General features: G+C 46.0%; 3 protein-coding genes across 6 annotated transcripts in view; 2 read left to right on the top strand and 1 right to left on the bottom strand.

Annotated features, from left to right (window-relative positions):
- Positions 1 to 2,066, bottom strand: part of DYRK3 (dual specificity tyrosine phosphorylation regulated kinase 3) — a 38,122-nt gene extending 36,056 nt beyond the window's left edge. For all 3 annotated transcript variants that reach the window (XM_069756270.1, XM_069756271.1, XM_069756269.1), the window contains exon 1: positions 1,861 to 2,066. Coding sequence is in view for 1 of the 3 variants with exons in the window: in XM_069756269.1 (XP_069612370.1) it covers positions 1,861 to 1,903 (43 nt within the window). In the remaining 2 variants the exon portion in view is untranslated. The remainder of the gene's footprint in view (positions 1 to 1,860) is intronic.
- Positions 2,067 to 10,134: 8,068 nt separating this feature from the next.
- LOC138669625 (uncharacterized) lies at positions 10,135 to 12,089 on the top strand. Its single transcript, XM_069756267.1, has 2 exons — positions 10,135 to 11,002; positions 11,479 to 12,089. The coding sequence occupies exons 1-2, from the start codon at positions 10,583 to 10,585 to the stop codon at positions 12,004 to 12,006; spliced, it is 948 nt and encodes a 315-aa protein (XP_069612368.1). The 5' UTR covers positions 10,135 to 10,582; the 3' UTR covers positions 12,007 to 12,089.
- Positions 12,090 to 78,083: 65,994 nt separating this feature from the next.
- Positions 78,084 to 140,998, top strand: EIF2D (eukaryotic translation initiation factor 2D). 2 transcript variants are annotated; one of them, XM_069756265.1, is made up of 15 exons: positions 78,084 to 78,273; positions 81,518 to 81,708; positions 105,825 to 105,908; positions 109,875 to 109,965; positions 111,328 to 111,435; positions 111,686 to 111,900; positions 112,858 to 112,975; positions 116,746 to 116,791; positions 119,251 to 119,354; positions 120,412 to 120,564; positions 123,620 to 123,709; positions 126,405 to 126,500; positions 135,950 to 136,070; positions 138,991 to 139,165; positions 140,274 to 140,998. In XM_069756265.1, the coding sequence occupies exons 1-15, from the start codon at positions 78,218 to 78,220 to the stop codon at positions 140,342 to 140,344; spliced, it is 1,719 nt and encodes a 572-aa protein (XP_069612366.1). In that variant the 5' UTR covers positions 78,084 to 78,217; the 3' UTR covers positions 140,345 to 140,998. The 2 variants fall into 2 exon arrangements, with proteins under 2 accessions (XP_069612366.1, XP_069612367.1); XM_069756266.1 differs by having other exon boundaries at positions 78,085 to 78,238.
- Positions 140,999 to 141,570: the final 572 nt, after the last annotated feature.

Below are 141,570 nucleotides of genomic sequence, written 5' to 3'. Positions count from 1 at the left end.
ACCTCTTGGATGGGTGATTTTCAGGAAGCCAACATTGGCCTCTGTGCACCAGCTGCTCACCGGCAGACCCACGGCAAGCCATCCCGGCACTCGGCGTCCATGGGCCCTATAAATATGTTCTGCTTCCTCTTATTAATTCTCACCCGTTCTACATATCACGGACTACTAATTCCCCCCTGCCGCCATATAAGGGAATATTAGGCACATTATCATGGGTAATGCGAAGTATTGGCTGTTATGGACAGAACAGGATTATCCTAATCCTCCATAAAACAAAGGATTAGCAGCATTACAGCGTTGGAGGCATCAAGCGACTCCACTCGGCAAGCGTTATTAGGACAAGCCCATGTGCCATCACTGAGTCCAGCCAGCCGGGCTATAGGCTACGGGGCTCGTAGGAGAGGCCGTGTGTACAGCGAAGGGCCACATGTACACGCTGCGGGCACACAGTATGGCGATTATAGCCAATGGGAAGAATTCACAGTAATGATCATTACAGCTCCAACACATTCAGATACAATCAACGGAAATGTATGGTATGTTACATAGAACGACAGATGGTGAACACACAGGATGTCCATGCACATCCAGCAGGGGGCGTCATTAGGGCTCAACGTAGGGTAAACCAGGAACAATTGGGAGGAGATCTACGCGATACCCCATGGATCCGAGCAAAGCTACACAATACCCCATGGATCCAAGCAGATCTACGCGATACCCCATGGATCCGAGCAAAGCTACATAATACCCCATGGATCCAAGCAGATCTACGCGATACCCCATGGATCCGAGCAAAGCTACACAATACCCCATGGATCCAAGCAGATCTACGCGATACCCCATGGATCCGAGCAAAGCTACACAATACCCCATGGATCCAAGCAGATCTACGCGATACCCCATGGATCCAAGCAGATCTACGCGATACCCCATGGATCCGAGCAAAGCTACACAATACCCCATGGATCCAAGCAGATCTACGCGATACCCCATGGATCCGAGCAAAGCTACACAATACCCCATGGATCCAAGCAGATCTACGCGATACCCCATGGATCCAAGCAGATCTACGCGATACCCCATGGATCCGAGCAAAGCTACACAATACCCCATGGATCCAAGCAGATCTACGCGATACCCCATGGATCCGAGCAAAGCTACACAATACCCCATGGATCCAAGCAGATCTACGCGATACCCCATGGATCCGAGCAGATCTACGTGATGTCTGACAGATCTGAGCAGATCTATGCGATACCTGAGGGATCTTGAGCAGATCTATGCGATACCTGAGGGATCTTGAGCAGATCTATGCGATACCTGAGGGATCTTGAGCAGATCTATGCGATACCTGAGGGATCTTGAGCAGATCTATGCGATACCTGAGGGATCTTGAGCAGATCTATGCGATACCTGAGGGATCTTGAGCAGATCTATGCGATACCTGAGGGATCTGAGCAGATCTATGCGATATCTCAGGGATCTGAGCAGCTCTATGCGATATCTCAGGGATCTGAGCAGCTGTATGCGATATCTCAGGGATCTTGAGCAGATCTATGCGATACCTGAGGGATCTGAGCAGATCTATGCGATATCTCAGGGATCTGAGCAGCTCTATGCGATATCTCAGGGATCTGAGCAGCTGTATGCAATATCTCAGGGATCTGAGCAGATCTATGCGATATCTCAGAGATTTGAGCAGATCTATGCGATATCTCAGAGATTTGAGCAGATCTACGCGATATAGCTCAGGGATCTGGGCATTGATCAGATTCCTTTGATGGACTGATGAGAGGAAGCTTCTCCAATGCCCGAGCAGCCTCTGCAGAGCACGTACCCCACCATGAGACCCCACTGTACCTGCTGTGATGGGGCCCTCCGGCTTCCTTGTCAGGATCATCATGGCTGCCAGCTGGAGGGGAGAGCTGAGGGCTCTGTGCAATCCATCCCCGGGCGCGGCTCCGGCTCATGTGCGGACACAGGACAGCCGCTCCGCAGCTCCGGATCTGTACACAAGGAGACTGGCGATCGATTCACAGCCCTAGACTGAGGCCGGGGAGGGCGGAGTCATGGCAGTGGGCGTATCCACTAGCAAAATTGATGGGGTCTCGGATTGGAGCTTGTTGTAAAGGGGCGGGGCGAGCGGTGTACAGAGTTTCGCCTGCTGGAGTAGCGGAGGGGAAGTTGCAGGAAGCGGTGACGTCCGTGGAGGAGCGGATATGGGGCTGCAGCTCCGGGACAGAGGAAGCTGCTCTGCTGCAAAACATGTTCATGGGGGCGGCCGAAACCCCTATGGAAATGCCAGAATGAAGGGGTCGGAATAGTCACGTGCTGATCCCGCCCACTGACCGCACTGTCAATCAGCCCGGTTTGTTGCTAGGCAGACTGACGCGTCTCACAGGCAGCAGAGAGGCACGTGATGGGGAGGGAGGGAGAGAGGGTAGAGGTGGCAGGAGGGGGGCAGAGGCGATGGGGAGGGAGGGCAGAGGCGATGGGGAGGGAGGGCAGAGGCGATGGGGAGGGAGGGCAGAGGCGATGGGGAGGGAGGGCAGAGGCGATGGGGAGGGAGGGTAGAGGCGAAGGTGAGGGAGGGCAGAGGTGTTGGAGAGGGAGGGCAGAGGTGTTGGAGAGGGAGGGCAGAGGTGAAGGTGAGGGAGGGCAGAGGTGAAGGTGAGGGAGGGCAGAGGTGTTGGAGAGGGAGGGCAGAGGTGAAGGTGAGGGAGGGCAGAGGTGATGGGGAGGGAGGGCAGAGGTGATGGGGGGGGAGGGAGGGCAGAGGTGATGGGGGGGGAGGGAGGGCAGAGGTGATGGGGGGGGAGGGAGGGCAGAGGTGATGGGGGGGGAGGGAGGGCAGAGGTGATGGGGGGGGAGGGAGGGCAGAGGTGAAGGTGAGGGAGGGCAGAGGTGATGGGGAGGGAGGGCAGAGGTGATGGGGAGGGAGGGAGGGCAGAGGTGATGGGGAGGGAGGGAGGGCAGAGGTGTTGGGGAGGGAGGGCAGAGGTGATGGGGAGGGAGGGCAGAGGTGATGGGGAGGGAGGGTAGAGGTGTTGGAGAGGGAGGGCAGAGGTGAGGGATGGTAGAGGTGTTGGAGAGGGAGGGCAGAGGTGAAGGTGAGGGAGGGCAGAGGTGATGGAGAGGGAGGGCAGAGGTGAAGGTGAGGGAGGGCAGAGGTGATGGGGAGGGAGGGCAGAGGTGGTGGCAGGAGGGAGGGCAGAGGTGATGGGGAGGGAGGGCAGAGGTGATGGGGAGGGAGGGCAGAGGTGTTGGGGAGGGAGGGCAGAGGTGATGGGGAGGGAGGGCAGAGGTGATGGGGAGGGAGGGTAGAGGTGTTGGAGAGGGAGGGCAGAGGTGATGGGGAGGGAGGTGTTGGAGAGGGAGGGCAGAGGTGATGGGGAGGGAGGGCAGAGGTGATGGGGAGGGAGGGTAGAGGTGATGGGGAGGGAGGGTAGAGGTGTTGGAGAGGGAGGGCAGAGGTGATGGGGAGGGAGGGCAGAGGTGATGGGGAGGGAGGGCAGAGGTGATGGGGAGGGAGGGCAGAGGTGATGGGGAGGGAGGGCAGAGGTGTTGGGGAGGGAGGGCAGAGGTGATGGGGAGGGAGGGCAGAGGTGATGGGGAGGGAGGGTAGAGGTGTTGGAGAGGGAGGGCAGAGGTGAGGGATGGTAGAGGTGTTGGAGAGGGAGGGCAGAGGTGATGGGGAGGGAGGGTAGAGGTGTTGGAGAGGGAGGGCAGAGGTGAGGGATGGTAGAGGTGTTGGAGAGGGAGGGCAGAGGTGATGGGGAGGGAGGGTAGAGGTGTTGGAGAGGGAGGGCAGAGGTGATGGGGAGGGAGGGCAGAGGTGAGGGATGGTAGAGGTGTTGGAGAGGGAGGGCAGAGGTGAAGGTGAGGGAGGGTAGAGGTGTTGGAGAGGGAGGGCAGAGGTGATGGGGAGGGAGGGCAGAGGTGAGGGATGGTAGAGGTGTTGGAGAGGGAGGGCAGAGGTGATGGGGAGGCCCTGCCTGAGGTCTGCACTACCATCGGCGGCTCCTCGCCCGGGAACATTGTGTGACAGATGCCTGTACGGGAGTGCGGCCCCAGACCTGCGGTAATAGATCACATCCCGATACCTCATGTATAGTGTTGAGCATTCCGATACCGCAAGTATCGGGTATCGGCCGATACTTGCGGTATCGGAATTCCGATACCGAGATCCGATATTTTTGTGATATCGGGTATCGGTATCGGAAGTGTAAAATAAAGAATTAAAATAAAAAATATTGTTATATTCACCTCTCCGGCGGCCCCTGGACATCAGCGGGAGGATCCGGCGTCCGGCACGGCTTCTTTCTTCAAAATGCGCGCCTTCAGGACCTGTGGAATGACGTCCCGGCTTCTGATTGGTCGCGTGCCGCCCATGTGACCGCCACGCGACCAATCAGAAGCCGCGACGTCATTCCTCAGCTAAAGTCCTAGAATGAGCGCCTTCTAGGACCTGAGGAATGACGTCGCGGCTTCTGATTGGTCGCGTGGCGGTCACATGGGCGGCACGCGACCAATCAGAAGCCGGGACGTCATTCCACAGGTCCTGAAGGCGCGCATTTTGAAGAAAGAAGCCGTGCCGGACGCCGGATCCTCCCGCTGATGTCCAGGGGCCGCCGGAGAGGTGAATATAACAATATTTTTTATTTTAATTCTTTATTTTACACTTTAATATGGATCCCAGGGCCTGAAGGAGAGTTTCCTCTCCTTCAGACCCTGGGATCCATGAGGATACCTTCCGATACTTGATGTCCCATTGACTTGTATTGGTATCGGATATCGGTATCGGCGATATCCGATATTTTTCGGGTATCGGCCGATACTATCCGATACCGATACTTTCAAGTATCGGACGGTATCGCTCAACACTACTCATGTATCTCAGCATCAGAAAAATAAAGAAACTTTCTGTAACTTTTGTTTATTAACACTGTGCCGTTTTATGCTCTGCAGCTCATATGCTGAATGTGTCTCCATGGTTACAGACTATAACTGAAGCCCGTGTGTTCTCCTAACTGATATTTGCTAGGTTACTGTTGTTTTTATTTTTACAGGCCCTATGGAGCAGAGAGCCAGACAGGACACAGATATTCTGCTGCAAGTTCTCCTGAAATGCCAGTTACAGCTCTCCATAGAACTTTATGAGCACCAACTGCCATCTATCTCAGTAATCTATCTCTGCAGATCGATTTTACCCATGAAGTGAGACTGACTGATCGATTTTGGTGGAGAAAGAAGCAGATTTATGTGCCAAGATTTGTCCCAGTCTCTTATTTTCATAAAGATTAATGGCCGCTGGCAGCACAGCTTGCTGTTATCAGTAGTTCTACAGAGGAAGGGTAACTACAGGTGTGGAGCCCTCTGTTCAGCGCTGTGATTGATAGTTCCTCGTAGAAGACCTCCTCAGATAGAAGCTGGCAGGAGGGCACAGCTCCTCTAGGAGAGGTGATCCACAGACCTTCCAATAAGCCCATACACCACTGTGTGCATGCTGGAGCATATGCTGAGCACTCCAGCCCCTCAGTGCTGAACAGGGGCTACAGCATATAATACATTCTTAACACAATTATGAATTAAGGCAGGGGCATATCGGGGGAAGGGGGGTCAGGTGGGGCATTTAAGGGGTCAGGGCGACAGCAGCAGCGTGATCAGGTGACATGGTCATGTTGCTGACATCATTACTGCACCGCAGAGGAGGAGGATGATCGGTCGGCGATGAGGTAAGCACTCCAATGGAGCCAAAGATACATGGGAGTTTTACTGAGGGGGGGCAGTATGGTGTGAGTTTTATTGGGAGTTTGAGGGGACAGTATAGTTGCAGTTTTATTGGTGTGTATAGGGATAGTATTGTGGGAGAAAAAAGGAGGGGACAGTATGGGGAGGAAATATGTGGGGACAGTACGAAGGAGGAAATGTGAGAGTAAACGTTGGGGTGGAGTGTGAGGGGTCACCATATAGAAACTAGTGTGGGGGGGGCAGTATACATAGCATGGGAAAACTGGGGATGGTGGGTAGATCAAAGTCTGTAGAAAGGGGGAATGTGGGGAGGGGCAACATTATAGACTGGGCAGTATAGTGGGGACACAGTGAGAAGAGATAAATGAAGTCCTGCAGCATGCGAGATCCTAACAGCATGTAATACAGGTCCTTCTCAAAAAATTAGCATATAGTGTTAAATTTCATTATTTACCATAATGTAATGATTACAATTAAACTTTCATATATTATAGATTCATTATCCACCAACTGAAATTTGTCAGGTCTTTTATTGTTTTAATAATGATGATTTTGGCATACAACTCCTGATAACCCAAAAAACCTGTCTCAATAAATTAGCATATCAAGAAAAGGTTCTCTAAACGACCTATTACCCTAATCTTCTGAATCAACTAATTAACTCTAAACACATGCAAAAGATACCTGAAGGTACCGTCACACAGTGCAATTTAGATCGCTACGACGGCACGATTTGTGACGTTGCATCGTCGCTTAATTATCGTTTCAAACATCGTAGACTGCGGTCACACTACACGATGCACGACGCTGAAGCGATAAATTCATGACGTATTTGCGATGTAGAAGTCGTATGGGACAGTCGTACGGTCGTGTCACACACGACGATTCAGAGCAAATTTTGCATAATCTGTGCGTGACGTTGTTCACAAGGGGCGTGTTGTGCCACTAGTTAGTGTGGTGATAGGCCAAAGGTTCTGTGCACACAATTGGTTGGAAAATTTGTCACCTGAGCGCTATTGTTCCCAATGCCACTTCACTGCTTTCAAAATTTCCTTTCTTCACTTCGTACTTGGACACTTGGTGGACCTGGACATCGGAATTTTGTACCTCGCTGAATATACCACGCTTTGCACCGCTGCTTCGAGGTATGTAAACCGCTTGGGCATGGTGGATGGAACGCTGTATGGACGGCATGAGTGCTTCGTTCCACCACTGAAGCGAAGTGGATGGTACACTGTTGTGACTGGAGGGCTACAATGTGGCAGATGGTACGCTGTTGTGCTTGGTTGTGACTGGTGGGCTACAGCGTGGTAGATGGAACTCAGTTTGTTCGGCATGACCAGGGCCGTATTTGCCACTAGGCACTTGAGGGCACGTGCCTAGGGCGGCGGGATGCGGGGGGGCGCCCTTGAGCTAGGTTTTTTCTTCTTATTTTTTTTTTTTATAAAACTCCGGGGTCAAGTTTCCGCCCCCCCTCCATCCCTCCCTTCTTCCCGCCCCCCTCCCTCCCTTCTTCCCGCCCCCCTCCCTCCCTCCTTCCCGCCCCCCTCCCTCCCTCCCTCCCTGAAGACGTAATACTCACCTTCCTCCAGCGGTGGCTGCAACTGCGTCTCAGCGCCGTCCTGTCTTCAGCGGTCACATGGTACCGATCATTAAGGGTGATGAATATGTACATATTCATCTCACCTTAATTAGCGCTACCATGTGACCGCTGAAGACCGGAAGGAAGACGCTGCAGAGATGCCAGGAAGTTCTGTGCTGCGCGGTGAGAGGTAAGTATTACAGGGAAAAAAGGTGGGGTGCCATGCACACAGGGGAGAAGGATGGGGAGCCGTGCACACAAGGGAGAAGGATGGGGAGCCATGCACACAAGGGAGAAGGATGGGGAGCCATGCACACAAGGGAGAAGGATGGGGAGCCATGCACACAAGGGAGAAGGATGGGGAGCCATGCACACAGGGGAGAAGGATGGGGAGCCATGCACACAGGGGAGAAGGATGGGGAGCCATGCACACAAAGGAGAAGGATGGGGAGCCATGCACACAGGGGAGAAGGATGGGGAGCCATGCACACAAGGGAGAAGGATGGGGAGCCATGCACGCAGGGGAGAAGGATGGGGAGCCATGAACGCAGGGGAGAAGGATGGGGGAGCCATGAACGCAGCGGAGAAGGATGGGGGAGCCATGAACGCAGGGGAGAAGGATGGGGGAGCCATGAACGCAGGGGAGAAGGATGGGGGAGCCATGAACGCAGGGGAGAAGGATGGGGGAGCCATGAACGCAGGGGAGAAGGATGGGGGAGCCATGAACGCAGGGGAGAAGGATGGGGGAGCCATGAACGCAGGGGAGAAGGATGGGGGAGCCATGAACGCAGGGGAGAAGGATGGGGGAGCCATGAACGCAGGGGAGAAGGATGGGGGAGCCATGAACGCAGGGTGGGAGGATGGGGGAGCCATGCACGCAGGGGAGAAGGATGGGGGAGCCATGAACGCAGGGGAGAAGGATGGGGGAGCCATGAACGCAGGGTGGGAGGATGGGGGAGCCATGCACGCAGGGGAGAAGGATGGGGGAGCCATGAACGCAGGGGAGAAGGATGGGGGAGCCATGAACGCAGAGTGGGAGGATGGGGGAGCCATGCACGCAGGGGAGAAGGATGGGGGAGCCATGAACGCAGGGTGGGAGGATGGGGGAGGCATGAACGCAGTGTGGGAGGATGGAGTATAAATATGGAGTATAAATACTGGGCCCTATAAGGGGGACACAGTGTGAGAGGACAGTGTGAAGAGGGGACCGGTATAGAAAGGAGAGGTCAGTGTGAAGAGTATGTACCATAAGAGGGACAGTGTGGGGGTCATATTTTGTGCAGACAATATAGTGAGGGGCAATTTTTTATTCAGGAGCATTATAATGACACTTGTATCTTTAAGGGCGTCATGTGGAGACTTTCTGCAAAAGAGCGGCGAAGATGGAAGTCTGCAGAGACGGCTGTGGATAAGAAAAAACTCATCATGGGATCTGGACAAAAGGAGAACGGCTCCAGAGGCGACGTCATCTATCAGGTACCTGGATGTAAATGTTATTTGTGATGCTAACTCTCATGTTTTTATATATGTTAGGAGATTTAAAGGGACACTGTCACCTGAATTTGGAGGGAACAATTTTCAGCCATGGAGGCGGGGTTTTTGGGTGTTTGATTCACCCTTTCCTTACCCGCTGGCTGCAATATTGGATTGAAGCTCATTCTCTGTCCTCCGTAGTACATACCTGCACAAGGCAATCTTGCCTTGCGCAGGCGTGTACTATGGAGGACAGAGAATGAGCTTCAATCCAATATTGCAGCCAGCATGCAGCCAGCGGGTAAGGAAAGGGTGAATCAAACACCCGAAAACCCCGCCCCTATGGCTGAAAATTGTTCCCTCCAAATTCAGGTGACAGAGTCCCTTTAAAGGGGATGTCCAGGCTTGTGATGAGTCTGCAGTCATTCTTTGTGACTGCAGACTTCTGAATTCTCACAGTGCACACTGCACGCTGTCAGGATTCTCTCAGGCGACTTTCACATCAGCGATTTTTGCCAAAGTCACTGCCGATAGTGTCATACTCACCAAAGGGGGAGGCAGCACTAAAAGTGCCTAGGGCAGCAGAAACTCTAAATACGGCCCTGGGCATGACCGCTTCGTTCCACCGCTGAAGCGATGCGGATGGTACGCTGGTGTGACTGCTTATGACCGGTTGTGTGTGATGAGCTAGAGCGTGGCAGATGGCGCAATGTATGGTCACCATGAGCGCTTTGTGTGGCTGCTGTAGGGAAGCGGGCGGTACACTGTTTTGGGTTATGGTGGACTATAGGCGCGGCAGATTGAAGAAGCGATGCGGATGGTACGCTGTTGTGACTGGTCGTGACTGGTGGGCTACAGCGTGGTAGATGGAACTCAGTTTGTTCGGCATGACCGCTTCGTTCCACCGCTGAAGCGATGCGGATGGTACGCTGTTGTGACTGCTTATGACCGGTTGTGTCTGTTGCGCTACAGCGTGGCAGATGGTACAATGTATGGTCACCATGAGCGCTTTGTGTGGCTGCTGTAGGGAAGCGGGCGGTACACTGTTTTGGGTTATGGTGGACTATAGGCGCGGCAGATTGAAGAAGCGATGCGGATGGTACGCTGTTGTGACTGGTCGTGACTGGTGGGCTACAGCGTGGTAGATGGAACTCAGTTTGTTCGGCATGACCGCTTCGTTCCACCGCTGAAGCGATGCGGATGGTACGCTGTTGTGACTGCTTATGACCGGTTGTGTCTGTTGCGCTACAGCGTGGCAGATGGTACAATGTATGGTCACCATGAGCGCTTTGTGTGGCTGCTGTAGGGAAGCGGGCGGTACACTGTTTTGGGTTATGGTGGACTATAGGCGCGGCAGATTGAAGAAGCGATGCGGATGGTACGCTGTTGTGACTGGTCGTGACTGGTCGTGACTGGTGGGCTACAGCGTGGTAGATGGAACTCAGTTTGTTCGGCATGACCGCTTCGTTCCACCGCTGAAGCGATGCGGATGGTACGCTGTTGTGACTGCTTATGACCGGTTGTGTCTGTTGAGTTAGAGCGTGGCAGATGGTACAATGTATGGTCACCATGAGCGCTTTGTGTGGCTGCTGTAGGGAAGCGGGCGGTACACTGTTTTGGGTTATGGTGGACTATAGGCGCGGCAGATGGAAGAAGCGATGGTAGGCATGAGCGCTTTGTGTGGCTGCTGTTGTTAAGCGTTTGGCACACTGGCAAAAGTATTGTTAATAGGACGCTTTGTCAACCATGTAATTTTTTTTTTTAATTACTTTTTAGATGTCAAATCGTGTGGAGTTCATCCGGGATTTCATCGAGATTTATCAGTCTTTTCCCTGCCTCTGGAAAATAAAATCTCCTGAGTATTGTAACAGGGAAAAGAGGAGGGAGGGTTACTTACAGCTCATTGAGCTTTACAATCGTCAGGCACCAGATGAGGCAGCTAACGAAGCAGTTATTAAAAAGAAAATCCAGGCGCTCCGCACGGTCTGGAGGAAGGAGCTGAACAAGGTTCTTCAGACTACAAGGTCCGGAGCTTCCACTGAAGAAGTTTATGTGCCAAAACTGTGGTATTTTGAGCATCTTAATTTTCTGAGGGACCAAGAGGTGCCACGGACTTCAACGTGTCTTCGATTGTTGGCACCTGTGGAACCAATAGTTTCGGAGAACCACGCCGAGCAGGAGTCACAAGGGCAACAAGTAAGTAGCTCTTTGGACGAAAGTTCACCAATGTGTCCTATAATTACATAATTTTTCTCTGCATTTTAGGTTTTATACTTCTGATTATCACATCAGTTTAAAGTTGTTACAAAAACATGTACACATAAGTAACCCTGTTGCAGTCAAGAATTATAAGGGGAACGTAATATGTATGAAATGGAGATATATGTAAACCATACCATCGAAGCAATATAGAAAATAGTATCGCGTCAAGCTGCCGATGTACTCTTGTTGAGACTATTTAGACTATTAAATATTGGTCAGGTTCCCATAGCAGTCAGAACAGTGTAGTTCAAAGTATTCAATAAAAGGGAGGGTTAAAGAATATTACTAAGCATCAAATATATTATAATCTTTTTGTTACCTACTACGAATATATAGTTTGGATGCGGTTATGGTGGTACTACTTTTTGTTGCCGGGTTCATAACTTTTTTTTTTTTTTTCCCCCCCCCAGGATGACAGTGCGCAGGAGAGTACACTTGACTGTTCACAGGACTGCACAACAACAGATCTAGTGGAGGCGGCACCTGCCAGGACTCAATCGAGGCAAGTTCAAAGAAAACGGAAAGCCACCTCAGACGCCTCAAATGAACTATTGAGCCTGGCAAAGAAGGTGTTGACAAGAAATGTTAGCCCTGCGTTAGAGGGGTTTGGACACTATGTGGTTGACAAACTGGCAAAAATGGACGACAACCAAAGAATACTAGCAGAGCGTCTGATTCTGGAAGCAGTAAACAAGGGTACTGATGGCGATTTGGACAAGAACACTTGTTTGGTCTCTTCCCGGCCAATACAGCGGACAGAGCCATCAAATTTCAATGGTTGGTCACAGGGTCAGACATCGATGCGACACAATCCTCACGTTTCCCACTTCGGCCAGCCACCCCCTAATAACTCCTACACACCAATACCTTTACATATGGCTTCGCCCATCAGGCACCAAAATTTTCAGCCGGAACAATCGTCGTATCATAATTTGTGATTTCCTAACTACTTTTACATCCCTTTTTTTTTTTTGTCTTGTTAAAATAATGTTTGAAATAAAAGCTTTTATTATACATTCTATCACTACTTTTTGATTGGTGTGTCTCAATCACAGCACTGTATGAGGGAACAAATTAACGTAACAAATTCATGTACAGTTAACTAAAAAAAAAAAATCGAATGAAAGTTTAACTAAATCTTTTAATTGGAACAACAAAAAATGGATTATTGGCCCGCCTACAACTGCTGGCACATGTCCCGCAGCTTCTGCAGCTCCTCCATTGCCACATTGTGCTGCTCCTGAATATGTGCCATAGTGTGGAGTAACTTGTCTATGCCGGCTTCAATATCCTCTTTGTTGACAGTGACGAGAGCTGTGGGTCAAAAAACATAACATTAATAACACTGTAGTCTCCCGATGTGTCTTTGCTTCTGTGAATGAAAAAAAATAAAAAAAATAAGCAAAGGGGGGGGGGGGGGGGGGGAGGGTGGTTGTTTGGGTTGGGGGTGAAAGAGTGGGCCTGCAACAAAATCCAAATAACTTAATTGTGGGAACCTACTAGAATGTTGAGGCACGGAGGGCACTTCTGGATCTGAGTCGCTGTTGAATGCCTCGTGCTGTCGGCGGCGGCGCTGTCTCTTTGCCTCTGTGAAGGAAAAAAAAAAAACAAGGTCTGTCAGCATATATGGCAACAGTGGCTGCCGGGGGAGGGGGGGGGGTGTTAAGAGGGGACCTGCAACTTAATCCAAATCACATAATTGTGGGAACCTACTAGGATCTGGAGGAGTTGACCCGGAGGGCACAGATCCAGGAGAGGCTGGGCGGGATGCCTCGTGGCGGCGGTGGTGCTGTGTCTTTGACTCTGTGAAGAAAAAAAAAAAAAAAAAATTTTTTTAAAAGTTCTGTTAGCATATATGGCAACACTGGCTGCCGGGGGGGGGAAGGGGACCAGAAACAAAATCCAAATAACATTTTTGTGGGAACCTACTAGGATCTGGAGGAGTTGACCCGGAGGGCTCCGGGACATTGGACCCTGAGGGCACAGAGCCAGAAGAGGCTGGGCGGGATGCCTCGTGGCGGCGGCGGTGCTGTGTCTTTGCCTCTGTGAAGAAAAAAAAAAAAAAAAAAAATTTTTGAAAAAGGTCTGTTAGCATATATGGCCACACTGGCTGCCGGGGGGGGGAAGGGGACCAGAAACAAAATCCAAATAACATTTTTGTGGGAACCTACTAGGATCTGGAGGAGTTGACCCGGAGGGCTCCGGGACATTGGACCCTGAGGGCACAGAGCCAGAAGAGGCTGGGCGGGATGCCTCGTGGCGGCGGCGGTGCTGTGTCTTTGCCTCTGTGAAGAAAAAAAAAAAAAAAAAAAATTTTTGAAAAAGGTCTGTTAGCATATATGGCCACACTGGCTGCCGGGGGGGGGAAGGGGACCAGAAACAAAATCCAAATAACATTTTTGTGGGAACCTACTAGGATCTGGAGGAGTTGACCCGGAGGGCTCCGGGACATTGGACCCTGAGGGCACAGAGCCAGAAGAGGCTGGGCGGGATGCCTCGTGGCGGCGGCGGTGCTGTGTCTTTGACTCTGTGAAGAAAAAAAAAAAAAAAAAAAATTTTTGAAAAAGGTCTGTTAGCATATATGGCCACACTGGCTGCCGGGGGGGGGAAGGGGACCAGAAACAAAATCCAAATAACATTTTTGTGGGAACCTACTAGGATCTGGAGGAGTTGACCCGGAGGGCTCCGGGACATTGGACCCTGAGGGCACAGAGCCAGAAGAGGCTGGGCGGGATGCCTCGTGGCGGCGGCGGTGCTGTGTCTTTGCCTCTGTGAAGAAAAAAAAAAAAAAAAAAATTTTTGAAAAAGGTCTGTTAGCATATATGGCCACACTGGCTGCCGGGGGGGGGGAAGGGGACCAGAAACAAAATCCAAATAACATTTTTGTGGGAACCTACTAGGATCTGGAGGAGTTGACCCGGAGGGCTCCGGGACATTGGACCCTGAGGGCACAGAGCCAGAAGAGGCTGGGCGGGATGCCTCGTGGCGGCGGCGGTGCTGTGTCTTTGCCTCTGTGAAGAAAAAAAAAAAAAAAAAAAATTTTTGAAAAAGGTCTGTTAGCATATATGGCCACACTGGCTGCCGGGGGGGGGAAGGGGACCAGAAACAAAATCCAAATAACATTTTTGTGGGAACCTACTAGGATCTGGAGGAGTTGACCCGGAGGGCTCCGGGACATTGGACCCTGAGGGCACAGAGCCAGAAGAGGCTGGGCGGGATGCCTCGTGGCGGCGGCGGTGCTGTGTCTTTGCCTCTGTGAAGAAAAAAAAAAAAAAAATTTTTGAAAAAGGTCTGTTAGCATATATGGCCACACTGGCTGCCGGGGGGGGGAAGGGGACCAGAAACAAAATCCAAATAACATTTTTGTGGGAACCTACTAGGATCTGGAGGAGTTGACCCGGAGGGCTCCGGGACATTGGACCCTGAGGGCACAGAGCCAGAAGAGGCTGGGCGGGATGCCTCGTGGCGGCGGCGGTGCTGTGTCTTTGCCTCTGTGAAGAAAAAAAAAAAAAAAAAAAATTTTTGAAAAAGGTCTGTTAGCATATATGGCCACACTGGCTGCCGGGGGGGGGAAGGGGACCAGAAACAAAATCCAAATAACATTTTTGTGGGAACCTACTAGGATCTGGAGGAGTTGACCCTGAGGGCACAGAGCCAGAAGAGGCTGGGCGGGATGCCTCGTGGCGGCGGTGGTGCTGTGTCTTTGCCTCTGTGAAGGGAAAAAAAAAAAAAAAAGGTCTGTCAGCATATATGGCAACACTGGCTGCCGGGGGGGGGGGGGAGGAGGGGACCTGCAACCAAACCCAAATCACATTATTGTGGGAACCTACTAGGATCAGTTGTCTTTGACCCGGAGGGCTCTGGGACTTCAGAGGCGGTGTGTGATGCCTCGTGTCTACGGCGGCGCTGTCTCTTTGCCTCTGTGAAGGAAAAAAAAAGTTCGGTCAGCAGTTAGCTGTGCCACATAGTACTTTTCACCGTTCATACTGTCCCATAGCTGTGGCACATAGTGGCTCTGCAACGTTCAAACTGTCCCATAGCTGTGGCACATAGTGGCTCTGCAACATTCAAACTGTCCCATAGCTGTGGCACATAGTGGCTCTGCAACATTCAAACTGTCCCATAGCTGTGGCACATAGTGGCTCTGCAACATTCAAACTGTCCCATAGCAGTGGCACATAGTGGCTCTGCAACGTAGAAACTGTCCCATAGCTGTGGCACATAGTGGCTCTGCAACGTTAAAACTGTCCCATAGCAGTGGCACATAGTGGCTCTGCAACGTTCAAACTGTCCCATAGCAGTGGCACATAGTGGCTCTGCAACGTAGAAACTGTCCCATAGCTGTGGCACATAGTGGCTCTGCAACGTTCAAACTGTCCCATAGCAGTGGCACATAGTGGCTCTGCAACGTAGAAACTGTCCCATAGCTGTGGCACATAGTGGCTCTGCAACGTTCAAACTGTCCCATAGCTGTGGCACATAGTGGCTCTGCAACGTTCATACTGTCCCATAGCTGTGGCACATAGTGGCTCTGCAACATTCAAACTGTCCCATAGCTGTCCAACATACTTTTGGGTACCTGAGTACTAACCTCTGCTAATCTCCTGGCGAAGCTCCTGCAGGCGCTCTGTGCTTTTCGACTTGAGATCGCCCCATTTTTTAACAATCTGGGCCTTGGTCCGAGTTATCCCAAACCGCTTCCTGAGGCCCTCAGACACCACACGGACAACTTCCTCCTTGTGCTGGTTGCGGTGCAGCACCATCCCTGTGGTTTCATACTGCATCCTATCCATTGTTCCAATAAGGAACTTGAGCTCTGGGATGCCCATAGGTGGACCACGGCGACTGGCAGCCATTATCACGATGTCAGGGGACAAAAACAAGCTAGGGCAGGCACGCAGGAACGCTGTAACGTCATCACGCCGTCATAGACCACGAGCGTACTTAACGTGCCGCTCCGGCGTTATATAACGATACTTCGAACGGCATTTACTATGTGCGTTCCTTTCTTAACGCTCAGTCGTCACAAATGTGACGCTGTTCATAAACGGCAACGCTATTGCGATGCCAATGGCGCGGCAGGACGGCGGAGCGCAGCTCCTCCTCTGGGCGTTGCTCTTCAGGGTCATTCCATCTAAAATGGCGGCGAGAATGCGTTCTGCTCCTCTGGGGCAGCCAGAACTCCTTTTTTTTATTTCCCAGATGGATGCCATGGATTACGAGGGTCTGGAGAGCCGCCCTGCCCACCCACACATCCACAAGCGAGAAGTGCTTGGACAAATAACAAGAATGATGGAAAGGAGGTTTGGTGTCTGCCGCAGTCAGCTTCAGCTGCGTAAAAAATGGGCTGACCTCCGCTATAAAACGCCACAAATGTTTGCGGAGTTGCGTGCGGAGGCAAGGCGAGGCAAGTACTAGTACTAGCTTTGCTCTGCAGCACTCAACATTTGTGTGTAAACATTGTGATTCTTTACTTTAGGTGTAGAGAGACAGCGGCGGCAAGTCAGACACACCATTGCCACCAGTACCCCATCTTCAGGCACCAGTGGGAGCCCACAGTCCGGGACATCACGTAAGTTCACAATCATTTATTGCATTTTTTTTAACATCACACGGGACATAACAGGGTACCTGAAATATTTGAAGACATTACAGACGCAGTAATGACCCAGCGGCCTACCACGCCTCCACCATCTGTTGCGACCATGCACCCTCGCACCCCTGTGAAGTGTGATATAAATTTTATGTTTCAGTATATTGTTAGCTTTGATCTGCAGCACTCTACATGTGTTTTTAAAGATTGCGTTTGTAAACTTTCTGTGTAGAGAGACAGCGGCAGCAACAGGTACCTGCCATTGCCAGCAGCACCACAGCATCCAGCACCAGCGGGAGCCCACAGTCCGTGACGTCACGTAAGTTAACAATCATAGATTACAATTTTTCAACTGCATACGGGACATAAGAGGGTAGCGGAAATATTTGAATACATTACAGACGCAGTAATGACCCAGCGGCCTACCACGCCACCACCAGAGAGCAGACGGCCTCGCACCCCTACACCACCCTCAACACCTCCCTTTCGACACTCCTCTTCCTCCCCCGGGTCGGCGGCATTCTCCCCAGAAGCTAACATACGTAAGTGACCAAAACTGCGAGCGCTTCCCAACGGCGTGTTCCATAGTTAACCAGATCTGTTATTATTTGCTTTTAGGTGCTGCAGCAGTGGCCAGATCGCTGGGATGGGACATTAGCAGCTCTGGTTCTGGCAATGAGGAACCGGCGTCCCTTCTCCGTAAGTATCAAGATAATGCGAGTGGTTTTCTGCTGGATGTCACCATAGACAACCAAAACTGTAAAATATATTAAAATTTACATCGCCCTGTGGTGCCAGACCAAATAGAAATTTACAACACAGAAAATTCGGTCCTGCCCCAGAGGTCGAGATGTATTTTCAGAGGAATCAACGTTGGTTCTCCAACCTCTTCTATCCACAGAAACGGCCACCGTAAGAGAGCTCCTGGCGAGACAATTGCGACTGGAGCGGACAGCAGCGCTCCTGCAGCAGACAGCAGCGCTCCTCCAGAGTCAAGTGGAGCAGCAGGGCGTGACGCTGCGACACCTCTTGGGCAGGAGATAATATTTTTTTTGGTGGGGGGGTTATGTTATATTTTGTTGTAAAATAATTTAAAACCAAGAAGTGTTACAAAAAAAAACAAAAATCTTCGCATTCTTTCTTTAATGTTTACCAAGCTATAAGGGTTAACAGCAACATTGTATAGGCATCACATTTAAAGTTATTTAGCGAGGTTTATATGACAGCAAAGCAAAAAAACAAATTTTTATGTTATACGGCGCGATCCTGCCACGGTACAGCTCCAGAACCATTAAAGTACTGACAGTATTTTTCGCGACAGTCCCTTGCATCGTCTGCCTGTCTGCCAGATCCAAGAGCTTGAAGAGCTGTAAAATTTTCAGGTTGTGTACGCCATTCCCCGGGCACAATATCTCCGGTTCGTGCGTCCACTGCATCAATAAACGAAGGAGGAGAATAGGAGTTCGTATCATGACGTCTCAGGAAATTATGGAGCACACAGCATGCCAAAACCACAATGTCTATAGACGGCAGCTTCAAGTTGATAGCTGTGTGGAACACTCTAAACCGATTTGCCATTATCCCAAAGGCATTTTCAACCACACGACGGGCCCTCGACAACCGGTAATTAAAGATTCTGCGCTCCGGTGTGAGTGTTCTCTGTGCAAATGGCTTCAGCAAATGTGGATGAAGAGGGAAAGCTTCATCAGCGATGAAGACAAAATTTAGGTTTGCTTTTGTGTCTTCATTTAGTGGCAACAGCAGTTCATTGTTCCTCAAGCTTTCCCCAAATGAAGTGTGTTCAAAAACACCACCGTCGGAGACTCGACCATTCATGCCAACATCCACATCGACAAACTCATAGTTTGCATTGACAAGGGCCATGAGGATCACACTGAAATATCCTTTGTAGTTGAAAAAAAATGATCCAGAGTTGGCTGGTTGCGTGATGCGCACATGCTTTCCATCTAATGCACCACCGCAGTTTGGAAACTGCCACAGCTCATCAAAATCGGAACCAATCCTCTTCCAGTCATCCGCCGTCTTGGGAAACTGCAAGATGAGAAGGAAACATGTACAAATTTGGTCAAATATATTATGCACATACACTCTCATGTGGACATCCTACAGCGATTGAGGCGCAGTATGGATTAGTATAACAAAGTCAACAACACAGAGTATGCAGGCAGCCATTTTTTTTACAGATGGCTTCGGTCACTCAGAGGGGGTGCTAAACAATATATCTAAATAATAGAATCAATAAAATTACGTTGGGAGCAGCAAATAAAAAAGGGTGGCGCAGGGTTGGAGCAGCACATATCAGAATGGAGACGCAAAATGGTAGCAGCACATGTCAGAATGGAGGCGCAGGATCACAGCAGCACATGTCTGAATGGGGGCGCAGGATGGGAGCAGCACATGATAGGATGTAGAACATATACCTATAGAAATGCTCGCCATCAGGGCGTAGAACTGGTTCAATAGCTAGTATAATATATCGACATAACACAGCAGCCAAAAAAAAATAGTAGTACCTCCATATAATGCCTTAAGCTCTGCACAATGGCCTCGCATGTCTCCGGAATCACAACGCTCAGGAAAGGTCTGGAAACAGCTGCGGAAAACTGCAAATCCTGAAGAGACCTTCCTGTTGCCAGGAAGCGCAGTGTCACCGCCAACCTTTCCTCCACGGGCACGGCTGCACGCATCGGCGTATCACACCTTTGTATGAGTGGCGTAACAGCAGACAGTATTATTTTGAAGGATTCCTCGGACATCCGAAGGTAGTTTCGGAAATCTTGAGGGTTATTGTCACGTAACTCTCTTATGAGACCCATGTGTGACAATGTGGATCTTTTCTGCAGCCAGCTCCGGGTCCACATGCGACGTTTTCGTTTAGGACGTCTCTCCTCTTGGAGACGTGCTGCCTCAAACACCAGGGCAGCAGCAACAACAGAACTCTCATCGGAAGTGAGCATAGTTCCTAAAAAGAAAACAAACGTACAATAAATACACGTGCTTACAAAACAATGTTCTGACCATTGATCTAATAACTATATATGTTACTACTGGTATTAAATGGGGCAGTCAACCATCTCGATCTGTAAAAGGATTAATTAATTGGGCCACGCAACAGCTGTGTACCTGAGGTTCTCAGGCCTACCCTACTCAAAGGAACAATCAACCACACTCCAGCGTTTATCCCCGTTGAAGCGCAACATATGCTACGCTGTAGCGTTATACATACCTTTTGCGGTAAAAGTCTAGTAGTTAAAAGTCCAGGGAATCCAGCGAATTTAGGAGTTCTGTTCACAGCACGTGCTACAGAGAGAAATGAATAGCGCGCTCGAGAGCTCCGGTTTTATCCGCTGGGAACAATAGTCCTTTGTCGAATGAGCGCACAGTATTGTACCGCCCAATCAGCACACGGGAGGTGGAGAATTCAGCGCTCCTACGTAGCCAGCTCCTCCGCCCTTTACATCGTATACAATATCGTGCACACCTTTGTCACACCATGCGATCATGCCGCCACAGCGGGACACTAGACGACGAAAGAAAGTTTCAAACGATGTGCTACGACGTACGATTCACAGCGGGGTCCCTGATCGCAGGAGCGTGTCACACGCTGCGATATCGTACCTTTATCGCTCGAACGTCACAAATCGTGCCGTCGTAGCGATCTAAATTGCACTGTGTGACGGTACCATCAGGCTTTTATAAACTCCCTGCCTGGTTCATTACTCAAAACCCCCATCATGGGTAAGACTAGCGACCTGACAGATGTCAAGAAGGCCATCATTGACACCCTCAAGCAAGAGGGTAAGACCCAGAAAGAAATTTCTCAACAAATAGGCTGTTCCCAGAGTGCTGTATCAAGGCACCTCAATGGTAAGTCTGTTGGAAGGAAACAATGTGGCAGAAAACACATTGTACAACCAGAAGAGGAGACCGGACCCTGAGGAAGATTGTGGAGAAGGACCGATTCCAGACCTTGGGGAACCTGAGGAAGCAGTGGACTGAGTCTGGTGTGGAAACATCCAGAGCCACCGTGCACAGGCGTGTGCAGGAAATGGGCTACAGGTGCCGCATTCCCCAGGTAAAGCCACTTTTGAACCATAAACAGCGGCAGAGGCGCCTGACCTGGGCTACAGAGAAGCAGCACTGGACTGTTGCTAAGTGGTCCCAAGTACTTTTTTCTGATGAAAGCAAATTTTGCATGTCATTCGGAAATCAAGGTGCCAGAGTCTGGAGGAAGACTGGGGAGAAGGAAATGCCAAAATGCCTGAAGTCCAGTGTCAAGTACCCACAGTCAGTGATGGTGTGGGGTGCCATGTCAGCTGCTGGTGTTGGTCCACTGTGTTTCATCAAGGGCAGGGTCAATGCAGCTAGCTATCAGGAGATTTTGGAGCACTTCATGCTTCCATCGGCTGAAATGCTTTATGGAGATGAAGATTTCATTTTTCAGCACGACCTGGCACCTGCTCACAGTGCCAAAACCACTAGTAAATGGTTTACTGACCATGGTATTACTGTGCTCAATTGGCCTGCCAACTCTCCTGACCTGAACCCCATAGAGAATCTGTGGGATATTGTGAAGAGAAAGTTGAGAGACGCAAGACCCAACACTCTGGATGAGCTTAAGGCCGCTATTGAAGCATCCTGGGCCTCCATAACATCTCAGCAGTGTCACAGGCTGATTGCCTCCATGCCACGCCGCATTGAAGCAGTCATTTCTGCCAAAGGATTCCCGACCAAGTATTGAGTGCATAACTGAACATTATTATTTGTTGGTTTTTTTGTTTGTTATTAAAAAACACTTTTATTTGATTGGATGGGTGAAATATGCTAATTTATTGAGACAGGTTTTTTGGGTTATCAGGAGTTGTATGCCAAAATCATCAGTATTAAAACAATAAAAGACCTGACAAATTTCAGTTGGTGGATAATGAATCTATAATATATGAAAGTTTAATTGTAATCATTACATTATGGTAAATAATGAAATTTAACACTATATGCTAATTTTTTGAGAAGGACCTGTATACTCACCATCAGGATTGTGCTCTGCTTGCAGATTCCAGTAATCATCACATGGCAGGCATACAGGTCAGGGTTCATCTCTAGGGCGAACGTAGTGTGCACTTTATTTGGGTGGTGTTTGTATTTTTTTTGTTTGTCCCTTTTTAAAGATTAATATTAAACGTTAAATTTTATATCTTCTCAATATTGGAGTTCTTCCATACCCCCATTCCCAGAATCAGTGGTGATTCCAGCAGCCAAGGCCTCACTTATAAGAAACGTATGATATGAGCCCTAGGGACAGCACAGTTTTTTAGATACTCCATGGGGTGAAGTTTCTCCAAGCCAGTCCCAGTGCAAAATTTCAACCCGCCCCCACTGAATGTTGCTCACATGTATGGGCCCTTGTAACATTCTAAATTTTATAAGGACATACGTGTTGCCCCCCTCCTCCATTATGTAGTACTGTCCCCCACCCTGGTATATATGTCTCCCATCCTGGTATATATGTCCTCCACCCTGGTATATATGTATCTCCCATCCTGGGATATATGTCCCCCACCCTGGTATATATGTCTCCCATCCTGGTATATATGTCCCCCATCCTGGTATATATGTATCTCCCATCCTGGTATATATGTCCCTCAGCCTAGTATATATATATATATATATATATATATATATATATATATATACTGTATATATATATATATATATATATATCTCCGATCCTGGTATCTATGTCTCCTATCCTGGTATATATGTCCCCCATCTTGGTACATATGTCCTACATTCTGGTATATATGTGCCCCACCTTGGTATATACTGTATGTCTCCCATCCTGTTATATATGTCCCCCATCTTGGTATATACAGTGCCTTGCGAAAGTATTCAGCTCCCTGGAACTTTTCAACCTTTTCCCACATATCATGCTTCAAACATAAAGATAAGAAAAGTTGAACGAAATTTATTGGTTATTTTAAATTTTTGTGGAAAATCAAAAACTGAAAAGTGGAGCGTGCAATATTATTCGGCCCCTTTAACTTAATACTTTGTTGTGCCACCTTTTGCTGCGTCTACAGCTGCAAGTCTCTTGGGTTATGTCTCTATCAGTTTTGTACATCGAGAGACTGAAATTTTTGCCCATTCTTCCTTGGCAAACAGCTCGAGCTCAGTGAGGTTTGATGGACATCGTTTGTGAACAGCAGTTTTCAGCTCTTTCCACAGATTCTCGATTGGATTGAGGTCTGGACTTTGACTCGGCCATTCTAACACCTGGATACGTTTATTTGTGAACCATTCCATTGTAGATTTTGCTTTATGTTTGGGATCATTGTCGGAAGACAAATCTCTGTCCAGTCTCAGGTCTTTTGCAGACTCCAACAGGTATTCTTCAAGAATGGTCCAGTATTTGGCTCCATCCATCTTCCCATCAATTTTAACCATCTTCCCTGTCCCTGCTGAAGAATAGCAGGCCCAAACCATGATGCTGCCACCACCATGTTTGACAGTGGGGATGCTGTGTTCAGGGTGATGAGCTGTGTTGCCTTTACGCCAAACATATCTTTTATCATTGTTGCCAAAAAGTTCAATTTTAGTTTCATCTGGCCAGAGCACCTTCTTCCACATGTTTGGTGTGTCTCCCAGGTAGCTTGTTGCAAACTTTAATCAACACTTTTTATGGATATCTTTGAGAAATGGCTTTCTTCTTGCCACTCTTCCATAAAGGACAGATTTGTGCAGTGTACGACTGATTGTTGTCCTATGGACAGACTGTCCCACCTCAGCTGTAGATCTCTGCAGTTCATCCAGAGTGATCATGGGCCTTTTGGCTGCATCTCTGATCAGTCTTCTCCTTGTTTGAGATGAAAGTTTAGAGGGATGTCCGGGTCTTGGTAGATTTGCAGTGGTATGATACTCCTTCCATTTCAATATGATCACTTGCACAGTGCTCCTTGGGATGTTTAAAATTTTGGAAATTATTTTGTATCCAAATCTGGCTTTAAACTTCTCCTCCACAACAATATCACGGACCTGCCTGTTGTGTTCCTTGGTCTCCATGATGCTCTCTGTGCTTCAAACAGAACCCTGAGACTATCGCAGAGCAGGTGCATTTATACGGAGACTTGATTACACACAGGTGGATTATATTTATCATCATTAGGCATTTAGGACAACGTTGGGTCATTCAGAGATCCACAATGAATTTCTGGAATGAGTTTGCTACACTTAATGTAAAGGGGCCGAATAATATTGCACGCCCCACTTTTCAGTTTTTGATTTTCCACAAAAGTTTACAATAACCAATTAATTTCGTTCAGCTTCACAATTGTGTTCCACTTGTTGATTCTTCACCAAAAATTTACATTTGGTATCTTTATGTTTGAAGCATATGTGGGGAAAGGTTGAAAAGTTCCAGGGAGATGAATATTTTCGCAAGGCACTGTATGTCCCCCATCCTGGTATATATGTCCTCCGTTTTGCCACTGTTTGTTAACGCATAAAAAAATATATGATTCTGCTCACCTTCCTCCCTTCCCACACTGTGTGGCATCCTCTTGTGCAGCTGGCGCAGAGGCCAGCAGCTGACATCAGCTGCCGGCCTCTGATTGGCCACAGCTTGTACTGCAATGTAGGGTTCCTACCCTCCAATGCATTTCTGTGGAGTGTGTATCCTTAGATGCACATCCAGCTGAAATATGTGCTGGCCTTGGCAGGCCCCACTCCTGCACGGGCCTGGTTGTGGTCGCACCCTCTGCAACCGCAATCGTTAGGCCCCTGCTTATAGGCCATGCAATTCTTTTCTGGGAATGTACAAATATTCTCTTCAGGGGGGAAAGAGGACAAGAACTCTAGTGCCACCTATTGGAGGTAGCAATCCAAAAAGTCAATATTGACCTTTTAAAGGGTCTGAAAGACACTATACACATTAGACTAACGTCAGCCGAACCAACCAATATCAATGAGCTTAGTTGATGGTCTGATGTGTATGGGGGCACTGGATGTCTAATGGACGGGATACATGTCTATTATGCATGTCAGCTTCTGGACTTCCGATCATATTGTTCTCCCGGAGATAGGCCACAGGCCAATGTGTCAGCTGGCGGCTTTCTCATAGGGAGCATAGACCGACTGAGCACTCTTGTGTATGGTAGACCATCGTTTTGAAGGCAGCCATCTAATGTGTGTGGCCTGCTTTAGTCATGTGGTAAGGTCCTCTAAAGGGCAATCTTGACCTTCACAATGGCTTCCTCACTAGAGGTCTCGTCCTCTTTTTCTCTTAGAGGCTGTTTGCATATTTAAATACTCCATTGATCAGGGAATGTGCCTCTCTCTTCACTTTGCTTTATTTCTCTACAAGTTCTCCCCTTTTCTAACATTTTTACAGAAGGTAATTTTTGCTTTGTAGCTGGAATTTCTGTCACACACAACTGTCTTTTGGAACAGGATTCATCAGGACTGCCAAAGACGCCATGGCCAAGTTTCTTCTGTACAGATTGTTCTAGTCTGCTTTTTCTAAGACAGTATTATTGTAGCTTCTGACATATGCACTTACTTGTTTATGGCCTTCACATTCATCACTTGTCAGGCTTTACTCAATTCGGATACATTTATTCACGTCATATCTTGCAAATATACAGTTATGGAAGTTATAAGTTATATGAAGTGCCGTATATATATATACTTTTACACAGTTTTTTTGGGTTGGAGGACAGTATAAAGTCATTTATTCCATGGTTTATTGAATAAAATAGAATAATGGAGCGTATGACTACTTGGAAATTGCAAGTGACTTCAAGATTTTATAAAATTAAAGGAACACACACTCTGTTATGCCTGGTTCAAAGTCCAAGGGCAGGATAATGACATTTAAAGAACACCAAAGATAAAAGCCACTGTCTAAGTCTAAGGGCATAACACAATACATCAGTTTTTCATAAAATGTCTCAGAATAATGTTAAAAATCTCAGAGTAATTATTTAGCTCTGCATTGGTCTTCTTTCCACCAGCTACAAAATCTACAGGTGTCCTATCTACCTAGAGGGGGCTTGTATTAAAATTTAAGCTGCATGCCCTAGGGTGGTTTCTCCAGGTGTGGAGTGAAACTAGGGGTTGAGGCACCAATGTTTAGAGGATGGCATACCTTTGAAATAAATGTTTTCCATGATATTCGCCACCAGTTCTCCCCTGAGTTCAGTTGATTAATGGGCCACACCTAGACAGAAGAATAGTGTAGTTGGGAAGGCCAGTTATTTGGTAGCCCTTTGTGTGGAGTCTACCCTTGGGGCAAAAGAAAACTCAAATAGTATCCTACTGTTTCCTAACATTTGGAGGTTAGATCCACATCAGTGAAAGAGTTTAGCAATTCAGCTAATTGATGGGTGTCATCTGTAAGCTGACTCAGGATAGATGGCAACAGTTTCCTGAGCCCATAGTGAGAAATAAACTTACATCATCAAACTGATAATCTGCCATTAAACTGTCCATAAGCTGTGTGTCATTTCATGTCAAAATGGTGATCCAACTAAGAACCGACAATGTATAGGCCATGAGTCAACGGGATCTTGCGACAATCAGAAGTCTGTGATTTTTTCATTACAGGAATCATTACCTTTTCCTTGGAAAAGAAAATAGCCCCTTAGAACAATATATCAGTAGGTCTGAAAAACCGATATTCCCTTCTCTCTCTGACTTGTACACACTGTTTTTCGATGGTACTTTTTACATACAGTGCCTTGGGAAAGTATTCGGCCCCCTGGAACTTTTCAACCTTTTCCCACATATCATGCTTCAAACATAAAGATACTAAATGTAAATTTTTGGTGAAGAATCAACAACAAGTGGAACACAATTGTGAAGTTGAATGAAATTAATTGGTGATTTTAAATTTTTGTGGAAATTCAAAAACTGAAAAGTGGGGCGTGCAATATTATTTGGCCCCTTTACTTTCAGTGCAGTAAACTCACTCCAGAAGTTCATTGTGGATCTCTGAATGATCCAATGTTGTCCTGAATGCCTAATGATGATAAATATAATCCATCTGTGTGTAATCAAGTCTCTGTGTAAATGCACCTGCTCTGTGATAGTCTCAGGGTTCTGTTTGAAGCACAGAGAGCATCATGAAGACCAAGGAACACAGCAGGCAGGTCCGTGATACTGTTGTGGAGAAGTTTAAAGCCGGATTTAGATACAAAATGATTTCCAAAACTTTAAACATCCCAAGGAGCACTGTGCAAGTGATCATATTGAAATGGAAGGAGTATCATACCACTGCAAATCTACCAAGATCCGGCCGTCCCTCTAAACTTTCATCTCAAACAAGGAGAAGACTGATCAGAGATGTAGCCAAGAGGCCCGTGATCACTCTGGATGAACTGCAGAGATCTACAGCTGAGGTGGGACAGTCTGTCCATAGGACAACAATTATACACTGCACAAATCTGGTCTTTATGGAAGAGTGGCAAGAAGAAAGCCATTTCTCAAAGATATCCATAAAAAGTGTTGTTTAAAGTTTGCAACAAGCCACCTGGGAGACACACCAAACATGTGGAAGAAGGTACTCTGGTCAGATGAAACCAAAATCGAACTTTTTGACAACAATGCCAAACGATATGTTTGGCGTAAAGGCAACACAACTCATCACCCGTAACACACCATCCCCACTGTCAAACATGGTGGTGGCAGCATCATGGTTTGGGCCTGCTTTTCTTCAGCAGGGACAGGGAAGACGGTTAAAATTGATGAGAAGATGGATGGAGCCAAATACAGGACCATTCTTGAAGAAAACCTATTGGAGTCTGCAATAGACCTGAGACTGGGATGGAGATTTCTCTTCCAACAAGACAATGATCCCAAACATAAAGCAAAATCTACAATGGAATGGTTCACAAATAAAGGTATCCAGGTGTTAGAATGGCTAAGTCAAAGTCCAGACCTCAATCCAATCCAGAATCTGTGGAAAGAGCTGAAAACTGCTGTTCACAAACGATCTCCATCTAACCTCACTGAGCTCAAGCTGTTTGCCGAGGAAGAATGGGCAAGAATTTCAGTCTCTCGATGTACAAAACTGATAGAGACATAACCCAAGAGACTTGCAGCTGTAATCGCAGCAAAAGGTGGCGCAACAAAGTATTAAGTTAAAGGGGCAGAATAATATTGCACGCTCCACTTTTCAGTTTTTGAATTTCCACAAAAATTTAAAATAACCAATAGATTTCGTTCAACTTCACAATTGTGTTCCACTTGTTGATTCTTCACCAAAAATTTACATTTGGTATCGTTATGTTTGAAGCATGATATGTGGGAAAAGGTTGAAAAGTTCAATGAGCCAGATCAGTTAAATGTCCATTTTGCAAGTGTGCGAGAAAATAAAGGTATACGGATGTTGCACGGATACTTAGATGCAAGGAAATCGCTTCCTCGCATTGCAAACTGATTACATACGGATCACTGTCAGGGACCATTTGTGCGATTCTCAGCAGTCAAAATTGGACTGATTTTTTAATAATATATACGTTAAGTGTGACTCCAGCACAATAAATACTTTCAAGGTACATTTCCCACAAATGGAACTTGCATCTATTTTGAGCACAAGGCCCCGTCACACAGTGATGTAAGTGGTGAGTTAGACAGAATTCTGGCCATCTCTCCACTAACAGCAAAGCGGATGCCTGTTCCATTTGTGAGAACCACATCTACTATTGTGGCACATGCTGGAAATATTGGAGTACCCATTAAAGTACAATAACAAAAAATGAGTATTATTTACTAGATAAAAATAAATATTACATAAAACCGACTTTACTGAACAAAATGTATAATTTTCAAAGAAATAGGAATTTCACCTTTCCCAATTTTAAAAATTGGAAATCAAATTTGGCTACAAGCCATCTCAGCATATTCTTAGCATCTACTCAGTAATGCAAATACACAAAATTAGCTCAAAGTATGTTGAGAATATGCTGGGATCACCCAGCAGCGCCATTGAAGCAGCACATGAAACTTGCCCCACCAATAACACTGTTAGGCCCCTTCACATGTCCATATAAAACACGTCCGTGTTAGGCCTCTTTCACACATCCAGATAATTCCGGTACCGGAGAAATCGGTACCGGAGTTATCCGTGTCCGTGTTTTTTCACGTGGCACATCAGTGTGGCACAGGTGCGGCAGCCGTGTGCCGCCCGTTTGCCGACTGAGGACCACACGGACCGTGCAGGAGACAGCGCTACAGTTAAGCGCTGTCCCCTGCTTTTGGTGCTGAAGCCGGCATTCATTCCTTCTCCCCAGCAGCATTCGCTGGAGAGAAGGAATGAAAAATCAAGGGTTTTTTTTGTGTCAAAAATAAAGTTTGTGGGTCCCCTCCCGCCTCCCATCCCCTGTGCGCCCGCTTGCCGAGAAATACTCACCCAGCTCCTGCGATGTATGCTCTCAGCGCCGGCAGCAGGTCCTGTGTGAGCGGTCACATTGTACCGCTCATTACAGTGATGAGTATGTGCATATTCCCCCCCCCCACTCTCAACTTAACCTCCTGACACTGCAGGGAGAGAGAAAGGGGGAATGTAGAGGGGTTTGGGAAAGATGATCAAGGACTTCAGAGAATGCACAGCGTTATTCACTGTAAGGAATGCTGTACAATGTCTGTGCACTTCATAAAGGGGCTGTAGATGCTGGGGGCCCCCTTTGTGGGTGGCAGGAGCTGGGGGTGGGCCCACCGGAGGATTTTCTGGTGTCCCGGTGCCCCAGTCCGACCCTGATCGCATTTCCACTGTAGAATTTTTTTTTTGATCATCCGGCTCACTTGGCCTTCTCACCAAAACAGTTGGCTCTTTTGGACCCTAACGAATCTCTATTTAACCCCTTCCCGACCCATGACGCCACGTAGGCGTCATGAAAGTCGGTGCCAATCCGACCCATGACGCCTATGTGGCGTCATGGAAACATCGCGTCCCTGCAGATCGGGTGAAAGGGTTAACTCCCATTTCACCCGATCTGCAGGGACAGGGGGAGTGGTAGTTTAGCCCAGGGGGGGTGGCTTCACCCCCTCTTGGCTACGATCGCTCTGATTGGCTGTTGAAAGTGAAACTGCCAATCAGAGCGATTTGTAATATTTCACCTATTATAACTGGTGAAATATTACAATCCAGCCATGGCCGATGCTGCAATATCATCGGCCATGGCTGAAAATACTAATGTGCCCCCACCCCACCCCACCGATCGCCCCCCCAGCCCCGATCTGGCCGGTACACTGCTCCGGCTCCCCTCCGTCTAGTGCTCCGCTCCCCCCCGTGCTCTTGTCCGCTCCCCCCGTGCTCCAATCACCCCCCCGTGCTCCAATCACCCCCCCTGCACTCCGATCCAGCCCCCCCCCGTGCTCCGTTCCACCCCCCCGTGCTCCATTCCAGCCCCCCCGTGCTCCGTTCCACGCCCCCCGTGCTCCGTTCCACCCCTCCCGCGCTCCGATTCCCCCCCCCGTGCTCCGATCCCCCCCCGTGGTCTCCCCCCACCCCATCATACTTACCGATCCAGCCGGGGTCCCGTCCGTCTTCTCCCTGGGCGCCGCCATCTTCCAAAATGGCGGGCGCATGCGCAGTGCGCCCGCCGAATCTGCCGGCCTGCAGATTCGTTCCAAAGTGCATTTTGATCACTGAGATAGATTATATCTCAGTGATCAAAATAAAAAAAATAATAAATGACCCCCCCCCCTTTGTCACCCCCATAGGTAGGGACAATAAAAAAATAAAGACATTTTTTTTTTCCACTAATGTTAGAATAGGGTTAGGGGTAGGGTTAGGGGTAGGGTTAGGGGTAGGGTTAGGGGTAGGGGTAGGGTTAGGGTTAGGGTTAGGGCTAGGGTTAGGGCTAGGGTTAGGGCTAGGGGTAGGGTTAGGGTTAGGGCTAGGGTTAGGGTTTCGGTATGTGCACACGTATTCTGGTCCTCTGCGGATTTTTCCGCTGCGGATTTGATAAATCCGCAGTGCTAAACCGCTGCGGATTTATGGCGGATTTACCGCGTTTTTTTCTGCGCATTTCACTGTGGTTTTACAACTGCGATTTTCTATTGGAGCAGTTGTAAAACCGCTGCGGAATCCGCACAAAGAAGTGACATGCTGCGGAATGTAAACCGCTGCGTTTCCGTGCAGTTTTTCCGCAGCATGTGTACAGCGATTTTTGTTTCCCGTAGGTTTACATTGAACTGTAAACTCATGGGAAACTGCTGCGGATCCGCAGCGTTTTCCGCAGTGTGTGCACATACCTTTAGAATTAGGTTATGTGCACACTGTGCGGATTTGGCTGCGGATTGGCCGCTGCGGATTCGCAGCAGTGTTCCATCAGGTTTACAGTACCATGTAAACATATGAAAAACCAAATCCGCTGTGCCCATGGTGCGGAAAATACCGCGCGGAAACGCTGCGTTGTATTTTCCGCAGCATGTCAATTCTTTGTGCGGATTCCGCAGCGTTTTACACCTGTTCCTCAATAGGAATCCGCAGGTGAAATCCGCACAAAAAACACTGGAAATCCGCGGAAAATCCGCAGGTAAAACGCAGTGCCTTTTACCCGCGGATTTTTCAAAAATGGTGCGGAAATATCTCACACGAATCCGCAACGTGGGCACATAGCCTTAGGGTTAGGGTTGGAATTAGGGTTGTGGTTAGGGGTGTGATTAGGGTTATGGCTACAGTTGGGATTAGGGTTAGGGGTGTGTTGGGGTTAGTGTTGGAGTTAGAATTGAGGGGTTACCACTGTTTAGGCACATCAGGGGTCTCCAAACGCAACATGGCGCCACCATTGATTCCAGCCAATCTTGTATTCATAAAGTCAAATGGTGCTCCCTCACTTCCGAGCCCCGACGTGTGCCCAAACAGTGGTTTACCCCCACATATGGGGTACCAGCATACTCAGGACAAACTGCGCAACAATTACTGGGGTCCAATTTCTCCCGTTACCCTTGTGAATCTAAAAAAATGCTTGCTAAAACATAATTTTTGAGGAAAGAAAAATGATTTTTTATTTTCACTGCTCTGCATTGTAAACGTCTGTGAAGCACTTGGGGGTTCAAAGTGCTCACCACATATCTAGATAAGTTCCTTGGGGGGTCTAGTTTCTAAAATGGGGTCACTTGTGGGGGTTTCTACTGTTTAGGCACACCAGGGGCTCTGCAAACGCAACGTGACACCCGCAGACCATTCCATCAAAGTCTGCATTTCAAAAGTCACTACTTCCCTTCTGAGCCCCGCATGTGCCCAAACAGTGGTTTACCCCCACTCATGGGGTATCAGCGTACTCAGGAGAAACTGGACAACAACTTTTGGGGTCCAATTTCTCCTGTAACCCTTGGGAAAATAAAAAATTCTGGGCTAAATAATTATTTTTGAGGAAAGAAAACGTATTTATTATTTTCACGGCTCTGCATTATAAACTTCTATGAAGCACTTGGGGGTTCAAAGTGCTCACCACACATCTAGATAAGTTCCTTTTGGGGTCTAGTTTCCAAAATGGGGTCACTTGTGGGGGGTTTCTACTGTTAAGCCACATCAGGGGCTCTGCAAACGCAACATGACGCCCACAGAGCATTCCATCAAAGTCTGCATTTCAAAACGTCACTACTTCACTTCCGAGCCCCGGCATGTGCCCAAACAGTGATTTACCCCCACATATGGGGTATCAGCGTACTCAGGAGAAACTGGACAACAACTTTTGGGGTCAAATTTCTCCTGTTACCCTTGGGAAAATAAAAAATTGCAGGCAAAAAGATCATTTTTGAGAAAATAATTTTTTTTTTTTTTTTCATGGCTCTGCGTTATAAACTTCTGTGAAGCACTTGGGGGTTCAAAGTCCTCACCACACATCTAGATTAGTTCCTTTGGGGGTCTAGTTTCCAAAATGGTGTCATTTCTGGGGGATCTCCAATGTTTAGGCACACAGGGACTCTCCAAACGTGACATGGTGTCCGCTAATGATTGGAGCTAATTTTCCATTTAAAAAGCCAAATGGCGTGCCATCCCTTCCGAGCCCTGCCGTGCGCCCAAACAGTGGTTTACCCCCACATATGGGGTATCTGCGTACTCAGGACAAACTGGACAACAATATTTGGGGTCCAATTTCTCCTATTATCCTTGGCAAAATAAGAATTCCAGGCTAAAAAATCATTTTTGAGGAAAGAAAAATTATTTTTTATTTTCATGGCTCTGCGTTATAAACTTCTGTGAAGCACCTGGGGGTTTAAAGTGCTCAATATGCATCTAGATAAGTTCCTTGGGGGGTCTAGTTTCCAAAATGGGGTCACTTGTGGGGGAGCTCCAATGTTTAGGCACACAGGGGCTCTCCAAACGCGACATGGTGTCCGCTAACAATTGGAGCTAATTTTCCATTCAAAAAGTCAAATGGCGCGCCTTCCCTTCCGAGCCCTGCCGAGTGCCCAAACAGTGGTTTACCCCCACATATGAGGTATCGACGTACTCGGGAGAAATTGCCCAACAAATTTTATGATCCATTTTATCCTACTGCCCATGTGAAAATGAAAAAATTGAGGCGAAAAGAATTTTTTTGTGAAAAAAAAGTACTTTTTCATTTTTACAGATCAATTTGTGAAGCACCTGAGGGTTTAAAGTGCTCACTAGGCATCTAAATAAGTTCCTTGGGGGGTATAGTTTCCAAAATGGGGTCACTTGTGGGGGAGCGCCAATGTTTAGGCACACAGGAGCTATCCAAACGCGACATGGTGTCCGCTAACGATGGAAATAATTTTTCATTCAAAAAGTCAAATGGCGCTCCTTCTCTTCCGAGCCTTACCATGTGCCCAAACAGTGGTTTACCCCCACATGTGAGGTATTGGTGTACTGAGGAGAAATTGCCCAACACATTTTAGGATCCATTTTATCCTGTTGCCCATGTGAAAATGAAAAAATTGAGGCTAAAAGAATTTTTTTGTGAAAAAAAGTACTTTTTCATTTTTACGGATCAATTTGTGAAGCACCTGGGGGTTCAAAGTGCTCACTATGCATCTAGATAAGTTCCTTGGGGCGTCTAGTTTCCAAAATTGGGTCACTTGTGGGGGAGCTCCAATTTTTAGGCACACGGGGGCTCTCCAAACGTGACATGGTGTCCGCTAAAGAGTGGAGCCAATTTTTGATTCAAAAAGTCAAATGGCGCTCCTTCCCTTCCAAGCCCTGCCGTGCGCCCAAACAGTGGTTTACCCCCACATATGAGGTATCAGCGTACTCAGGACAAATTGGACAACAACTTTCGTGGTTCAGTTTCTCCTTTTACGATTTGGAAAATAAAAAAATTGTTGCTAAAAGATAATTTTTGTGACTAAGAAGTTAAATGTTCATTTTTTCCTTCCATGTTGCTTCTGCTGCTGTGAAGCACCTGAAGGGTTAATAAACTTCTTGAATGTGGTTTTGAGTACCTTGAGGGGTGCAGTTTTTAGAATGGTGTCACTTTTGGGTATTTTCAGCCATACAGACCCCTCAAACTGACTTCAAATGTGAGGTGGTCCCTAAAAAAAATGGTTTTGTAAATTTCGTTGTAAAAATGACAAATCGCTGGTCAAATTTTAACCCTTATAACTTCCTAACAAAAAAAAATTTTGTTTCCAAAATTGTGCTGATGTAAAGTAAACATGTGGGAAATGTTATTTATTAACTATTTTGTGTCACATATCTCTCTGGTTTAACAGAATAAAAATTCAAAATGTGAAAATTGCGAAATTTTCAAAATTTTCGCCAAATTTCCGTTTTTATCACAAATAAACGCAGAATTTATTGACCTAAATTTACCACTAACATGAAGCCCAATATGTCACGAAAAAACAGTCTCAGAACCGCTAGGATCCGTTGAAGCGTTCCTGAGTTATTACCTCATAAAGGGACACTGGTCAGAATTGCAAAAAACGGCAAGGTCTTTAAGGTCAAAATAGGCTGGGTCAAGAAGGGGTTAATATGTGTGTAGTCTGATGATATCACAAACATGCAACGCATTTCATACTCCAGGCCACCAGGGGAAGCTTCTGCTCTTATTTAATACGTCACTCCCCACATATATATAACTGGTAGTCTGTAGGGAAAGTTAGTCAGTTCCAGACGGAAGTTAGTTGCTGGCTGAGCTCAGCTTAGTTAGTGTTGTGAATTCTGTAGCAGAGTTAACTCCTGTGGTCACAAGTGGTACTTCGGCTGATTCTCTCTGGGAGCTTCCGTTTGTGGAGGAAAGTGGTACTGCAGCTTCTGAGTTTCCTCCCTCAGGTGATCTGGTGAGGTCGTTAGCTGCTTCTCTACTTAACTCCACCTGATGCTTTGATCCATGCTTCCTGTCAATGTTCCAGTGTTGGACTTGTGTTTCTCTGGATCATTCCTGTGGCCTGCTGCTCTGCATAGCTAAGTGCTTCTTTGCTATTTGTTGCTATTTTTTCTGTCCAGCTTGTCTATTTGTTTTGCTGGAAGCTCTGGGACGCAGAGGGTGTACCTCCGTGCCGTTAGTTCGGTACGGAGGGTCTTTTTGCCCCCTTTGCGTGGTTTTCTTTAGGGTTTTGTGTAGACCGCAAAGTTATCTTTCCTATCCTCGTTCTGTCTAGAATATCGGGCCTCACTTTGCTGAATCTATTTCATCCCTACGTTTGTCTTTTCATCTTACTCACAGTCATTATATGTGGGGGGCTGCCTTTTCCTTTGGGGTATTTCTCTGAGGCAAGGTAGGCTTGTTTTTCTATCTTCAGGCTAGTTAGTTTCTCAGGCTGTGCCAAGTTGCATAGGGAGCGTTAGGCGCAATCCACAGCTGCCTCTAGTTGTGTTTGGAGAGGATCAGGAATTGCGGTTTACAGAGTTTCCACGTCTCAGAGCTCGTTCTATTATTTTTGGGTTATTGTCAGATCACTGTATGTGCTCTGATCGCTATGTACATTGTGTTACTGAATTGTCTATCACAACAGTACAGGAAGCCAAAGTACTAATGATTCTCAATAGAGGGAAAAAAGAAGTTCTGAGACCATTTTTTTTCCTTTGCACTGTGATTTGTCTTTTTTTTCCCCTAGACATTTGGGTGGTTCAGGACACAGGTGTTACAATGGACATTAAAGGTCTGTCTTCATGTGTAGATCAGCTCACGGCAAGAGTTCAAGATATTCAAAATTTTGTGGTTCAGAATTCTTTGTTAGAACCTAGAATTCCTATTCCAGATTTGTTTTTTGGAGATAGAACTAAATTTCTGAGTTTCAAGAATAATTGTAAACTGTTTCTGGCTTTGAAACCTTGCTCCTCTGGTGACCCAGCGCAACAGGTTAGGATCGTCATTTCTTTTTTGCGTGGCGACCCTCAGGACTGGGCATTTTCTCTTGCGTCAGGAGATCCTGCATTGAGTGATATCGATGCGTTTTTCCTGGCGCTTGGATTGCTGTACGATGAGCCTAATTCAGTAGATCAGGCAGAAAAAAATTTGCTGGCTCTTTGTCAGGCTCAGGATGAGATAGAGCTATATTGCCAGAAATTTAGAAAATGGTCCGTGCTCACTCAATGGAATGAATCTGCGCTTGCAGCCATTTTCAGAAAGGGTCTCTCTGAAGCCATTAAGGATGTCATGGTGGGATTTCCTATGCCCGCTGGTTTGAATGAGTCTATGTCTTTGGCCATTCAGATTGGTCGACGCTTGCGTGAGCGTAAATCTGTGCACCATTTGGCGGTATTACCTGAGATTAAACCTGAGCCTATGCAGTGCGATAGGACTATGACCAGAGTTGAACGGCAAGAACACAGACGTCTGAATGGGCTGTGTTTCTACTGTGGTGATTCCACTCATGCTATCTCTGATTGTCCTAAGCGCACTAAGCGGTTCGCTAGGTCTGCCACCATTGGTACTGTACAGTCAAAATTTCTTCTGTCCGTTACCTTGATATGCTCCTTGTCATCGTATTCTGTCATGGCGTTTGTGGATTCAGGCGCTGCCCTGAATTTGATGGACTTGGATTATGCTAAACGTTATGGGTTTTTATTGGAGCCCTTGCAGTGTCCTATTCCATTGAGAGGAATTGATGCTACACCTTTGGCCAAGAATAAGCCTCAATACTGGACCCAGCTGACCATGTGCATGGCTCCTGCACATCAGGAGGTTATTCGCTTTCTGGTGTTGCATAATCTGCATGATGTGGTCGTGTTGGGGTTGCCATGGCTACAAGCCCATAATCCAGTATTGGATTGGAATTCCATGTTGGTGTCCAGCTGGGGTTGTCAGGGGGTACATGGTGACGTTCCATTTCTGTCAATTTCGTCATCCACCCCTTCTGAGGTTCCAGAGTTCTTGTCTGATTACCGGGATGTATTTGATGAGCCCAAGTCCGATGCCCTGCCTCCGCATAGGGATTGTGATTGTGCTATCAATTTGATTCCTGGTAGTAAATTCCCAAAAGGTCGACTGTTTAATTTATCCGTGCCTGAGCACACCGCTATGCGCAGTTATGTGAAGGAATCCCTGGAGAAGGGGCATATTCGCCCGTCATCGTCGCCATTAGGAAGAGGGTTCTTTTTTGTAGCCAAGAAGGATGGTTCGCTGAGACCGTGTATAGATTACCGCCTTCTTAATAAGATCACTGTTAAATTTCAGTACCCCTTGCCATTGTTATCTGATTTGTTTGCTCGTATTAAGGGGGCTAGTTGGTTCACTAAGATAGATCTTCGTGGTGCGTATAATCTGGTGAGAATCAGGCAAGGCGATGAATGGAAAACTGCATTTAATACGCCCGAGGGTCATTTTGAGTATCTAGTGATGCCGTTCGGACTTGCCAATGCTCCATCAGTGTTTCAATCCTTTATGCATGACATCTTCCGTGAGTACCTGGATAAATTCCTGATTGTGTACTTGGATGACATTTTGATCTTCTCGGATGATTGGGAGTCTCATGTGAAGCAGGTCAGAACGGTTTTTCAGGTCCTGCGTGCTAATTCTTTGTTTGTGAAGGGATCAAAGTGTCTCTTTGGTGTGTAGAAGGTTTCATTTTTGGGGTTCATCTTTTCCCCTTCTACTATCGAGATGGATCCGGTTAAGGTCCAAGCCATCCATGATTGGACTCAGCCGACATCTCTGAAAAGTCTGCAAAAGTTCCTGGGCTTTGCTAATTTTTATCGTCGCTTCATCTGCAATTTTTCTAGTGTTGCCAAACCATTGACCGATTTGACCAAGAAGGGTGCTGATTTGGTCAATTGGTCTTCTGCTGCTGTGGAAGCTTTTCAAGAGTTGAAGCGTCGTTTTTCTTCTGCCCCTGTGTTGTGTCAGCCAGATGTTTCTCTTCCGTTCCAGGTCGAGGTTGATGCTTCTGAGATTGGATCAGGTGCTGTTTTGTCACAGAGAGGTTCTGGTTGCTCAGTGATGAAACCATGCGCTTTCTTTTCCAGGAAGTTTTCGCCTGCTGAGCGAAATTATGATGTGGGCAACCGAGAGTTGCTGGCCATGAAGTGGGCATTCGAGGAGTGGCGTCATTGGCTTGAAGGAGCTAAGCATCGCGTGGTGGTATTGACTGATCATAAGAACTTGACTTATCTCGAGTCTGCCAAGCGCTTGAATCCTAGACAAGCTCGTTGGTCGTTGTTTTTTGCCCGTTTTGACTTTGTGATTTCGTACCTTCCGGGCTCTAAAAATGTGAAGGCGGATGCTCTGTCTAGGAGTTTTGTGCCCGACTCTCCGGGTTTATCTGAGCCGGCGGGTATCCTCAAGGAAGGAGTAATTGTGTCTGCCATCTCCCCTGATTTGCGGCGGGTGCTGCAAAAATTTCAGGCTAATAAACCTGATCGTTGCCCAGCGGAGAAACTGTTTGTCCCTGATAGGTGGACGAATAGAGTTATCTCTGAACTTCATTGTTCGGTGTTGGCTGGTCATCCTGGAATCTTTGGTACCAGAGAGTTAGTGGCTAGATCCTTTTGGTGGCCCTCTCTGTCGCGGGATGTGCGTACTTTTGTGCAGTCCTGTGGGATTTGTGCTCGGGCTAAGCCCTGCTGTTCTCGTGCCAGTGGGTTGCTTTTGCCCTTGCCGGTCCCGAAGAGGCCTTGGACACATATCTCTATGGATTTTATTTCTGACCTTCCCGTTTCTCAAAAGATGTCAGTCTTTTGGGTGGTCTGTGATCGCTTTTCTAAGATGGTCCATCTGGTACCCTTGTCTAAATTGCCTTCCTCCTCTGATTTGGTGCCATTGTTCTTCCAGCATGTGGTTCGTTTACATGGCATTCCAGAGAATATTGTTTCTGACAGAGGTTCCCAGTTTGTTTCGAGGTTTTGGCGAGCCTTTTGTGGTAGGATGGGCATTGATTTGTCTTTTTCCTCGGCTTTCCATCCTCAGACTAATGGCCAGACCGAACGAACCAATCAGACCTTGGAAACATATCTGAGATGCTTTGTTTCTGCTGATCAGGATGACTGGGTGTCCTTTTTGCCTTTGGCTGAGTTCGCCCTTAATAATCGGGCCAGTTCGGCTACCTTGGTTTCGCCGTTTTTCTGCAATTCTGGGTTCCATCCTCGTTTCTCTTCAGGACAGGTTGAGTCTTCGGACTGTCCTGGTGTGGATACTGTGGTGGACAGGTTGCAGCAGATTTGGACTCAGGTAGTGGACAATTTGACCTTGTCCCAGGAGAAGGCTCAACTTTTCGCTAATCGCAGACGCCGTGTGGGTCCCCGACTTCGTGTTGGGGATCTGGTTTGGTTATCTTCTCGTCATATTCCTATGAAGGTTTCCTCTCCTAAGTTTAAACCTCGTTTTATTGGTCCGTATAGGATTTCTGAGGTTCTTAATCCTGTGTCTTTTCGTCTGACCCTTCCAGATTCTTTTTCCATACATAACGTATTCCATAGGTCATTGTTGCGGAGATACGTGGTACCTATGGTCCCATCTGTTGAGCCTCCTGCCCCGGTTTTGGTGGAGGGGGAATTGGAGTATATTGTGGAGAAGATTTTGGATTCTCGTGTTTCAAGACGGAAACTCCAGTATCTGGTTAAATGGAAGGGTTATGCTCAGGAAGATAATTCCTGGGTTTTTGCCTCTGATGTCCATGCTCCCGATCTTGTTCGTGCCTTTCATGTGGCTCATCCTGGTCGGCCTGGGGGCTCTGGTGAGGGTTCGGTGACCCCTCCTCAAGGGGGGGGTACTGTTGTGAATTATGTGGCAGAGTTCACTCCTGTGGTCACAAGTGGTACTTCGGCTGATTCTCTCTGGGAGCTTCCGTTTGTGGAGGAAAGTGGTACTGCAGCTTCTGAGTTTCCTCCCTCAGGTGATCTGGTGAGGTCGTTAGCTGCTTCTCTACTTAACTCCACCTGATGCTTTGATCCATGCTTCCTGTCAATGTTCCAGTGTTGGACTTGTGTTTCTCTGGATCATTCCTGTGGCCTGCTGCTCTGCATAGCTAAGTGCTTCTTTGCTATTTGTTGCTATTTTTTCTGTCCAGCTTGTCTATTTGTTTTGCTGGAAGCTCTGGGACGCAGAGGGTGTACCTCCGTGCCGTTAGTTCGGTACGGAGGGTCTTTTTGCCCCCTTTGCGTGGTTTTCTTTAGGGTTTTGTGTAGACCGCAAAGTTATCTTTCCTATCCTCGTTCTGTCTAGAATATCGGGCCTCACTTTGCTGAATCTATTTCATCCCTACGTTTGTCTTTTCATCTTACTCACAGTCATTATATGTGGGGGGCTGCCTTTTCCTTTGGGGTATTTCTCTGAGGCAAGGTAGGCTTGTTTTTCTATCTTCAGGCTAGTTAGTTTCTCAGGCTGTGCCAAGTTGCATAGGGAGCGTTAGGCGCAATCCACAGCTGCCTCTAGTTGTGTTTGGAGAGGATCAGGAATTGCGGTTTACAGAGTTTCCACGTCTCAGAGCTCGTTCTATTATTTTTGGGTTATTGTCAGATCACTGTATGTGCTCTGATCGCTATGTACATTGTGTTACTGAATTGTCTATCACAACAGTACAGGAAGCCAAAGTACTAATGATTCTCAATAGAGGGAAAAAAGAAGTTCTGAGACCATTTTTTTTCCTTTGCACTGTGATTTGTCTTTTTTTTCCCCTAGACATTTGGGTGGTTCAGGACACAGGTGTTACAATGGACATTAAAGGTCTGTCTTCATGTGTAGATCAGCTCACGGCAAGAGTTCAAGATATTCAAAATTTTGTGGTTCAGAATTCTTTGTTAGAACCTAGAATTCCTATTCCTATTATTTTTGGGTTATTGTCAGATCACTGTATGTGCTCTGATCGCTATGTACATTGTGTTACTGAATTGTCTATCACAATAAGTTAGATCCAGACTGGAGTCTGAGGAAGACAGAAGGTTAACGGAGCTGTGCATGTCCTCAGAGCTGCAGCTCCCAGACAGAGACATTGAAAGGCAGAATTGCATTGCAGCGAGGGTGAAGGAAGTTGAAGCAAAGGAGAGGATACCAGAAGGGGATTAGCCCCACTCAGGCTGCCTCCTTCTGAGGCGCAGAATCCCGGTAGCCGGAACACCGAGGGAGTAAGGACCTCTGCCTTATTTCAGAGACCGGCAGGACAGCTAATTGCAGGAGGAGGAGCACCTTCACCCAGGAGGCTCAAGTCACCAGTCATTCGGGTTTTGTCCTATCCTAAATGGGGGACAGAGAGAGCGAACCACCGCATCTGTGAGACCCTTATGTGAAGCCATAGGCAGTAAGGGACTACACCACTGCAGCGCAAAGGAAGGCTACTGATTTCTACCTGGACAAGGGAACTCTGGACTTGCCTCCAAACCGACTGGACTCTGCCTACCCTGTGGTCTGGTGCTGTGGACTGTGGATGCTGAAGTCTTCAGTAAAGGTAAAGAGACTGCAACCTTGTGTCCTCGTTCTTCACTGCACCATTCATCATTCACCATCTACACACTGGGAAGCCCTGGGGATATACTTCAGCTGTGGGAAGGTATACCATCTAGCTGCCATAACATCACCCCAGTGGGCCCCTTAAAGCAGCATCGGTCACCCTGACCGAATACCACAGGTGGCATCACGAACATAAACTCTATCCCTTTAAATACCTTTCCCCTTTAATACGGACGTCCCAGGGCCACGGACCGGGTCAGCCACCGTGACATCCCCCAGTGAACATTAGACCCAGTACCGAGTACCCCACGGCACTTGGGGGGCGATCCACATATTCAGCAAGCGGCTCTCACTGGGGTGCCATCGGTCGGTCTTGGTTCATTCACGCACGACCCATCACTAGCTTCTGTATCTGGAGGTAGAGGTGCACAGACCTCTGGTATGCTCGTCAAGTTGCCAGAGTCAAATGTTTGGACTTGCTAAGTCGGTTTCTTTATTTTGACACACCCTTTTTATGCCAGCGAAAAGGCTGATTTCTGTCAATTTGCTGAAGGTTTATAACCTGAAGTAAATCTTTGCCCCAATGACTTTGTGGGTTTGTGTACCACTGCCAAAAAGTGAGTATCTCTAAGCTATTCATCCTGTGATTTTCACAGTTCCATGTGTTTTCCTTCTTGGTGTTGTAACTTCAATGTTGAGGAGTGTATTTTTTTTATATCTCAGTTTATGGTGTCTCGTAATTTAAGCAACATCTGGATTCCTTGGGCATGCTTGAAGAAGGGGACATACCCTCGAGAAGTCACAAAGGCGTGCAATGTCTCAATGTCATTGCAGGGTCTCAGAGTCTAGCGATACGCACCTTAGGTGAATAGGGTGGAGTTGATGTTTCCTGACATTTATTGTATTTCGATATCGTCTTTAAAGGGACACTGTCACCTGAATTTGGAGGGAACAATCTTCAGCCATGGAGGCGGGGTTTTTGTGTTTTTGATTCACCCTTTCCTTACCCGCTGGCTGCATGCTGGCTGCAATATTGGATTGAAGTTCATTCTCTGTCCTCCATAGTACACGCCTGCGCAAGGCAAGACTACGGAGGACAGCGAATGAACTTCAATCTAATATTGCAGCCAGCATGCAGCCAGCGGGTAAGGAAAGGGTGAATCAAGGGTGGATTGTTCCCTCCAAATTCAGGTGACAGTGTCCCTTTAATAAGAAGCTGATGTTTGAAGAAATCTATTTCTCTGTTTATTTAATACTTTATTTAATGAGAATAAACAGTAGTAATCAGAACAGAAAATCTGTTGGGTCCTCAACCTGTATGGACGCACCCTGAGTGTCTTTTGTTACATATGACTTTAGTAGATGGAATATTTACTCATTTATCTCATGACCTTCTAATTTTTTCTCAATGCCAAGAGGTAGCTGTAACACCAACTAGTCATTTTCTCGTGAGCGAGGAGGAGGTAATTTTTGGCAGCCAACAAGCTGCTATTTTTTGACAGTGAGCACATAATTACTTCAATGTTGTTGACTTATACTGCACAATCAGAAGTAATCTCTTATCTTTCATTTTCTTCTGTCTCCCTCACAACTTCACTTGATGCTTTTTGTGGATTCCCTAGATTTAAAAAAAAATAATAATTTACCTTAGGTCACTATTCTAGGAATGGTGTTCTTCTCCCATTGACCTCCATTGTTTGCATTTTTTGTTGCTTTGTTGCATTTTTCATATTACAATTCATGTGAGTCTGTCAAAAACAATCTTAAATTCCCATAATCAATGAATCACATGAGTTGTAATGAAAAAACACAACTCCTCAAATGCATGGTCTTCTCTCGCCTAATCCGGTTTCTTTCAGATAAGTCTCTTCTTGATCCTTGATAATCCAGTTCATGAACTTTACACTCTTCAGAATCTGCCCTTACTAAAGGCTCCAATGATCTAACAGCTAAATCTAATGGACATCTCTCACTTCTGATTCTCCTGGATCTCACTGCAGCATTTGACATTGTGGATCACCAGCACCTCCTCACTATGCTCTTCTCGATCGGCCTTAGGGTATGTTCACACGTTCCTGATTTCCATCCTTTTTTTTTCAGGACTGATTTTTAAAAAACTGCAGCTCTTGGCAGAAAACGCAGGTCCTTTTTTTGTCCTTTTTTGATGCGTTTTTTGATGCGTTTTTTGATCCTTTTTTTGATCCTTTTTTTTATGCAGTTTTCTATGCAGAGTCTGTGTGTTTTCTAGGAAGTTTTTTAGGGTTAAAATGGCTGAAAATACCCTAACCCTAACCCTAACCCTACCCCTAACCCTACCCCTAACCCTAACCCTACCCCTAACCTTAGTGGAAAAAAAAAAAATTCTTAATTTTTTTTATTGTCCCTACCTATGGGGGTGACAAAGAGGGGGGGTGTCATTTACTATTTTTTTTTATTTTGATCACTGAGATAGATTATATCTCAGTGATCAAAATGCACTTTGGAACGAATCTGCCGGCCGGCAGATTCGGCGGGCGCACTGCGCATGCGCCCGCCATTTTGCAAGATGGCGGCGCCCAGGGAGAAGACGGCCGGACGGACACCGGGACACCGGGTAAGTATAAGGGGGGGAGATTAGGGCAGGGGGGGGGGCATCGGAGCACTGGGGGGGGCATCGGAGCACGGGGCGGTGGGATTGGAGCACGGGGGGGCGGGATCGGAGCACGGGGGGGCGGGATCGGAGCACGGGGGGGCAGTCACACTCCACCCACGCACTTTCGCCCGCTTCCCCGCACTTCCTGCTGCAGCGGTTCTGCACCACAAACCGCAGTAAAACCCGCAGATATTTTTTTCATCTGCGGGTTTTACTGCGGGTTTGACCTCACAATGGAGGTCAATGGGTGCAGAACCGCTGCGGCTCCGAAAAAAGAAGTGACATGGTACTTCTTTTTTCCCGCAGCTATTCAGCGCGGCTTTTTTTTTTTATTTTCCGCATTGTGGGCACAGCAGTTCCTGCTTTCCATAGGGTACAATGTAATGTACCCTGCATGGAAAACAGCTGCGGACCCGCAGCGGGAAAATCGCGGCAATTCCGCATGAAAAAAAGGATCGTGTGAACATGGCCTTAAAGGACAACCCCTTCTAAATTCCGCCATATAATTTAACAGCCTATACTCACCTACAGGGCCAGCGCCATTCCAAATACCAGGGTTCACGTGATCAAACTGACATGTATAAAAAATGAGAATTGTGTATCAGCTTTGTCCAAAGGAAATATGAGTGAAGCAGCTCATTAGAACCTGTTAATTGGCTGCAGGGCTCAACTGATGTCATTATGGGAGACCAGGAGCCAATATTGCTGGAACGGATCTTGCACCAGAGATGGGTAAAGGCTGTTTTTTTCTTACATGGTGAAATATAGTAAACGAGAAGGAGTTGTCCAAGTAGTGGACAACATCTTTATGGATACCGCTCTCTCTTGGCTCTTTTCCTAGCTCTGACTGTATTTTTAGTGCATTTTTTACCTGCAGATTTTCAGTAACTAATGCAATTCTGAAACTCAGCAAGGAAAATTGGCATGTAGATTTAAAAAACACACCACATGTCAGCTTACACTGAGTAAAAAAAAAGAAGCACAGAGGGCATGAGATTTCTATAAATCCCATTCACTTTGATGGAATTGTAAGATGTCTGTAAGAGAAAACATGCAGTGTCAAAAACTCACGTAGTAACTTAACCATAAAAATAAAAATATAGCTGTTAGGGCTGGCGGAACGCACCGAGTATATTTAGATATTATTATTGGTGCGTTCGCAGCCCGGGGTCCACGGTGCAGGAGACCAACCTGCTGCTAGCAAATGGTGGCACAATATGGCGGTAGAAGCGAACTCTGTTACTTCACAGAGTCGCACAGAAGGGAAAACACTGTACCCTGTTAGCGTCACAGGGGAACACAGCTGCCTAACAGAGCAAAACTAATCAGCGGTCAGGGAGTAGCAAGCACACAAACACCTCCTCTCTGGTGGAGCCGGAATTCTAATGGCTTTACGCCAGCCCTGAATTCACCATACAAACTCCTCACTGGAGGTGCCGGTATTCTAGTGTCTTATTTCAGCCAGACCCTGACCACAAGCAGAAAAGATCACTGAGTAGCTAAAGCTCATAACATAAGCTGATACTAGCGCATGGCCGTGCGGCCATGCGAACCTTTTATAGCTGCAGCAACTTCCGGACCATCCTAGAGGACCAATGGGAGCTGCTACAGTACCTGAGCATGTGACCCCCGACCTCCAATGAGAGGTCTTACCCTGGGCATGCTCAGAAGGGGAAAGCAGGACAGTCCCAGAGACGTCTGCTCGCCACTGACAATTACTGGCTACAATGGCTGAGCCTGGAAAGACAGCAGTAACCATCCGCACAGTATCAGGCTGAGCCAGACGCTGGGACCGACGTCTCTGCTGAGCAGGCTCCACTGCGGCTGGAGAAGAATGGGAGACCTCAGCCGAGATGGCCCGAGATTCCCCCTGTGCAGAGGTGGGAACTCGACCTCTAACATTACCCCCCCCTTGGGCCTCGCTACTCTCGAAAACAGCAATGAGCTGCGGAGCTTGAATGTGCTCAGCAGGCTCCCAGGACCTGTCCTCTGGGCCATAACCCTTCCAGTCCGCCAAATAGAATTTTTTACTACATACCACCTTGCACCCCAAAATAGCATTCACCTCGTAATCGTCCGTAGACGAACCCGATGTCCGGGCAGATGACTCGGAAAACCGGGACATGTATATGGGCTTCAAGAGGGACACATGAAAAGTGTCGGTGATATCTAGGTGTGGAAGAAGGGCCAGACAGTAGACCACAGGGTTAACTTGTTCGAGGACCTTGACGGGACCTAAGTAGCGAGGTGCAAACTTAGTGGACTCAACTCGCAGCCTGATGTTACGGGTGGAGAACCACACCAAGTCGCCAGGAGCAAAGGTCGGAGCGGGACGCCGATGTGCATCGATGGAGGACCTCATTCTCTCCTTGGAGGCCTGAATGGCATCCTGAGTGCGGTCCCAAATCCACTGTGCTTCCACAGCCCAGTCTGCCACCCTGGAGTTGGCGAAAGACACGGGCATGGGCACAGGGACACGCGAATGCTGTCTGTAATTTAGGAGGATTGGAGTCTGACTGCTGGAGTCGGCTACGGCGTTGTTAAGCGCAAACTCCGCCCACGGTAGCAAGGATGCCCAGTCATCCTGCCTGGCAGAAACAAAATGTCGTAAATATCTGACCAGGGTCTGGTTGGTCCTCTCAACCAACCCATTCGTCTCGGGGTGATATGCCGAGGAGAGATTCAACTCAATACTGAGTAGACGACAAAGCTCTCTCCAGAATCAAGACGCAAACTGGGGACCCTGGTCACTGACAATTTTGTCCTTCATGCGAAAGATATGCTGGATGAACAATGTTGCCAGAGCCCTTGCAGAAGGTAGCCGCGGAAGAGGCACCAAGTGCACCATTTTGGAAAAATGGTCGGTGATCACCCAGATAATGGTGCAGCTACGAGACTTGGGTAAGCCCACCACAAAATCCATCCTGACCATTTCCCAGGGCCTGTCCGCCACTGGCAGGGGGGAAAGCAACCCAGCTGGCCGTTGCCGAGGAGACTTGTTCTTGGCGCAAGAGACACACGACCGAACATAGTCTGCGACCTCACAAGCCATATGCGGCCACCAGTATGTCCTCGCCAGTAGCTCAGATGTCCTTTTGGACCCAAAATGTCCTCCCACCCTGGATGAGTGAGCCCAAGAGAGAACCTCCGGACGCAGACTGGGTGGTACAAAAGTCTTGCCCGGAGGCACAGTCTCTAGGGAAACCGGGGCCACATGTTGTGAATTCTGTGGCTGAATTCACTCCTGTGGTCACAAGTGGTACTGCAGCTTCTGAGCTTCCTCCCTCAGGTGTTCTGGTGAGCTCGTTAACTGCTTCATTACTTAACTCCGCCTGATGCTGCTATCCTTGCTCCTTGTCAATGTTTCAGTGTTGGATCTGAGCTTCTTCTGATTGTTCCTGTGACCTGCTGCTCTGTATAGCTAAGTGCTTTTTGTTTTTTTGTTGCTTTTTTTTCTGTCCAGCTTGTCTTTTGTTTTGCTGGAAGCTCTGAGACGCAAAGGGTGTACCGCCGTGCCGTTAGTTCGGCACGGTGGGTTTTTTTTGCCCCCTTTGCGTGGTTTTGCTTTAGGGTTTTTTGTAGACTGCAAAGTTCGCTTTACTGTCCTCGCTCTGTCCTAGAATATCGGGCCCCACTTTGCTGAATCTATTTCATCCCTACGTTTTGTCTTTTCATCTTACTCACAGTCATTATATGTGGGGGGCTGCCTTTTCCTTTGGGGAATTTCTCTGGGGCAAGTCAGGCCTATTTTTCTATCTTCAGGCTAGCTAGTTTCTTAGGCTGTGCCGAGTTGCCTAGGTAGTTGTTAGGCGCAATCCACAGCCGCTTTTAGTTGTGTTTAGGATAGGATTAGGTGTGCAGTCTACAGAGTTTCCACGTCTCAGAGCTCGTTCTTGTATTTTTGGGTATTTGTCAGATCACTGTGTGCGCTCTGATCGCTAAGCACACTGTGTTTCTGGATTGCCTTCATAACACCTGTCATTAGCAAACATAACAGTACAAGGAGCCTAACTAATGATTCTCAATAGAGGGAAAGAAAAAGTTCTGACATCATTTTTTTTTTTTCTGCTCTGTGTTCACTTTTTTTTTTTCCCCCCTAGACATTTGGGTGATTCTGGACACAGGTGTGGACATGGATATTCAGGGTCTGTGCTCTTCAATGGATAATCTCGTTATAAATGTACAAAAAATTCAAGATACTATTGATCAGAAATCTATGTTAGAACCAAGAATTCCTATTCCTGATTTGTTTTTTGGAGATAGAACTAAGTTTCTAAGTTTCAAAAATAATTGTAAGCTATTTCTGGCCTTGAAACCTCATTCTTCTGGTAATCCTATTCAACAGGTTTTGATTATTATTTCTTTTTTGCGCGGCGACCCTCAAGACTGGGCATTTTCTCTTGCACCAGGAGACCCTGCATTGAGTAGTGTCGATGCGTTTTTCCTGGCGCTCGGATTGCTGTACGATGAGCCTAATTCAGTGGATCAGGCTGAGAAAAATTTGCTGGCTTTGTGCCAGGGTCAGGATGATATAGAAGTATATTGTCAGAAATTTAGGAAATGGTCAGTACTCACTCAGTGGAATGAATCTGCGCTGGCAGCTTTGTTCAGAAAGGGTCTCTCTGAGGCTCTTAAGGATGTCATGGTGGGATTTCCTATGCCTGCTGGTTTGAATGAGTCTTTGTCTTTGGCCATTCAGATCGGTCGACGCTTGCGCGAGCGTAAATCTGTGCACCATTTGGCGGTACTGCCTGAGGTTAAACCTGAGCCTATGCAGTGCGATAGGACTATGACTAGAGTTGAACGGCAGGAATACAGACGTCTGAATGGTCTGTGTTTCTACTGTGGTGATTCCACTCATGCTATTTCTGATTGTCCTAAGCGCACTAAGCGGTCTGCTAGGTCTGCCGTCATTGGTACTGTACAGTCCAAATTCCTTCTGTCCATTACCTTGATATGCAGTTTGTCGTTGTTTTCTGTCATGGCGTTTGTGGATTCGGGCGCTGCCCTGAATCTGATGGATTTGGATTATGCTAAACGTTGTGGGTTTTTCTTGGAGCCTTTGCGGTGTCCTATTCCATTGAGAGGAATTGATGCTACACCTTTGGCCAAGAATAAACCTCAATACTGGGCCCAGCTGACCATGTGCATGGCTCCTGCACATCAGGAAGTTATTCGCTTTCTGGTGTTGCATAATCTGCATGATGTGGTCGTGTTGGGGTTGCCATGGCTACAAACCCATAATCCAGTATTGGATTGGAATTCCATGTCGGTATCCAGCTGGGGTTGTCAGGGGGTACATGGTGATGTTCCATTTTTGTCGATTTCGTCATCCACCCCTTCTGAGGTCCCAGAGTTCTTGTCTGATTATCAGGATGTATTTGAAGAGCCCAAGTCCGATGCTCTACCTCCGCATAGGGATTGTGATTGTGCTATCAATTTGATTCCTGGTAGTAAATTCCCTAAAGGTCGATTATTTAATTTATCCGTGCCCGAACACGCCGCTATGCGCAGTTATGTGAAGGAATCCCTGGAGAAGGGACATATTCGCCCATCGTCATCACCACTGGGAGCAGGATTCTTCTTTGTAGCCAAGAAGGATGGTTCACTGAGACCGTGTATTGATTACCGCCTTCTTAATAAGATCACTGTTAAATTTCAGTATCCCTTGCCATTGTTATCTGACTTGTTTGCTCGGATTAAGGGGGCTAGTTGGTTCACTAAGATAGATCTTCGTGGTGCGTATAATCTGGTGAGAATCAGGCAAGGAGATGAATGGAAAACTGCATTCAATACGCCCGAGGGTCATTTTGAGTATCTAGTGATGCCGTTCGGACTTGCCAATGCTCCATCTGTGTTTCAGTCTTTTATGCATGACATCTTCCGTGAGTATCTGAATAAATTCCTGATTGTTTACTTGGATGACATTTTGATCTTCTCAGATGATTGGGAGTCTCATGTGAAGCAGGTCAGAATGGTTTTTCAGGTCCTGCGTGCTAACTCTTTGTTTGTGAAGGGATCAAAGTGTCTCTTCGGTGTGCAGAAAGTTTCATTTTTGGGGTTCATCTTTACCCCTTCTACTATCGAGATGGATCCAGTTAAGGTCCAAGCCATCCAGGATTGGATTCAGCCGACATCTCTGAAAAGTCTGCAAAAGTTCCTGGGCTTTGCTAATTTTTATCGTCGCTTCATCTGTAATTTTTCTAGCATTGCCAAACCATTGACCGATTTGACCAAGAAGGGTGCTGATTTGGTTAATTGGTCTTCTGCTGCTGTGGAAGCTTTTCAGGAGTTGAAGCGTCGTTTTTGTTCTGCCCCTGTGTTGTGTCAGCCAGATGTTTCTCTTCCGTTCCAGGTCGAGGTTGATGCTTCTGAGATTGGAGCAGGGGCGGTTTTGTCACAGAGAGGTTCTGATTGCTCAGTGATGAAACCATGTGCTTTCTTTTCCAGGAAGTTTTCGCCCGCTGAGCGTAATTATGATGTGGGCAATCGAGAGTTGCTGGCCATGAAGTGGGCATTCGAGGAGTGGCGTCATTGGCTTGAAGGAGCTAAGCATCGCGTGGTGGTATTGACTGATCATAAGAACTTGACTTATCTCGAGTCTGCCAAGCGCTTGAATCCTAGACAGGCCCGTTGGTCGTTATTTTTTGCCCGCTTCGACTTTGTGATTTCGTACCTTCCGGGCTCTAAAAATGTGAAGGCGGATGCTCTGTCTAGGAGTTTTGTGCCCGACTCTCCGGGTTTATCTGAGCCAGTGGGTATCCTCAAGGAAGGAGTCATTGTGTCTGCCATCTCCCCTGATTTGCGGCGGGTGCTGCAAAAATTTCAGGCGAATAAACCTGATCGTTGTCCAGCAGAGAAACTGTTCGTCCCTGATAGGTGGACTAATAAATTTATCTCTGAACTTCATTGTTCGGTGTTGGCTGGTCATCCTGGAATCTTTGGTACCAGAGAGTTAGTGGCTAGATCCTTCTGGTGGCCATCTCTGTCACGGGATGTACGTACTTTTGTGCAGTCCTGTGGGATTTGTGCTAGGGCTAAGCCCTGCTGTTCTCGTGCCAGTGGGTTGCTTTTGCCCTTGCCGGTGCCAAAGAGGCCTTGGACACATATTTCGATGGATTTCATTTCTGACCTTCCCGTTTCTCAAAAGATGTCAGTCATTTGGGTGGTCTGTGATCGCTTTTCTAAAATGGTCCATCTGGTGCCCTTGGCTAAATTGCCTTCCTCCTCTGATTTGGTACCTTTGTTCTTTCAGCATGTGGTTCGGTTGCATGGCATTCCTGAGAATATTGTTTCTGACAGAGGTTCCCAGTTTGTTTCAAGGTTTTGGCGAGCCTTTTGTGGTAGGATGGGCATTGACCTATCCTTTTCCTCGGCTTTCCATCCTCAGACTAATGGCCAGACCGAACGAACCAATCAGACCTTGGAAACATATCTGAGATGTTTTGTTTCTGCAGACCAGGATGATTGGGTGTCCTTTTTGCCGTTGGCTGAGTTCGCCCTTAATAATCGGGCCAGCTCGGCTACCTTGGTTTCTCCATTTTTTTGCAATTCTGGGTTCCATCCTCGTTTCTCTTCAGGACAGGTTGAGTCTTCGGACTGTCCTGGTGTGGATTCTGTGGTGGATAGGTTGCAGCAGATCTGGACTCAGGTAGTGGACAATTTGATCTTGTCCCAGGAGAAAGCTCAACTTTTCGCTAATCGCAGACGCCGTGTGGGTCCCCGACTTCGTGTTGGGGATCTGGTTTGGTTATCTTCTCGTCATATTCCTATGAAGGTTTCCTCTCCTAAATTTAAACCTCGTTTTATTGGTCCGTATAGGATTTCTGAGGTTCTCAATCCTGTGTCTTTTCGTTTGACCCTCCCAGACTCCTTTTCCATACATAATGTATTCCATAGGTCGTTGTTGCGGAGATACGTGGCACCTATGGTTCCATCTGTTGAGCCTCCTGCCCCGGTTTTGGTGGAGGGGGATTTGGAGTATATTGTGGAGAAGATTTTGGATTCTCGTGTTTCTAGACGGAAACTCCAGTATCTGGTTAAATGGAAGGGTTATGCTCAGGAAGATAATTCCTGGGTTTTTGCCTCTGATGTTCATGCTTCCGATCTTGTTCGTGCCTTTCATGCGGCTCATCCTGGTCGGCCTGGGGGCTCTGGTGAGGGTTCGGTGACCCCTCCTCAAGGGGGGGGTACTGTTGTGAATTCTGTGGCTGAATTCACTCCTGTGGTCACAAGTGGTACTGCAGCTTCTGAGCTTCCTCCCTCAGGTGTTCTGGTGAGCTCGTTAACTGCTTCATTACTTAACTCCGCCTGATGCTGCTATCCTTGCTCCTTGTCAATGTTTCAGTGTTGGATCTGAGCTTCTCCTGATTGTTCCTGTGACCTGCTGCTCTGTATAGCTAAGTGCTTTTTGTTTTTTTGTTGCTTTTTTTTCTGTCCAGCTTGTCTTTTGTTTTGCTGGAAGCTCTGAGACGCAAAGGGTGTACCGCCGTGCCGTTAGTTCGGCACTGTGGGTTTTTTTTGCCCCCTTTGCGTGGTTTTGCTTTAGGGTTTTTTGTAGACTGCAAAGTTCGCTTTACTGTCCTCGCTCTGTCCTAGAATATCGGGCCCCACTTTGCTGAATCTATTTCATCCCTACGTTTTGTCTTTTCATCTTACTCACAGTCATTATATGTGGGGGGCTGCCTTTTCCTTTGGGGAATTTCTCTGGGGCAAGTCAGGCCTATTTTTCTATCTTCAGGCTAGCTAGTTTCTTAGGCTGTGCCGAGTTGCCTAGGTAGTTGTTAGGCGCAATCCACAGCCGCTTTTAGTTGTGTTTAGGATAGGATTAGGTGTGCAGTCTACAGAGTTTCCACGTCTCAGAGCTCGTTCTTGTATTTTTGGGTATTTGTCAGATCACTGTGTGCGCTCTGATCGCTAAGCACACTGTGTTTCTGGATTGCCTTCATAACACCTGTCATTAGCAAACATAACAGCCACAGTTCTCAGGCTCTCGGTGGGGACAATAAGCTGAGGCTCCTCTTTCTCCTCAGATGATACAACAGAGCGAGAGAGAGCGTCGGCACAAATGTTCTTCTCTCCGGAAAGAAAATGGAGGGTGAAATGAAATCGGGAGAAGAACAAGGACCATCTGGCCTGGCGAGAATTTAACCACTGGGCTGTCTGCAAGTATACCAAATTCTTGTGGTCTGTGAAGACTTGGAAGGGAAAACGAGCCCCCTCCAAGAGATGTCTCCACTCTGAGAAGGCCAACTTCATGGCTAGCAACTCCCTGTCCCCGATGGAATAATTCCTCTCCACTGGTGAGAAGGTCTTGGAAAAGAAGAAGCAAGGATGCTTCCGACCTTGAGCATCCTTTTGGAAAAGGACTGCTCTAGCACCAACTGATGAGGCATCCACCTCCATTATAAATGGCTTATCTACATCGGGGCGATGTAGGATGGGAGCGCTAGCGAAGTGTGACTTAATGTAGTGAAAGGCCTTGGAGACCTCCTCAGACCACAATTTGGGATTTGCTCCCTTCTTGGTGAGGGTAACCAAGGAAGCTACCAAAGTTGAGAAGTGTGGAATGAACTGGCGATAGTAATTAATGAACCCCATAAAGCGCTGCACCGCTTTAAGAGAATGGGGTTCCTGCCAGTCCATCACAGCCTGTAGTTTGTCAGGATCCATAGCCAATCTCTGGGCGGAGATGATATAGCCCAGGAAAGGTAAGGACTCCTGCTCAAACACACATTTCTCCAACTTTGCGTAGAGGGAAATTGCCCGTAAGAGGTCGAAGACTCTATAAACATCTCTCCGGTGAGAGTCAATATCTGGAGAGTAGATGAGAATATCATCCAGATAGACTACGACCGAGGTGGAGAGCATATACCGGAAGATGTCGTTCACAAAGTCTTGGAAAATGGCTGGGGCATTACAGAGCCCGAAGGGCATCACCAGATATTCATAGTGCCCATCCCTGGTGTTAAAAGCCGTCTTCCATTCATCCCCCTCACTGATGCGAATCAGGTTGTAAGCACCCCGCAGATCTAATTTAGTAAATACCCTTGCTCCCCGAAGCTTATCAAAGAGCTCAGATATCAGGGGCAGAGGATACTTATTCTTAATGGTGATGGCGTTAAGACCTCTGTAATCTATGCATGGACGTAGTTCCCCGTTCTTCTTCTACAAGAAGAAGAACCCAGCCCCTGCAGGTGACACTGACTTTCTAATGAATCCTCTTGCCAGATTTTCCTGGATGTACTGTGACATTGCCTCCGTCTCCGGCAGAGATAACGGATAGACTCGACCCCAGGGAGGCTCAGCACCAGGCAAAAGGTCAATAAGACAGTCATAGGGGCGGTGAGGCAGAAGGGTCTCCGCAGCTCTTTTGGAGAACACGTCCGCATAGGGCCAATATTGCTTGGGGAGAGAAGATAGATCTACGGGTACCTCAGTAGTAGCAACCTGAACACATTCCCTCTGACATCTACCTCCACAAGATTCACCCCATCCCAAAATTCTGCCTGTGGACCACTCAATATGAGGAGTGTGGTACCGTAGCCAAGGTATCCCTAACAGGACCTCATCAATTCCCTCAGGAATGACAAGCAGAGATATAATTTCCTGATGAGATGGCGACATGGACAGAGAAAAAGGAATGGTCTGGTGTGTTATCTGTGAGGGCAGTGTCGACCCATTTACCACTCGTACGGTTACTGGTTGAGCTAACATTACCAGGGGAATTGCGTGACGTTGGGCGAAGGCAGAAGACATAAAATTGCCCTCTGCCCCAGAATCCACGCAGAGCTCTACCGAGTGGGTAAATGAGCCTATAGTAATTGTCCCCTTAAAGGACAATTTGGAGGCAAACGTCGCCGTGTCTAGTGTACCTCCACCTACTACCATTAGACGCTGACGTTTCCTCGACTGCTGGTGGCAAGATGTCGTGACTGCTGGCAAGCATGACAAACCTGGAGTGCACGAGCGGTCCGGGACTTAGATCCCGCTCATAACACTACCATGGCCTCATGTGACTCAGGGGCCTGGACTGGAAATTCCAAAGGTTTGGCGAAGGTGGGAGCCAGTCGAAACCTCTGCCTACACTGGGCTCGCACTAACCTCCGCTCATGAAAACGGAGGTCAATACGAGTGGACACAGCTACAGTATTAACTCCTCCAGTGTGGTGGGAATCTCTCTAGTGGCCAGAGCATTCTTCACGTAGTCAGCCAGCCCCCTCCAAAATATCGGAATTAGGGCTTTATCCGACCACTCTAGCTCAGATGCTAGGGTGTGAAAGTGGACGGCAAAATGGCTGACCAAGGACGAGCCCTTAGTCAATGCCAACAGTTGGAGCGCCGTATCATGTGTGACATGAGGTCCTAAAAAGATCTGTTTCAGAGTGCTCAGGAACAACGGAGCACTCTGCACCACATAATCGCCACGCTTCCACAGCGGCGTAGCCCGCTCCAACGCCCTGTCCGACAGGAGAGACACAATAAATCCCACCTTAGCCGGCTCTGTGGCGAAACGTGCGGGGAGAAGCTCGAGATGTATAGAGCACTGACTCACAAAATCCCTACAAGATTTACTATCACCAGAAAATTTTTCTGGCAGCGGGAGGAGAGATAGAGTCGGAACAGGGGTGGCAGTGGACAAGGTTGCTGCAGCCACGCTAGCAACCTGAACAGCAACTGTGGTTACATCCACAGCTGAGGTTGCGCGCTCAAGAGCCGCCAACCTACCCTCCAGCTGCTGGATGTACCGCATGGATTGCTGTGTGTCCGCCATTGCTAGCCAGACCCTGGCGCTAGTATTATGTTAGCGCTGGCGGAATGCACCGAGTATATTTAGATATTATTGGTGCGTTCGCAGTCCGGGGTCCACCGTGCAGGAGACCAACCTGCTGCTAGCAAATGGTGGCACAATATGGCGGTAGAAGCGAACTCTGTTTCTTCACAGAGTTGCAGAGAAGAGAAAATGCTGTGCCCTGTTAGCGTCACAGGGGAACACAGCTGCCTAACAGAGCAAAAGCAATCAGTGGTCAAGGAGTAGCAAGCACATAAACACCTCCTCTCCGGTGGAGCCGGAATTCTAATGGCTTTACGCCAGCCCTGAATTCACCATGCAAACTCCTCACCGGAGGTGCCGGTATTCTAGTGGCTTATTTCAGCTGGACCCTGACCACAAGCAGACAAGACCACTGAGTAGCTAAAGCTCATAACATAAGCTGATACTAGCGCATGGCCATGTGAACCTTTTATAGCTGCAGCAACTTCAGGACCTTCCTAGAGGACCAATGGGAGCTACTACAGTACCTGAGCAACTTCAGGACCTTCCTAGAGGACCAATGGGAGCTGCCACAGTACAAGAGCATGTGACCTCCGACCTCCAATGAGAGGTCTTACCCCGGGCATGCTCAGAAGGGGAAAAGCAGGACTTAGTCCCAGAGACGTCTGCTTGCTGCTGACCAGTACTGGCTACAATGGCTGAGCCTGGAAAGGCAGCAGTAACCATCCACACAGTATCAGGCTGAGCCAGACGCTGGGACCGTCATCTCCGCTGAGCAGGTTCCACTGCGGTTGGAAAAGAATGGGAGACTGCAGCGGAGATGGCCCGAGATTCCCCCTGTGCAAAGGTGGGAACTCGACCCATAACATATACCCTCGTTTGTGTAACAGCAAAATGAATACAGTTACGAGTCTACTATATCTGTAAAGTGACTGCTACAGGGCTGTAACTATCATGGTCACAGAGGTCACACTGCATCCGGGCCCAACGGTTGAGGGTCCCGCCGATGCCAGCAAATACTTCAACTGGATGTACGTCTTTGGACGCACATTCAGCTGAAGTGTATTGCGGCTCACAGACCCATCAGGTTAGTACGCAGCTGACGTCTGCAGCCACGTGATTCGGGGCGGATGGCAGTGACATCATGCGCTCCTGTCGCTTGCACCCTTAAGTCAGCTTCAGAAGAGGATGCTGCTCGGTTGGGGAGCAGAGGGAGGGGGAGTATAATGGTTTCTTTCTTTTCTATATATTAAAGAACAGCAGCAGAAATGAGGATATATATACCAGGATTGGGCCCAGATTAAGGGACATATACCAGAATGGGGGAAATATATATATGTATCAGGATGGGGCTCAGGATCAGGGAGATATGTCAGGATGGAGAGCATATGTACAGTGGCATGTAAAAGTTTGAGCACCCCCAGTCAAAATTACTGTTATTGTGAACACTTAAACAAGTTGAAGATGAAATCTGTATAAGGCCTGGAGCTAAAGATGACACTTTTCCTTTTTGTATTTTAGGCAAAAAAAACACTTATTTTCATCTTTTACATTTTAAAAATTGCAAAAAGGAAAATGGCCCAATGGAAAAGTTTTGGCACCCAGTATGGTTTGTATGTTGTAGCAACTCCTTTTGAAAGTATCACAGCTTGTAAACGCTTTTTGTAGCCAGACAAGAATCTTTCAATTCCTGTTTGAGGATTTTTCATCCATTCTTCCTTATAAAGTTGTTCCAGTTCTGTGAGAGTCGTGGGTCGTCTTGCATGCACTGTTATTTTGAGGTCTAGCCACAGATTTTCAATGATGTTCAGATCAGAGCTGAGAAAAGAATCGCAGACAAGCAGGGACTCATAGATTAACATTGGTCCAAGTCAAGGGTGGACATACCGCCGGTTCAACCGCTCCAACTGCTCTGGGGCCCGGAGGGCCCCTGCAGGCAGGGCCGCCGTTAGGGGCATGCAGCTGCCTAGGCCCCCCACTCCCCCAGGGGCCCTCAGCTAGCGGCACATCACACAGCCGCTATGGGGCCCCTGTGAGGCAGGGGGGTCCCGCTTGCCATCAGCGCCGACTCCCTCGGCCGGTACAGTTCAAAGCAATATGGAGGAAAGAGTGTCACTTGACGCTTCCTCTCCCATCATTCCCCGCTCTGCCTCTGACACTGGCAGTCATCACGCACTCACTGTGTGCCAGGCAGTGCAGCTGCAGCCGCCGAGACAGGAGCAGGGAGCAGCGGGGGCACGAGGAGAGGTGAGGAGTGATTTTTTTTTTACTTTACAGTGAGTACTGGACTGCAGGACCATTATCTGGGGGAAGGTTGCAAGCTGTGGTACCTACTACGTGGGCTGTGCTATATACTACGTGGGCTGTGTTATATGCTACATGGCTGTGTTATATACTACGTGGCTGTGTTATATACTACGTGGCTGCGCTATATACTACATGGCTGTGTTATATGCTACATGGCTGCGTTATATACTACGTGGCTGTGCTATATACTATGTGGCTGTGCTATATACTACGTGGGCTGTGTTATATGCTACATTACTGTGTTATATACTATGTGGCTGTGCTATATACTACGTGGCTGTGCTATATGCTACATGGGCTGTGTTATATGCTATGTGGGCTGTTATATACTACGTGGGCTGTTACACACTACGTGGGCTGTGTTATATGCTTCATGGCTATGTCATATGCTACGTGGCTGTGTTATCTACTACTTGGCTGTGCTATATGCTACTTGGGCTGTTACATACTACGTGGGCTGTGCTATATGCTATGTGGGATGCGTTATATGCTACGTGACTGTGCTATATGCTACGTGGCTGTGCAATATGCTACCTGGCTGTGCTATATGCAACGTGGCTGTGCTATATGCTACGTGGGCTGTGTTATATGCTACGTGGCTGTGCTATATACTACGTGGCTGTGCTATATACTACGTGGCTGTTATATACTACGTGGCTGTGTTAAATACTACGTGGGCTATGTTAAATACTACGCTGGCTGTGCTATATACTATGCGGGCTGTGCTATATACTATGCGGGCTGTGCTATATGCTATGCGGGCTGTGATATATGCTACGCGGGCTGTGTTGTATACTATTGCGGGTATATTATATTCTATGGGGAGGCTGTGTTATATACTATGGGGGTACATTATATTCTATGGGGGAGGCTGTGTTATACTATGGGGGCTGCATTATATTCTATGGGGGGCTACATTATACTGTACTATGGGGAGGTGGGCTGTATTAAATTTTATGAGGGAGGATTGCATCATACTCTTTGATGGGGGTACATTATAATCTATGGGGGAGACTGTGTTATGTACTATGGGGGGCTGCATTATATTCTATTCGGGGCTAAATTATATTCTATGGGGGGCTGTATTATATTTATATTCTATGAGGGGTGATTGCATCATATTTTATGGGGGCTTACATTATACTCTGTGGGGTGGTTGCCTTATGCTCTATAGGGTGGCTGCATTATACTATATGTGGGCTACATTATACTGTATCGAGGACTATGGGGAATACATTATACTATTTGAAGAACTATGTGGTGCATTATACTATGGGAAGTGAATTGTACTAAATTGATGACTGGCGGTGCATTATACTATATGGAGCACTACGAGGAGTGAATTATACTATGTGGAGGGCTGAGCAGTGTATTTTAATATGTGGAGGACTATGAGGAGTGTATTATACGATGTGGAGGACTATGGGAAGTGTATAATGCTATATGGAGAACTGAGGAATGTATTATATTATATGGAGGACTACGGTGCATATTATATTATATGGAGGACTATGGGGTGTGCATTTTACAATATGGAGGACTGTGGTGCACATTATACTATGTGGAGGACTATGGGGTGTATTATACTAAACAAGCAAAATGTGCATGGCAGAGCTCAGAAGTGAAGGAGCGCCATTTGACTTTTCAATGCAAAATTGACTGGAATTGAGATGGGACGCCATGTTGCGTTTGGAGAGCCCCTGATGTGCCTAAACATTGAAACCCCCCACAAGTGACACCATTTTAGAAAGTAGACCTCCTAAGGAACTTATCTAGATGTGTGGTGAGCACTTTGACCCATTAAGTGATTCACGGAAGTTTATAATGCAGAGCCGTAAAAATAAAAAATCGTATTTTTTCACAAAAATGCCCCCAATCATTTATTTTCCCAAGGGTAAGAGAAGAAATTGGACCCCAAAAGTTGTTGAACAATTTGTCCTGAGTACGCTGATACCCCATATGTGGGGGTAAACCACTGTTTGGGCGCAAGGGAGAGCTTGGAAGGGAAGGAGCACTGTTTTGCTTTTTCAACGCAGAATTGGCTGGAATTGAGATCGGACGACATGTCGCGTTTGGAGAGCCCCTGATGTGCCTAAGCAGTGGAAACCCCTCAATTATAACTGAAACCCTAATCCAAACACACCCCTAACCCTAATCTCAACGGTAACCCTAACCACACCCCTAACCCTGACACACCCCTAACCCTAATCCCAACCCTATTCACAACCGTAAATGTAATCCAAACCCTAACCCTAACTTTAGCCCCAACCCTAACCCTAACTTTAGCCCCAACCCTAACTGTAGCCCTAACCCTAGCCCCAGCCCTAACACTAACCCTAGCCCTAACCCTAGCCCTAACCCTAATGGGTAAATGGAAATAAATACTTTTTTTTATTTTTTTATTTTTCCCTAACTAAGGGGGTGATGAAGGGGGGTTTGATTTACTATTTATAGCGGGTTTTCTAGCGAATTTTTATGATTGGCAGCCGTCACACACTAAAAGACGCTTTTTATTCCAAAAAATATTTTTTGCGTTACCACATTTTGAAAGCTATAATTTTTCCATATTTTGGTCCACAGAGTCATGTGAGGTCTTGTTTTTTGCGGGACAAGTTGACGTTTTTATTGGTAACATTTTCGGGCACGTGACATTTTTTGATCGCTTTTTTTATTCCCATTTTTGTGAGGCAGAATGGCCAAAAACCAGCTATTCATGAATTTCTTTTGGGAGGGGCGTTTATACCGTTCCACGTTTGGTAAAATGGATAAAGCAGTCTTATTCTTCGGGTCAGTACGATTACAGCGATACCTCATTTATATCTTTTTTTATATTTTGGCGCTTTTATACAATAAAAACTATTTTATAGAAAAAATTATTTTTGCATCGCTTTATTCTGAGGACTATAACTTTTTTATTTTTTTCTGATGATGCTGTTTGGTGGCTCGTTTTTTGCGGGAAAAGATGACATTTTCAGCGGTACCATGGTTATTTACATCTGTCTTTTTGATCGCGTGTTATTCCACTTTTTGTTCAACGGTATGGTAATAAAGCGTTGTTTTTTGCCTCTTTTTTTTTTACGGTGTTCACTGAAGGGGTTAACTAGTGGGACAGTTTTATAGGTCGGGTCGTTACGGACGCGGCGATACTAAATATGTGCAATTTTATTGTTTTTTTTTTATTTAGATAAAGGAATATATTTATTGGAACAATATTTTTTATTATTATTATTTAGGAATTTTTTTTTTTTTTTACACATTTAAATTTTTTTTTTTTTTTACTTTTTACTTTGCCCCAGGGGGGGACATCACAGTAAAGTGACAGATCGCTGATCTGACACTTTGCTGTGCACTATGTCAGATCAGCGATCTGACGTGCACTCCTGGAGGCTTTCCGGCGCCTGCTCAGAGCAGGCGCTGTGAAGTCACCTCCCTGCAGGACCCGGATGCAACCCCGTGGCCATTTTGGATCTGGGCCTGCTGCAGGGAGGATGAGGTAAGAGACCCTCGGAGTAACGCGATCACATCGCGTTGCTCCGAGGGGCTCAGGGAAGCACGCAGGGAGCCCTCTCCCTGCGCTATGCTTCCCTATACCGCCGGAACACTGCGATCATGTTTGATCACAGTGTGCCGGGGGTTAAGGTGCCGGGGGTGGTCCGTGACCGCTCCTGGCACATAGTGCCGGATGTCAGCTGCGATAGTCAGCTGACACCCGGCCGTGATCGGCCGTCCTCCCCCCATGAGCGCGGCTGATCGCGCTGGACGTACTTTTCCATCCTTGGGAAGTAGGGCCCACCCCACATGGACGGAATAGTACGTCCAATGGTAGAAAGGGGTTAAACTTTGCCTAGGGCCCCACTTTGCCTAAAACCGGCCCTGCCGGCAGGGCTGCTAATATTGACGGCAATCTGGCCAGTTTATCCAGCCCCGAGGCTTCGGGGGTCCCATGGCCAGATTGCCCTCATGTGCGGTGGGCAGGCAGCAATCCCTGCAGCTCCGCTGTCTGCAGGAGAAAATGGCAGTGGAGCGGAGCTGCAGGGAATGAATCCGTCCTGCTTCCTGCCCGCGCTTCCTGTCACACAGCAGCGGCTGAATGACATCATCATTCAGCGCCATGGCTGTGCGAGACAGGAAGCTGCCAGCGATGGTGGGGGCTTCAGGATACCGTGCACAGAGGTGAGTGTGTGTGTGTGTGTATACAGAGAGGTGAATGGTGCTGTGTGTATGTAGGTGGAGGAGAGGGCAATGATGGGGGTGATGGGGCAAAAGGCGATGATTGGGTTGACAGAGAGGGCAATGATGAGGGTGATGGGATGGAAGGCGGAGGAAATGATGGAGGTGGTGAATGGGCAATAATGGGGTGGTGGGGAGAAAGCAGTAATGGGGTGGGCAAGAGGGCAATCTTGGGGGTGGGGGAGAGGGCAATAATGGGAAGGGAAGTGGGGGATTGGGATGAGAGGAAAGGGGGATTTATAATGGATTTAGGAACAGGGAGGTGGAGGAAGATGTTATTATTGATCATTATCCCTAACACAGTCCCTTAGTATATAGTGTACTCACTTATGTATAGCACAGTCCCTTAGTGTGTGTGTGTAAATATATATATATATATATATATATATATATATATATATATATACACACACACACACAGTACAGACCAAAAGTTTGGACACACTTTCCCATTTAAAGATTTTTCTGTATTTTCATGACTATGAAAATTGTAAATTCACACTGAAGGCATCAAAACTATGAATTAACACATGTGGAATTATATACTTAACAAAAAATTGTGAAACAACTGAAATTATGTCTTATAGTCTAGGTTCTTCAAAGTAGCCACCTTTTGCTTTGATGACTGCTTTGCACACTCTTGGCATTCTCTTAATGAGCTTCAAGGGGTAGTCACCGGAAATGGTTTTCCAACAATCTTGAAGGAGTTCCAAGAGATGCTTAGCACTTGTGGCCCTTTTGCCTTCACTCTGCGGTCCAGCTCACCCCAAACCATCTCGATTGGGTTCAGGTCTGGTGACTTTGGAGGCCAGGTCATCTGGCGTAGCACCCAATCACTCTCGTTCTTGGTTAAATAGCCCTTACACAGCCTGGAGGTGTGTTTGGGGTCATTGTCTTGTTGAAAAATAAATAATGGTCCAACTAAACGCAAACCGGATGGAATAGCATGCCGCTGCAAGATCCTGTGATAGCCATGCTAGTTCAGTATGTCTTCAATTTTGAATAAATCCCCAACAGTGTCACCAGCAAAGCACCCCCACACCATTACACCTCCTCCTCCATGCTTCACGGTGCATGTATCAGGCATGTAGAGTCCATCCGTTCACCTTTTTTGCGTCGCACAAAGACACGTGGTTGGAACCAAAAATCTCAAATTTGGACTCATCAGACCAAAGCACAGATTTCTACTGGTCTAATGTCCATTCCTTGTGTTCTTTAGCCCAAACAAGTCTCTTCTGCCTGTTGTTAGCAGTGGTTTCCTAGCAGCTATTTTACCATGAAGGCCTGCTGCACAAAGTCTCCTCTTAATAGAGGAGATAGAGATTATAGAGATGTGTCTGCTGCTAGAACTCTGTGTGCCATTGACCTGGTCTCTAATCTGAGCTGCTGTTAACCTGCGATTTCTGAGGCTTGTGACTCGGATAAACTTAACCTCAGAAGCAAAGGTGACTCTTGGTCTTCCTTTCCTGGGGCGGTCCTCTTGTCAGCCAGTTTCTTTGTAGCCCTTGATGGTTTTTGCAACTGCACTTGGGGACACTTTCAAAGTTTTACAAACTTCATTTCTTAAAGTAATGATGGACACTCGTTTTTCTTTACTTAGCTGCTTTTATAAGGCAAGAAATCCCACTTATTAAACCTGACAGGGCACACCTCATCAAGCATGAAGCTCATCAAGAGAATTCCCAGAGTGTGAAAAGCAGTCATCAAAGCAAAAGGTGGCTACTTTGAAGAGCCAAGAATATAAGACATATTTTCAGTTCACACTTTTTTGTTAAGTATATATTTCCACATGTGTTAATGTATATATATATATATATATATATATATATATATTAGCTGAAGAGCCCGGCGTTGCCTGGGCATAGTAAATATCAGTGGTTAGTTATAGCACCTCACTTCTCTTATTTTCCCATCACGCCTCTCATTTTCTCCCTCACATCTTTCATTTTCCCCCTCACATCTCATATTTTCTCCCTCACACCTCTCATTTTCCCCCTCACTCCTCTTATTTTCCCCCTCATTCCTCTCATTCCCCCTTCACTCCTCTCATTAACATAGTAACATAGTAACATAGTTAGTAAGGCCGAAAAAAGACATTTGTCCATCCAGTTCAGCCTATATTCCATCATAATAAATCCCCAGATCTACGTCCTTCTACAGAACCTAATAATTGTATGATACAATATTGTTCTGCTCCAGGAAGACATCCAGGCCTCTCTTGAACCCCTCGACTGAGTTCGCCATCACCACCTCCTCAGGCAAGCAATTCCAGATTCTCACCGCCCTAACAGTAAAGAATCCTCTTCTATGTTGATGGAAAAACCTTCTCTCCTCCAGACGCAAAGAATGCCCCCTTGTGCCCGTCACCTTCCTTGGTATAAACAGATCCTCAGCGAGATATTTGTATTGTCCCCTTATATACTTATACATGGTTATTAGATCGCCCCTCAGTCGTCTTTTTTCTAGACTAAATAATCCTAATTTCGCTAATCTATCTGGGTATTGTAGTTCTCCCATCCCCTTTATTAATTTTGTTGCCCTCCTTTGTACTCTCTCTAGTTCCATTATATCCTTCCTGAGCACCGGTGCCCAAAACTGGACACAGTACTCCATGTGCGGTCTAACTAGGGATTTGTACAGAGGCAGTATAATGCTCTCATCATGTGTATCCAGACCTCTTTTAATGCACCCCATGATCCTGTTTGCCTTGGCAGCTGCTGCCTGGCACTGGCTGCTCCAGGTAAGTTTATCATTAACTAGGATCCCCAAGTCCTTTTCCCTGTCAGATTTACCCAGTGGTTTCCCATTCAGTGTGTAATGGCGATATTGATTCCTTCTTCCCATGTGTATAACCTTACATTTATCATTGTTAAACCTCATCTGCCACCTTTCAGCCCAAGTTTCCAACTTATCCAGATCCATCTGTAGCAGAATACTATCTTCTCTTGTATTAACTGCTTTACATAGTTTTGTATCATCTGCAAATATCGATATTTTACTGTGTAAACCTTCTACCAGATCATTAATGAATATGTTGAAGAGAACAGGTCCCAATACTGACCCCTGCGGTACCCCACTGGTCACAGCGACCCAGTTAGAGACTATACCATTTACAATCACCCTCTGCTTTCTATCACTAAGCCAGTTACTAACCCATTTACACACATTTTCCCCCAGACCAAGCATTCTCATTTTGTGTACCAACCTCTTGTGCGGCACGGTATCAAACGCTTTGGAAAAATCGAGATATACCACGTCCAATGACTCACCGTAGTCCAGCCTATAGCTTACCTCTTCATAAAAACTGATTAGATTGGTTTGACAGGAGCGATTTCTCATAAACCCATGCTGATATGGAGTTAAACAGTTATTCTCATTGAGATAATCCAGAATAACATCCCTCAGAAACCCTTCAAATATTTTACCAACAATAGAGGTTAGACTTACTGGCCTATAATTTCCAGGTTCACTTTTAGAGCCCTTTTTGAATATTGGCACCACATTTGCTATGCGCCAGTCCTGCGGAACAGACCCTGTCGCTATAGAGTCGCTAAAAATAAGAAATAATGGTTTATCTATTACATTACTTAGTTCTCTTAGTACTCGTGGGTGTATGCCATCCGGACCCGGAGATTTATCTATTTTAATCTTATTTAGCCGGTTTCGCACCTCTTCTTGGGTTAGATTGGTGACCCTTAATATAGGGTTTTCATTGTTTCTTGGGATTTCACCTAGCATTTCATTTTCCACCGTGAATACCGTGGAGAAGAAGGTGTTTAATATGTTAGCTTTTTCCTCGTCATCTACAACCATTCTTTCCTCACTATTTTTTAAGGGGCCTACATTTTCAGTTTTTATTCTTTTACCATTGATATAGTTGAAGAACAGTTTGGGATTAGTTTTACTCTCCTTAGCAATGTGCTTCTCTGTTTCCTTTTTGGCAGCTTTAATTAGTTTTTTAGATAAAGTATTTTTCTCCCTATAGTTTTTTAGAGCTTCAATGGTGCCATCCTGCTTTAGTAGTGCAAATGCTTTCTTTTTACTGTTAATTGCCTGTCTTACTTCTTTGTTTAGCCACATTGGGTTTTTCCTATTTCTAGTCCTTTTATTCCCACAAGGTATAAACCGCTTACACTGCCTATTTAGGATGTTCTTAAACATTTCCCATTTATTATCTGTATTCTTATTTCTGAGGATATTGTCCCAGTCTACCAGATTAAGGGCATCTCTAAGCTGGTCAAACTTTGCCTTCCTAAAGTTCAGTGTTTTTGTGACTCCCTGACAAGTCCCCCTAGTGAAAGACAGGTGAAACTGTACAATATTGTGGTCGCTATTTCCTAGATGCCCAACCACCTGCAGATTTGTTATTCTGTCAGGTCTATTAGATAGTATTAGGTCTAAAAGTGCTGCTCCTCTGGTTGGATTCTGCACCAATTGTGAAAGATAATTTTTCTTGGTTATTAGCAGAAACCTGTTGCCTTTATGGGTTTCACAGGTTTCTGTTTCCCAGTTAATATCCGGGTAGTTAAAGTCCCCCATAACCAGGACCTCATTATGGGTTGCAGCTTCATCTATCTGCTTTAGAAGTAGACTTTCCATGGTTTCTGTTATATTTGGGGGTTTGTAACAGACCCCAATGAGAATTTTGTTACCATTTTTCCCTCCATGAATTTCGACCCATATGGACTCGACATCCTCATTTGCTTCGCTAATATCCTCCCTTAAAGTGGACTTTAGACAAGACTTTACATAGAGACAAACCCCTCCTCCTCTCCGATTTTTACGATCCTTTCTAAACAGACTGTAACCCTGTAAGTTAACTGCCCAGTCATAGCTTTCATCTAACCATGTCTCGGTTATTCCCACTATGTCAAAGTTACCTGTAGATATTTCTGCTTCTAGTTCTTCCATCTTGTTTGTCAGGCTTCTGGCGTTTGCGAGCATGCAGTTTAGAGGATTTTGTTTTGTTCCAATATCCTCGCTGTGGATTGTTTTAGAAATGTTCTTACCTCCCTTCTGAGTATGTTTTCCTGGGTCTTCTTTGTTCAAGTCTAATGTTTTTCTTCCCGTCCCCCCTAACACTTGTCATTTCGACCTCACATCTGTCATTTTCCGATCACTCCACTATTTTCCCTCACTCCTCTCATTTTGCATTCACATCTTTTCATTTTCACCTCACACCTCTTATTTTCACATCACACCTCTTATTTTCCCCTCAGTATATACATGTATGTCATCTCCCTTATATATAGTATACACCTGTATGTCATCTCCTGTATATAGTATATACCTGTATGTCATCTCCCCTGTATATAGTATATACCTGTATGTCATCTCCCCTGTAAATAGTATATACCTGCTGTATGTCATCTCCTCCTGTATGTTGTATATACCTATGTGTCATCTCCTCCTGTATATAGTATATAGCTGTATGTCATCTCTTCTGTATATAGTATATACTTGTTTGTCATCTCCTCCTATATATAGTATATACCTGTATGTAAAATAGTGGGAGATTAACCCCTTTCTGACCTCGGACGGGATAGTACGTCCGAGGTCAGATCCCCTGCTTTGATGCAGGGCTCCGCTGTGAGCCCGCATCAAAGCCGGGACATGTCAGCTGTTTTGAACAGCTGACATGTGCCCGTAATAGGCACGGGCAGAATCGCGATCTGCCCGCACCTATTAACTAGTTAAATGCCGCTGTCAAACGCAGACAGCGGCATTTAACTACCACTTCCGGCCGGGCGGCCGGAAATGACGTCATCGCCGACCCCCGTCACATGATCGGGGGGCGGCGATGCGTCTCCATTGTAACCATAGAGGTCCTTGAGACCTCTATGGTTACTGATCACTAGAAAATTCCTTGGAGAATTGAGCGCACGAAACGGCCGTCGTCCCCCTTCACTCCCCGCACCCTCGTAACTACCTGCATTGTGTCCGCATAATCTGTACTATGGATTGAAGACACATTAAAGACATAATTTTGAGCAGACTGGTGAGTGCCGCTACTTTTTCAACTTTTGTTTATGAAGATTGGTTACTGATCACTGGTGGCTGTGAGCGCCACCCTGTGGTCGGCGCTCACAGCACACCTGCAATTCTGCTACATAGCAGCGATCAGCAGATCGCTGCTATGTAGCAGAGCCGATCGCGTTGTGCCTGCTTCTAGCCTCCCATGGAGGCTATTGAAGCATGGCAAAAGTAAAAAAAAAAGTTACAAAAAATGTGAAAAAAATAAAAAAAATATAAAAGTTTAAATCACCCCCCTTTCGCCCCAATCAAAATAAATCAATTAAAAAAAAATCAAATCTACACATATTTGGTATCGCCGCACTCAGAATCGCCCGATCTATCAATTAAAAAAAAGCATTAACCTGATCGCTAAACAGCGTAGCGAGAAAAAAATTTGAAACGTCAGAATTACGTTTTTTAGGTCACCGCGACATTGCATTAAAATGCAATAACGGGCAATCAAAAGAACGTATCGGCACCAAAATGCTATCATTAAAAACGTCATCTCGGCACGCAAAAAATAAGCCCTCAACCGACCCCAGATCACGAAAAATGGAGACGCTACGAGTATTTTTTTTTTTTTAGCAAAGTTTGGAATTTTTTTTCACCACTTAGGTAAAAAATAACCTAGTCATGTTAGGTGTCTATGAACTCGTACTGACCTGGAGAATCATAATGTCAGGTCAGTTTTAGCATTTAGTGAACCTAGCAAAAAAGCCAAACAAAACACAAGTGCGGGATTGCACTTTTTTTGCAATTTCACCGCACTTGGAATTTTTTTCCCGTTTTCTAGTACACGACATGCTAAAACCAATGATGTCGTTCAAAAGTACAACTCGTCCCGCAAAAAATAAGCCCTCACATGGCCAAATTGACGGAAAAATAAAAAAGTTATGGCTCTGGGAAGGAGGGGAGTGAAAAACGAACACAGAAAAACGAAAAATCCCAAGTTCATGAAGGGGTTAATATTGGCATTTGTGCTTGAGTGCCAGTCGTGTGTGCCATCTCTCTCAAATTTTGGCGCACAGAAAGCCTAGTGTCTATAATACTGTTTTTTTTTTGTTTGTTTTTTTAATTCTCCCTTAAAAAAAAAATAGTGGGAGATTAAGATTGGCATTTCTGCTTGAGTGCCAGTCCTGTGTGTGCCATCTCTCTCAAATTTTGGGGCACAGAAAGCCTAGTGTCTAATACTGTTTTATTTTATTTTTTGTAAATTCTCCCTGAAAAAAAATAAATAGTAGGAGATTAATATTGGCATTTGTGATTGAGTGCCAGTCGTGTGTGCCATCTCTCTCAAATTTTGGGGCACAGAAAGCCTAGTGTCTATAATACTGTTTTTTTGTTGTTGTTTAATTCTCCCTTAAAAAAAAAATAGTGGGAGATTAATATTGGCATTTGTGCTTGAGTGCCAGTCGTGTGTGCCATCTCTCTCAAATTGTGGGGCACAGCAAGCCTAGTGTCTAATACTGTTTTTTTTTTTTTAAATTCTCCCTGAAAAAAAATAAATAGTGGGAGATTAATATTGGCATTTGTGCTTGAGTGCCAGTTGTGTGTGCCATCTCTTTCAAATTGTGGGGCACAGAAAGCCTAGTGTCTAATACTGTTTTATTTTATTTTTTTAAATTCTCCCTGAAAAAAAAATTAGTGGGAGATTCATATTGGCATTTGTGCTTGAGTGACAGTCCTGCATGTGTGGCATCTCTCTCATTTTGTGCCACAGAAAACCTAGTGTGTAACATTGTGCCTGATTTTCCTTGCAGTCTCACCCACCTATAAAGGGATATCTAAATCCTACAGAAGTTTGAGTTCACCTTGTAAGTTGTTTTACGGTAACAAATACTGTTACTTTGGTTACGTTTTGCAAACAATGAGGAAGTCTGGTGGAAGAGGTCGTGGCCGTGGGCGGTCATTGCCAGCTGGTAATGATGGTAGTGGTGGTGGAGCATCAGGTGGTCGTGGGAAAAGCAATATAGCACCTAAGTCTCGAGTTGTGGAGCCAGGTTCGTTGTCTGGCTACACAAGGCCTCGAACGCTCCCTTTTCTGGGAGTAGGAAAACCTCTGTTAAAGCCGGAGCAGCAAGAACAAGTTTTGGCTTTCCTTGCTGACTCAGCCTCTAGCTCTTTTGCCTCCTCTTCTGAAACTGGTAAATGTAAAAGCAGCGCGTCGTTAGTGGATGTTCACGGTCAGGGACAAGTCGCTTCCTTGTCCTCTTCAGCAAAAACAACAACAGAGAAGGATGCGTCAGGCGACACAACGGGTTACTCCATGGAGCTCTTTACACATACCGTTCCTGGGTTAGAAAGTGAAACAGTTAACAGGCCATGCCCATTACAAGTTGAATCGGACATGGAGTGCACAGATGCACAGCCACAGCCAGATTACTATGCTGTTCCTTTGACTCAGACCAGAACATTGCCCTCGTAGTGTACTGATCCAGAATCAGACCCTGATGAGACTATGGTGCCCCGTCACGAACGCTATACCACCGGTTTACACGGTGACACAGACGAAGTTGCACACGAGATAGAAGAGGAGGTCATAGATGACCCAGTTGTTGACCCCGATTGGCAGCCATTGGGGGAACAGGGTGCAGGCGGCAGTAGTTCTGAAGCGGAGGAGGAGGGGCCGCAGCAGGCATCAACATCGCAACAGGTTCCATCTGCTGGGCCCGTATCTGGCCCAAAACGCGTGGCAAAGCCAAAACCAGTTGGAGGACAGCGTGGCCATCCAGTTAAAGAAGCTCAGTCTGCAATGCCTGAAAAGGTATCCGATGGTAGAAAGAGTGCAGTCTGGCATTTTTTTAAACAACATCCAAATGATCAGTGCAAAGTCATCTGTCAAAAATGTTCAACTACCTTAAGCAGAGGTCAGAATCTGAAAAGTCTAAATACAAGTTGCATGCATAGACATTTAACCACCATGCATTTGCAAGCCTGCACTAACTACCAAACGTCCCTTAAGGTTGTAGCACCCTCGGCCAATGAAGCTAGTCAGCAACGCAACATCCCTTCCGTCACTGTAAGGCCACCATTTCCCGCACCACCTGCAGTAAATGTGCAGATTCCGTCGCCAGGCCAAAGCAGTCAGGGTCAGGGAATCACCAGTTTCGTAGTAGGAAACACTGCATGTAGGGCACCGGCAAGAATACCGTCTCCAACCGTCTCTCAGTCTGCCATGTCCACCGGCACCCCCGCTAGTTCCACGATCTCCAGCTGTCCAGCTCACCCTACATGAGACTCTCGTTAGAAAAAGGAAGTACTCATCCTTGCATCCGCGTACACAGGGTTTGAACGCCCACGTTGCTAGACTAATCTCGTTAGAGATGATGCCCTACCGGTTAGTTGAAAGCGAAGCTTTCAAAGCCCTGATGGACTATGCTGTACCACGCTACGAGCTACCCAGTCGACACTTCTTTTCGAGAAAAGCCATCCCAGCCCTCCAACAGCATGTTAAAGAGCGCATCGTCCATGCACTCAGGCAATCTGTGAGTACAAAGGTGCACCTGACAACAGATGCATGGACCAGTAGGCATGGCCAGGGACGTTACGTGTCCATCACGGCACACTGGGTGAATGTGGTGGATGCAGGGTCCACAGGGGACAGCAATATTGGGACAGTTCTGCCTAGCCCACGGTCTAGGAAACAGTTGGCTGTAGTCGTTCGCCCCCCCTCCTCCTCCTCCTCCTGCAGAAGCGAGAGCTCGTCCACAGACCGTAGTCGCACAACCATTCCATCCGCAGCTGCCACTGTTGCACACCAGGTGTCCCATTATGGGGCAGCTACTGGCAAGCGTCAGCAGGCTGTATTGGCAATGAAGTGTTTGGGAGACAACAGACACACCGCGGAAGTTCTGTCCGAGTTCTTGCAGAAAGAAACGCAGTCATGGCTGGGCACTGTACATCTTGAGGCAGGCAAGGTAGTGAGTGATAACGGAAGGAATTTCATGGCTGCCATAGCCCTTTCCCAACTGAAACACATTCCTTGCCTGGCTCACACCTTAAACCTGGTGGTGCAGTGCTTCCTGAAAAGTTATCTGGGGTTATCCGACCTGCTCCTCAAAGTGCGCGGACTTTGCTCGCATATCCGCCGTTCGCCCGTACACTCCAGCCGTATGCAGACCTATCAGCGGCCTTTGAACCTTCCCCAGCATCGCCTAATCATCGACGTTGCAACAAGGTGGAACTCCACACTGTACATGCTTCAGAGACTGTGCTAACAGAGGCGTGCTGTTATGTATTTGTGGGAGGATACACATACACGGGCAGGCAGTTGGATGGCAGACATGGAGTTGTCAGGTGTGCAGTGGTCGAAGGTACATGTGTCAAGTCCTTCAGTGTTTTGAGGAATGCACACGGCTGGTTAGTGCAGACAACGCCATAATAAGCATGAGCATCCCCCTAATGCGTCTGCTGATGCAAAGTTTGACGCACATAAAGGAACAGGCGTCTGCAGCAGAGGAAGAGGAAAGCCTTGATGACAGTCAGCCATTGTCTGGTCAGGGCAGTGTACAGGACGAGGTAGCGGGCAAACAGGAGGACGAGGAGGATGATTGGGATGAGTATTTTTTTAATGAGGAAGCTTCTCCGGGGCCAATGGAAATTGGTGGCGTGGCAAGGCCGGGTTCTGGTTTTTTGAGGGACACAAGTGACGTAGATTTATGTTATGAACTGGTGGTTTAGGAGCAACATGGGACGAGCTCTGAAGGAGGTGGTACCTGTACTGACCGCAGTCCCTAAACTCAACACAACACTAGAAGTAGCCGTGGGATGCTCCTATCACTCCCTAGGCACCTCGTCACAGCCTGAGAACTAACTACCCCTAAAGATAGAAACAGGAAAACTATCTTGCCTCAGAGAAAATCCCCAAAGGATAGATAGCCCCCCACAAGTAATGACTGTGAGTGGAGAGGGAAAAGACATACACAGAATGAAACCAGGATGCAGCACAGGAGGCCAGTCTAGCTAAATAGATAGGACAGGAAAGATCACTGTGCGGTCAGCATTAAAAACTACAAAAATCCACACAGAGTTTACAAAAATCTCCACACCCGACCAAAGGTGTGGAGGGCAAATCCGCTTCCCAGATCTTCCAGCTTAACTGAATTAATCCATACTGACAAGCTGGACAAAAACATAGAAAGCACAGAACGAATAAGTCCACAACCCGTGGAGAGAAAAGAGCAAGCAAGGACTTAACTTTGCTGAACTGGTCAGGATATCAGGGAAATCCAAGAGAGATGTGAATCCAACCAGGAACCATTGACAAGTGGCACTGGCTGAAGAGAGAGCCAGGCACAAATAGCCGAGCAGAAAGACAATCAGTGGAAGCAGCTGCAGACTGCTAAATCCAAGGAGCAGCCATACCACTTAAAACCACCGGAGGGAGCCCAAGAGTAGAACTCACAAAAGTGCCACTTACAACCACCGGAGGGAGCCCAAGAGCAGAATTTACAACAGATTTGCCTGTAACTGCCCCTCAACCCAGCACAACCGCAGATTTGACAACTGGAACTTTGGCCCACATGGCGGATTATGCCTTACGTATCCTCAAAAGGGACCCACGCATTATTAAAATGATGACCGATGACGATTACTGGTTGGCCTGCCTCCTTGATCCTCGCTATAAAGGCAAATTGCAAAATATTATGCCACATGAGAACCTGGAACAAATATTAGCAACCAAACAATCAACTCTTGTTGACCGTTTGATTCAGGCATTCCCAGCACACAGCGCCGGTGATGGTTCTCACACGAGCTGCAGGGGGCAGCAGACCAGAGGTGTTAGAGGTGCACAAATCAGAAGTGGCATTGGACAGAGGGGTTTTCTGACCAGGTTGTGGAGTGATTTTGCTATGACCGCAGACAGGACAGGTACTGCAGCATCAATTCAAAGTGACAGGAGACAACATTTGTCCAGTATGGTTACTAACTATTTTTCATCCCTTATCGATGTTCTCCCTCAACCGTCATTCCCATTTGATTACTGGGCATCCAAATTAGACACCTGGCCAGAATTGGCAGAATATGCATTGCAGGAGCTTGCTTGCCCAGCAGCTAGTGTGCTATCAGAAAGAGTATTCAGTGCTGCTGGTTCAATATTAACCGAAAAAAGGACTCGTCTGGCTACCCAAAATGTTGATGATCTAACCTTCATTAAAATGAACCACTCCTGGATTTCGAATTATTTTGCCCCACCTTTCCCGGCTGACACCTAGCTTTCCTATGAAAAGGTCTTGCTTGTGGACTGGTCTGACTGAGTTTTCCAATCTCGTAATTTGCAGCAGCTATTTGTCCAGCATACGACATGTTTACACCTTCCTAAATGGGCAAACTCCCCCCACGGGGCCGTGGTCTCGCCACTTGGCGCAAGCACCCGTGAGAGTGCCGTTTGTCTGAAAGGTGGGTGTGCACGCTTTTGGTCGACGGCACTGCCACTGGGTCCCTCATAGTACAATAAAGTGTCTCTGGCGGTGGTGGCGCGCAACCAACGTCAGACACACCGTTGTAACATGAGGGGCCCTGAGCCTGTACCGCCGGCCACAAGACAGTTTTCCCCCCAGCTCAAACTGTGCTCTACGATTTGCAAAATTATCTCTCACAGCTCCACCAATGTTTAGTCTATGCGCTGACATCCTTCAATGCCTGGCACTGACAATACCAATGTGTTGACATGTATGATGCTACTTAAAATAGTCAGGGGCAGTGTCCTATATTTACACCAGTAAATACTTAGCGCCAAATTACTAGGTCTGAAACTCAGCAGAGGAGCCCACCCCTGTACCTAAGTGTGCCACCCTTTTGTTTTTTGGTTTTGTTGTATTGCGAGGCATTAACATCTATTTATTTTTTGGGAGTACTAACTGTCAGACACTCCTTACAATCGGCCTCCGCTGACAACACCAATGCTGCCTGTGTACCCCTGCAAGAGAATTCCAAGTGCATAGAGCCTACTTTTCTTATGTTAGGCCTACTAAGCCTGTCTGCGGTCCCTCCTTCCAATAGTCCTCCACTGACCAGACCAATGCTGGCCGGTACCCCTGGAACCTATTTTAAATTGCATCGAGCATCCTTTTTTTGATTGTAGGCGTACTAAGTCTGTCTGCGGTCCATAATAGAAATTGTCTTTCACTGACCACACCACTGCTGCTCGTGTACCCCTGGAACCTATTTTAAAGTGCCTACAGCCTACTTTTCTTATGTTAGGCCTACTAAGCCTGTCTGCGGTCCCTCCTTCCAATAGTCCTCCACTGACCAGACCAATGCTGGCCGTGTACCCCTGGAACCTATTTTAAATTGCATAGAGCATCCTTTTTTTAATTGTAGGCATACTAAGTCTGTCTGCGGTCCATAATTGAAAATGTCCTCCACTGACCAGACCAATGCTGGCCGTGTACCCCTGGAACCTAGTTGAAAGTGCATAGAGCCTACTTTATTTTATTTTTTTATTTATAAAGCCCAGATTAACTACGCTGTACCACGGTACGAGCTACCCAGTCGACACTTCTTTTGCGAGAAAAGCCATCCCAGCCCTCCACCAGCATGTAAAAGTCCGCATTGTCCATGCACTCAGGCAATCTAAGAGTAGAAAGGTGCACCTGACAACAGACGCATGGACCAGTAGGCATGTCCACGGAAGGTTACGTGTCCATTACGGTGCACTGGGTTAATGTGGTGGATGCATGGTCCACAGGGGACAGCCTTCTAAGTCTGTCTGCAGTCCCTAATTCAAATTGTCCTCCGCTGACCACACCAATGCTGCCTGTGTACCCCTGCATTGAGCCAAATTTTTTGTTTAAGGCCTACTACCTGTGTCTGTCTGCGCCACTCAATACAGCTGTCCTCCTCTGAAAAAAGCTGAGCGTCAATTGTCTGGTTTTCAGCCTATAGGAATTTGAAAACTGCATTGGGGCTACTACTTCGGTAGGGCCTACTAACGGTGTCTGCCGCTCCAAGGTGTTCTCCTGGTAGCATTTCCTGAGCTTCAATTTTCAGGCTCTCGTTGAAGAGTTTTTTTAATTTAAAAACTGCAGTGGGCCTACTTGTTTGGTTGGGTTCTAGAAACGGTGTCTGCCGCTCCAAGGTGTTCTCCAGGTTGCCTTTCCTTAGCTTCATTTTTGAGTCTCTCGTTAAATTTTGTAATATAACAATGCATTTGGCCTACTTGTTTTGTTGGCCCTACTAACGGTGTCTGCTGCTCCTTGATGTTCTCCTACACTGAACAAACCAGTGCCGCCTGTTTACTTCTGTTACCAATTTTGAACTGCATTTAGCCTACTTACTGATTTGGGCCTACTCACTGTGTCAGCCTCTCATTACAGTTGTACTCCACAGAACAAAGCAATGTCCCCTGGTTAGTCCTGTTACCAATTTTGAACTGCATTTAGCCCACTTTATTATTTGGGCCTATATCTGTGTTTCCTCCTCATCCTGCCCATTGCCCAGCCAGTGATAGAGGAGTCTGCTGGTACATTGCCCCAGACCACTATATTCCCCTTGCACACTACACAGCCATAATCTGACCCTGCTGAAACCACCTTACAAGGGGACAAAGAGGAAGGTGAAGATGAAAGTGCAAGTTCCATCATCAGGTGGGGGGGGGGCATACTCGTTGGCGACGTCACTGGCCCCTCATAGTACACAAAAGTGTTGCCGCCGGTGGGAGGCGCCCCCCCCCCCCCCCCGTGCAAACACACCGCCGTACTTTGAGGGGCCCTGTGCCAGTGCCAACGAGTGGGCCCCCCCTGCTTGCTCAGGATCACAGCACTTGCAAAGTTTAAATACTTACCTCGCCCTGCTCCACTGCCGTGACGTGGTCCAGATTTCCTGGGCCCACAAAATACTTGAACCAGCCCTACCCCCCACAACTTTAGCCAAATGACCCCCAATTTCCAATGCATAACTATTATTATAAGGTAAATTAAGATTGACAAGCTTCAGTAACAAGAATGGATGTTTTTGGCATTAAAATGGGCACTGTAGGCGTTTTCCTGGGCCCCACTCACTGCCGACTATGCTGCCCCATTGACTTGCATTGGGTTTCGTGTTTCGGTCGATCCCGACTTTACGACATAATCGGCCGATTTCACTCGACCCGACTTTTGAGATAGTCGGGTTTTGCAAAACCCGACTCGACTCTAAAAAAGTCAAGGTCGCTCAACCCTATATATATGCATATATATAATCTTTGTCGCCTTAAAAGGAGGGGGCCCAGACACATTTCCTGCACAGGGGCCCCTGGTCCGAGTGCAATCCAGTTTTTCTATCAGATAGCACTCGCCCATTTTCCTCTCCAATAAGTATGAGCCCTTAGTGTCCACCTCCAGTAGATGAGCCGCAAACACACCAGAGAATGATGCCTGTCGGAGCACACGTCAGAATTCTGTTTTGCTTGGAATTCGTGACCCATGGGCCATGACTGTGCAGAAAAGCACAATGTGAATGCATCCTAGGGAGACGCAAATGTAGATGTCCCCATGAGACAGCCATTTCCATGGGGACATTCTCTGGCTTGCACCCAGGCACTGTATAGGGGGCTATCCAGTAACCATAGCGATACACGAGAGAGCTATGCGTCCTCCCACAGTGGACGGACTAGAGACTATGGTGCGCTCAGCGTCCTGCGCATCTCCGGTACGTTCCGAGTGCCCCATGTTTCCTGGGGACAGCATTGAGAGAAGGACCAAACATGGCGGCTCCCAGGGAGTGATTCATGCTATGTGCAGACACCGGCTTCTCCGCTCTTTTTCCCTCGCGTTTGTTGTCGCTGTCTTCATAGACTTCAGTCATGTTTGCCAAGCCCGTCAAGGTGAAGTCCAACACGGCCATGAAAGGCTCAGACAGGTGATGTGCGCCACAGTGCACCCTTCCTCCCCTGTGCCGGCACAGCCATGCCGGCGGGTAATGGTAGATGCACACAATGTCGCCTGGACTAGTAGAGGGGTTATATTTATGGGTGATGTGGGGCAGCAAATGGACGCGCTCTCTATTTTATAGTAAACATTTAAAGGGGCAGTGCCTCGTTGGTGTGCTGTGTGATAGAGAATAGTTCTCTGCTTTGGGTTCCCCTTTAAAAGCTTGACCCAATAGCTTACATGTAATGCTGCTGCCCAACACCCCACTGACAGATTGGTGACTCAGGGACCCTGAAATGTAGACAGCCCCTGTTACTGGGAGATATATCGTACAAGTCCTAGCTGTGTGAGGTGACTGAACACTTACACTGAAGGGTAACTCATCCCCCAATGCAAAGTTATAGGGGCTTTTCGGTACAGGATGGAACTGCAGCAGCCATTTCCTGGGTTCGGCAATAAGCCCAGTGCTTTACATGTGACATCACCGCTGGGCGCTGTAACATAGACTCGGAATAATAACTAAGGCCAGTACCCTCCCGTCCCAGCAGCACCATGTTCATATTAGTTTATGAGTCAGCTGAGAGCTTCCACTAACCTGCATGTTGGTGATGTGAATGAAAAAGGCTGGTTACCTGCTAACATTACTAACTAAGCCAGGAGGGGGCTGGTCTGGCTATTGATATAAGCCAGTCAGCCCCCTTCATGCACTTCACCTACACAGCAAAGTGAAGTCAGCTCTCGGCTCATAATACATTACTTCCAGCAGAAAACGTGATACAAAAATCATAATAAATTGCCTTTATCTTATGTAGATTGTTCTGACGTCTCCTTGTCCCTCAGCTTTATCCTCTTCATTTTGATAGCTAGTGCAAATCGTAGAGGTTGGACACCGCTGATCGTAAAGTGTTGACATACTCTTTTAAAAATCACTTTAATGTCAGTAAATTACATTTTTTTTTTGGCTCCTTAAAGTGCAGCTGACACTCGGGCCACTTATTTGATTGTGAGCTGAGATGTGGAGTCTTGTAATCTCTTTCTACCAAATAGAAGAGAACTGTGGCTCTATTGTAGCCACATTGTTGAGAGTGCATAATGGAAGTGAATGGCAAACTCCAGCACTCTTCTGGAGGATGAAAAAATACTCTGTCTTTCCCCCTCCTCCTTTCTCTTACCCCTCCTCCTTTCTCTTACCCCTCCTCCTTTCTCTTACCCCTCCTCCTTTCTATTACCCCTCCTCCTTTCTATTACCCCTCCTCCTTTCTCTTTACCCCTCCTCCTTTCTCTTACCCCTCCTCCTTTCTATTACCCCTCCTCCTTTCTCTTTACCCCTCCTCCTTTCTCTTTCCCCATCCTCCTTTCTTTTTCTCACTCCTCCTCTCTCGTTCTCCCTCCTCCTTTCTCTTTCCCCCTCCACCTTTCTCTTTCCCCCTCCTCCTTTCTCTTTCCCCCTCCTCCTTTCTCTTTCCCCCTCCTTTCTTTTCCCCCTTCTCTCTCTTTCCCACTCCTGCTCTCTCTTTCCCACTCCTGCTCTCTCTTTCCCACTCATCCTCTTTCTTTCCCTCTCCTCTCTTTCCCCCTCCTCTCATAACCCCTCCTCTCTTTCCCCCCCTCTTCTCTCTTTCCCTCCCTCTTCTCTCTTTCCCCCCTCTTCTCTCTTTTCCCCCTCTTCTCTCTTTCCCCCCTCTTCTCTCTTTCCCCCCTCTTCTCTCTTTTTTCCCTCTTCTCTCTTCCCCTTCTCTCTTCCCCCCTTCTTTCCCCCTCTTCTTTTTTCACCCCTCTTCTCTCTTTCCCCCTCTTCTCTCTTTCCCCCTCTTCTCTCCTTCCCCCTCTTCTCTCCTTCCCCCTCTTCTCTCCTTCCCCCTCTTCTCTCCTTCCCCCTCTTCTCTCTTTCCCCCCTCTTCTCTCTTTCCCCCCTCTTCTCTCCTTCCCCCTCTTCTCTCTTTCCCCCCTCTTCTCTCTTTCCCCCCTCTTCTCTCTTTCCCCCTCTTCTCTCTTTTTTCCCCTCTTCCCCCTTCTCTCTTCCCCCCTTCTTTCCCCCTCTTCTTTTTTCACCCCTCTTCTCTCTTTCCCCTCTTCTCTTTCCCCCCTCTTCTCTCTTTCCCCCCTCTTCTCTCTTTCCCCCCTCTTCTCTCTTTCCCCCCTCTTCTCTCTTTCCCCCCTCTTCTCTCTTTCCCCCCTCTTCTCTCTTCCTCCCCTCTTCTCTCTTCCTCCCCTCTTCTCTCTTCTCTCTTCCTCCCCTCTCTCTTTTTAACCCCCTCTCTCTTCCCAACCCCCCTCTATCTTTTCAGATAATTCACTTATGGGGATCCAAAGACTCTAGCACCATGTCATACTTAGCGTTGCTCGCTACTTGATCAAGCACCTCCATACGCGATTAAGTATCGAGCACGTTCACCCATCACTAGTGGTAACTTGTTCATCAGTGGGAGTCCGACCCTTGGAACCTGCTTCATTTGGCAGAGCATGGAACTTTTATGGTATGTGCATACATAGGTGGGATGTCTGCGGATTTTTCCGCATCTGTTTTTTTGTAAGTCTGCAGGTAAACCGCACTGTGGATTAACTGCGAATTAACTGTGGAATTACCGCGGATTTACCGTGGTTTTTGTGCGGATTCCACCTGCGGTTTTACACCTGCGGATTCCTATTATTGAGCAGATGTAAACCGCAGCGGAATCCGCACAAAGAATTGACATGCTGTGGAATAAACAACGCAGCGTTACCGCGTGTTTTTTTCCGCAGCATGTGCAGTGCGGATTTTGTTTTCCATAGGTTTACATGGTATTGTAAACTCATGGAAAAATCCGCAGCTTGTGCTCCATTCTAACAAGAACAAGGGTATCAGGGCGCCTTCTTGACTTCTGGTCCATCCCTATGGGGCTGCCGAGCACTGAATTGAGCAGCGTTCAGATATCCAACCTATCATGCCATTTTGTAACAGGGATAAAAATATACAGTCAAAAATAAAAACGAATTCCTCGTTCTTCTGATTGTTGCGGGTTCCAGCAGTCGGACACCCCCCAATCAGCAGGTTATTCCCCCTCTTATGGGTAGGGGATAACTTGTTATAACCAGACAACCTCTTCAAAAGTCTTTTGTGTCCTCACACATAATAGAAAAATCCTCTAGAGCCAACATGTAAAAGTAATAAAGTAGTTTAGGCCCTTCTAGGTTTTTTTTCAGCTGCAGATATATGTAAAAGTTGTGCTTTAATGGCATGTTATATTAAACAGGAGAAAACTGCGAGCTGACATTAGCTCATCATTCCCTGCTCTGAGCTCCGAAAACCTTTCTGAACTTCTGCCACCTAAAGAAGAACTGAATACAGTTAAGGTGTATGCTCACAAAGGAGAGGCGCTGACCATCTACGTCCACAACAAGAACCCCATCATGTTTGAACTGGAGAGGAATCTATATCCAACAGGTGAGAAGGAAATACTGAATGGGTATTTGTTATATTAACTTTACATTTCTTAGACAGTGCCACAGAATGGTACAGTGGCATCGGAAATATTTTCAGTGTACACTGGTTTTTCCTGTGTAATAGTAAATTGAAAGCACACCAACACGACTGCTCCATTAAGAAAGAGAAGCAGCTGATTGTATCCAAACAGTCCTCACTGAGGGTTTAATTCTTGAAAATCCACTATTGTGTCCTTGTTTATCATTTTGATGAAATAAAGCACAAAATAAATTCTAATAAAAGTTCATTATGATGCAGTGTACAACACAATTATTAGGCAATTTGTACTTATGATGATTAATTTTATTATTGAACAACTATAGTGCTGTCTGTCAATCTAAAAGGTTAATGAACCTGAATATTTAAGAAAGTACTGCATATACTCATGTATAAGCCGAGACACCTAATTTTGCCTAAAAAAAACTGGGAAAACTTATTGACTCTAGTATAAGCCGGGTATGAATTGTCCCCTAATCCCTATTCTGTTATCCTGGCTCCTTAGTCCCATCCTTTTATACATGGCTCCTTATTCCCATCCTTTTATACATGGCTCCTTATTCCCATCCTTGTCTGCATGGCTCCTTATTCCCGTCCTTGTAAGCATGGCTCCTTATTCCCATCCTTGTAAGCATGGCTCCTTATTCCCATCCTTGTAAGCATTGCTCCTTATTCCCATCCTTGTAAGCATGGCTCCTTATTCCCATCCTTGTAAGCATTGCTCCTTATTCCCATCCTTGTAAGCATGGCTCCTTATTCCCATCCTTGTCTGCATCGCTCCTTATTCCCATCCTTGTCTGCATGGCTCCTTATTCCCATCCTTGTAAGCATGACTCCTTATTCCCATCCTTGTAAGCATGGCTCCTTATTCCCATCCTTATATGCATGGCACCTTATTCCCATCTTTGTCTGCATGGCTCCTTATTCCCATCCTTGTCTGCGTGGCTCCTTATTCCCATCCTTGTCTGCGTGGCTCCTTATTCCCATCCTTGTCTGCATGGCTCCTTATTCCCATCCTTGTCTGCATGGCTCCTTATTCCCATCCTTGTCTGCATGGCTCCTTATTCCCATCCTTGTCTGCATGGCTCCCATGACTAAAGCATATATTAAAAAAAAATTCTACATGCCTTCCCTGTGCGCCTTCTCATCCTCTCGTTATGGCTTCCAGCAGCTCCTGTGGCCGGGCGATCACGTGTCCCCGCTCATTAAGGGAATGGATATTTACCTCTCTCCAGCCTATAGGAGTGGAGAGATGTAAATATTAATTGCTTTAATATGCGGGCACCCGTGAGAGTGAGGCAGCTGCTGGAAGCCGGCGGCTGTGGCTGTAAATGTGCACGCTATAAGAGAAATGACTATTCATTGCCAGTGCAGTGAATATTAATTTCTCTTTAGCAGCGGACACAGGATTTAGCCGCAGCCGCCGGCTCCTGCCTCCTGTGACCCGCCGCTCCACGTACCCCACCATAAACTGGGACAATGCCTCGTGTATAAGCCGAGGGGGGCATTTTCAGCACAAAAAATGTTCTGAAAAACTTGGCTTATACACGAGGATATACTGTAAAAGTGAGGTTTTGTCTTTTTTAGTAGAATATCTATGTGTGATGAATAATTATTGTGCAACTGTTAGTGTGCAGAATTATTATGCAAATAATGAAAAACTTAGATCTCCCCATCTCAATTATTTATTTTGTGAGAATAATAAAGCAACTCACAATGTACAAAAATGGACCACTTAAAAATATCAGTGACTAATATAGCGCCCCCTTCTTTTCAATAACCGTCATAAGTCTTCCATCCACGCAGTCTGTAAGTTTATTAATCTGTTGATCAGTTCTTTGGGCAGCACCAACCACTGCCTCCCAGACACAGGTCAGAGAGGTAAACTGAATTCCTTCACTGTAAGTCTGCCATTTAAGTCTAAGTTCACATTAGCGTTGCATCGCCGACGCAGGGCGGCGCAACGCTAGTGTGAACGTACCCTAAGAAGGGCTCACAAATTCTTAGTAGGGTTTAGGTAAGGTGAGGAATGGGGTCATGTCATTATTCTTTGTTCTTTAAGGCCTTTGTCCTGCATAAAAAATCATGGTTCTCTCAAAAGTTGCAGACTTATTCTTGAACCTCCGCTTGAAGAAACGCACTTCTAAAAACTGTCAGTAGGTTTGGGAGTTAATTATAAGTCCATGTTCAACCTGAGAAGATCCAACTATTTTTTAGTAATACCAACCCAAAGCTGTATCCACCTCCACTTTGCTGGAGTTGAAGTGGTGGTCCGCAGGCCCATTCATCTTGTTTCATCAAGAGTCACTCACATCTTATCAGTCCAAAGAACTTTTGAAAACTCTCTCTTCAGATATTTCTTTGCCCAGTCTTCATGTTTCCAATTATGTGTCTTGTTCAATGGTTGGGTTTCCACCTTCCTTACTTTGGCCAGGTCGCTGAGCACTGAAGACCTTGGACTTCAGGGCATAACAGGGAGGTTTCAGTTCTGGAATAAAACAGTCTAGTAGTTTCATGTTTGATTCTTCTCTCATCTTTAGCAGTTAATGTGTGTATTTTTTTCTCAACGCTGTTTTTGCGAACCCTGTTGACTATTTGCAACAAAACATTTGGTGGTTCTGTGATCACGACCCAATATCTTAACAATTTCAAGAATGCTGAATCCCTCTATAAGGCTGCCGTCACACTAGCAGTATTTGGTCAGTATTTTACATCAGTATTTGTAAGCCAAAACCAGGAGTGGGTGATAAATGCAGAAGTTGTGCATATGTTTCTATTATACTTTTCCTCTATTTGTCCCACTCCTGGTTTTGGCTGAGAAATACTCATGTAAAATACTGACCAAATACTGCTAGTGTGACGGCAGCCTAAGACTTGTAACAATTTTTGACTTTTTATAGTCAGTTAAATCTCATTTTTTGGCTGAGAAAATCAAGCTGCCTAATAATTCTGGATCTATTTGATAATGGGTGATGATATCCTTAGACCTCACCCTCCTCATTACCCAAATACACATCACCTGATCTGCTTCATCCAATAAGCATTCAAGTTTATACAGCTTGGAGCAGGAAAATCTGCATAAAAAAGGATGTATCTCAAGCCCCCTCAACCCTCCCATCCAGGATCCACAAGATTCAGCAACAGATATCCTAGCCAGGGCTCTACTACTGACTTGCTCTGTCTTGAAGGTAGTGTTTGTGGTTGTACATAAGTTAGCAGGTTGATGACCACGTCTATATCTTGTGGAAACATTTCTGAAAAGGGAACTAAGCGTCAAAAATCCTTGGGACAGATCGGCAAAGTGAACAGTATAGTATCATGAAAAGTGTCATGATATGGCTGGACCATGTGAGCAGAATCATATCATTTAATTGATTTCTGCCTATGTAGAAGACCACACTTCATCTTATCCAAGAGACTCAGGCTGTTTCTTACAGGATCATCTCAGGAACATTTTTCTTTTCATACACAGGAAATTACAGGGGTTAATTTATAGTTCTGTCACTCCCAGAGCAGGAGGCACATGTCTTAGGCTGGATGTAGATTTTTCCTATAATCAAGTGACCATCCCAATTACTAATTATTAGTTTCAGGAAACGTGATTCCTTAGGGCAGGCTGCGGTAGGATGTTGTCTCCTTGTTTAATGTCAGCACCACATGTACAGCTTAGGTCATGTTCACACGTTCAGTATTTGGCCAGTTTTTACCTCAATATTTGGCCAGTTTTTTACCTCAGTATTTGGTCAGTTTTTTACCTTCGTATTTGTAAGCCAAAACAAGGAGTGGGTGATAAATCCAGAAGAGAAGTGGTGCATATGTTTCTATTATACTTTTCCTCTGATTGTTCCACTCCTGGTTTTGGCTACAAATACTGAGGTAAAATACTGAGCAAATACTAAACATGTGCACATGGTCTTAGAGTCAAACCGATAAGTAAGAAGTGGTTGCAAGTGATATCTTGCAAAGTAACCACAGTCCTTGCCCGAGAGCATATCGCTAGTAACTAGAGAAAGATAAAGCTGAATTCTTCTCCATTACTAGCTGTTTTCTGTTCTAACCTGTGGACGTTTATAGACCTGATTTTAAATAGTTCTTAATATTTTCATATAAATCAAAGATTAAATTCCCAGGTTGAAGCTAGTCAAGCGCTGTACTCTGAAATCTCCATCGGTCGTATTAAATTTAAAGGGAACCTGTCACCCCGTTTTTTGAGATTGAGATATAAATACTGTTAAATAGGGCCTGCGCTGTGTGTTACTATAGTGTATGTAGTGTACCCCGATTCCCCACCTATGCTGAGAAATAACTTACCAAAGTCGCCGTTTTCGCCTGTCAATCAGGTTGGTCAGGTCGGGAGGGCGTGTTCACAGCGCTGGTTCTTTCTCAGCTTTACGTTGGTGGCGTAGTGGTGTCCGCATGTTGAGGTGACTAATCCACTGTGGGCACGTGAACAAGCAGCGCGCGATCTGCGCTGTCATCCCTTTCGTCGGTGGGGGCGGCCATCTTCCTGGGGCCGCGCATGCGCAGATCGAGTGCTCTGCTGCACGGGGCTTCAGGAAAATGGCCGCGGGATGCCGCGCGTGCGCATTAGAGATCGCGGCGGCCATTTTCCCAAAGCCGAGTTTGCATCTTTCCTGGAAGGATGGTCAGTATGTTTTTTTAGTGTGTAAAATTTTTAACCGTTTGATTTGCATTGTTTCACTATATATACCCCCGCCGTATTCTGGCAAGAAAATTCAAGAGATTTTGGAGCATATGAGAGGGTGGGTCGGGGTTCCCTTTCTGGTGGTGGGAAATGTGAACAACATTGCTGACGACCATTGGGATAAGAGTAATCACGCTCCGCTACGCGGGGACGGGAACGGCACTCCTTTCGGGAACTATCTTAGAGAAATAGGCTGGATTGACTTATGGCGGGTTCGCAATACTAGCACATATTCTTATTCTTGCTATTCGACCACGTACGATTCTATGTCTCGAATCGATGTCGCCTTGGGTAATGATGGGATGAACGAATTACTAAATGGGGTGGAATATAATCCCAGGATTCTATCAGATCATAGTCCGGTGCGGGTCTCATTAAAGCTATCAGAACAGGTTGGGTCACGGAAGATGGGATGGAAGGTTCACCCCTCCTGGCTACAACTCCTGGACATGGAAAGTGTGGGGGCAGAGATAGAGGAGTTCTTTAAGATTAATGAGGGAAGTGCGGAATGCCATGTAGTATGGGACACTATGAAGGCGTATTTGAGGGGTATTTTGTTTCGGGACATTTCACGACACAAGACTAGGACTAGAACACAGGATCAAGCTGTCCTGGAGGAACTGAAGGCAGCTGAGGCGGCATTGGGGGCCCATTGCACTAAGGAGTCTCAGAGTCGGATGAGGAAGGCTCAACAGGAGGTCAATCAATTGTATCTGAGAAAGGCGGAGAGATTGCGGGCTTTTCAAAGAGCATCTTTCTATTCGGAGGGGGAAAAGGTGGGGCATTTACTTTTGGTAGTGGCGTCCGCACAAAGGGATTCCTCGCACGTCTACTCCATTAAGAGGGAGGATGGAACATTGGCTACTCGGGGGGAGCAGATTCTGGAAGTGTTTAGGAAATTCTACGATAAACTATATACTTCTAGTGTGGAGAGGGGGGCTGAGGACATGACGGGTTACTTGGAGGGGATTGACCTGCCTAGGTTGAGCAGAGAAGAATGTGAGTTGTTGGAGGAGCCGATTGGGGAGGAAGAATTGGGGGCTGCTTTGGCGGGGGTCGCTGGGGGTAAGGCTCCGGGGGCAGACGGTATTCCAGCCGAGGTGTACAAGGTACTGAAAGAAACATTGTTGGCCAAATTGTCGGAGGTGTATAATAGTTCACTGGAAAGAGGGGAGCTACCTTTATCAATGAGAGAGGCTATTGTGGTCGTTATACCTAAGGCCGATAAGGACCCACAACTACCAGAATCCTATAGACCAATCTCACTTTTGACGGCCGACATCAAGATTCTGGCAAAAGCTCTGGCAAATAGGTTATCCAGGGTGATTGATAGACTGGTTCACCTGGATCAGTCAGGCTTTATGCCCAACAAATCAACAGCACTCAATCTGAGAAGGTTATTTTTAAATTTGCAAATCCCTTCTGACAATGTCGGAAGACGGGTTGTGGTATCCTTAGACGCCCATAAGGCTTTTGATTGCGTGGAGTGGAGCTATTTGTGGTCAGTACTGGAACGAATGGGGTTTGGACCTAAATTTATTTCATGGGTGCGGCTGTTGTACTCTTCTCCGGTAGCCAAAATTAGAGTGAATGATGCTCTCTCTGAGACCTTTTCGTTGTCTAGAGGTACTAGACAGGGCTGCCCTTTGTCCTTGCTGCTCTTTGCGTTGGCGGTGGAACCCCTTGCTGCGAAGATCAGAGGTTCCCGGGAGGTGAGGGGTTTTATGTACGGGGAGGCAGAGGAAAAAGTAGCGTTGTACGATGATGATATTCTGCTATTCTTGGAGGATTCTGAGGAAACCCTGGTTAAGACGGAAGCCATTATTGAGGAATTTGGGAGTTACTCGGGCCTAAGGATCAATTGGGACAAATCGAATATGATGTTGATAGATGGGGATAGTGGGGACGGTGGTGGGGGGGTTTCTTCTACAAGGTTGAAGCTAGTTGATAAATTTAAAAACCTGGGGATTCAGATCGCTCTCCCTTTGACTAGTTTTGAGGAACTGAATTTGGCACCTCTTCTGCGTAGGATACGTACTAAGGTCCAGGCATAGAGGAAGTTACATTTATCAGTAATCGGCAGGATAAACTTGATAAAGATGATTGTGATGCCGCAGCTACTTTATGTGCTGCACAACTCCCCTATATGGATATCGCAGAATAGGTTTCGGAGGATTAAATCTTTGTTTGGGGAGATGATTTGGGGTGGAAAGAGCCCCAGATTTAAACAGGAAACTCTACAGAGGCAAAAGACGGAGGGAGGGGTGGCACTGCCTAATCCGTGGTTGTACTTTTTGGCTTCACAGTGCCAGCATTTCAAGGGATGGGGAGATGTGTTAGGTGGGACGCGGGCACCTTGCAGCCTGAGATCACTGATTGGGACGAAGGTGTTGAGTGAGGGTCTGGAGGGGGGACATTTCCGAGAGAAGGGCTCTAAATTTTGTACTATCAGGCTCATCCATAAGGTTTGGGACAAAGTTAAGGGGATTAGGGGTGTGCACGCACTCACTAGATTCTCACCCATTTGGAATAACTGTGTCCTACAGGAGTTTAGACAGATGGAGGGATTTCATAATTGGAGGGAGGCAGGCATCTCTCGGATGGGCCAGATTCTACATCAGGGCAGAATTAGAGACTTTGAGGCATTGCAGGAGGAGTTTTTACTACCGGACTCTGAGTTGTTTCAATACCGCCGTCTTTCACATGCGCACCGGGCACAGTGTAGGAGAGGACCCGTTGAAATCCAGGTGGACCTTATGCTAGATTTTATCCTTGTAGGGGGTGGCACGAAGGGGGTGATTTCGGGAATATATGAATTCCTTTTGTTCTCTTTCTTGGAGGAACACCCTATTAGAGCAAGGGCGAAATGGGAGGCTGACCTGGGGGCAATTGATAATGATCATTGGGAATCAGTACTGGACTATGTGCCCAAAATATCAATGAGCGAGCCTGGGAGGCTGTCACAATTATATGTTATTCATAGGGCATATAGAACTCCGGATATGTTATTCAAAGCCGGATTGAGATCTAGTTCAGAATGCCCCAGATGCTCGCAGTCCGAGGCGGGCATCCTTCATATGCTGTGGCAGTGCCCCAGGTTGTCCTCCTTCTGGGTGGTGGTGCTGAATAAAGTGGGACTGGCATATGGTTGCACTGTGCCGCGTGATCCCTTGGTATGTGTTTTGGGCTATGTTGAGGAGATTACAACTGATAAGTTGTATAAAATGGTTATTGCCAGACTGTTGTTTATCGCGCGAAAGTTGATTGCCAAATTCTGGATTAGAGAAGAGCCACCAACAAGGAGAGACTTTATGAAGCAAGTGGACCATATTATTGCTTTGGAGAGGAGTATCTACGTTAGGAGGAACAAGACAGACCTCTTTGACAGGTTGTGGAACCCGTGGCTTGAATCAATGTGATCTAAAAGACTTTTTGCCCCATTGGGAGGATTATTGACAAGTCATCTTCCTTTTCTTGTACTTTTATATATGATATAGTAGGGGGGGGGGGGGCGACTCTTGACAGGTCTCTAGAGGGGGGGGAAGGGGGTGGGAGTTTGGTTTGGGACTAAATATGTTTTCTTTAAAAAAAAAAAAAAAAAGTATTGTACACTGGTATATTGCTGATAACAAAGTATCCCTTTTATTGTTTATGTGCAATATTTATGGTTTAATAAAAAATATCTGATTTAAAAAAAAAAGTATATACAGGCAGAGCGGCTGAGTTCAGTGATTGGCTGCATGTTGTCAACAGCAGCAGCAAAGACTTAGCAATGGACCCAGGGAGGGTGAGTAAAGCGCAGTTTGTTGTTATAACAAACTGCCCCTGGTGACCAGGTATTTGTGAAAGAGGAGCCTCTTTAAACGTTTGGACACATCTGTGCCATCGATGGGCATCTGTCATGTTTGTTGTTGTTATAAAAAGCTATTGTTTGAAATTAAACAGTTTGTCTGTCCAAAACCTGTCACATAAAGAGCATACTAGCTGTAATGAGTATGCTAGCTGTAAGGAGTAGGCTAGCTGTAAAGAGTAGGCTAGCTGTAAAGAGTAGGCTAGCTGTAAAGAGTAGGCTAGCTGTAAGGAGTAGGCTTAGCTGTAAGGAGTAGGCTAGCTGTAAGGAGTAGGCTAGCTGTAAGATGTAGGCTAGCTGTAAGGAGAAGGCTAGCTGTAAGGAGTAGGCTAGCTGTAAGATGTAGGCTAGCTGTAAGGAGAACGCTAGCTGTAAGGAGTAGGCTAGCTGTAAGATGTAGGCTAGCTGTAAAGAGTAGGCCAGCTGTAAGCAGTAGGCTAGCTGTAAGGAGTAGGCTAGCTGTAAGGAGTAGGCTAGCTGTAAGGAGTAGGCTAGCTGTAAGGATTATGCTAGCTGTAAGATGTAGGCTAGCTGTAAGATGTAGGCTAGCTGTAAGGAGTAGGCTAGCTGTAAGGAGTAGGCTAGCTGTAAGGAGTAGGCTAGCTGTAAGATGTAGGCTAGCTGTAAGATGTAGGCTAGCTGTAAGGAGTAGGCTAGCTGTAAGGAGTAGGCTAGCTGTAAGGAGTAGGCTAGCTGTAAGATGTAGGCTAGCTGTAAGATGTAGGCTAGCTGTAAGGAGAAGGCTAGCTGTAAGGAGTAGGCTAGCTGTAAGGAGTAGGCTAGCTGTAAGGAGTAGGCTAGCTGTAAGATGTAGGCTAGCTGTAAGGAGAAGGCTAGCTGTAAGGAGTAGGCTAGCTGTAAGATGTAGGCTAGCTGTAAGGAGAAGGCTAGCTGTAAGGAGTAGGCTAGCTGTAAGGAGTAGGCTAGCTGTAAGATGTAGGCTAGCTGTAAGGAGAAGGCTAGCTGTAAGGAGTAGGCTAGCTGTAAGATGTAGGCTAGCTGTAAGGAGAAGGCTAGCTGTAAGGAGTAGGCTAGCTGTAAGATGTAGGCTAGCTGTAAGGAGTAGGCTAGCTGTAAGGAGTAGGCTAGCTGTAAGGAGTAGGCTAGCTGTAAGGAGTAGGCTAGCTGTAAGGTGTAGACTAGCTGTAAGGAGTAGGCTAGCTGTAAAGTGTGCGGCACTGAACTGCCGCTTATCAGGTACTTGTTTGCTGATTCATGGTCGTTTAGTAACATAGTAACATAGTTAGTAAGGCCGAAAAAAGACATTTGTCCATCCAGTTCAGCCTATATTCCATCATAATAAATACCCAGATCTACGTCCTTCTACAGAACCTAATAATTGTATGATACAATATTGTTCTGCTCCAGGAAGGCATCCATGCCTCTCTTGAACCCCTCGACTGAGTTCGCCATCACCACCTCCTCAGGCAAGCAATTCCAGATTCTCACTGCCCTAACAGTAAAGAATCCTCTTCTATGTTGGTGGAAAAACCTTCTCTCCTCCAGACGCAAAGAATGCCCCCTTGTGCCCGTCACCTTCCTTGGTATAAACAGATCCTCAGCGAGATATTTGTATTGTCCCCTTATATACTTATACATGGTTATTAGATCGCCCCTCAGTCGTCTTTTTTCTAGACTAAATAATCCTAATTTCGCTAATCTATCTGGGTATTGTAGTTCTCCCATCCCCTTTATTAATTTTGTTGCCCTCCTTTGTACTCTCTCTAGTTCCATTATATCCTTCCTGAGCACCGGTGCCCAAAACTGGACACAGTACTCCATGTGCGGTCTAACTAGGGATTTGTACAGAGGCAGTATAATGCTCTCATCATGTGTATCCAGACCTCTTTTAATGCACCCCATGATCCTGTTTGCCTTGGCAGCTGCTGCCTGGCACTGGCTGCTCCAGGTAAGTTTATCATTAACTAGGATCCCCAAGTCCTTCTCCCTGTCAGATTTACCCAGTGGTTTCCCGTTCAGTGTGTAATGGTGATATTGATTCCCTCTTCCCATGTGTATAACCTTACATTTATCATTGTTAAACCTCATCTGCCACCTTTCAGCCCAAGTTTCCAACTTATCCAGATCCATCTGTAGCAGAATACTATCTTCTCTTGTATTAACTGCTTTACATAGTTTTGTATCATCTGCAAATATCGATATTTTACTGTGTAAACCTTCTACCAGATCATTAATGAATATGTTGAAGAGAACAGGTCCCAATACTGACCCCTGCGGTACCCCACTGGTCACAGCGACCCAGTTAGAGACTATACCATTTATAACCACCCTCTGCTTTCTATCACTAAGCCAGTTACTAACCCATTTACACACATTTTCCCCCAGACCAAGCATTCTCATTTTGTGTACCAACCTCTTGTGCGGCACGGTATCAAACGCTTTGGAAAAATCGAGATATACCACGTCCAATGACTCACCGTGGTCCAGTCTATAGCTTACCTCTTCATAAAAACTGATTAGATTGGTTTGACAGGAGCGATTTCTCATAAACCCATGCTGATATGGAGTTAAACAGTTATTCTCATTGAGATAATCCAGAATAACATCCCTCAGAAACCCTTCAAATATTTTACCAACAATAGAGGTTAGACTTACTGGCCTATAATTTATAGTTTAATAGCATGTTTAGACAGGCACATGTCATTTAATATCAGTAATAGATCGTTCTCTGTGCATAGGCTGCTGTTGTGTTATTGACAGCACAGGTCCTGTTTATACAGTACAATGTGCTGCCGTAGCTGTAAGGAGTAGGCTAGCTGTAAGGAGTAGGCTAGCTGTAAGGAGAAGGCTAGCTGTAAGGAGTAGGCTAGCTGTAAGATGTAGGCTAGCTGTAAGGAGAACGCTAGCTGTAAGGAGTAGGCTAGCTGTAAGATGTAGGCTAGCTGTAAAGAGTAGGCTAGCTGTAAGCAGTAGGCTAGCTGTAAGGAGTAGGCTAGCTGTAAGGAGTAGGCTAGCTGTAAGGAGTAGGCTAGCTGTAAGGATTATGCTAGCTGTAAGATGTAGGCTAGCTGTAAGATGTAGGCTAGCTGTAAGGAGTAGGCTAGCTGTAAGGAGTAGGCTAGCTGTAAGGAGTAGGCTAGCTGTAAGATGTAGGCTAGCTGTAAGATGTAGGCTAGCTGTAAGGAGTAGGCTAGCTGTAAGGAGTAGGCTAGCTGTAAGGAGTAGGCTAGCTGTAAGATGTAGGCTAGCTGTAAGATGTAGGCTAGCCGTAAGGAGAAGGCTAGCTGTAAGGAGTAGGCTAGCTGTATGGAGTAGGCTAGCTGTATGGAGTAGTCTAGCTGTATGGAGTAGGCTAGCTGTATGGAGTAGGCTAGCTGTATGGAGTAGGCTAGCTGTATGGAGTAGGCTAGCTGTATGGAGTAGGCTAGCTGTAAGGAGTAGGCTAGCTGTAAGGAGTAGGCTAGCTGTAAGATGTAGGCTAGCTGTAAGGAGAAGGCTAGCTGTAAGGAGTAGGCTAGCTGTAAGATGTAGGCTAGCTGTAAGGAGAAGGCTAGCTGTAAGGAGTAGGCTAGCTGTAAGATGTAGGCTAGCTGTAAAGAGTAGGCTAGCTGTAAGGAGTAGGCTAGCTGTAAGGAGTAGGCTAGCTGTAAGGAGTAGGCTAGCTGTAAGGTGTAGACTAGCTGTAAGGAGTAGGCTAGCTGTAAAGTGTGCGGCACTGAACTGCCGCTTATCAGGTACTTGTTTGCTGATTCATGGTCGTTTAATAGCATGTTTAGACAGGCACATGTCATTTAATATCAGTAATAGATCGTTCTCTGTGCATAGGCTGCTGTTGTGTTATTGACAGCACAGGTCCTGTTTATACAGTACAATGTGCTGCCGTAGCTGTAAGGAGTAGGCTAGCTGTAAGGAGTAGGCTAGCTGTAAGGAGAAGGCTAGCTGTAAGGAGTAGGCTAGCTGTAAGATGTAGGCTAGCTGTAAGGAGAACGCTAGCTGTAAGGAGTAGGCTAGCTGTAAGATGTAGGCTAGCTGTAAAGAGTAGGCTAGCTGTAAGCAGTAGGCTAGCTGTAAGGAGTAGGCTAGCTGTAAGGAGTAGGCTAGCTGTAAGGAGTAGGCTAGCTGTAAGGATTATGCTAGCTGTAAGATGTAGGCTAGCTGTAAGATGTAGGCTAGCTGTAAGGAGTAGGCTAGCTGTAAGGAGTAGGCTAGCTGTAAGGAGTAGGCTAGCTGTAAGATGTAGGCTAGCTGTAAGATGTAGGCTAGCTGTAAGGAGTAGGCTAGCTGTAAGGAGTAGGCTAGCTGTAAGGAGTAGGCTAGCTGTAAGATGTAGGCTAGCTGTAAGATGTAGGCTAGCTGTAAGGAGAAGGCTAGCTGTAAGGAGTAGGCTAGCTGTAAGGAGTAGGCTAGCTGTAAGGAGTAGGCTAGCTGTAAGATGTAGGCTAGCTGTAAGGAGAAGGCTATCTGTAAGGAGTAGGCTAGCTGTAAGATGTAGGCTAGCTGTAAGGAGAAGGCTAGCTGTAAGGAGTAGGCTAGCTGTAAGGAGTAGGCTAGCTGTAAGATGTAGGCTAGCTGTAAGGAGAAGGCTAGCTGTAAGGAGTAGGCTAGCTGTAAGATGTAGGCTAGCTGTAAGGAGAAGGCTAGCTGTAAGGAGTAGGCTAGCTGTAAGGAGTAGGCTAGCTGTAAGGAGTAGGCTAGCTGTAAGGAGTAGGCTAGCTGTAAGGAGTAGGCTAGCTGTAAGGTGTAGACTAGCTGTAAGGAGTAGGCTAGCTGTAAAGTGTGCGGCACTGAACTGCCGCTTATCAGGTACTTGTTTGCTGATTCATGGTCGTTTAATAGCATGTTTAGACAGGCACATGTCATTTAATATCAGTAATAGATCGTTCTCTGTGCATAGGCTGCTGTTGTGTTATTGACAGCACAGGTCCTGTTTATACAGTACAATGTGCTGCCGTAGCTGTAAGGAGTAGGCTAGCTGTAAGGAGTAGGCTAGCTGTAAGGAGTAGGCTAGCTGTAAGGAGTAGGCTAGCTGTAAGGAGTAGGCTAGCTGTAAGGAGTAGGCTAGCTGTAAGGAGTAGGCTAGCTGTAAGGAGTAGGCTAGCTGTATGGAGTAGGCTAGCTGTATGGAGTAGTCTAGCTGTATGGAGTAGGCTAGCTGTATGGAGTAGGCTAGCTGTATGGAGTAGGCTAGCTGTATGGAGTAGGCTAGCTGTATGGAGTAGGCTAGCTGTAAGGAGTAGGCTAGCTGTAAGGAGTAGGCTAGCTGTAAGAAGTATATATAATCCGAAAAAGGAGTCACAAAACTGCCATTTCAGGTGTATAAAAATTATAGCATTTATTAATTATCATCATAATTTAAAATACTCAGATGAAATACAAAATTTTCAATCATAATAGGGTAACTATGTGAATAGCGGATGTGGGTAACAGGCACCATATACTACACCTAAGATCTACGACTTGAGGTCACAGGTTCACTTAAACAAAGTATATTATAAATGGTTACACATTACTCGTCTCACTGAGGACCCATAACAAGTGTAAGTCTGTAACAATATATAGGACTGGACCTCACCCATATCAGTCGTGGTGTGTATGTGGCAGCGCCAGCCCCTACGGTCAGCCCCTGGGTCAGGCCTGTGAGTCATGGTTGCCATGGAGATGGCTCCCTGGCTTATCGCTTCGCCCGGAAAGCCGAGCGGTGATGCTAGTTCCGGCGCTGACGTCATTGGCGCATGCGCCGCTAACTAAGTCCCGTTATTATCACCAGGTGCGGTGGCCTTATAAAAATTAAGCTAGTGACAAATGCTGTACAGCCCCCCGAAGAAGCCTACGTGAAACGCGTGTAGGGGCTGGCGCTGCCACATACACACCACGATTGATATGGGTGAGGTCCAGTCGTATATATTGTTACAGACTTACACTTGTTATGGGTCCTCAGTGGGCCGAGTAATGTGTAACCATTTATAATATACTTTGTTTAAGTGAACTTGTGACCTCAAGTCGTAGATCTTAGGTGTAGTATATGGTGTCTGTTACCCACATCCGCTATTCATATAGTTACCCTATTATGATTGAGAGTTTTGTATTTCATCTGAGTATTTTAAATTATGATGATAATTAATAAATGCTGTAATATTTATACACCTGAAATGGCAGTTTTGTGACTTCTTTTTCAGATTATATATGCATTGCTTGGGAGTTTTTTCTGTCCGTCTGAGGACTCATATGTGGCTCTATTCTAATTATTCATAGCTGTAAGAAGTAGGCTTGCTGTAAGATGTAGGCTAGCTGTAAGGAGTAGGCTTAGCTGTAAAGAGTAGACTAGCTGTAAGGAGCAGGCTAGCTGTAAGAAGTAGGCTAGCTGTAAGAAGTAGGCTAGCTGTAAGGAGTAGGCTAGCTGTAAGGAGTAGGCTTAGCTGTAAGGAGTAGGCTAGCTGTAAGAAGTAGGCTAGCTGTAAGGAGTAGGCTAGCTGTAAGAAGTAGGCTAGCTGTAAGAAGTAGGCTAGCTGTAAGGAGTAGGCTAGCTGTAAGGAGTAGGCTTAGCTGTAAGGAGTAGGCTAGCTGTAAAGTGTGCGGCACTGAACTGCCGCTTATCAGGTACTTGTTTGCTGATTCATGGTCGTTTAATAGCATGTTTAGACAGGCACATGTCATTTAATATCAGTAATAGATCGTTCTCTGTGCATAGGCTGCTGAATGTTATTGACAGCACAGGTCCTGTTTATACAGTACAATGTGCTGCTGAGAACAATGATCTTTTAAAACAAAACATGACTTTACACTGCACAGTAATTGGGAAACAAGTATTCTTAGGAAGCGCTTTAATGCACCCTTAGACAGACTTGATCTGTAGAATTTAAGGTCCCTATGTCCGTTCACGCCCCAAGATTATCCTGAGCAAGCCTTCCTAGGCTGCAGATCACCCAGCGAATGAGCAAAATGCTCATTTGATGGGTGAAGTGATATTTTGTGCTGCACAAAAGATCCTTGTTCTCGGCAGCACATCATCCTGTGTTTAAGCAAAAAACAAAAAAAAGGCGCTGTTATGACTGATCACTTGATGTGCTTCAGAAGACAGGCTTGTCTGCATTAAGAGGCTATTAAATGACCACCGATCATCGAGCACGTAGCAGATTGGTGATCCTTTGGTGCCCTCGCTCAAGCAGTGTTCACTGACTTTTGCCCTTTCATGCACCATCCTGTGGGTAGGTGATAATTGGTAATTGTAGGACAACGCCTGCAAGATACCCGGGTGTAGGTGAGAGTTGTGACAAGTCCATTGCACATGACCTACATTAGTGACACCGAGTAGTAAATGCCACTTGGCTCCATTGTGCCTATGTGCTGATACTTGGATGTCAGCACTTCCTGCTCATCTCCGCATTATTTATGTTGCCAAACTGATCCATTGCTATGACTAGAGCCGATGTCATTAAAGTACACGTGAACTAGTGAAAGAGTTATGGGATACATCATTACCTCTTTACACTCAGCACAGTGAATGTAGTCTTTGCAAAATGTGACTTTATTTTATTTTTTACAGCCACCGATAAATGATTGAGATTTAAAGGGATTGTCCAGCTTTGGGGACAATTTTGTTTCCTTACTTAAAAGGGAAACAGTCATGTAAAATAACACTAATAACTTGCAGATATGGGGTTACTCTGCAGGTTAGTAGCGTTCTGACACCGTGCGGCCACGGGAGGATATGAGCATTATTCCCCTCCCGGCAGCCTTGCTCTTTCAGTCACAGGGATGGAGCCGGTGTGGTTTCAGTCACTGTTTAGTGTATAGAGAGCGGTGGCTGTAACTGCTATGACTGACAGCAGGTCCGGCTGTCAGACAGTGCTGGGGGTGCGGTTACTTCTGCCGCTGTCTGTACACTGCGCGGTGACTGAACCAGTGCCAGTGCCGCCCCTGTGACTCAAAGAGAAAGGAGAATAAACTTACTTTCCTCCTGGCAGCGGGGCTCTCAGTGTCAGAACGCTATTAACCTGCAGATTACCCCATGCAGCTTAATAGCATTATACCAAATCAGTTTTTGGTATTGGGTTTGATTAAAATTTTTCACAATTTGCCTTCTGTAGCCGCTGTATTACATGGTCTGTGGCTGCAGAATGAGGGAACAGGGTCAGCCATATTATCTTTATTTCTCCTTCGCCTCATTGGGGCACACAGACCGTGGGTGTATGCTGCTGCCACTAGGAGGCGACACTAAGTGATACAAAGAAAGTTAGCTCCTCCCCTGCAGTATACACCCTCCTGCTGGCTCTCAGCTAACCAGTTCTTGCTTAGTGTCTGTAGGAGGCACATGGGTCTGGTTCAGACCCCAACGTTTTAATTTTATTATTTACTTTTATGTACATTTTTATTTTTTAATTAACGGAGTGAAGGGGGCGACGGATCCTTTCAAGGTCCTGATCTCCCCACACCAGCAGCAGGCAACCACATGGAGTGTCGCCTCCATGTATCCTTTCCTGGAGCCAGGCCTAATGCTGGACAACTGGCTCTAACTGGCCCTATCCACCCAGTGAACTCCGTGGATGTACAGAGGCCCCTCTCTTCGGCGTCCGAACAGCCCCCACTGTCCCACCACTGTGAAAGCGGATGGCACAAGGAGGCGAACGGTTCCTCTCCACCTCCCTAACAAAGGGATGATGGATTGAGGTTTATCCCTCTATCCCTGCACCTGCAGCAGAACAGTAGAGTGCGTGCACTTTCCTCGGTGCTGAAACCCAGTCATCGCGGCGGCTCCATGCCGACACGTGCACCGATTGTGAGTGGATCCAGTCAGCGGTGGGCCTCTGCAGTGGGATATTCACATGTTGACAGGCAGCCTCAGCTTCCCTGTGGCCCACCTCCCTGAGGTAACGCCCCAGCCGGCTGCAAAAATGTAGCCCCCAGCTTCGGCCGATGTGTAGGCCGCATTACGGAAACCGCGCCTTCACTATGGCGCACTAAGGCGGCTCCGCCCACCTTTACCGGTGCTTCTTCCCTGGCACGGGAGCGATCGCTTCTCTCAGCAACGCTGGTATTGCTCACGCTGGCTGCAGAAATTTAGCCCCACGGCTTTGGCCAATGTGTAGGCTGCATTCCGGAAGCCGCGACCGCACTATGGCGCGGTAAGGCGGCTCCACCCACCTTTTCTGGCACTTCTTCCCTGGCACGGGAGCGATCGCTTCCCTCAGCAACGCTGGTATTGCTCACGCCGGCTGCAGAAATTTAGGCCCCGGCTTGGGCCTATTCATGGAAGTCACGAGGCTCCGCCCACATCACGTCTGTGGCCCCCCCCAAATTGGCGCCTCTCGCTCTCTGTGAGACTTTACCACCTATGCAACTCCCGGTGGCCATCTTGGTCCACTCTGCCAACACACACACACACACAGGCTATGGTTTTACATTAAAGGGGCACAACGACTCTGCATCCGGGTAAAGAAGTACTGCATTCTACCCCTGCCTCTTCCCCCTGTACTTAACGTGACCAGTATTTCCTGCCTTGACCCGTATTCCCTAGTCTTAAATGCACAGGACCAGTATTCCTGGTCTTAAAGGCGCATGACCAGTATTCCCTGGTCTTAAAGGCACATGACCGGTAATCCCTGGTCTTAAAGGCACATGACCAGTATTTCCTGGTCTTGAGGGCACATGACCAGCATTCCCTGGTCTTGAGGGCACATGACCAGCATTCCCTAGTCTTGAGGGCACATGACCAGCATTCCCTGGTCTTAAGGGCACATGACCAGCATTCCCTGGTCTTAAGGGCATATGACCAGTCCGAAGCCGGTCACCCTAAATGAGCTCAGGAGCCCTCCGCCGCCAATCCCAGCTTATCCCCCACAGCAACGATAATGTGTGCAAACTGTAAAGCGCTGCGGAATATGTTAGCGCTATATAAAAATAAAGATTATTATTATCCCAGAGTACCTAGTTCCCTGAGTGGGTTTCGTCACTCCGCAACCCATGGATTCTCTGACAAGAGATTCAATCCCTCCGTGAACCATCTGTGGCTCAGAGTGCTCGCAGGACCGATATAGGTGGTCTATTTCCTTCAGGCTAGCAGGGGCCGCAAGTATTCTAGAAACCTACAGGTGTCTAGAAATGTACACGCGCCTAGAAAACGGAAGATTAATTTCCTGATCCCTCACCAATGATTTGCTGAGAACAAGTCTCTGAATATGGATCGGATATTGCCTTGGTTCTCGACTCACCAGAACTTCAGAAAAGGATGGATTCGCTTATTTATATCATCATCCAAACTCTGTAGATTGACGAGGACTTTGGTTCTACTCTAGATCACCCAGTGTCCCTCATGAGGAAACGGACAGGGAGCGTCCAGTTAAGCGATCCACTGGACAGAAACCTATGCAAGCGCGGTATCCTTTTTCAGCCAATATGCAAACACGCTGGGTGTTCCCTCCACGTATTCCCACCTAAGACGTGAGATGCCATGCCTTGTCTGATTCTTAAGGGCGATGGGTCCTTTTAACGGACACCGATCTCCCCACACCAGCAATAGACGAGCACATGGAGTGTCACCTCCATGTAGCCTCTTCTACAGCCTAATGCCAGACAACCAACCCTGTCCACCCAGGGACCTTAACTCTGTGGATGTACAGAGGCTCCTTTTTTTGGTGTCCGAGCACCTCCCTCTGCATCACCACTATTTAGCAGATGATGCAAGAAGGTGGACGATCCCTCTCCACTTCCCTGTTAAGAGGATGGTGGATGGAGGGTTCATCATTTTAACTTCGTACAGTCAAAGAGAGCGGTGATAGTAAGAGACGGTTTTTCTTCCTTCCAAAATCTTTAAATGAGAAGGTGTGTCCAAACTTTTGGTCTGTACTGTATATATATATATATATATATATATATATATACTAGATGGTGGCCCGATTCTAAAGCATTGGGTATTCTAGAATATGCATGTCCACGTAGTATATTGCCCAGCCACGTAGTATATTGCCCAGCCATGTAGTATATTGCCCAGCCACGTAGTATATTGCCCAGCCACGTAGTATATTGCCCAGCCACGTAGTATATTGCCCAGCCACGTAGTATATTGCTCAGCGACGTAATATATTGGCCAGCCACGTAGTATATTGCTCAGCCACGTAGTATATTGCTCAGCCACGTAGTATATTGCCCAGCCACGTTATATATTGCCTAGTGATGTAGTATATTGCGCAGCCACGTAGTATATTGCACAGCCCACGTAGTATATTGCCCAGTGATGTAATATACTGGCCAGCCATGTAGTATATTGCCCAGCCACGTAGCATATTGCCCAGTGACGTTGTATATTGCCCAGTTACGTTGTATATTGCCCAGTTACGTAGTATATTGCCCAGCCACGTAGTATATTGCCCAGTGATGTAATATACTGGCCAGCCATGTAGTATATTGCCCAGCCACGTAGCATATTGCCCAGTGACGTAGTATATTGCCCAGTTACGTTGTAAATTGCCCAGTTACGTAGTATATTGCCTGGTGACGTAGTATATTGTTCAGCCACTTAGTCTATTGCCCAGTGACGTAGTATATTGCCCAGTCACGTAGTATACAGCACAGAGCCACGTAGTATATTGGCCAGTCACGTAGTATATTGCCCAGCTACGTAGTATATTGCCCAGCCAGGTTTGTCACAGGTGAAAAAATAAAAAATAAACATATACTCACCTTTCCAAGGGAGCCCTTGTAGTCCACGGCAGGTTCCGGTCCCAGGTTTGGTATTAGCGCAGCGGGCCTGTGATGACGTCGCGGTCACATGACCGTGACGTCATTGCAGGTCCTTCTGCCACCGGAACCTGCAACAGAAGATGGTGGCCGGTGCGAACTGCAACGGAGGGTGAGTATAGCAGGTTTTTCTTTTTTTTATTATTATTATTTTTAACATTACATTTTTTACTATTGATGCCACATAGGCAGCGTCAATAGTAAAAAGTTGAGGACACACAGGGTTAATAGCGGCGGTAACGGAGTGCGTTACCTGCGGCATAACGCGGTCCGTTACCGCCGGCATTAACCCTTTGTTAGCGGTGACCGGAGGGAGTATGCGGGCGACAGGCACTGACTGCGGGGAGGAAGGGGCGGCCATTTTCTTCCGGACTGTGCCCGTCGCTGATTGGTCACGGCAGCCATGACAGGCAGCTGGCGAGACCAATCAGCGAATGAATAACCGTGACAGAAGGACAGACAGACGGAAGTGACCCTTAGACAATTATATATATACTAGATGGCAGCCCGATTCTAAAGAATCGGGAGTCTAGAATCCATATATACTTTATTTATTCAAATGTAAGAATAATACAATTAATAAATAATAGTAAGAAAGAACAAAAATAATAGGCAGTATATGGAGAAAACACCAAACAAAAGTTCAAAATTGGTGTGAAAATGTCACTGAACCACTTCACAACTAAATATATATAGTTTTGGTAAATGGTATTATCATTTTTTTGACGAAATTCGGCAGGAGCTTGAAGAGCAACGTCACTGGGCCCGCCTCCACGCAGTAGAAACTTGCTGTGAGGTAAAAATTCAAAAATCACACCAAAATAGCGGGCGGAGTGTGTCACAGTACGGCACGTTTCTGATTGGTCGCTCGCAGCAGGCGGCAACCAATCAGACACTGGACACTGTTGACGTCACTTATCTCCGGACATTAGCTCCGGACATTAGCTCCGGACATTAGCTCCGGACATTAGCTCCGGACAAAGCCACGGAAGTTGGCACAAATTGCAGGAAGTAGTATTCTAGGCAATTAATCTCCGGACATTAGCTCCGGACATTAGCTCCGGACAAAGCCACGGAAGTTGGCACAAATTGCAGGAAGTAGTATTCTAGGCAATTATATATTAGATATATATATATATATATATATATATATACATATACATATACATACAGTTTGTAGTTTGTCCAAGTACTCGAGAGCCATCATTGATTTTATTATTTTATCTTCTGTAATCTAAAGGAAGTTCTTTGATCTGTGATCATTACAGCTGCAATCCCCTGCTGTCCTGTGTATCTACTCTCTTTTCCTTCCTCCCCTGTTCAGACCATGTCCCTGTACGGTCAGACACAGCCGTCACACAGTACAGAACAAGGGCAGATTTATAAGATTATCTCAGCACAGGAAAAACATTTTATTTACACACATCCATTTGTGGAAATTATTATTATTCTGATTCTCATACATGTGGCTCAATGCAAGTGTATTACATGAGGTCGGAATGTGGCCAGAGGTATACAAATCGCATACTTGCTTTCACATGAACGCCTGCTGCTCCCGACACCAGAGAAGCCTCGCAGTGCTCGTAATGTAAGGATTCACAAGTCTACAGTGGCAAAGAGTACAGATTTCTGCAGCCTTGAAGCCTAAGGCCAGAAATCCCTTTTAATCTAAAATGTGTGGGTTACTTCTATTTGCAGCCCTATTTTATGGTGTTAGGTGCTATTTAGGTTTTATCCACTTGTCAGTCACTTTATTTTACGAGTAAAGGTAATATATTCTTATATCTGCAGCAGATCTGCAGTGTTATGCTATGTTATTGTAGCATTTTGGCAGCCGTGTCACTGGTGTTAACGAAATAAGAGTTGGGAAATAAAGGTGTGTAGATGATTACTATACAGTCGTGTATGTATGTCATGTTAATAAAGCACAGCCACTCCCTTCCTGCCTCTTTAATAATGCAATATTTTATATGGACAGAGCTCTCCAGACCTAGCCTGTGATTTATCTCCCTCTAATACTTTCCATGAATACAGCAGTATAATGAAATCAGGTGATCTTTATGTGTTTTATATGGGAGCAAGCTAGGCTTGTTCAGTAACACATGCGGGACATTGCACCGGTTACACACAGATGTAATAATGACCAATATATAATGATAATATCCCAATAATGCCTATATTTCAACACAGAACACCAGCTCTCTGTCTTCTAAATAATTTGTAGTTACTCAGTAGAAAATAGCATCATACAACGTGACGCATTTTGGCTCCATTTGAGCCTTTTATAGAGTCAAAATGCATCTCGTTGTATGGTATTCCGTATTGATTAAACTATTGCAATTAGTTTGAGTGAGTGCCGGTGTTCTTCACTTTGAATGTTCATGGGACACAACCCCTGAGACAGGCGCACTACAAATTCTTCAAGTGCCAACTGGTTCTTTTCTACCTATGTAATTCTTCACAAAGATACGAAGTAATCTGGAGTATAAAGCTGTGTGCACACAGTACATTTTTGATACGTCTTTGCAGCAGTTTTTCTGTGCAGAAATGGGCCAAAAACGCTATGGATCCCGTATGCAAACTAATTCAATGACAATCCTGAAGTGCTGTGCATATGATCAGTAAATTGCCATGCGAATTTGCAGTGCGTTTTTTTTCTGCAGCATGTCAATTCTTTGTGCGTTTCTGCAGCGTTTTTAACACATTGACTTCAACTGAGTCAGTCAAATCCGCAGCAAGAGCGCAAGTATAAAAATTTTAGCGGATTTGCTGAGTTTTTGTTTTGTATTTTACCGGCTTCCTATGGTGTTTCCCACGCTGTCATCTGTGTGACAGCGTGGGAAACACCGATGTGGTGGTATTTATCGGCTGTCAGCGTGATACTGCAGCTGTGACTGTGACCCGCGGTAACGCTACCGCCGGTACTGTCAGTCAGTGTGCTGCGGGGTCATGCTGTCAGATGTCAGTGTGATCTGCAGTAAAAAGCTTACTGCAGGTCAGCAGGCGTGTGCTGATAAGAGTACGGCTCCCATCGGGCTACGTCTGCTGTGACTGATAACCGTGGCAGCAGGTGCCGCTGAGAGGAGACATAGTATCATCTGCCGGCGCCTGTGCACTCAGTTGGAAAAAAAAATAAAGTTACATACACATAAAAATAAAAACCCACTATACTCACCTAACGTCAAATCCCCGACACCCATGTCTTCTAGAAAAAATGTAAAATAATAAACCACCATATACTCACCTGTCCGCGATAGTCCACGTAATCCCGAGTGTCCCACAGCGATGTCACGTGTAGAACAGTCAGATCGGGAGATGCGACTGCTCTACCCTGCCGCCGGCGATACACTGACAGAAGGTTATCTTTTCCGTGAGAGGGGTCACTGGAGATCATAAGCTCTCACAAGATCATTAATATGAGGCATACAGGTGGTACTACTGTAACATTTCTGTTACCTGTATGCCCATAGTAATAGGTCATATACGTCCCGGGGGTGACAGATTCCCTTTAAGTAGTCTTTCCAAAGGAGTCCTATCCGCAGAATGAACAGAGGGTTCAATAAATAAAATATACTGACATTTTTCCCACAAAGTGCTATATTAATCTGTTTAGATTTATAGCTAGCTGCCTGCTCAATATTACAGGTTCATTTAATGCCATATTACAATCATTTCTGTCTAAATACATTACTGGCGCATTCTAGGTTTTGCCAAGATCATAATACATCTTTTGGCATGGATTGCAGTGTCATGACTGTTTAGTGGCATCAAAGATCAGCATTGTGCCCATTATCTTGCACCTAAATATTCATTTTCTGTCTATTTCTGCAGTGTATACCCTATGGAGTTTCCCAGATATTCTTCCAACTTTTACCACTTGGCCACCGGTTCTTGAAAAAATGGCTGGCGGAGCAGGTAGTATGCTGGATTATTGTACTTATTGTTATTAAAGCATTTTATGGATTGTTTTTCCCCTCATTGTTTGATGGTTAAATTTCAAAACCAATATCATCTGTTTACTCTGTTCTGTTTTCCAGGGAATGGGCAAATGCCTAATTATCAACTATTTGTTAAACCCTTCACCCCAGGTCATTTCTGTCTTTTTCATTTCATTTTTTCCTCCCCTTCTTCCCAGAGCCATAACTTTTTTAATTTTTTTGTCAATATAGCCGTATAAGGGCTTGTTTTTTGCGGGATGAATTGCACTTTTTAGTGATACCATTCATTTTAGCATATAATGTACTGGAAGGTGGGAAATTAATTAATAGTATGGTGAAATTGCAATAACAGTGCAAATCCACAATTGTTTTTTATTTACCATGTTTATTACATGGTAAAACCGACCTTCCGTTATGATTCCCCAGGTCATTACGAGTACACAGATACCAAACATGAATAGTTTTTTTTTATTTATTATTATTATTATTTAAGTAATGAAAAAAAAAATTGGAAATTTTCAAAGACCGGTAACGTTTTAATTTTTCGTTATATAGGTCTATGTGATGGCTTATTGGTGATTTTACATTTTGGGGTAGATAAGATGTTTTAATCGCCTCTTATTGCATTTTATTTCAGAGTTTGGCGCCCAAAAAATGTAATTCTAGTGTTTTGATTTTTTTTTCTCATTTACCGATCAGATTAATTTATTTTATATTTTGATAGATCAGACATTTCTAAATGCACCAATACCAAATATGTGAATTTTGTTGTTGTTGTTGTTGTTGTTAAAGGAGCAATAGGAAGATGATTTGAACTTTTGTGTTTTTTACCTTCCTTTTTTTTTCATATTTTTAAAAACTTTTTTTTTTACTTTATTCAATAGTGCTTGAAGGTGTGATTGTCCAATCACTTATGCTGTGCATAGCAGGGCTTCATCGCTGCTTTGTATAGCAGCAATCACAATCTACTCTGAACTACGGCCCGTGGGGAGGATCGCACTGACAATCAGGGGGGTCATCAGCAGACCCCAGTCTGTCATGACAATACATTGGTGTCCTGCGATCACATCACAGGCGTGCTGATAGGTACGTGCTATGACGTGCGCCCATGTCAGTGCGTGTAAAAGGCCGCTGTTGGAGATTGATGGCTTGAGTTAGCAGGTTTGCAGCCACGAGCGGAGTACCGCTCCACCCACTGCTGTTGAAGTCACATATTGGCTGACTAATTCAGCCATCATGTGAATTGAAAGATGCGGGCTCAGCACGCGAGCCTGCATAAAAGGCAGGGATCACCTATGACATCATGACACCAAATATATGTCGTGAAGGTGTTAAATGTTAATGCAATATATGGTCAACAGTACATGGACACCTGACCATCCCACCTATATAAGCTTGTCGGACAACTCATTACAAACCAGGGTGCATAAGGGCAAATTTAGACTGGGGGGTGAACAAACAGACTAGCAGGTGAACAAGCAAAAAAAGGCAGTTGGTGTGAGTTGGGTATATGTCCAGCCCCGTTTGGTGGGTCACAATTGGCATACATTCAGAAAATGTCCTGGAGCAAAGGAAACACCTCCTAATAGTCCATTTTATGACTGATTGAGTTCCTGTAGTGTTGCCTGTCTTAAGGTCCATTTACCCAGACCGACTGGTGGCACGAGACAACCGCCGATCACTAAATTGTTACACATCGCCAGTCGCTTGAAAGCCTGTTTACACAGGCAGGCCAAAGTAAACGATGCGCACTGAACGATCTGTGCACATAGGCTGCCATAGTTCTCAGCATTGCGAGTGCTGTTTACACAGTATGATGTGCTGCCGAGATCGATGATCTTTTATGCTGCACAAAAGATTTCCACCCGGTGAATGAGCCTTTTGCTCGGGGGGGATTGGCAGCCTGATTACACAGCATGATCATTTTGAGACAAACACTTTTACACTAGTTCATTATTATCTTGCAGTGTAAATGCCCCTTTAGTTTCACTCGTCTGTGTTTCTTTTGCGTATACATTAGACAGACCGATATTTATCAGTGTTTTGGATCATGTTTGGTCCGTAAGTCAGTTTTTTACTATCAGTGTTTCCAGTAGGCAAAAAAAAAAAATTCTCCATCTCCTCTGTTACTGGTTACCGGCATCTGCGAGAATCGCACTGCACTCGGGTGACATCCGAGTGCAGTGCGATGTCTCACACGCACCCATAGACTTATATGGGTGCTTGCGATCCGAATTTGGCATGCAATCCCTGTTTTTTCGCTGTCCGATCGGAGCACGAAAAAATAACAAAATGAGAACAGAAGCATAGGATTAAATTGGTACGAATGCACTCCGATTTTGAATTGGATTGCATTCATCCGATTTAATTGCAAGTGGGAGTGAGCCCTTAAAGGTGCATTTATAATGAAAAATTATCGTGAACAAGCGTTCCTAGGATGTCTTGCTGCCGATCACACAATGAACATGCCAAATGCTGAGCACGAAAGATCATGATTCTTGGTGGTAAACTGGACTAGAATAATGGCAGCCTATGCGCAGCACACGATTTATTACAGATCTTTCAGTATGCACCATGTACTGTGGTCTGCTGTGTAAACCGGCTAATAAACGACTACTGATTGGTAAGCATGTACCGACCAGCAGTCATATAGTGCCGCCGGCGCTCCGTGTAGCAGACTTATTGACCTTTGACTGTAGCCCTGATGCAGAACTTGGAGAGTCATATTGGTTCCTGCTACGTTCTATTCCAATTGTCTTTGCTGGCTACAAATATGGGACTTTTCCATAGCAACTGTGGTATGTACTGGGGTGGTACACAGCGGGCCAGACACCTGCTCCATGCTATTTCTGGGCTGTCCTTGTGGTTATCCCCTAATTGCATTTTGTTTTTATTAACCCTTTCGGTAACTGTAACGCTAGATCAGGTTGAAGTTCAGTCTTAAAGACCTTGCCCTCCTAAAATAAATCAAGAATGTAAATCTAAATCTCATCAGTTGTCTTACAAATATGTCATCGGCTGGGTGATGACCCCTAATGAAAAAAGTCACAGAGAAAAATGCAGAGCTGTTTACCTGCTGAAGCCTCCAACCAAATGCACCAGCAGGGCGCGGCGGACACGATTTATGATGGCAAACACACAGGTGCAAAAAATACCGATGAAACAGCCAGTGTCAATCCAGTGTTGGCTGTTTGGCATTAGTGCACAAAAAGATAAGAGATACTAGTCTGCATGTGGCATAATTCACACAGGCAATGCAGAGCATCTGGTTTACAGCCTATTAGTAACGCACATACAGGCGGGCCGCCCAGTGCTACAAAATGCATGCTGTGTGAATAGAGGCCTACAGTTTACAGAGCCATATTGGTCCGACTGCGCCCTGCAAGATAAAGTGCAAAAAGAAAACCACATATCAATGTATGTAAGGTATTAGTTTATATTGGGGCCTCAATACGTAAGCCGGCGACCCCTAATGACAGCCATTGTTATTCTGCTATGTTTGGGGAATAGTCTTTTAAAGGAGAGCTGGCTGATTTTTTTTTTTTTTTGAGCAATCGCCTAAAAAAAAAAGCAAAACACTAATTAAATTGTATCAACTGCATGGATGACCTCACATAGGACACAAATCACTCTAAGCTGCGTAGTACCCTTGTGAGATAGTTTTCCCTGGACGGAAACATTAGCAAATAAATTTTTTGGGTGATTTGAGCTGCTTGCTGCGACCCCCCTCCAGTATATTCTGATACTTTATATCTAGCCTTCTACCTAACAGAACACCTGTGATGCGGACATGATGACACATTGCTTGCTGAGAAGCATGGCACGTGAGAATAATAGCTAATAGTGAAGTCGCTGCCCTGCCCTGCGGCCTACAAAGGATGTCATTACTAAGAGAAAGTTTCCCACCATGTCCTCCATGTGCTGACATTCCTGTCTCTTCCAGATCTGATGCTACCTGGCGTTGTGGTGCCATCTACAGGCCTTCCAGAGGTGCAGCGGGGCAGTCTGTGTGCAGTCATCTTAGTGGGAAGCAGGTATAGTACGTTCTGCACACTGTAGTGAAATGTGTGATGGGGGCATAAAAACGTCAAGGTATTCCAAGCAGGTGCTGTATAATGCCCCTATTCGTGATGTCTGAGCACTCTTCCCTGGCATTCTCCGCAGCGCACACTGCAACCAGATCATGAAAGACACAAAATGACATGTTGTGTAGCCAGGCTCCTTTTAATCTTAACCTCCATTTTCTGGTTGCACAAACTATCAGCACATATGGAAGAGGTAATATGTAGGAAAACCAAAAATATGCGCTAAAATGAAAATGAGTCCCTGTAAATGAAAAATGAATGGCTGGAAGCCTACCTGTGCTGCTGTGTAAGTATAATTTGGTCACGATGATCCGTGCTAAGGCTAGGTTCACATTGCGTTAGTGCCATCCGTTTAACGGATTCGCTAACGCTGATGCCCAAATTCAATTTTTTTGTACGATTGTACATATGGTATGCGTATGCGTTAGTAATAGGGGTCTATGCAGAGTGAACACGTCTGTTCGCTGTACGTTAGACCTAACATACCCGAAAACGTGGTAGACCGCTTTCGAGGGTGCGTCACAAAGTAACACATCATCGCTAACGCATGCCGATTTTGACATGCGTTACGATGATGGATGGCAATAGGTGTGTTAACGGATCCGTTATATTGCGTTAGTTTAGAGTGATCCGTTTAAGGGATCCGTTACTAACGCAATGTGAACTTAGCCTAAGTGATCATTCTTATTGGAAAGGCCGAAGACGTAATTCATCCGGTGTCTTGAATCCGTGATTGACACAGAAATCTAACAGCATTGGCAGCGTTCCGGCCAGTCACGTCTGCTCCAACACCTGTTTAATGGGAACCAATCTGCCGCCCTTTGTATGGGTGACGTCACCAACCTACGGGCTCTCTTCAAAGAAAAAAAAAGTGCCGATTATCCAACACGTTTCTGAGGCTCCGACATCCTTTCTTTCCTACTTGACTACTTCTTTTTTTGCACAGTTAGTAATAGCACTCCTGGGGTCTACTCATTCTATATATTTCGTGGTGCCCACTACTTTTTTCTTCTGATTTTATCAAATCTGCAGCAAGCAGCCCAGTAAGTGACACATCACTGGAATCGGGATCTCTGCCCTTACATTATGTTCCTCCCCCATTGGGCAGTAAAAACTTGATGACCGATTCGCTTTGAAGCTTGTAGCCGCCCAATCTTGTGTCCTGGACATAGTAACATGTATACAACAAGCCAAGAGTGGCCCTTTATGTGCAGTATTGCTCTCTGACTGTTTCCTCACTCTAGTTTAGTAACTCTGGGCATTGCGCTCAACAGCTGCATTTTTTATTTCTGTTTTATTTTTTTTGTGCAGGGCTCCTGTAGCAATTGGCGTGGCCAATATGTCTACAAGAGAAATGTTGGCATCTGGAATGAAGGGGAAAGGCTTCAACATTTTACACACATACAAAGATCAACTATGGTAAGAAAGTGGCCACATTTACTAAAATGTCGCTGTGCAGTCCAATTGGGACAGATCAGGATGATTTTAGTTTAGTATAAAGCAATAATTATTGGCACTCCTAAAGCGTTATCTGAGCATGCTCAGGAGTGTCTTCGGCATGCTTGAAAAATATGTTCGCGTCCCCGCGGCTGCATGTGTCGCTGCTGTCTAAAAGGCTGGCAATCACCATACTGGCTATAAGCTTACGTTTAGTATGTGGTTATTGCAGGGCCATTGGTGACAGGTCGGGTCCTCCAGTCATTGCTCCTGTGGGGACTGAGGCTGCACCAGAGCCATTATTCCCCCATGTACCCGAAACACAACTGGAACATTTGTGCCTGGTTGAAGTAGCAGCGGATACACCACAAGTGGGTGAAGACATTGGAGTAGAGGAAGACAGAGAGGAAACGCAGGACTCTGAAGGTTGTCATGAATCCCCGCAAGGTAACCATTTACCCCTCCCCCTGGCCCACTTAGACATAACCATGTCAACTTTGGCTCAAAACAAATGCTCCTTGGTATAATCTGTGAAAGGTAACCTATGACTAGGTCAAAAGTGGACAGTTTGCGCTCTTGTTTTATTTGTGCTGCTCCCTAGGCATTCTGTTCTTTTGTCTTAAATCTGCCATATGGTTCCGGAGACATGGATCCTTTTTATTTTGTGCTAATTTTCATGGTCTTTACAAAAGGGGCGTTATTCACAGTGAAGTTATGCTTAAGAGACGACCCCAAAGAGCACTAAAGTGTATTGGGAAGTCAGGAGAGAGAGAACAACTATCTCACATGTGTGATCAGCTTTGCTATCATAGATATGGAAATCAGCTGCTTATAAAGGGTTAAACTACTATGGGGTCATAGCTGCTTCTAAAAGGTGAATCTGATTGTCTCACTACATACCGAGTCCACAAGGAATAGCTGTGAAAGATTTATATGCGTAGCTATTACTTTTAGCCGCCTTCTCCTGCTGCTCAATATTACACAGGAATCTATCTTACTTTGCTTCAGATATCAGTACACCCAGCATGAAGTAGGTTGCAGATCTCCATATGATTATATGCAGCACCAAATGGCGGTGTCTCCCACCTCGGAGGCAGGAAGTGTCACACTCTTGTGCAAATAGTTACACAGTGAACTGCCTAACTTCAGCCTCCGTCTCTTTCACCTCTTAATCAGCGATACGCTTTTTTTACATTTACACATTGTATATTGAATTGTATCACGAAGTGTTTCAGGAGGGGATAGTCCTCTTTGGAAAAGCTAGTCCCCGCGACATATTACAAAAGTTGACGGAAATGACATTTTAAACATAATGCATATATTTAGCCTTTGTATTGATTTAGTAACCTGAGCAGCAGACACATTCATACTCCACAGAAGATATTTTCCTTTATCTCACTACAGAAGCCATGGACAACTTACTAAACAAGTGCTTCTTCCATGCTTTGAGGTACAAAGTGAAGAAGTCGGACCTTCCCCTGCTTACAAGCACCTTCCTGCGAAATCATCTTTTCTCCTCTTGGTGAGTTCTTTCATTGGGGGTCACATATTTAAGGGTAATATTAACAATAGACTATCGGCGCAGAATCGCATGAACCCCTTTAGATCTAATACTTAGTGATGTATATAGCCACCATTAGCAAGGTCTAGTTTGTGCTCTATAAAGGATATATATCGTGTACATCATGGTGACCAGTGTAAGGAGAACCATTGATTACTGACATCATTTCCGGTATAAGTCTGCATGGACATAGCCTACTATGGCCTGTCGGAGGCAGGGTCCAAGTAGCTGCCTGTCAGTCTAAAACTGACAAGTGTAATGAACGGCAAGAAGGAAGTATTCCAGTGTATTATACAATTGGTTAGATGCCCATAGTAGGACTAAAACTAAAAAAAAAAAAATAGGAAAAAAAAGTTTACAGATTTTATTCATTTTGAAAAAAATAAAACAATGAGAAAATAATAACTGTTTTTATTGAAGATTATGCAGCATAACAAGGTTACATTGTAGAAATAAAGACCAAACAGCATTTCTCATTGCTCATTAATGCTGTCTGGCAAAAGTAATTTTGCCCTTAAAATACGATGGGTCTACTATCGTGACCAAAATCACAAGCCACCCATGTCATGCACCAAATATCACATACTTTATCATGAGAGAATACTCATCACCTGGGGCTAATGTGGGCCAAAGGGGAATCAAACCAAGGTTTCCATATCTTATCAATTTTTTCAGGACAGTATCTATTTTTATATACCACCTTCTCATAGGAAGATACAGTATTTACCATATTGACCCCCTAAAAAAATTCCACACCTTTTTATTGCCAGGTTTGTAAGGACTCCACCTATAAAAATAGATCTATAAATTAACCTATTACAGTGGATTTTGGTGGGAAAATAATGCCAAAATTGCTGTTTTTTTGGTTTCTTTAACCTCTCCAAAAATGTAATTAAACCAGGTGAAAAAATGGTAAATATCCCAAAATAGTACTAATGAAAACATCAGTGATAGCTATGATGTGTGCAGTACACAGCACCCAGAGAAATGGTGATTCTGCTCGCCTGTCTCTGTGTAGCAGAGAGAAGCAGCAGCATGGAGCTCAGTAGTACTGAACAGCGTAGCTGTGAATCCCTACCCTGTGGGGAGAGAAAATGCTAAAACTGGACCAGCATATCTTCTCTGCCTCTTTATCTCTTCTTCCCCCACTGATGACACATTCATATCTTGGAAAAGTGACTGACATGGTATGATTCAGAGAGCTCTGCAGAAAACAACAATTGTTTTATTTAATTTTTTTCTACCCTAAGCAAAACATTTACTTGTAAATAAATCAATTTCATTAGATAAAGAAAGTATTTTATAAATTGATTTGTAGGTATCCCAACCATTTTTAAGTTGAGTATTCAGTGGGAACGGAAAGTATTCAGACCCCTTTAAATTTTTCACTCTTTGTTTCATTGCAGCCATTTGGTAAATTAAAAAATGTTCATTTCTTCACATTAATGTTCACTCTGCACCCCATCTTGACTGAAAAAAACAGAAATGTAGAAATTTTTGCAAATTTATTAAAAAAGAAAAACTGAAATATCGCATGGTCATAACTATTCAGACCCTTTGCTCGGTATTGAGTAGGAGCACCCATTTGAGCTACTACAGCCATGAGTCTTCTTGGGAATGATGCAACAAGTTTTTCACACCTGGATTTTGGGATCCTCTGCCATTCTTCCTTGCAGATCCTCTCCAGTTCCTTCAGGTTGGATGGTGAACGTTGGTGGACAGCCATTTTCAGGTCTCTCAGGTCAGCGCTCTGGCTGGGCCTGTCAGGAATGGTCACAGAGTTGTTCTGAAGCCACTCCTTTGTTACTTTAGCTGTGTGCTTAGGGTCATGGTCTTGTTGGAAGGTGAACCTTCCGCCAAGTCTGAGGTCCAGAGCACTCTGGAAGAGGTTTTCATCCAGGATATCTCTGTACTTGGCCGCATTCATGTTTCCTTCAGTGACAACCAGTCATCCTATCCCTGCAGCTGAAAAACACCCCCATAACATGATGCTGCCACCACCATGTTTCACTGTTGGGATTGTATTGGGTAGGTGATGAGCAGTGCCTGGTTTTCTCCACACATACCGCTTAGAATTCTCACCAAAAAGATCCATCTTCGTCTCATCAGACCAGAGAATCTTATTTTTCATAGTCTGGGAGTGTTTTTTTTAGCAAACTCTATGCAGGCTTTCATATGTCTTGCACTGAGGAGAGGCTTCCGTCGGGCCCGTCTGCCATAAAGGCCCAACTGGTGGAGGGCTGCAGTGATAATTGACTAATGGACGGACCTATGGAGAGACCCAATTCTTCACACAGGTGGGTACTGCATCCGCAATGTTGATTGCCCTCCTTTTGTTTGGCGGAATATATAACGCCGCCTTACATAGACTAGTCAGGTATGCTTCCTCTATCTGGGCACCTCCTTTTTGTGGCATAACACAGATCACAGCGGACCTCCTGATGAACCGCATGGATGGGGAAACGCGTCAAAGCGAATTTTTCTGGATGGGATAAGTCCCCTTGTTTCTTGGCAACCCATTCATTATTTGTATGACCTTTATCAGTAAATTATCTATGTAAACCATACACATGCTTTGCGGATCAGCCAGCTGTACACTGGACCACAGCTTATGGAAGGTGTTTGCATGTCTTTTTACAGAGACATTATTTCCTGTTCTAACAGAGGGTTATTATTATTATTATTTATTGTTATAGTGCCATTTATTCCATGGCGCTTTACATGTGAGATATTATGTTTATCAAAAGTTATGCTTTCTAGTATACCCTGAAGTTTGCTATGTATTTACCTTAGTTATTTTGGTCTAAATATTTCCCTGCAATCTTATTCATTTCTTTCAAAAGCTATATGTTTTCCCACCTGCATTAGCTACAGGGTCTATTAAGGACAGATTGGGATAGATGCCGCGGAATTGGGGCACCAAACAATCGTATCTTAGGGTGCCAACCTCCACAGATAGGCAGGGTAATATAGGGATATACTAGGGCAACCTAGGTTATGTTTGTGTGTTAAACACATTTTTCACACATTGGGTTGGAGTTTTTTATATTTTAAATTTAATAAAATCTAGCTTTTAAAGGGATTATATGTTGCACACAGATTTTTGCCTTGCCACAATTCTGTCTCTGAGCTGCTCGGCCAGTTCCTTTGACCTCATGATTCTCATTTGGTCTGCACTGTGAGCTGTGAGGTCTTATATAGACAGGCATGCGCCTTTCCAAATCAAGTCCTATCAGTTTAATTAAACACAACTGGACTCCAATGAAGGAGTAGAACAATCTCAAGGAGGATCACAAGGAAATGGAAGCATGTGACTTAAATATGAGTGTCTGAGCAAAGGATCTGAATACTTATGACCATGTGATATTTCAGTTTTTCTTTTTTATTAAATTTGCAAACATTTCTACATTTCTGTTTTTTTTCAGTCAAGATGGGGTGCAGAGTGTATATTAATGAGAAAAAAATTAACTTTTTTGAATTTACCAAATGGCTGCAATGAAACAAAGAGTAAAAAATTTAAAGTGGTCTGAATACTTTCCGTACCCACTGTACTCTTAAGATCATGTTTAGCCCTTTAAGGTTGGCCTAATCTGGCTTTACCTTCCTATAGGATCAGTGGCCTAAAGAGTCAAAGACCTCGGCACGGGCTGTATTCAAAGCCAGAAATCGTTCTTCTACCTTTTTATATTCCAGCCTTATACATCACTTTTGTTAATTGATTTACTTTGTAGCCCTGAAGGACAGCAAGTGGACATAAAGAAGTCCAGTTACAAAAAGGTATGGTAACCAGAATCTAGTCTTGCTCTGTTCATCAGAACGTTTTGCGAAAAGACAACTTCAGATATTAAAATCCATGACATCTTTTTGTTATTAATCTCGCTAATGGGTGTACAAATATGACTCAAATTATAGCTCCCACCATGCCTTGCAGATTCCCTTCTAGCGAAAGGAGGATGGGGGGACTTTACCCATTTGGCACTCCAGAAAGTAGTGTGTGACTTAGACAGGTGGTCTTCTTTGTCTCTCACACTCCATTGTAGTATATGGGAGTTCAGAAACATTAGGCAGTAAGCAAAAAACTCATCATTTATTGTAGAGCCACGAGCAGACATGACCTCTTTTTACGGCCTATTCACACAGTTTTTTTTTTACGATGACTTTACTGCAAATCCACATAAAAACTGCTTATAATACTCTGTGAATATGCTTCCTACTGGTTTTACTGGGGAATGTTAAAAATGACTTGGAAAAAAGCTCTGTGGGCACTAAAGGAGCTATTCGATTCAATCGGAAACCTATTCATAGAGTTTTTGATGTGGATTTGGGAGCAAAATCTATTTTTCAATCCTGATCCAATACTCTCTGACTGTACCATGACGGTACGTTCCCACGAAGAGTATTTGGTGAGATTTTTTACCTGCAGATTTTCTGTGTTTTTTCAATTAGATAAATGAAGTTACTTTTGTTTTTTTGATTGCACTTTTGAGTGCGTTTTTATCTCGTTGAGTGCGGTTTCTCTCTGGTTGGTATGTCATGCTTGAAATAAAGCTGTTTTTGATACTTCTCAGTATTTATTGATACAGTCGTGTGGATTACAGTTGTGGCCAAAAGTATTGACACCCCTGCAATTCTGTCAGATAATACTCATTTTCTTCCTGAAAATGATTGCAAACACAAATTATTTGTTATTATTATCTTCATTTAATTTGTCTTAAATGCAAAAACACAAAAAGAATTGTCCTAAAGCCAAATTGGATATAATTCCAAACCAAACATAAAAAAGGGGGTGGACGAAAGTATTGGCACTGTTCGAAAAATCATGTGATGCTTCTCTAATTTGTGTAATTAACAGCACCTGTAACTTACCTGTGGCATCTAACAGGTGTTGGCAATAACTAAATCACACTTGCAGCCAGTTGACATGGATTAAAGTTGACTCAACCTCTGTCCTGTGTCCTTGTGTGTACCGCATAGAGCATGGAGAAAAGAAAGATGACCAAAGAACTGTCTGAGGACTCGAGAAACCAAATTGTGAGGAAGCATGAGCAATCTCAAGGCTACAAGTCCATCTCCAAAGACCTGAATGTTCCTGTGTCTACCGTGCGCAGTGTCATCAAGAAGTGTCAACAGTGTCAACCCGTACTATCCGTCGGCGTCTGAATGAAAAGGGACTGTATGGTAGGAGACCCAGGAAGACCCCACTTCTTACCCTGACACATAAAAAGCCAGGCTGGAGTTTGCCAAAACTTACCTGAAAAAGCCTAAAACGTTTTGGAAGAATGTTCTCTGGTCAGATGAGACAAATGTAGAGCTTTTTGGGCAAAGGCATCAACATAGAGTTTACAGGAGAAAAAAGAGGCATTCAAAGAAAAGAACACGGTCCCTACAGTCAAACATGGCGGAGGTTCCCTGATGTTTTGGGGTTGCTTTGCTGCCTCTGGCACTGGACTGCTTGATCGTGTGCATGGCATTATGAAGTCTGAAGACTGCCAACAAATTTTGCAGCATAATGTAGGGCCCAGTGTGAGAAAGCTGGGTCTCCCTCAGAGGTCATGGGTCTTCCAGCAGGACAGTGACCCAAAACACACTTCATTGTAAGAAACTCATTAATGGTTACAGGAAGCAGTTGGTCGCAGTTATTTTGGCTAAAGGTTGTGCAACCAAGTATTAGGCTGAGGGTGCCAATACTTTTTGTCTGGCCTATTTTTGGAGTTTTGTGTGAAAAGATCAATTTTTTGCTTCATTCTCTTTGGTGTTTTTTCATTTAAGACAAATTTAAATGAAGATAATAATACCAAAGAATTTGTGATTGCAATAATTTTCAGGCAGAAACTGAGTATTATCTAACAGAATTGCGGGGGTGTCAATACTTTTGGCCACAACTGTACATGCAGGTTTTCCATGTCTAATGCAATTTTATAGGGAAAATCTGCACATAAATCTCATCGTGGGCACAGATCCTTAGAGTGCAGATAGGTGCAAATTCTCCTTCCACCAATCAGATATTATACTTTCGATATGCCATAAATGTCACAGGAGGTAACACCGCTTTAAATTTTAGTGCTTCTCTCGTATTGGTTTAGTATGACAATGTGGCCCTGGAGACAGAAAAGGGCCAATCTGTACATCATATATTAGAAATCCTCTCCCAGCCTTATGAACTCCTGCAGAATTTGATGTATTAAGTGGCCATCTTGCTTGCCCTCCTCCTAATCTGTACCATGTCCTTCTTCCAGCTGTCCAGATTCTTGCAGGTTATGCAGCAGCGTAAGATCCTGCAGGTAAAGGAGCTCAGTAAAGGAGTGGAGAGCATTGTGGAGGTGGACTGGAAACACCCAGAGTAAGTATGAAGTTAGCACTTTCTATAGCTTCCCCAAGACTATAACATTAATGTTCTCTTTTTAGGATAGTTCAATAATGTTATAGTCCAACTTCCAGGGCCCCCACAAATCAACATAATCATGGGACTTTCATGTACCTGCAAACGCTACAACCCTTTCATTAATTCCATACTAGTGGCCATACCTGGTACTGCAGTGTCTCTCGAGTGCTTTGTGTTTGAGCATAAAGGGGTTGTTCAGCAGCTGCAGTGAGTTTTATAGAGTTCTGCAGAACATCATTCTACACTCCTCAGCTGCTGTAGAGCAGAGTGTGGCCCACTTTTTTAACACTTTTTGAAGAGGTTTGATAGCGGTTGTGGAAACCAATTACTGGGGCATACAGTGGCTAAAAGTTGCCAAAGTTCTGCTGACTCAATATCTGCAGAATTCCCAACCTCTTTTGGGAGTAATATCAGCACAAAAACTCTGCCCTAGGAGCTTCTTGGCATGGCTTTCCATCACTGAGCAGCTGCATGCCTTATGTCACCAAGCACAATTCCAAGTGCTAGAAGGAGTGGTGTAAAGCATGACGCCACTAAACTATGGAGCAATGGTGGGGAAATGATGGCATGGGCATGTTTTCCAGGGGTTGGCCTCTTAGTCCCAGTGATTGAAAATTTTAACGTTTCTGCATATCAAGATGTTTTGGATCATTGCCAAGACATGATTATGTGAGTTTGGTGTTGAATAATTTTACTAGCCCTTACAGAACCTTACCCCATTGAGCAACAATGGAATGAAACTAGAACAGCGATTGTGAGTCAGGCCCTCTAATCCAACATCAGTGTTTGACATACCAAATGCTCTTCTGGATGACTGGGCAATAATTCCCATAGACACACTCCAAAATCTTGCGGAAACCAGTTCCATATTACTGCCTAAGAGTTTAGGATGGGATATCATAAGATCTTCTGTGAGTGTATTATGTAGGTCTCCATACTTTATCCCATAGAGTGTATATTACTACTTTGTTGTTGCAAAAAATGCTAATTTTTCCCATTTTGCTTTTCTCGTCAGCATCAGATCTTTTGTCGCCCCAGTTTCCGAGTCGCCTGCTTTAGCAGAAGACATGGGTGGTGGAGTAGAGCCCTTGTATCAGCCGCCTGAGATCATCTCCCTGTATGGCATATCTGCCAAGATGTTGCCTCTATTCCAGGAGTCGGGCCACAAGTAAGAGGCAGAATCTACCAAGTGATACGTTCTTTGGTCTGACATGTTCAGGATTATTAGAATAAGTTAATCGCTTCATTCGTAAGAGGAGATTACCGTATATACTAGAGTATAAGCCAAGTCTTTCATAACATTTTTGTATGTGCTGAAAATGCCCCCCTCGGCTTATATTCGAGTGAGGTGTCCAGAAGATGGAGGGGGAGTAGCGGGTTACAGGAGGCAGGAGCCTGCTGCTGCAGCTAACTAGCTAACTACAGTGCCTGCTGCTAAAGAGAAATGAATATTCACTGCATTGGCAATGAATATTCATTTCTCTGTAATAGCACAATGTCAGCCTCAGCAGCCGGGTCCTGCAGTTGCCGGGCGGTTACGTGTGCCACTACTTAAGAGAGACGAATATTCACCTCTCTTCACTCCCATGGGCGTGGAGAGAGGTGAATATTCATTTTTGTTAAGTAGTGGTACACGTTACCGCCCGGCGGCGGACACTGTGCGCGCTAATTAATATTCACTGCCCTCCACGCACATAGTTCCGGCGTGGGGAGTGGTGAATATTCCGGCAGCTGTGCTCTGCTTGTGCTCAGCCATGCGCTGCTTACAAGCATAAGGCCGGTGTTACACTTGCGAGTGCAATGTGAGAAACTCACATCAATACCCGACACTGCCGCCGGGACTCGGGACCGGAGCGTTCAGCTGCACAGACATACATGCAGCCGCACGCTCCAGTCCCGAGTGCCGGTTGTATTGATGCGAGAGACTCGCGCTGCACTCGCAAGTGTGACCCCGGCCTAAAACAGCTGCTGGCACCGGAACAAGACACTGTGAGGATTGAGCCATGCATACAAGGATAGGGATGGAGCCATGCATACAAGGATGGGATGGGGCCAAACATACACGGATAGGGATGGGGCCATGCATACAAGGATAGGGATGGAGCCATGCATACAAGGATGGGATGGAGCCAAACATACACGGATAGGGATGGGGCCATGTATACCAGGTTAAGGATGAGGGGACAATGCATACCAGGCTTATACTCGAGTCCATAAGTTTTCCCAGTTTTTTTTAAGGTAAAATTAGGTGCCTCGGCTTATATTCAGATTGGCTTATACTCGTTTATATACGGTAAATATATTTTTAAAGCGGTCATTGTTATTTGTGCATATGGGCAGAGGAGAGGTATAGATGGCATTATAGCCTTTTCATTGTGGGGCAATGGTGTTGTGAACAAATGATATATTTTCTGCAGCCCAGTTCTTATAGTTCTATGGAAAGATTTGGTTTAAATTTAATGGAATCTGTCAGTAGGTTTTTGCTACCCCATATGAGAGAATCGTGATGTAAGGGCAGAGATCCTGATTCCATGTATCAATTACTTGGCTGCTAGCTGCAGGTTTGATGAAATCACTGTTTCCTCTGCTGCAAGTCTAGCAGTTTTGTGAATGCTGAGCTCCGTATAGCCCTGCCCACACCTCACTTTGCATAGGCAGAAAGTTGCCAATCAGTGGTGGGGTTGGGATTATACAGAGCTCATGAATATGGAGAACTTCATGGCAACAGGTTTACTTTCCTCTAGTGATAATCTCCTGCTGATTTTAACCAAAACTACAGCAAGCAGCCAAGTAAGCGACACATTGCTGGAATCAGTGTCTCTTGCTGCATTTTGCTGATCTCTGATTAGGTGGCAAAAATCTGGTGGCAGATTTTCTTTAAGGGTATTTCCAGCAATATCCATAATAAAAATCTTCCATCATTGTGTTTAAGGGTCCATCAGTCACTAGAACGATTGCTGGGACTAGTACTGCAGCTACATTGCAACTGCATCATTTTAGTCTTTTTTTCTTTTTGTTTGCTGTTTCTGTACATTTTCTGTACATTATCCACTGAGCTGGCAGGTTTTTCTCGATGAGCCATTAAGAGAGACAGTAGCATGTCAAACCTCACAAATGGTTGAAAAGAAGAGGTACTGCAGCAACTGCCCCCACTTTCTGGATAATAGAGGCTAGGATCTCATTTCCAACAATTAGCCAAAATGGAAAACAAGTGTTAGTGTGTGTGTGTGTGTGGGGGGGGGCGCATGTCATAAAATGCTAAAAAAAAATATCTTGCCTGTTAAGTCTTCTGCTGCTCCATTGCTGACAGTCTGGTGCTCCCTGGCCATCTTTGTTTACCTGGATGCAGTGATGGCATTCTGACCCCTGCAGCCAATCACAGGCCAACAATGACTGGCAGGATTGCTGTTGCGATGGGGGACTTAACAGGTACGTAATGCTTTTTTTTTTTAATTTTATGGCATTCCCCTCCACAGGACGCATGTTTTTGGGTTTTTTTCCCCAGTACAAACTATGCCTTAAAAATAAAGTTTTGCTGACTAAGTATCATAAAATCATCGAATCATAAAATGTGAGCGGTGTAAGGGACCTCCTGGGTCATCGTGTCCAACCCCCGATCAATGCAGGGTTCACTAAATCATCTGTCTAGCCTGTTTGAAGACTTCCATTGAAGGAGAACTCACCACCTCTCGTGGCAGCCTGTTCCACTCATTGATCACTCTCACTGTCAAAATGTTTTTTCCTAATATCTAATCTGTATCTTCTCCCTTTCAGTTTCATCCCATTGCTTCTCATGTTTCCTTGTGCAAATGAGAATAATGATGATCCTTCTACACTGTGACAGCCCTTCAGATATTTGTAGACAGCTATTAATTCTCCTCTTAGCCTTCTTTTTTGCAAGCTAAACATTCCCAGATTCTTTAATTAGTCCTCGTAGGACATACATTGCAGTCCGCTCACCATCCTGGTCGCTCTTCTCTGAACTTGCTCCAGTTTGTTGATGTCTTTTGTAAAATGTGGTGCCCAAAACTGGACACAGTATTCCAGATGAGGCCTGACCAAGGAGGAATAGATGAGGATAATGACTTCACGTGATCTAGATTCAATGCTTCATGAATAATAATATTACTGTATAAATGTAGAGAAGAGCTGTAGTGGATTGTGACGCTTGCTTGGAATGGCCACATATAATTCTTTCTTTTTTTGTGTTTGCTTTTTTGTAGAAAAGGTGACCTGCTAACTCCGAGTGATGTCAGAAACGTGGTCATCTCTTATGTCAAGACTAATGAACTTGTCCACCCAGAAAACAAAAAGTGAGTGCCTCTTAAAGATTCCCGCAGGTTCCCGGGACATAATTTGGAGGTTCTGTAAGAGGCTCAAGCTCTCAATTAAGATGTCTTGTTAGTTAAAAAAAATGACAAATGTTCAAGCTGGAGCTTTATGAAGGACGCCCAGTTTATTTCTAACAGACCCCTGACAAACAGACCAAGTAAGCCTCCCTCTCCTGTGATTACCACTAGTCATGATAACTGCCTTGCCCCTGTTATAACGGGTGGCATTGCATTTGACATGATACCTTTTGAGACCAATTTTAACTAATGAACCCTTACCTATATGGATATTTCACTAACCTGTCAGCGACACATAAATGAAGTCCCCTAGTATAATGCACAGTTCTTATAATAAACTAATCCTTTCCCAACTCTTTATAGTTTTTGCGTACTGTGTACAATCTGCGTATATATGGCAAAATATTCTATCATAGGTTACATCTAAGGCACCTGTGTTATCACCTTCACCTGTCTACTTGTGTGCCTTTCTTCCTATATCCTTTTAGTCTTGGGGAGTTTAACCCCAAAATTTTACTAAATGTTGCATTCTAGAAAATGCAAGAAATGTTAAAGGGAATATGTCAGCAGGTTCTCAAAATGTAATCCAACGGCAGTATGAGGTAGGGGCTGAGACACTGATTGAGGGATTTGTTGTTTCAATGCAATTAGTGTTTTATCACCAGGAGATCATCACTGCCCAGAATAGGTCTTGCGTGCCTGCTAGGCCAACCCCATCCCCAGCACTGATTAGCAGCTTACTGTCACTGTATGATGTACACAGAATACTGTGGTGTAGTAGGGATTACCGTATATACTCGAGTATAAGCCGACCCGAGTATAAGCCGACCCCCCTAATTTTGCCACAAAAAACTGGGAAAACTTATTGACTCGAGTATAAGCCTAGGGTGGAAATGCAGCAGCTACTGGTAAATTTCAAAAATAAAAATAGATGCTCCATACCGTTCATTATTGCCCCATAAGATGCTCCATATAAAGCTGTGCCATATATAATGCTCCATACTGTTCATTATTGCCCCATAGATGATCCATATATAGCTGTGCCATATAGTGCTCTGTGCCGTTCATTATGGCCCCATAGCTGCCATATAGTGCTGTGTGCCGTTCAGTACTGCCCCATAGCTGCCATATAGTGCTGTGTGCCGTTCAGTACTGCCCCATAGCTGCCATATAGTGCTGTGTGCCGTTCAGTACTGCCCCATAGCTGCCATATAGTGCTGTGTGCCGTTCAGTACTGCCCCATAGCTGCCATATAGTGCTGTGTGCCGTTCAGTACTGCCCCATAGCTGCCATATAGTGCTGTGTGCCGTTCAGTACTGCCCCATAGCTGCCATATAGTGCTGTGTGCCGTTCAGTACTGCCCCATAGCTGCCATATAGTGCTGTGTGCCGTTCAGTACTGCCCCATAGCTGCCATATAGTGCTGTGTGCCGTTCAGTACTGCCCCATAGCTGCCATATACTGCTGTGTGCCGTTCAGTACTGCCCCATAGCTGCCATATACTGCTGTGTGCCGTTCAGTACTGCCCCATAGCTGCCATATACTGCTGTGTGCCGTTCAGTACTGCCCCATAGCTGCCATATACTGCTGTGTGCCGTTCAGTACTGCCCCATAGCTGCCATATACTGCTGTGTGCCGTTCAGTACTGCCCCATAGCTGCCATATACTGCTGTGTGCCGTTCAGTACTGCCCCATAGCTGCCATATACTGCTGTGTGCCGTTCAGTACTGCCCCATAGCTGCCATATACTGCTGTGTGCCGTTCAGTACTGCCCCATAGCTGTGCCATAGAAAGTTCTGCCATTGCTGCTGCTGCTGCAATAAAAAAAAAAAATGCCATACTCACCTCTCTTGATTGCAGCTCCTCTGCATCCGGTCCCGGCGTCTCTGCGCACTGACTGATCAGGCAGAGGGCGCCGCGCACACTATATGCGTCATTGCGCCCTCTGACCTGAACAGTCAGAGCGGAGCGATGCCGGGAAGATGGAGCGACGCCCGGCGTGTGGAACGCGGACAGGTGAATATAACATACTTACCTAGTCCCAGCGATCCTCTCCCTCTGCCTGTCACAGCTGTCTTCGGTGTCGCAGCCTCTTCCTCTATCAGCGGTCACCGTTACCGCTGATTAGAGAAATGAATACGCGGCTCCACCCCTATGGGAGGTGGAGCCGCCTATTCATTTTTCTAATGAGCGGTCCCACGTGACCGCTGAAGACGGGAAGAAGCTGCAGCACAGAAGACCGTGGGACGGCAGGGGGAGCGCCAGGATCGCTGGAAGCAGGTAAGTATGCCTCAGCGCCCTCTCCCCCTCACCCGCCGACCCCACCGCTACCGTGACTCGAGTATAAGCCGAGAGGGGCACTTTTAGCCCAAAATTTTGGGCTGAAAATCTCGGCTTATACTCGAGTATATGCGGTAGCTTTCTGAGCTCTACTTCATCTAACAAATCTGATTGTGTCAGAATTGCTCCATTCAGTAAACTAAGTGATACACCACTGGAATCAGGGCCTATTTCCCTACATTATGCTGCTATCAGATGAAGTAGCAAAAAACCTGCTGACAGATTCTCTTCATTTGGCTTCTGTTTTTCCACTAGTAATTTTCAACAGGATTTATTTTTCCATGTCGTAGTTTTGATCAGTCTCGCCTCTGCCCCTACAGCTTTGTGACCGTTAATCCTGTGATATGTGACTGCTTGCTGGATAAATCTGAGCAGAATGACATCACTCATCTCAAATGGGATGACCTGGTCACAAGGTAAAGTCTGTAATTAAACATCCAAAGCAGATTTGATTTATTAATCTGACGATGAGTTGTCTTTTCTTGATAAAAGTATATTTATTTATTGCCTATAGTAATTGTAATATTTTATCTATGTTGGTCCTAGGGGCTTGAATTGGGGTTTGGAAAGTTCTGTGTAGCTTAGGCCATATTCCTACATTTTCTTTACATGCACAATGACAATTGAAGAATAATTTAATATTAACCCCTTCGTGACCGGAGGTATTTTCGTTTTTGCGTTTTCGCTTTCTCCTTCGCCTCATTGGGGGACACAGACCATGGGTGTGTGCTGCTGCCACTAGGAGGCTGACACTAAGTTAACACAAAAAAAGTTCACTTCTCCCCTGCAGTATACACCCTCATGCTGGCTCCCAGAGAACCAGTTCTTGCTTCGTGTCCGTAGGAGGCACACGGATGGGTCTGCTATTCAGACCCAAAGCTCTTTACTATTTTATTTTTACATTTTTGATTTTTTCTTTTACAATGGATCATGGGGCGACGGATCCTTTCAAGGCTCCGAACTCCTCGAACCTTCAACAGGCGAGCACGGAGAGTGTCGCCTCTCCGTATCACCTCCTGCGACGTGGGATGCCTGAGCTGATTTTCAGGGGCGACAGATCCCTTGAAGGACACCGATCTCCCCACACCTTCAATGGACGAGCACATGGAGTGTCGCCTCCACGTATCTTCCGCAGCCAGGCCTATTGCCGGACATTCAGCCCTGTCCCATCCTAGGTGATTAACCCTTTGGATGTACAGAGGCCCACCTCGTGGCATCCGAGCAGCCCCCACTGCACCACCACTGTTAAAGCGGATGGTACAAGTAGGCGGACAGTCCCTCTCCACCTCCCTTCTAAAGGGATAGTGGATGGAGGGTTTTTCCCCTTATCCCTGCACTATCCAAACCAGCAGCAGCACAGGAGGACCTGCAGCATGCTGCCTTACCTGCCACCCGGCAGCTTCTCCAGGTAAGTGCCAGGGCTGGAGGGCTCCTTTCAGGCGGTCTGGGGCGGCGTTGGTTAAGGGGGACCAATTTTGACTGAGGGGTGCGCATTCGGCCCCTTCCTGCATCGGCGCCAGGTGGCGCCGCAAATTTAGTCCCCGGCTTCGGGCCTGTACTAGGCCGCAATCCCTATCTCCGCCAATGCGATGATGCGATGCGGTGGCCCCGTCCACCAGTCCTGGCGTTTCTCGCACAGCACGAGAAGTGCCTCTGAGATCTCGGGGGCCATCTTTCTTCCCCCAGACCGACACAGGACACACTATCTGCCATCAGGATCAGCAGCAAGTGTTCTCAGCGCAGGGGCCATGCAGTTGGAGAAACGTAGGAGGAGCGGGGACACAGATCTGGGTAAGGGAGCGCTGCATTATACATCCTCCTTCCTGCTGTCCCCCCTTTTTCTCAGCAGTATCCTTTCTCTGCAGCCCCTAATATTATAGGGCCACATAGAAGGGTACATCATGTACCAGCCTAAGGCATCCAAAAAGTCAAACAAGACTATGGCTATATTCTTTACTTCATGTTCCTCCTGCCAATCTGCTTATCCTCAGAAGTCGTCATTCTGCAATGTCTGTGACCCCAACCGCGCTCAGGAGCCTCTGCCGCCACCTAGCCCAGTGTACCTAGTTCCACTGAGTGGGCTTCGCCACTGTCTCAATCCATGGCTTCGCTGGCCAAAGCGATTGAATCCCTCCGTGATCTTTCAGGGTACCGGAGCATTTGCAGGACTGATGTAGACGGATCCTCCCCAAGCCGGTAACAGTCGGTTAGCAGAGTCCGAAAGCACTCTAGAAGCCGTCGGGCACCTAGAAAACGGATCCATAGCACTTGAGCAGACATGTGCCTTGTCGCCTCACAGCTCTGTTTCTCTCTCTCTCCAGAGTTCAGTAGCCAACATGAATCTGACTGCGAATCTGATGGCTCTTTAGATCCTTATTCGCCAGACTTTCAGTAGACCGTGGATTCGCTTATTGAGGCAGTCAAACAGGCTTTAAAGGTTGAGAAAGATTCCAGCTCCGCTCCGGATCAGACATTGTCCTTTAAGAGAACTAAACGCTCTCATAAGACATTTGCTATTCATCCGGAATTTAGTACTATATTTAATAAGCATAGAGAACTCCCGGATAAACGCTTCACGGACCGTCAGAAGGCTCGGCCCGCTCTGCTTTTGAGGCCTCAGGCTCGACCCTCTATCCATCCTTTCCCGCAGCATGGGTAGCTAAGGCTATGGTTTTCTGGTCAGAGACCTTGGCTAATTCTCTTCGGAACAGTAACCTTCCTCCAGAGGCGGCGCACCTTGCCAACCAAATTTCCCGGGCAGGCGATTACCGTATATACTCGAGTATAAGCCGAGATTTTCAGCCCAAATTTTTGGGCTGAAAGTGCCCCCCTCGGCTTATACTCGAGTCACGGTAGCGGTGGGGTCGGCAGGTGAGGGGCTGAGGGCGCTGAGGTATACTTACCTAGTCCCAGCGATCCTCGCGCTGTCCCTGCCGTCCCACGGGCTTCGGCGCTGCAGCTTCTTCCTCTCTTCAGCGGTCACGTGGGACCGCTCATTACAGAAATGAATAAGCGGCTCCACCTCCCATAGGGGCGGAGCCACCTATTCATTCCTCTAATCAGCGGTGCCGGTGACCGCTGATAGAGAAAGAAGCTGCGGCACCGAAGACAGGAGGGGACAGCGCGAGGATCGCCAGGACTAGGTGAGTATGTTATATTCACCTGTCCTCGTTCCAGCCGCCGGGCGTCGCTCCATCTTCCCGGCCGGCGCCTCCATCTTCCCGGCGTCTGCGCTCTCTGACTGATCAGGCGGAGGGCGCGATGACGCATACAGTGTGCGCGGCGCCCTCTGCCTGATCAGTCAGAGCAGAGACGCCGGGAAGATGGAGGCGCCGGAACGAGACGCCGGGAGCTGCAATCAAGGGAGGTGAGTATGTGTTTTTTTTTCTTTATTGCGGCAGCGGCGGCACAAATTTATGTGGAACATCTATGGGGCACAGTGAACGGTGCAGAGCACCGTATATGGCACAGCACAGCTATGGGGCACAGTGAACGGTGCAGAGCACCGTATATGGCACAGCACAGCTATGGGGCACAGTGAACGGTGCAGAGCACCGTATATGGCACAGCACAGCTATGTATGGGGCACAGTGAACGGTGCAGAGCACCGTATATGGCACAGCACAGCTATGGGGCACAGTGAACGGTGCAGAGCACCGGATATGGCACAGCACAGCTATGGGGCACAGTGAACGGTGCAGAGCACCGGATATGGCACAGCACAGCTATGGGGCACAATGAACGGTGCAGAGCACCGTATATGGCACAGCACAGCTATGGGGCACAGTGAACGGTGCAGAGCACCGTATATGGCACAGCTATGGGGCACAGTGAACGGTGCAGAGCACCGTATATGGCACAGCTAGGGGGGGCACTGAACGGTGCAGAGCACCGTATATGGCACAGCTAGGGGGGGCACAGTGAACGGTGCAGAGCACCGTATATGGCACAGCACAGCTATGGGGCACAGTGAACGGTGCAGAGCACCGTATATGGCACAGCACAGCTATGGGGCACAGTGAACGGTGCAGAGCACCATATATGGCACAGCACAGCTATGGGGCACAGTGAACGGTGCAGAGCACCGTATATGGCACAGCACAGCTATGGGGCACAGTGAACGGTGCAGAGCACCGTATATGGCACAGCACAGCTATGGGGCACAGTGAACGGTGCAGAGCACCGTATATGGCACAGCACAGCTATGGGGCACAGTGAACGGTGCAGAGCACCGTATATGGCACAGCACAGCTATGGGGCACAGTGAACGGTGCAGAGCACCGTATATGGCACAGCACAGCTATAGGGCACAGTGAACGGTGCAGAGCACCGTATATGGCACAGCACAGCTATGTATGGGGCACAGTGAACGGTGCAGAGCACCGTATATGGCACAGCACAGCTATGGGGCACAGTGAACGGTGCAGAGCACCGTATATGGAGCACATCTATGGGGCACAGTGAACGGTGCAGAGCACCGTATATGGCACAGCACAGCTATGGGGCACAATGAACGGTGCAGAGCACCGTATATGGCACAGCACAGCTATGGGGCACAGTGAACGGTGCAGAGCACCGGATATGGCACAGCACAGCTATGGGGCACAGTGAACGGTGCAGAGCACCGGATATGGCACAGCACAGCTATGGGGCACAATGAACGGTGCAGAGCACCGTATATGGCACAGCACAGCTATGGGGCACAGTGAACGGTGCAGAGCACCGTATATGGCACAGCACAGCTATGGGGCACAGTGAACGGTGCAGAGCACCGTATATGGCACAGCTATGGGGCACAGTGAACGGTGCAGAGCACCGTATATGGCACAGCTAGGGGGGGCACTGAACGGTGCAGAGCACCGTATATGGCACAGCTAGGGGGGGCACAGTGAACGGTGCAGAGCACCGTATATGGCACAGCACAGCTATGGGGCACAGTGAACGGTGCAGAGCACCGTATATGGCACAGCACAGCTATGGGGCACAGTGAACGGTGCAGAGCACCGTATATGGCACAGCACAGCTATGGGGCACAGTGAACGGTGCAGAGCACCGTATATGGCACAGCACAGCTATGGGGCACAGTGAACGGTGCAGAGCACCGTATATGGCACAGCACAGCTATGGGGCACAGTGAACGGTGCAGAGCACCGTATATGGCACAGCACAGCTATGGGGCACAGTGAACGGTGCAGAGCACCGTATATGGCACAGCACAGCTATGGGGCACAGTGAACGGTGCAGAGCACCGTATATGGCACAGCACAGCTATGGGGCACAGTGAACGGTGCAGAGCACCGTATATGGCACAGCACAGCTATAGGGCACAGTGAACGGTGCAGAGCACCGTATATGGCACAGCACAGCTATGTATGGGGCACAGTGAACGGTGCAGAGCACCGTATATGGCACAGCACAGCTATGGGGCACAGTGAACGGTGCAGAGCACCGTATATGGCACAGCTATGGGGCACAGTGAACGGTGCAGAGCACCGTATATGGCACATCTATGGGGCACAATGAACGGTGCAGAGCACCGTATATGGCACAGCTAGGGGGCATAATGAACGGTGCAGAGCACTATATGGGGCACAGCTATGGGGAAATATGAACGGTGCAGAGCACTATATGGCACAGCTATGGGGAAATAATGATCTATTTTTATTTTTGAAATTCACCGGTAAATGCTGCATTTCCACCCTAGGCTTATACTCGAGTCAATAAGTTTTCCCAGTTTTTTGTGGCAAAATTAGGGGGGTCGGCTTATACTCGGGTCGGCTTATACTCGAGTATATACGGTACCTGGTACACGCATCCTTGGATGTGGCCGGTTGTGCGGCTCAGTCAGCAGCCAATGCCACCTCTATCAGAAGGTCATTATGGCTCAGAGAGTGGAAGGCAGACTCTGCATCAAAAAAGTCTCTCACCTCTTCACCTCAAACCGGTGCTTATTCGGAGAAAAGCTAGATCAGATCATTTCGGATACTAGGGGAGAAAAGAGTAAATTCCTTCCCCAACAGAGACTTAGGCGTCCCTTTCGGAGACCACAACAAATCCGTTTCTGTTCCTTTTGCTCCACTCCAAGCTAGGCCACTGCCACTACTTCGTCCGGTTCAGGACGTTCTCCACGAAGAGATGGAGGAACTCCGGTCTCATACAGGCCTAACCAGCAGTGGAAGTCTCGACCCAAACAGTCGAGGTCTAAAGGACCTAGGGTCCCAGAGATTTTCCTTATGCTGACTATCAGCGTTATCCGGTCGACACCGGCAGGGTAGGCGACCGCCTACTTCTCTTTCGTCAGGCCTGGATTTCCATCGTCTCCGATGAGTGGGTCAGAGATTTGGTGTCGTTCGGATACAAAATCGACTTTGTAAGAAGATGGGAGGCCCTGGACCGGGACGCCTATCGCACCAGACCGCAGCGGGAACGCCCCTGGGTGAGTATAATCTAACCTCTTTTTCTCATCTTTCAGGATACGTTGGGACTTATCTACAGCATTACAGAATGCTGTAGATAAGCCCCTGATGCTGGTGGGCTTAGCTCACCTTCGATTTTGTGGGCAGACAAAGTACGCCTGTGCCGTAGCCGCAGCTTGAAGACAAGAAGAGGACGTCATCGTAAGAAGATGGGAGGCTCCGGACCGCGACGCCCATCGGATTGGACCGCCCCTGGGTGAGTATAATCTAACCTCTTTTTCTCCTCTTTCAGGATACATCCGGGGCTTATCTACAGCATTACAGAATGCTGTAGATAAGCCCCTGGTGCAGTGGGCTTAGCTCATCTTCGATTTTGGGGTGACAGGTTCCCTTTAACCCTTTCACGACATGCGCAGTAATAGTATGGCGCATGCCGTGTCACCCCCTTTGATGTGGGCTCCGGTGGTGAGCCCACATCAAAGTCGCAGCATGTCAGCTGTTTTGTACAGCTGACATGTGCACGCAATAGCGGCGGGTGAAATCGCTATTCACCCGCCGCTATTAACCTGTTAAATGCCGCTGTCAAACGCAGACAGCGGCATTCAACCGGCGCTTCCGCCCGGGCGGCCGGAAATGATGTCATCGCCGACCCCGTCACATGATCGGGGGTCGGCGATGCATCAGGAAGGTAACCATAGAGGTCCTTGAGACCTCTATGGTTACTGATGCCGGCCTGCTGTGAGCGCCACCCTGTGGTCGGCGCTCACAGCACACCTGCATTTCAGCTACATAGCAGCGATCTGATGATCGCTGCTATGTAGCAGAGCCAATCAGGCTATGCCAGCTTCTAGCCTCCCATGGAGGCTATTGAAGCGTGGCACAACTAAAAAAAAAAAAAATGTTTTTAAAAATATGAAAAATATAAAAGTTTAAATCACCCCCTTTCGTCCCATCCTAAATAAAACAATTTAAAAAAAAACCTACACGTATTTGGTATCGCCGCGTTCAGAATCGCCCGATCTATCAATAAAAAAAGCATTAACCTGATCGCTAAACAGCGTAGCGAGAGAGAAATCCGAAACGCCAGAATTACGTTTTTTTGGTCGCCGTGACATTGCATTAAAATGCAATAACGAGCGATCAAAAGAACGTATCTGCACCGAAATGGTATCATTAAAAATGTCAGCTCGGCACGCAAAAAATAAGCCCTCACCCGACCCCATATCATGAAAAATGGAGACACTTCGGGTATAGGAAAATGGCACTTTTTTTTTTTTAAGCAAAGTTTTGAATTTTTTTTCACCACTTGGATAAAAAATAACATAGACATGTTAGATGTCTATGAACTCGTAATGACCTGGAGAATCATAATATCAGGTCAGTTTTAGCATTTAATGAACCTAGCAAAAAAGCCAAACAAAAAACAAGTGTGGGATTGCACTTTTTTTGCAATTTCACCGCACTTGGAATTTTTTTCCCGTTTTCTAGTAAAAGACATGGTAAAACCAATGGTGTCATTCAAAAGTACAACTCGTCCCGCAAAACATAAGCCCCCACATGGCCATATTGACGGAAAAATAAAAAAGTTATAGCTCTGGGAAGGACGGAAGTGAAAAATGAAAACGCAAAAACGAAAAAGGGCCGCGGCTTGAAGGGGTTAAAAAGTCATTTTATTTATTTATTTTCTTAATTTAATAGTACACATGGAAATAAGTAACATTGTAATAAATTTCATCAAAGAAACGTTCTTGTTTCTCCTGCAATGATCTTTTTTTTCTGTATTCAGTGGTAATATCAGTCTTCAGTGAATACAGCTTTGTTACTGATGCTGTCGTTTCAGGTGGACGTCTGTATAACATCTGTGTCTCCAGCTCCTTCACGCTCCATAAAAGCTTCTGCGCACCAACTGTCAGCTGTTCTCTCTGTAATGGGAAAGTCTGTATTCTCTAAAGACAGATCTTACCTGTGACTTGAGAATATTGAGACCAAATGATTAGTCCAGGAGGAGAAAGAAGCAGATTTCTCTGATAAGATCTATTACAAAGTTTGTTTTTTTTTCTTTTCCTGTCTACTATGCATTTATGAAAAAAAGAAGACAATTGTTACTTTGTAAAGTCACAAGAATAAGTTCCCAAAATCAGAATGACTTACTGGGAAATGTAATCTCTGAAACCCTCAGATTTGTAAATGTAATTCTAAACTATAACACATGTTGTAACTTCAAGGGAACCTGTCATCTGATTCATGGTGCCAAACTGCAGGCAGCCTGAGTCTGAGCCTGGCTGCACAATGTAGCCAGGTTTGTTTTTCTTTAAATCACTCTTTTGGAGAGAACATACTTGAAAGATCAGGCCGTCTCTTCCCAGCGCTGCAGCAGGTGATAAACAGATTTTTCCCATAGTAAAAGCGGTGTTGGGAGAAGCCGGCCAGGAGCTACGCTGAGCTGGTTTAATCTATTCCTACTGTCCATGGCCGTACGTTCAAAGATATTTTCCCTGAAACTATGGAGAATTTCAGAGGAAAGCATATCTGGTGCAATCGGGCTGCCAGGTGCTGTGGTTTTGACAGCATGAATCAGATGACAAGTTCCCTTTAAATAAAATCTGTCATTAATTTTTTTTTTTTTTATTATTTAAACTGAGTACCTTCTCCAATTGCCGCTGTTCCACTGATTTTGGAACAGTTTGCTGGTTTTTTTTTTCTCTTTTGTTAGAAACTTGTGCCCTCCAGTAATAATAGTGCAAGATTTCTCTAAAACCAACTGGGCATATACATTAGAACTTCTATAATAGAAAAAGCAAACACCATGGAGAAGTTGTGTGATATACGCCCAGATGTCTATTAGCAGAGTCCACAGAAGAAAAATAAAAGCTGCTCCAACTGGAGGAGGTACTCGGGTTATATAAAGAAAACTCCGATGTACGGTCCTCTTTACACAACCACTCCAGCATAGTTTATAATGCGACCTCATCGGCAATATTTTAGGTGTGTAATCATTTATTCACTTTCTTCCATGCATTTTTAACCCTTCATTATAGACGTGTCATCTGATAATGATCTGACTACCAGTCCACTACATGCCATCCTGTGCACACAGGAGATCAATCCTAACTAATTGTCCAAGTTGCTTTCGGACACTACCGTTCCCCATCAAGCCCCATCCTTTTTTTCCGCCATATGTCACTCTATGTGCACAGGTGTATACAAGTCTCAAGTGTTGCCCACTCCCCACATTCGCAATGCCATCCTCCCCACAGTAGGTTTATGAATGGTGAATAAATAGAGCAGAGGTCCACATGCATGACGACTTCTTCATTCAGACAGGGCCCTTTATAGTCTCGTTCTCTGGATTAGTGAGGGCACCATCCCCCTAACATATATAGAGAGTATAATTATGGGAACTTGGTATAACCCCTTGAAGCTCTATCTTGCGTATGGCTTTTCCCTAGGTGCTTAGAAAGAATGCAACATTCACATCAAGTGACCTTCCTTGGGTGCGCTCCAGTTATTCGGAAAGGGAACATTGAACCCATTGAAATCAGCGTGGCACAAAGGGCTTCAAACAAAAAGGTGATTTTGAGTGAAAACTGAAATAAAGTTATTTAAAAATACAGGCCTGGCCATATATGCTATGTATATGTAAATATATAATGCCTTGAAATAGTATTCATACCTTGTGAACTTCTCTACATTTTTTCTAGTTACACCCATAAACTAAAATGTATTTTATTGGAATTTTGTGATATGCCAACACAAAGTACCAAGTATATGTGAAGTTGAAAGGAAATGATACATGGTTTTCTAAATATTTTAAAAATACAAGTCTGAAAATCGTGATGTGCATTTGTTTTCAGCCCCGAGTCAATACTTTATTGGTCCACCTTTCGCTGCAATTACTGCTGCAAGTCTTTTGGGGTCTGTCTCTACCAGCTTTGCACATCTAGAGGCTGACATTTTTGCCAATTCTTCGTTCCAAACTAGCTCAAGGTCAGTGAGATTGGATGGAGATCATCTGAACAGCGATTTTCAAGTCTTCAATAGATTCTCAAAGGAAAACATGGATATGCTTTGATCTAAACTGCTCTATTGTAGCTAAACCATTATGTTAAGGGTCGTTATCCTGCCGTAATGAAGATGAACCTACTCCCCAGTCTCAAGTCTTTTGCAGCCTCTAACAAGTTTCCTTCAGGACCGCCCTATATTTAGCTCCACCCATCTTGCCATCAACTGACCAGCTTCCCTGGCCTTGCTGAAGATCATCCCCACAGCATGATGCTGCCACCATCATGTTTGATGGTGAGGATGGTGTTTTCAGGGTGATGTTCAATGTTAGTTTTCCACCTCGAATAGTGTGTTGCATTTAGCCCAAACAGTTCTACTTTGGTCTCATCTGACCAGAGCCCCTTCTTTCACATGCTAGCTGTGTCCTCTACATGTCTTTCCTCTTGCCACTCTTCCATAAAGGCCATATTTGTGGAGTATACGTCTAAGGGCTCATTCTCACATGCAAGAAACTCGGATGAGTCTCGCACGTCAATACCCGGCACTGCACCAGGCACTCGGATCCGAGCATGCAGCCGCACGCTCTGCTCCTGAGTGCCAGTGCAGTTCCTGGTATTGGCATGCAAGACTCATCCGAGTTTCTCGCATGTGAGTGTGAGCCCTAATAGTTGTCCTGTGCACAGATTCTCCCACCTGAGATGTGGATCTCTGCAGCTCCTCCAGAGTCACCATGAGCCTCTTGACTACTTCTCTAATTAGTGCTCTCCATGCTTGCGATGTCAGCTTAGGTGGTCGGCCATAGGTTTGTAGTTATGCCATGCTCCTTCATTTGTTGGATGATGGATTGAACAGTGCTCCGTGAAATGTTCAGAGATTGTATATTTTTATACCCTAACCCTGCTTTGCTCTTCTCAACAGCTTTATCCCTGACCTGTCTGGTGTGTTCCTTGGTTTTCATTATGCTATTTGATCCCTAATGTTCTCCAACATTAACACTTCTTCTGATGCCTTCACAAAACAACTGCTGTTATGCTGAGAATAAATTACACACAGACTCAATTTAATATTTATGTGACTGGAAGCAATTGGTCACTCAAGATTTTATTCAGGGCTATCTGACCACAGAGCGCTGAATACAAATTCATGTCACAATTTTAAGATTTTTTTTTTTAAATAATTAGAAAACCATATATCATTGCCTTTACATTTGCCAAATATTTGCTACTTTGTGTTGGTATATTTCATAAAATTGGATTAGATATTCTGCCATTTATCTACGTAGTATAGCACTACAAAACTTGACTGCTAAAATTCCGTACTGCTGTTAGTACTACAACATTACTCTGTTTAATAAAGGGGTGATCCAGTCTACAGAAATTATCATCCTATCCACTTTGACCATTATGTCCCCCGTTTCTCCCTATCTGAGAGGCCACTGCCAGAAGGGGTTGAGTGGAGTGATTGGTCACACGCGCACTCTTCTGCTCCATTCCAAACCTATTGCACTGAAAATACAAAGATAGACTAAGTCTGAACAGGTGCTGAACCTAGAGTCACAAACTCGTATACAGTCAAATAAATAAGGCAGCACACTGCGGCACTAAAACATGCAAACATGAAAATTGAACTGCATTACTGCACTAGAAATATGAAAAAATGAGAGCGTTTAGCGCATAAATTGGCCAATCCTTGTGTACCTGGTAGCCACATTAGGGCATCTCTCGTATACCAGGTCCTAGACTTTCCTTTCCTCACTGAGAATAAACGTCTTCATCTAAATGGGAACCTGTGATTCCTCTTCTTAGGCTATGTTCACTCGCTGCGGATTTTGCTGCGGATCCGCAGCGTTTCCGCAGCTGCGGGTCCTCAGCAGTTTCCCATGCGTTTACAGTACCATGTAAACCTATGGGAAACGCAATCCGCAGTGCACAAGCTGCGGAAAAAAACGCGCGGAAACGCAGCGGTTTACATTCCACAGCATGTCAATTGTTTGTGCGGAATCCGCAGCGGTTTTACACCTGCTCCATAATAGAAAACCGCAGGTGTAAAACCGCAGTGGAATCCATACAAAAACCGCGGTAATTCCGCAGGCAATCCGCAGGTAAAACGCAGTGCCTTTTACCTGCGGTTTTGACAAATCCACTGCGGAAAAATCCACAGACCTCAAGAATACGTGTGCACATACCCTTAGACTATAATCTCTCTCTCTGTGGAGGGGTAATGGACCTGCTGCGATTTAAACACCAGTGGCTAAGAGGTGGAGGAGTGCTCAGTCAGAAGGCTAATGAATACAAATTTCAAAAAACTGACCGTCACATCCAAACATAGACTAAGTGTGAACAGGTGCTGAACCTGATAATATTCAGGTATGTGATACAGAATAGTGCGCCGTATTTCTGGGCACAAACAAATCTTTTTTTTCAGAGGTACAATCGTCTTTGTTTTAGCACATTATAATATAGATGTCATATTGCCCTGTTTGTTTTAGGTAACAATGATCAGGAATCTGGAATTGTACGGTTTAGACCCCTCGTCATTCGCCAGCCAGCTACAACAAAGGGTCCAGGCCAGTGCCAACTGCACGCCACTTCCGGGAGCAAAAGACAGAGTCCAGGTGCAGATTCAGGGAAACCAATTGTCACAAATTGGAAAGTTGCTCCTTGGTGAGTAATATGTCTGTGTAGTAACTAGATGGGCTAGCAGAATTTAATACATACAATGGAAACCATCAGTAAGCATTATTGTCAAACTACAATTGCAAATGAAAGATGTTATTTTGACTACTCATGAGAAAGTCATGCTTGAGCCTTTATGGAAATGAGAGTGCACATAGGGTGGGCTGATTCCGGGCATATGCCCCAATCCTCCTTGTACCGATCTGTCCAGCACTGCTACATCACTGTCATCGGCATCACTGGACTGATGTCTATCAAGCCAATCGGGGTGGATCAGTGCAGTAGTAGTAGTGTGCACTTGCAGCCTCATTTACATAGATATTCCATTGTTGAGAATATCAACTTTGAATTGTCACTTGTGATCATTAAGGTTTGTTTTAACTTGTTTTTTACTACTCTTTTCAGCAAAGAAGTTTGGTGACACTTTAAAGGGAATCTGTCAACAGGCTTTTACTATGCAATCTGAGAGCAGCATTATGTAGGGGCTGAAACGCTAATTCCAGTGATGTGTCCCTTTCTATTCTGCATGCTATCATTTTTATACAATCACTGTTTTCTATGCTGCAGATCTAGCAGTGTTCGGAATGCTGAGCTATGTATATCCCCACCCACATCACTGATTGTAGGCTTTCTGCGTATGCTCTGCATAGGCAGAAGGCTGCTAACCAGTGGTGGGGGCGTGGTTACATGAAGATGTTGACTAGGAGGCACAAGACGCCTAGTCCTGTAGTGATAATCTCCCGCTGATAAAACACTGATTTTATTTTATCTGTAACACACAGCCTAGTAAGTGGCTCGAATCAGGCTCTTAGACCCATACACGATGCTGCTCTTGGATTACACATCAAAAACATGCTGACATATTTCCTTTAAGTACCAAACGTCCACATGGTTGGATGTATGACATATAGCCCCCTTTCTACTTGATATTCTCACAGTTTATAAATACACCTACACAGTACGGTGATTAGTATATAACAGCACAGCTAGGTCCCACCAATGGAATATTGTAGAATACAAGGATATGATTGAAACGTTGCCTTTGTTGTGATGACCATACAGTTAAAAATACAATTTTTTCTATTTTCCTTTTTAGAACATTTTAAGATTCCTCGAAAGTATGTCCATGGATTAGAGCTGACGGCTAAATCTGGCAAGAAGAAATGAAATCGAGACATCTTTGTTTTGGATGAATCTGTGGATGAGGGCTAGATAGGAAAAATGTGATATTAATAAAGTGCCCAGTAGATAAACAGCCACAAGTAAGCACAGGGCCGCTAGTGGTATTGGGATTAGTGAACGTGCTCGGATAAGGACTCTGGTGCTAACAGTGTCTTCGGCGTGCTCGAGAAATCTGTTGTAGACTCCACGGCTGCGTGTCTCGTCTGGCAGCCACAGCACATGCATAGATTGCCCGTTTGTTAGCACCCGAGCATTCTCTGATGGGACCTTAGCCGAACACGTTCGCTCATCATCACTAATTAGGCATATTCTACTGTCTGCAGTGGCTGAAAACCCTCTTGGACCTGCAGAATCATGGGCAAAAAGATATCTCCACCAAAGGACTTCTGAAAAGTTCAATGGATCACACTAGTACTTCCAAATTCTGTGTCACTGACTTGGTAAGGACATTTAGTACTCTACATCTTCAGGTATTTGCCGCCACTTACGATCCCCCGTCCAATCTATCCTACTTAGCACCCATGCATGATCTTTTCTAAATTTCGGAACTCAAAACTGGTGCAAAAAGCTGTAAAGCAAAGTATCTGAGAAGCTTTTTATGTAACATAGGATATAAAATACATTTACCTGCAGAGTAAATATATGTTATCTGATTCTATTTTTCTTTTGGACAGAGCATGAGCTTGGATTTGTTGTTCTTCTTTACTGACCTTGAGAAGGGGGTTCCTCCCAAAGCGTGCCTTTCCTCAAAAGCTCTCTGTTGTAAGAGATAAATAGTCTGTGACCTTATTGTGCAGTTCATCATTAGCTGATTTTATTCTCCTTTTTCTTGGACCTGTGACATTTTTGTAAGTGCTTTAAAATGGTCACCCCTCTACAAATTACACCAAATATGCCACAGAGACCTTCACCCCATGTTAGTGATGACTACTCAGGGCTTAATGCTGATGCCGTACCCTGGGAATTCTGGCTTAGAGGGGTTTTTCAAGGTTTTTTTTCTCCATTGATTGGGCTTACTGAGGTTACATTTTATAAACTCTGCTACTCATGCTGCTGCAGCGCTGCGTTTTTTGCTGCCCTTGGTCTTTGTTGACAGGTTGCTGTGGTGACCTCACGACTACAGCATGTGACCACTGCAGCCAGTTACTAGGCTTAGCTCTCTTGTTCCAACTGCTTTGTCTACACTGCTGACCTTAGTGATTGGCTGCAGC

Source organism: Ranitomeya imitator, chromosome 3 (genome assembly GCF_032444005.1).
Source record: "Ranitomeya imitator isolate aRanImi1 chromosome 3, aRanImi1.pri, whole genome shotgun sequence".
NCBI classification, from domain to species: Eukaryota; Metazoa; Chordata; class Amphibia; order Anura; family Dendrobatidae; genus Ranitomeya; species Ranitomeya imitator.
This window is presented reverse-complemented; position numbering and strand designations above follow the sequence as displayed.

What these genes read in the sequence shown, in the direction of transcription:
- LOC138669625 (XM_069756267.1), top strand. Translation starts at nt 10,583, where the DNA reads ATGTCAAATCGTGTGGAGTTCATCCGGGATTTCATCGAGATTTATCAG. An exon ending in AGGAGTCACAAGGGCAACAA is followed by an intron (nt 11,003 to 11,478) that starts GTAAGTAGCTCT and finishes TCCCCCCCCCAG; the next exon opens with GATGACAGTGCGCAGGAGAG.
- EIF2D (XM_069756265.1), top strand. Translation starts at nt 78,218, where the DNA reads ATGTTTGCCAAGCCCGTCAAGGTGAAGTCCAACACGGCCATGAAAGGC. An exon ending in ACATACAAAGATCAACTATG is followed by an intron (nt 111,436 to 111,685) that starts GTAAGAAAGTGG and finishes TGGTTATTGCAG; the next exon opens with GGCCATTGGTGACAGGTCGG. An exon ending in GTGGACTGGAAACACCCAGA is followed by an intron (nt 119,355 to 120,411) that starts GTAAGTATGAAG and finishes TTTTCTCGTCAG; the next exon opens with CATCAGATCTTTTGTCGCCC.